This window comes from Daphnia magna, linkage group LG1, assembly GCF_020631705.1.
Source record: "Daphnia magna isolate NIES linkage group LG1, ASM2063170v1.1, whole genome shotgun sequence".
Classification (NCBI taxonomy): Eukaryota; Metazoa; Arthropoda; class Branchiopoda; order Diplostraca; family Daphniidae; genus Daphnia; species Daphnia magna.
Window position 1 is genome coordinate 17,357,706 of NC_059182.1, and position 135,836 is coordinate 17,493,541.

Sequence of the window (135,836 nt, forward strand, 5' to 3'; positions counted from 1 at the left end):
CCTTTGATGGCATAGTTTTTTTTCTAAGTCGGTGGGATTGTTTGGCCGCCAACGCGTAAATATTCTCTTCTGTTTTATTTCTTTTCGTTCCGCATTTCCTGTGGTTCATCGTGCCCCAACATTTCGAGCGACAACCGGTGCATGCTAATAATGCGCGATATGCAACAAGAATCAACTTTTGCGTATGTTTTTCGTCCTATTCGTTAAAATAAAAAAAAGAGGCAGCGAAAAAGGGAATGAAAAACAATGAACACATAGACGCAAAAAAAACGTCACTAGTCCACGGATGAACTGACCCCGTGGGCCGTGGGTCCCAATGAGCTTGCGGTCAGTTCAGGCCATTGATCGTGTGGGAACGGACCAAGTCAAGAAAAAAGAAATTAAAACAAAAGATAAAAAAAGAAATGAATAGAAGTCCAACAAAGTTCTTAGCATTTGTACTGTACAGACTTGTATATACGTTGCGTCAATGAGATAGATACGGGCCGGTCCCCCATTTTTATTTTTTGGGTCCCCCAACCGTGCCTACAGCAGCGTGCATTATATGCTGATTGCATCAGACTAAAGGAAAGACAAAAAAAAAGAAAAGAAAAACGAAATAGCGTGAGAAAACCGCCGACGTCCGCTAATGGCACAACTTCGTTTATTAGACGAATGTGGGATTGCTCTACGTTAAAGAAGAGACGAACAGAAAACAAAAAAAGGGAAGGTTTAGACTTGGCGAAGAAAAAAAAAAATAAGAAAAACGGCCGATTTTGTAAATAAGAAAAAAAAAAAAAAGTCGTTCAGATTTTCTGACCGCCCTGCCGATCGAGCCATTTATTAAAAAAAAAAAAAAATCGGGAAATTTCTCACGAAAAAAATTCTGTTTTTGTCTATGCGGTTGTACTTCTTTCTTTTTCTTTTTTTTTTGAAAGAAAGAAATTAAATTCTTCTTTCAGGTTCCCCGGTATTCAACTAATTTTTTATTTTTTCCATTTTTTTATTGTTCACTTTTTGAAAATTGGCGCGCCGGGTTGTCCGCCACTGACGTGCGGGCAATATCAGTTGAACGTCTGCTGGACAGCCGACCACTTTGAGGTTTTTCAACTTTATTGAAAGAAAAAAAAGGAAAAAAAAACGAGTCCAGCAATGAACCTCAAGTCACATAGGACGAATAGCCAGTTGTCATTATATACAACGACGGCCATGGTAACATCTTTTTTCTTTCTTAAATTCAAAGTTCTTTTCAAAAAGAATACCGGTAAATTGTTGGTTACAGAGGTGAAAAAGAGAGGGAGAAAAACGGAGGTTATACGACACTCGTATGGGCCATTTCGCTCTCAACGACCGCGGTAGCATTTTGACATGATGGCACGGCCTTGATGACACAGGGCGGAACTATTAAACAACCCAAGAAAAAAAAAAAGGAAAAAAGAAAGAAGCAAAGGGATACGATACCTGTATTTGTTTAATGCAGATAAAATAGCCGATTGCGACAACGTATATACGTCTATATACGTATACACGTTTGTGTCACTCCATCAATTTGATACGCGTATTAGATCTCTCGTAATACTTTGGTAACATTTCCTAATAATAAATCGGACAGCCATTAAAAATGATTCCCATTTTTTTTTTTTTAAAGAGAGAAAAATATTTTAAGAGTGTCTGCAAGTTTGTAATAGCCCATCGTTGTACGTATAGCGTCTTGGTAATAGGTTCACGGTGAAGATGTTAGCCGGGCCCCCACTTCATTTCTTCTCCTCTCATTTTGGACACTTCACAGAAACCCCTCACAGGGCCACTCGGAATTGAAGGTGGGCATTTTATTATGTACATTTTGGTGTGTGTATATCGTTGCAGAGAGTTCCCCCCAAAAAAGAAGACCTTCATTCGGATATCTGTTTTAGTGTATCTTAATAGCGTGTGATCATCTCTCGACCCCTCGGGTCCGTGCTGCATATTACTTAACACACAGAAGATTTTTTTTTTTAGTTTAACAATCTTGGAATTAAAAATATGCGTCTGTCTCACTACACCCGCGCTGGAAATTCCATGCACCGGAGGCTTTTTCAAAAAGAAGATGTCGATATTTCAAGAGAGCGGCGGTGAAAAATGGAAGATCGTTGAGTATACGTCAGGTTGTGAAAGTATATTTATCCCACCTTTATTGGGAGCCCTTGTGCGGATTAGGAAACGTGACGCACTATAGATCACTGGGTGTAGGAAACTGAGCGGTTATTTCACCTCGTAAAAACAAAAAACGATTGGAAGGTGGCAAAAATGATGGAGGTCATCCTTCCAATTGTATAAAGAGGCTCTCAATCCCCAAAGATGAGCGTTTACCCGCTCCGATTTCGGACTTGAATCGACATTACTTTTTCTGATCGCATGTTCAGACCGTTAAATGCTGTTTAACTCAGGATGTTCCATTTTTTTTTTAACATTGTAAATAAAGCGGAGTGAGCGCTTTTTATCGCCGACAGATCATCGTTCTCTGCACATATAAAACGGTCTGTGTCGGTGGGTGACGTGCGGGGAAAACTGAACGATCGCGCGGCACGCTTTCTTTGAAATAATCGAAGGCGAAAAAAACATTTTTTATGTTTGGTGTGGAGTAAATTGCTTTTGGAAGTTTTCGGGGCTGACCGCTGTCCTAAACTATATACCAATACGTACGGCTGACAGCGAACGCAGTTCACCTTCTCCCGATGTATCGTTTGATATCCGAACAGACTATCGACAAGCCATACATGTCCATCGTGCAAGACTATATCCAAAGGCGATCGTATATATGTATATACTATATATCGCTTGTTTAAAGAGCCTATTGCCTTTTTCCTTATCCACTCTTCATCTGTTCACTGCCACCGGCCGCCCGGGACGTATACAATAGAGGAGCTCAGCTCGTTCTCTTTTTGTGTGTGGATCCGTATCGACGCGTCCGTGAAATAGTGAATCAGCGTGTATAGATATCGGTAGATTCCCGCAGCGTCGAGTGTCGTTCATCTTGAAAGAAATGAATATTATATCAGACTATTCTCTTTTTTTTTTTTTTTGAAATGTAGCAATAGCTAATATACTACAGTGGAGGAATCTTATATATAGGAGCCCGGATATCTCATCAGGAAAAAAAGAAAAGGGAAGGCGATCAGTTCCATATTTTTGGCCGTGAATCGCGTTGAAATTTTCTTTGAAAGTCACGATCGTAAAAATATATCAACAGCATTGGACAGTGTCAAGCCTTTCCATTTATATAGCATCAGTTCGATTATAGCGTGAGACACAGACAAAAATAAACGAACCCTTTTTTTTTTTTTCCAACTCCCCAACTGAGCGTGACGGGATCCGGTTATAATCGGGTAGACGCGCATTTCACGAACGCTATATAGCCTTTCTTCGGTTCTTCGGAATGGAATTCAAAGAGGAACATATATATATACTGTATATATTCTTTTAAAATCGCATTAATAACAAAGAAAATAGCTATCTAGTCAGGGTTTCTGCGGTGATCTTGGGAGATTACGTAATACTGGTGGGTAGAACGAAGAATTTCGCTGATGGGGATCGTGATAGGTTGGGAGAAAAGCGTATAGAGAAATCGTTAGTTTTAGTCGTAATAGTTATACGTATGGCAAGGGGAGAAATGCCGCGTCAAAATAATCTACATGGCTAATATTTCTAATGGCGATTCGAATGTCCGCGTCGCAGAGATAAGCAAAATATAAAAAAAAAAAAAAAATGAGGAAGAAAGAAAAACGATGAGGGCATTCAAAAGTACGCCCAGTGGCGATCAATAGATTGTTATGCTGGCCAAAAAAAAAAAAAAAAGAGCCATAAAAACGAATGGAAAGAAAGACTAATTAAGACGTGCATCCAAAAATCGAAGCCCCCCCCTCTCTCTTTCCCTTTAAATCTCTTCCCTCGCTGACTAGATTTACCATTCTAATTTCTTATATATACTCTCACCTTTTCATAATAAACGTTCTGACTTATCTCTGTCGTCGCCCTTTTTCTTTTCTCCGACTATTTCGATTACGTACATTTCTTTATGCTTTTATTCATAGATCGAAGAAAATGGAGGATTAAATGGAACGGGCGCTTGAATCTGATCTAATCTAGCACGTTCTGATCGGCTTTAAGTTTGATAAGATATGTAATTCAGATTACAATTTCTTGTCGGTCGAATTAATCACGTATATACCGAAACAGTTTTATTCATTGTTGAACAAAAGAACTTAATAGAGAACGAACGAATGTTATGTTTATTTATAAATGCTATGCATATATTTATACATATACGTGTACATACAAACGTTGATACTCGCCTATAAACAGAAAAACAAAACAGAGAACGACTATATACATAATAATATAAAGACATTTTGTATTATTTTTTGTTTCTATTCTTTTGTTTTGCTTAGTAATAAAAATATGTAAATGCGTATTGTTTTTTGTTTTTTTTGAGGGGGCATCAACAGCGATCCATTTTCGGATGTGTTGAGGTTATGTAGTCTAGAGAGATATAGTATTGCTGCAGTGGCTATACGTGCGAAGGGAGTGAGAGGAAGAGATACTAAAAGAAGAGCGTGGATAGCGTATAGCGTGTCCTATAATAAATCAAAGGCAAAGGTGCCCAAAGGTGCGCTCACGCTGGATTCGGTCCAATTAACTTCTTTTTAAAAGTGTGCTAACTATTTTCGTGTTGAGGACCTCCCTCTTCAGTTATAGTAGACAATGCATTTACAACTGGCGTGTGCTACAGCCCAGCACAAAAAACAACAAGAGCTTTGACTGTATGTATATATGCATATCATCCTTTTTTCATATCGTATAATATGCAAAACATATATACCATTTGGTCGCTTAAATAAATCCACCTTCGTGGCTTGAGATTCAGTCTTTTATAGGGACTGCTTTGTGAGCATGGTAACATTGGTTTTGGGTGTGCGAGATTGCCCTTGGAGTGTGTATACTATAGTTACAGTAATACAGAAAATGATACGATGTTGATACATAATAACAACTTTGAATTAGAATAGCTCAAAAAATATAAGTTCTACGTCAAAACGAACTTGATTTTCGTGATTTTTGTTCAATTTTGAATCGAAATCATGTATTTGAAACTATAAGTAGAATTTAGCCAAAAATGAAAAAGTGAGAAGTATACCCTTCTCACTTTTGTCAAAATCCGTGAAAAATGACATCTCTTAGAATTCAATGAAAATCACAGATTACAATCAAAATTTTACGCTGATTTCAGAAAACCCATTTGTTTTCTTATTAAACCAGCTAAAATTGGAATAATGGAACCAAAATGCTGCTGGTATACGCCAGCACTGTTCTCCCGTTTTCTAAACGTTTATTTGAATAAAAAACTAAAAACTAAAAACCCATCGTCAAAACAAACATGATTTTCGTGATTCTCGTTTAATTTTGAATCGGAATCATGTATTTTAAACTAAAAGTAGAATTTAGCCAAAAATGAAAAAGTGGGAAGGCTATACCCTTCTCACTTTTGTCAAAATCCGTGAAAAATGACATCTCTTAGAATTCAATGAAAATCACACGTTACGATCAAAATGTAATGCTGATTTCGAAAAAAGCATTCGTTTTCTCGTCAAACCAGCTAATTTTTTAATATACGGTTCCAAAATACTTCTGGCGCGCCAGCATTGTCCACATTCGTTTTCTACGTTTATTTGAAGAAAAAAAACCATAAGCCCAACGTCAAAACAAACTTGATTTTTTGTTAATTCTCGTTTAATTTTAAATCTTAATCATGCATCTTTTTTCTTCAATATCTATGGTTTTGAAAAATAAATTTAAAAACCAAGAAAAGTCGGGCTTATTTTTTTAAGGCCGATTTTTCGCGAAAAACAGTCGGATTTCAAATGTTTTTGCTGGAATTCCATCAAAACTTAATCTGTTATAACCCAGTTTGAACGCTTGGACGACACGGATTTTAAATATACAGTTGTCGCATTAAAAATTCCTTTTGTTGTTGCGACCATTTCTTTTCGTTTGCCTCGAAGCGCAGGTGTTTCTTATTGTGAAGTTGCGGTACAGGGGATGGAAGTGACGTCACCATGCCAACGGTTCCTCAAGATTAGGCAATTAACGCGTCAACGGGACAATATCCAATCGAGGGTGTGAGCAAGACCACCGTGAATTGCATCATTCCCTCTCTTTTTGCCCGTCTATATCGGACGTTGAGGTTTCAATGATGATTGAAAGTTGGTTAAGCCACACCCAATTGTTGCTCGCAATGCTTGGCCAAAAAATGAAATTTGATATACGCACGATTAAAAGCTGCGTTACTTGCCTGAAACATTCGTACCCGGTGACAGTCTATTCGCCATCCACCTGATCATTAAAGTCTTTTTGATGGTCTAGCTTCACGTATAGGGTAAACCCGTCTGACGGGTTATTGAGATAAGATAAATATGCAAATCAAGCCGTAAAGATAAAAAGAAAATCGACCATTTTTGGCGAGTACAACGACCCATCTCTACGTGACTGCTGAGCTTTCCACTGGGGCCGTAAGAGCCAAAAACAATTTGGGCCATTCGTTTTGTGACCTTTCAACATTGGCCGATAATTCGGAACAAATATAAGTTGGACGTTTAAGCGGGCAAAGGTATAATTATTAACTTGCCAAGCTGAAAAAAAAAGGAGCGTGATGAAGACTTTTCCCATTTACTTTCGTTTAGTTTTTGTTTTGTTTGTTTGTTTTTTTAATATTTTGGGGGATGTATAGCGAACTATTTAAAAATGGCGGCTTCTTTAGTCTCGATGCTAATAGTTCAAACACTTTGTTTTTGGTCTTTTCTTTTAATTAAATCACTTTTTAATGTCTTAAGCGCCATATAACCTATGTGTAGGTGCCTCGTTACGCGTCCATTTTTTTTTTCTCCCCCAAAAATAATTTAACAGCCATCGTTTGACCTCGTCGCTGCCATTTGGACGTTATAACTTTTACCTTCTATACAGCACATTTCCCTTTTGCGTATCTCGAGATTTAAAAAAAAAAAAAGTTTGGTAATATATGAAATATAAAAAAAAATGCGTGTATATGCTAATGAAAGACATTTGAGACATTGATGACGGCTCGTATCTATATACCTCGGCGTAATTTCTTCTTTCACGCCGGTGTTATCTTTCCCCCCACCTCGGCCCCTATTAACGGGCCGTTAAAAAGAAAAGGCTGCCCCTTTTTTAGTGCTCAACTTGCAGCAGCAACAACAACAATCAAACCTTCGCGTCTATTAAAAACGGTTCACCGTTCTGCTGGTATAAATTGTAATTACGAACGCGCGGGGCCCGTGATCAAAGAGTTTCTGGCCACAGATATATAGGAGGCGCCCTGCAACACCCAAACAGAAGAAAAGAACACCCTTTTGGCCTTCAAAAACAAAACAGAAAAGGAATCGAAAAATTCTTGTGTTAAGAAATTGGGAAAAATAAAAAAAAATAAAATAAATAATATACTGTCCGGTTGAAGCGGACGGACGCTGCTGGGACGGGCAGCGGGAAGCTTTTTTTATATACACCCACCATAAATGGAGAGGATATACGCACTTAAGGGGGAAATTTAATCATTAGAATTCGGTGTTAACCTCTTGATACAAGCGACGTTGTGACCTCAGAAGAAGAAAAACCGAAAGTCTATATGAACCGATTTAAAAGTCAATATCCTGCGGGGCAGTATAGGCCTATATACCTCTATAAGGTCATCGGTTGAGACCATTTTTGTTCTTGTTTCTTTCGTGTCGGCGCTTATTTTTCTGATTGATCGCTTCTATTTCTCGCATTTTCTTTGTTTATTATCATTGCCTCATTTCGTATGCATGGATGTCGCGTGAGACTCCGTTAGTTTAACGAACAAGGGACCCATTACGTTTGTTTTATTATCGAAACGATTGTTTTGATTGCTCATATCTGGTTGAAATATCATTGATTGAGTGTAATGCTATATGTTATTTAAGCACGATCAGGAATCTTTCGAGTTAAATAGGGAAATACGCGCCAACAAAACCTTATCGTTCGAAACGAAGATAACAGGAGTTTAATTGGTTCTGTTGATTTCATTTCGCCAGATGATTTTAACTTAAGGGCATAAGCGAATACGTCGTGATATGCGGTACGAAGAACAGGCGTGGTACTGTAAACTCATGCTGTCTCGATCAAAAACAAGTTCGCGATTCGCTCTTTTTTTCATCATGAATTTTGTGATTTTCAAGATCCAGAAGTCCATAAATTAAGACCAGTTTGATTAAAGGTCGAAATCCGGTCTTTTTATAATTAAAAAAGCTTTCGAGAATTTCCCTTTTTTTTTTTTTTGAGGTCATCACTTTGACACTGGTCAAAGCTATGCCAAACATAATAATAATTATTTTTGAAATGTCTGGTTTATTTACGAGTATCAACATCGACAAGAGACGTGCATAAAGCATAGACGCATTTGGGCAACGATTGGGGCAACATCCTATTGCATAACGCATGTCTTAAACTTGGCTTGCGGAACAATATGCATCTTAATGAGAGATTGAAATCAGTATTGAATGGATGGAGTCAGCCGAGTGAAAATCTTTCACCATACCGGATCACCAAAGTCGTTTGCAGTTATAAAAAAAAAACATTTTTTTTTTTTCTTATAAGGCAGAGAGGATACATCATTTCAAGACGATATAGCAATTTGGCCCTTTTTTGGGGCCAGTTTCGGAGAGCCTTGATGAGAAGAAACTGTTTGTCTTTTGATTTGCTATCCGCGTGGATGGAGCACGTGATGGCCATAAGATACGGATCTAAGAATGTTTTAATGGCGATGACAAAAGGCCAACCAGTTGCGTTCGTACTGCATTAGCAGAAGAATTATGGATGTAAAAAAGGAGAAGAAGAAAAGAAATATTCGTGCATTGTGCTTGATGGTTGGCTGCGGGCAGAAGCACCTCATTTGAATCAGTAAATCAGTTCTCTTGTGGATTTGACGCTCAATAAAACACTGACCGCATCACACAGAGATTGCATCGCCAGAGACACCTGCTGCTCATCTAATGTCCAAAATTCTAGATTAAAAGCGATGCAAACAAAAAAGAAAAATCAGGTGTCTATATTCCCGACCGGCCCAGTTCCGGTGCGAAACTTTTCGCCTGGACTTGTGTGAAAAAAGGGAGAAAAAAAAAAAAAGAAACGTTAAAATAAGAATAATAAAAAAATCGTGTATTCCCGTCCGTCAGTTGTAGAGAGGGGAAACAGACTAATTAATGTTAATGAAACAACCGGGTTTTATTTTTATTTTTTATTTTTTATTTTTATTTTCGTTGAATTTAGGAGAAGGACTAGGCCGCTAAATGCCCCGAAGAGAAATTATCCGGATCGAAATGTGTGGAACTGGTTAAACCATCAAAAAAAATTTAATAAAAAAAACCGAGAAGGTGTGTGTATATGTGTGTGTGTACGATTACGTGGACAGGGGTGGTGGGGGGGGGGATAACACACTTCCTTCTTGCGTCATTTCCCTTATAATTATAGGGACAGTGTGAAAAAAAGAAATGAAAACAAAAGGTGAAGTTGATGATGACATAGTCGATGTATTATAGTCGCACGATTGTAGGAATTAGTTTCGCATTTTTTTTTCCCCTCCCGAGTTACTTGAACTTTCAAACTGCTAATTTATTCTAGTCAATTTTCTTTTCTGTTTGGACGCATTGGCTTCGTCCCTCTTTTTTTTTGCGCACCTATAGACGAGCAGCAGACCATTTCCGTTGGTCTGTTTCTTTTTTGTTGTAAGATCGACGTGGAAAAAAAGAATAGATGCAGAAAATATTTGAAGAGATTTACAGTGCGGATAGGATCAACAGTGCGGATCGCCGTTGGTGTGTAATCTTTTCTTTGGACAAATAAAAAAAGAAGAAATTCCGAGGAAATATGGAGATTGTAATTTAATGATAGAAACGGACGTGCTGCCAACTGCTTGGCTATTTCATCCCCCCTTGATTGTTCTTTTCTCTCCACTCTTTTGATATTCTAGCCATAAAAATCCCAATCGTGATTGTTTATTCTTCTTTTTTACACGACTTAATCATCGCGATGCGCTTTCACGTTTTCTTATTGCAGTTTTTTTTTAAATTCTAATTCATTTATTTGTTTTCTTGCATTTTGAAAGTTTGGGTTGAAACACACAGTTCTGCTGGCCTTCGATTCAAGAGGATCTCCTCCGGCCTTTTGTTTTTTTATCCGCACTCGTTCATCACGATTACTTATAGCAGTCGAACTCTGATCATTCAACACAACGAAAAATAAATAAATGAATCAATAAATAAAACATATTGAAATTTAATGATGAACGCGTGCATCTCTTAAATCTGCACAAACTTATAGATTGCAGTCCTGAATTGAAGTTTTCTTTGTTTTTACGGCGGTCAAAGTGACACATTCAAATTTCAAGAGGGGATATAGTCTATACAACATTTGGCCTTATTCGCATTTAAGTTTTCCATTTTCCATTTCTTATTCATCACATTCCTATTCGTCCAACAGATACGTGTTGAATGCCAAGAGTCTATTACAACGTGTCAAATCTAGCGAGGAGACGAACCGGTTGGAAATATTTAAAAAGCTACTCGTCAACAAGTCCCTTACTCAGCTGCTGTTTGGAACAGTCCGCTTATAGTCTATAGCCCATCTAACTATATTTATAGACGTCTAATTTTATTTTTACCAGGTATACGTAGTATAGCATGTATAAATAGGGGAGAAGAAGCTTCTCCTTTTCTTCCTGTCCTACATGTTTGGGCTGCTTCGTGTTGAGAGGATCGAGCCGTGACAAACGATGGAAATGCCGTGGCGTTTTGTCCGTGTACAAACAGTTCTTTTCACTTGTAACACGGAACACACAAGAAGATAATGACCCCTCCGTCCTCCGACGTTCCTTTTCTACCTGGCAAAGTATTACGTTCAGTTGGCTAACTCTCTTTTTCATCCCTCCTTGTTTATGGCCGTGTTCTTTTTGGTTGTTGTTGTTGTTGTTCTCGACGAGAGTGAGGACGCGGTTTAATGAAACGAAAATGTTAATATGCGTATACATGTGAAAGTTATGCGTTCTTTTGCCTTGGCAAAAATAAAAAAAGTCAACATCCATTTCCTTGTTGATGCTGACTGAAAGATTTTGATTTTGGCCAACTGCCCTCGGGCGCTTTTTTCGTGAAACGTTTTCAGGTGTATCCCCAATTGCGGATGACCGATTGCCTGTCATATGAAACTATCTATTTTTTTTTTTCTATTCCACGTTTGGTATAAATATGATGACAAGTTTTTGGCGTTCATTCTCCCACTGTCTGTGCGCCAGAGTTTCCACACGGTTAAATATACAACAGCACAAGACGTGACTATATAGTTTTAGCGGAAATGTTCCAAAACTTATATTTGATGGTCTGCGTTTATTGCGAGCATCCTCAGTAAGCGGAACCTCTTGTCGATCGATGATGAATTTCGATTTAAAAAAAAATAGAGCGCAATCTCCTATTCACAGGGAAGATTAGAATCTCCTTTGGTGCAGTACCGTTCCAGCACGACACAGTCTCGATCTAATAAAAAAAAAATGGCCAAGAAAAGACTTGAGGTCGTTATTCTTCAATTTCCTATTTGCAGGCGTATGGTGTATATACAGTACATAAGAACTGGAATACAAGGTGCTCCGTTAGCGCGATCGTGCTATACTGGAACGTCTCCAACAATATGGCAAGTACAAAACGAAGGAGAGAATAGAAGCGGAAGAGGAATTTCACGATTGAAAAACGTGTATAGAGATACGATAGCTCTTTTGGGGGCCAGTGTGTATAAAGAGTTGCTGATTCACACTCTTGTGTCCGTCGAGGAAGCTGGAACATAGAAAAGAAAAAAAGTTTTTTTTTTTTTTTAAGTTGGGCCTGTCTTTGAATTTTCAAGATTTCCGGCTGCTCCGTTGAGTGTAGCAAAACTCCTGACACGCGTCCATTTCATTTTCTTGTTGAATGAATCAAGAAGAGTGATGATGAAATGACCTGCAAATTGATTAATAAAAAATGGACGACACGCCGTTGGTTTTCTTATTACACAGCCCGTCAAGCAAGGCAATTTTGTCGAAAACCGTTTTTTTTTTTTTCGAAAAGGGCAGTGGGAAATTCGAATCACGAAATGCAAATGCTTGTCTGATCATCATGCATGTATGTATCTCTAGGGATACAAGACGGTCCACGTTCTACATACGCTAATTGTTTAGAAAAAGAAGAAGAAGAAGAAAAAAAAACGGTATCAAATTTACGAGCTACAGGAATGATTCACGACGTAATTGTTCAACACTTCTCGGGGCGTGAATATTAGAAAGGGTACTTGACCTTCGCTTGATCACAAACCGACGTGTTTCGTCTAAACAATTTCGCCCTCCAATCCCAAATGGATGCAGGGCTGGCCTCAGCTGCGGCTAGACAGAGCCAAAATTCGGGCCCGAACGGCACATGAATATTCTAATTGATATACATTGGCATTGCAGTAGCCCCGCAAGTCGTTGGATGCGCTTTTTCACCTGGCGACGACACGCGTTTATTAACCTCATGTCAACAATCATCTGCATGAGTGCCAAACGGGTTTTTCAAAACCAGAAATTCGAAATGTTTTTGAGTTTGAGTGCCATGAGTTGATTCGAGGGCCCCCCACACGTTACAACATTCTCTGGTTTTGGGGGGGGAAGGTAACAGACAGATACGAGTGCCACACATATATCCTCTAAATCCTTCACGTAATATGACGTTGATCCCCTGAAGCCTTTTCTTTTCGAGAACTTACACAAAAAAAAGGGACTTTTTCTGGCCGTGTCGTGCGCCCTGTTTCATTGTCTGTCAACGTATTATGATAATAAAATAGACTGTAACAATCTGCTACCCGTTTCATTCAATAGAAAGAAGGAGTCGGTAGAAGAAAAAGAAAATTTTCTGGCATTAAGCAGTGACTTTTCCTTTTTTATTTTTTAACATCCTTTTCTTTAAACATGAATGCTTTTCTTACATTTCCTTTTATACACGGCAGCACTAGATATTTATGATTACACAGTAACGGGCTAGGCTATATATACATTCCAGACTGCTGGAGGTTCATCATCAAAGTGTATATAAGTAGTTCATTCCTTTATAGAACGCGGAGCGTGATGATAATGTGAACGTTGCAGATCTCTTTTTATAGAAGATGACCCTCCTGTTATCATTTTACACGCTGGTGCGCATTGCTAACAAGTAAAGATATAAAACTAGTAGACTTTATTGTATCCCTTTTTTTTTTTTAATTTTTTTACTATAGCATGAAATAGACTTTCTTTTAATTCAACCCCCGAAAAAAAGAAAAAGAAAAGGGAGAGAAAGAAACTCTCGGGTCAGCTGACGCAGCAAGTTCCGAAACGTGATTATGTTGGTCCATCAGAGCGGATCTGTAGTGGGGTCTATATACTCGTCCAGCGGATTGCCGGAACAACTTTGCCTGTTCACCATTCTCAAGTTGACGAGTGCCTCAGGTCGTCTTCTTTTCATATGCATAATTCGTTCAAGTATGGCTCGATCACGGACGACTGATGGTCTCTTATATATACTGTACATAATATCCCCATCATCGTATAACCAGGATGTATATTTAACTAAAAACTGGAAATATGTTTGATTGTTGTTGTTTTTTTTTAAAGAAAAAAGAAAACTGTATATGAAAGTAACAGACATTTCAAAGTTGTTGTTGTTTCAGGGCGATGCCAATAAAATCAAAGGATGTATTAAGGCTGTAGTGGAGATTGACAGCCAGAGGTCGACGTGTATCGGACCACCCGCAAAACAAAACACACATCAGCTGTTATATCCAAATACCTCTACACGATACTTTCTCTATTATTGAAACATCTATTTGAATAAAGCCCCGAAACGCTGGGATATAGACATAACTTTGCCGATCTCAGCAGGCCACATAATCCGCCATCATCAGCCGAAAACAAAACGTCCAAGGTCTATACATATAATGACGATGATTTTGATATCAAAAACAAAATAGCTGATTGACGAGCTAGTCATGATACATAAATCTATAGCCGATAGTTTCACGTGTATACATAATATACAAACAAGGCGGCAGCCACTCCCGTTGTGTTTATCGCCAGGGCGATGTGGCGGGACCTTTCAACCTGGGCGGTAAATGCGCAGCCTGCAACCAGCACGCGCACGCTAACCTCGAATTACGGTGTACACCAAACTCATTTGACCAGCCGACTATATAGGCACATCAGAGCCTACGTCATATTTTTGTTGTTGTTGTTTCTGCTGTGGAATGCTGGAGAGAAAAAGTCCGCTGCGAGTAATTAGAGAAATTTCTTTCGGCTGTCGAAAGGTGCGTTAAAGCATAGCGATAAGTTAATAAGGCTTAAGGTATGCACCTGTCGACGAAGAAGAATGGTGTTCATTTTTTTTTTTTTTTTTTCAACAACAAATTCTTTTGTACGTGAGAAATGTAAAGCCCGTTACAGTTGCGTGCTTAACCGTAATGACTGTTCATTAGAAGCGACCTGCAGAAGCTTAAAGGCCAACAATTTTGCCCTTTTTCTTTTTTTTTTTGGTACGCTGCTCGCGGACCACGTCGAACAAATGAGTGCGGGCACAAAAGGGACGTGCTATTGCGGACGTGTTATAAATAACACTTCTCTCTCTCTTTTATCTGCACCTCTGGTTCGCCGACATTTCGGAAAATAGTTCAGATGATAAAAATCGCAATTGAGAATGGCCACGTTCTTCTTGGGAGCCTTTCGTGCATGTCGCTATCAAGTCGATGATCTCGACGATTATGAGCCGAATTGGTTGCCATGAAGTTGACCCTCTGGCAATGGGATAAAAGCAAGTTAAAAGTAAATATCGTCATCTTCGTGTTCTGTAACGAGCGGTGCGGAGTATAGAGAGAGATGGACGTTTTGAGTGTAAACGTTTATTTGGTTTACGACCTGATGGCTAAATATCCATAAGACGTAGTATACAGAAGAGAAAAAAAAAAGCTTTTTAGTTGGATCACCTCCCATTTGCATCATGTGCCCTCGTATTCTAATTTTTGTTGTTCAACGTATTGCGCTCTAAGCGTGTGTTCCAAATTTCAGCTCTCGGATTCACGCGTGAAAGGCAACGAGGGTAGATATATACGAAAATTGCAATAGGACTAATGCACGCTGAAATGTTTTGCAGGCAATTTGATGTCCGTCTTTAATGATTTGCCCGCAACGTGTAATAATTAGGGATATTGTATAATTGAGTGTCAGGCGTGTATTTATACCCGCCGGTGTCGGCAAAAAACGCGCAATCACCCCTCCCCCTTTTCGAAACTATTGTTAATAAGCGACGTCTCACTTTGTAAAAGTAATAATTGTATCATGTAAAATCTACAGGGATTGAGCTTGGCACAATCATCAAGCTGCTCTTTATCTCTGTCTGTGCAAACAGTCGTTCACTATATCTCACGCTGGCCTGTTTTCCATTGGTCGGTGATTTCAATTTGTCAGAACTTTCGTGCCCATTTTTTTTTTTTTTTTTGGTTTTCGTTGTGATGAAACAAACAAAACAAAAATGTCTGAAACATTTTATGACATATACAAATTCTTTCATTGTTTTATTTTTGAAAAATCCCAGTTGGCGGGAACTTGTCTGCCATTCAAAACATTCGAGTCTCGACAATGGCCCTTTCAAGTTTAAAAAATGTGTCTGTTTAGATGTTAAGTGTGCGGACATGTTTACCTAAAACTTTGACGGGAATGAGAGCCCAGCGATACTAAAAAATAAAAAAAAAAAATGAGGAAAAGCTAAAAAAATGTTGCACGCGGGCGTGAGATAAAAGATTATTGCCAAGCTGGAAATTCGACAACAAAATTTGGCCAGACCGCGATTGCACCGGACAAGGAGGGTGGCCTGCGCGTATATACACGAAAATAGAATAGCTGGGCAATTAACTACAAGTATACACGCACAATGCAAACACAAGAGTTCGCTGAGTATCAGTTCTATAAAGCAATAATGACGATACAGAAAAAAACAAAACGAAATTCTTTGAATGCTGTGTACACGCGTTACCTTGTAGCGTGCAAGCTGCGTGGAGTGAAGCTTTTATTGTTCACAAAATAAAAGAATAAAGCAGCGTTTTCAAAAAAGAGTAAACAGGAAGCCTGTTACGGTCAAGGCGTGTGGCCAGTAGAAGGAGACCAACTCAATAAAAAAAGTCTAGTCAGAAGAAGAAGATAAAATGCTGGCAAACAAAACGTATATCCAAGAATAGAATGCAAAAGAAATGGCAGAAGGTAAAACAAAACGATTTCACACACATATAAGAAAAATTTGAGCGACACGACAAGTTTACGCAGCTAGACAGCAGCAGGCAGGAGGGCCTTTCAGTGATGAGTTAAAGCTCTCAGTTGATTGAGCCAAGGGAAAGTGAATGCCGTTATTACGTCATATCGGATTAAGACTAGATACTTTCGATTGTGGCCGCATTTGATTGAAGTCACACATTCGCTGGAGTCTCTTAAGTGAATAGCTTGGAGAAAATATAGTTTTATTTGTGATTAGGCCATACGCAGTGTGCTATTTGCGTTTTGTTTTACAACCGGAGACTATAATACCATTTGAGAACTCAATGGGAAAACATTTCTTTCCTTTTTTTTTTTTATTTACTCCTTTTTTTTGTAGATTTTTAATTAATAACCCTATCAAAAAATTTTTTCTAGCCGCGGATTTCATTATTTTTTTTTTTCCAATGAAATTGATTAACAAAATAGCTTTGTTCCGGTATATTTGAAATTGATTTTATAGAGGTTTCATTTGCTATAGTTTACTACCTTATTACCACAAGGTTTACACTTTTTAATTGATTGCAATGAAGCGGAAACGAAAGGTGGGATTCTATCCAGCGACTGAAATGTGTTTTTTGAACGGGTTTAGGCAATCGGTTCGTTGCCGAAATTCGATGCCAGTCTGGCGGGGTGGGCCATTGCGGGCGGCTCAAATTCCATTCCATCAAACAAACCGACGTCTCATCAGCAGGGACGGGTCTAATTTATGATCCTGTCGGACTGCGCTCATTTCTCCATCCAACTTTGTTTTTTAATGCTACCTACACTCTACTACACTACTACCCCCCAAAGATCCCTGAAGAAAACATTCAAATTTCTTTTCTTTTCCATTTTTTTTTTTTACGTCTCAATTCTGTAAGGGGAGGACAAAAAAATCTGGAAATCTCTTTGAAAGGGGAAAAAAAAAAGAGAGATTCTTTTTCGGCATCTCCGGGGGTCTTGTAAAAGACCATCTGAAGAGATGCCAAGTTTTTTTTTTTTTCTATCTTGGCTGCTGTACTTCTGTTGCTGTGCGCAGCTTACTGAAGATGGTTAATAGGATCCGCTTTAATTAAGAAGCTCTAGGGTTTTTCTTTTCTTTCAAATATTCCCTACACCTATAAAGATCCGTTTATCACGCTGTATATAGCTCCCGAAAAAAAAAAGAAACTAAATACGAAGATCAAAAGACAAAAGGGAAAACCGACAAATTCTTCCTTTTTTAAAAATCTTTTTAGTTATATAATCACTTTTAAGACGGTTGAATCAGAAGATGATGAATTCAAAAAACAAAAATAGAAAGGTTCACACATGAATCAAAGAATTAGGTGACCAACAGAGCGAGGATGTATACCGTTCTGCGCGCGGAGTGCGGGATGCTACGTGAGCTATGACCAAGGGGGGAAAACAAAACATAATTGCCATCACCCCGCTGAAAACAATTTCTCAGCGAAGAAAGGCACAAAAGAAATGGCCGCGCGAGAATAAAAGAAAACAAATGTGAAACCACTTTGTCCTCATTTTCTCCGATTTTTCAATAAAATGTCGGCCCATTTTCTTATTGCATTTATTATTAATCAACGGAATAATAATTTGTCGCGTAAGATTAAATAATCAAATTGAAAAATGCCACCGGAATTTTTGGTGTATCTTCCGTTTGTTGCTGTGGAGACGGGGCGTTTTTCCCCAAAACGAACTGCTCCAGGCCGATGGAGTACTTGAACGGCTTGGGAAAAATTTCTGGTTTATTTTATTATTTTTTTTGTTTCTCTTGCTGGGAATTTGTAATAAAATTTTAAAAAATGGGAAAAGAAAAATATGGAAACCTGAGGGGTAATTATTTCGCCATCTTTTCTAAGAAAATCCTCAGAAAACAAGTGGAGAGAAATTGGGAAAAAAAGAAAGAAGACTATAAGCATATGCTGTTTATGCTGTCTAACTTTTGTGAATAGACATGAAACATTTATTACATTCTGTGCGGGGCAGTTGCCAATCATTTCTTGGTTTTTGGTTTTTTTTTTTTTTTATACGTTGAAACAGCAGCCGTCACCGTGAAATGCGGTGGTGTGTTATACCGTTGGCCGGGTTGGCTGTCGTTCACCACTGGTTTTCTTCTCCCCGTGAATAAAAGGCGGCACTTTGGGATAATAATTTTAACTTGTTTTTTTTTTCTTTAAAAAAAGAAAACAGACGATACGCCAAATAAAACAAGTTTTCGCCATTCTGCCGGAGAAAAGGGGGAATCTCTCTCTACTTTCGTGGTGCTATAATTAAAGGGTCTGAAACAAAAAAAATTAAAATTCGAGAGAAAAGAATGGCATATTAAATGAGCTGTTCGGACAGTATATCGTACTGTACACAACAAGCATATTATAATGATTAGGATAAAAAAAAAATATGTATAAATAAAACAGTGTGTTATGAAAAAGAAATGAAAAACTATATATGTTAGATATTAAAAATAATGAAATAAAAGATGACGTACGCACCTGCTCACCGGCCTGAGCATATATAATCATTTGCCTACAGAAGAGCGTTACGTCCATTCACAGCAACAATGAAAAGCTTATACAGCAAAAAAACGGGGGGTGGAGGGCAAAACGAATAAAAACAAGTATACATAAAAAAAAACCAAAAAAAAATCACGAAACATTTTGTGCTGGCTGTTTGTTGTTTTGTTCATGTCCCCTTTATCTACCTGAAGCGAAAAAAAGAAAGAAAATCTGAACATAATAATTTCGACAAGATTTTCATCCGAGTTCGTTGCACTTAGAACCCGCAAAAAATGCGCAAGATGTGTTAGTTAATAAATTGAGACTTTCCCGCTCCTCAATAACGGCTTTGTTATTCGGTTAGTTCTCCTTTTTCGGCTCGTGGAAATTCCCCTTTTTTTTTTTCTTTATTGAGTTATGTGACTAATTTCAAACGTAAAACGAAACCTACAAGCTCTATACATGTAAACGCATTGCACTCCAAGCCAACGACGGACGGTCTCATCCATCATGTTCCGTCCATACAAGAAAACAGAGAAAAAGAAAACATCAGAAAAGACTTGGGACGAAGATTTTTCACGCTTCTGCAGCTGATGTGGGGTCTTCCTGAGCCTCTTTGATTTTGTTTGGTTCACAATTCCCGCGTGAAAAGCTTGCGTGCGTTCGAGCCTTTTTCTTCTTTCACCTCTCGTCGTGATGATTCATGTCCGATATTTCCTGACAGCCTCCAGAGTCCAGTTAGATGTTTTCCTTGTTCTCTTTCTATTGGCTTACATTTACATTTATATATACTTTTGCAGATACACAGACATTATTTTCAGCTGTATAAGAAACGTCACTGGGAAGCCTTGACTTTCCATTTTCATTGCCCGATGAAATGTGTTTGTGTTACACACTTCGTTTATTCCGCTACAGGTTGAGAGGGAAAGGACCAATGGCTAAATAATAGTGAAATAATAAAAAATAAAATACAAAATAGTAATAAAAATTGAATAAAAAAAGAGCTTCATTAGTGACGCAATTGAACCTGTAACGCGGTCAGACGGTAGCAAAATGTCCTCCGCTTCTAAAATCGAAATAATACAAGCACTTCTTTCTTTTTCTTTTTTTTTACTGTAAACTGTAGACGCATTTCACACGCTGCGAACTGCGACTATATCGCAGGACATTAGTTTAACATCCTTTCCTATTATTATTATTTTTTTTCTATCGAAGGGAAAAACTATTAAAAATACAATGTACACACATTCCATCGTTTTTCGAGCCCTTTGTCGCCGTCGATGATGCGCGTTCAAGTGTGAAATAATGAAAAAAAAAAACATTTTTCCGTCGCACGCACGGCGGTCGCCGATAGGTCCGTGTTGATCTATTGTGTGTGTAGGGATGGCAGCCTATGATTCCGATGCAGCACCCCTTAATGGCCTAATAACACGAAGCCAACCAATTGGAATGAACGGAAATGCAAGAAGACAAATAAATTCTGGATTTGTTTTCATTTTCCATCGCCCACAGTTCTGAGGGTCGGTGACACAAAGTGTTGCACCATATACACGGACAATGTCGGTCCTTTTTTTTTCGGTATAACCGATTTGCTTCCTATATTTAATTTCTTACAGATCCCACGTTTTTAAAAAAATTAATCAATTAATTAAAGTCAATTACTCGAGTCTATTGAAATGATTTGTTTCGTTTCATATTCCTCACTTGTCTTTTGCAGGGATGAAAACAATTCAAAAACAAGTTTGATGTTTTTTGCATGTGCGTGCGTGAGTATCTCTCCTTCTTTTTTTTTTCCTTTTTGTCCGAAAGAAATTAGATGGGCGTGCTTCACACGAAACGCGAAGAAAGAAAAACTTTGCGCGCTTGCATAAATGACGGCAGGGAGAAGAAAGAGTCTGCGATCGGAAATGATAAATGGAATCTAAATCTTGAAGCAATTTGCCTAGTAATTGAGACCGTTTCCGAGAAAAAGAAAGAAAAGCATGTCGATTGAAATAAACAGAACGAATAAGCGATTTTTACAGGCACGTTGCCACGACCCGTCGGCGTCAATCTGTGGGAAACAGTAGAAACCAACTGGTTTTATTTGTTGTTAAATACTCTCGAGATCGCGGGCTGAGTGTATTCGATTTTCTCGCAATATGCAAACTACGTAACCTGAAAAGAAAAAAAATGGCGAGAAGGATCCCGTTTGTTTCACTTACAATTAACAGATTCTGGATATTAATATATACGGCAGGCAAGGTGAAACGATGAAAACGAGGAGAACACACTTGAAAATGACTCTGGGCTTCTTTCTTCGTTAACGTTTCCAGAAATTTTCGAAACGAATAACGTTCGTTACTAAGTTGTGTGTGGTCTTTTCGTCCAGTGGCTAAATGTCTAGTCGCCTTTTACATATACATACCTGATGCATACAGACGCTCATCAGTGTCAAACAAAAAAACAAAAAACAAAAACACGGAGAAAAAGATCAGAGGTGGAGGGCAAGAAGAAGGGTCTGTGTGAGGTAGCCAGTTCACCCCGCCCTTTCGTGTTATGACTTTGTAGACGAGCAGTTTGTCTAAGAAGATAAAAATGAAATATTCAACATGGCAATGGTCGAGTCTAAATAGATATCATTTTTGCTTTGTTCAGGGAAAAACGAAAAGCCAGTCGTTAATGTACGAAGCAATCACGAAAATCGTTCCTCAACTTCTTCGTCCAGCATTTCTCCGCTATTCAAATAGCTGTCTGTGTTTGTGTGTGGTTCGACTAAATACGAGCTGAATAGTTTAGGCATTTTATTTTATTGAGGTGAAGAAAAAAAGAAGAAAGAAACAAGCGCAAAATTGTAATAATTGCTCAGTTAAGCAAATTACATCCAGACTTTGGGTATTTCATCTTTTTAAAAAAAACATATATAGAAGCCACATGTGTTATAAATTACAATCATTCGTTGACTAGACAATAAATTGGAGACGGGGGGGAATCAAGCCAAAATAGGCGGGGTTGGTTGCGTGAATAATAATAAACAGATTTAATGAATTTTTTTTTTTTCAAAAGAATATCCCCCCCTCTCACCATTCGCGAAAAGACCATCGTTCATGTTGACTTTTACTCATCTGCATTCCGAGTAATTCAACTCTAACGGATCAGTGATGTTTGACCAGTTCGTGAAGTGCATTGATATAGGTCTGTGCCATCTGGAGTGTTTCGAATTTCGAGAGTTTGCGGTCACTACCTAACGAAGGCACGACCTCTCTTAGTTTCTCGAAGGCATCGTTCAAACTGTTCATACGTCGGCGTTCACGGGCGTTGGCAGCCGTCCGTCTCTTCTTCATGACCTCTACAGGTGGCGGAGTAGTTGAAGTTGCTCCTCCGTTATTGTCCTCACCTCCGCCGACTGCCCTTTTGCTTCGTGAACTGCTCGATTGTTGTTGGGCGTTGACTGCTGTTTTCTTAGAATTCTTCCTGCGGCCAGTTTGGGCCACGCCGGGCTCCACTTTGACGGACGGGGATTCCACGGTGGCTACAACCTCAGGCCGGGGTGGCTTCCAGGACTCGTGGTCGGATAGCGGTCGAACAGTTTCGGATAGTTGCTGGATTGAGCATTTGCTTGCGTCCACACGTTCGTCAAAGGCAGACACCCCGTTGATTGAATGGCTTCGAACGATGGTCAATTGAGCGAAATTTGATGAACCGCTTGAATAGCCGTGAGGTGAATCACCTCCAGCGTCAGTATTGGCGCAATCAGAAATGGCGATGGATGCGTGAGACGGTGGTAACGATTGATGGATAACTGACGGTGGCGTACGGTAGATGGTCTCTTCGCCCAGATATCCACAACTGGGTAAATTAGGTGTACTGTAATAAGGCAGTTCGTCTGACAGCAGAAAATGCGCACTTTCGCCAGGTAGGACGGCTTCATCTCCCGGATAAAATAAACGCTCAGACATTTCCGTTGGATTTGTCAAGAACTCAAAACCAAAACAAACGGGCACTTTGAGTAAACACGCAAAAGAAATGTTGAGCACGGAAGAAACAAACTGCTGGAATCACGGGAGCTGTTTTTTGCGACAATCCGTCCCGTAGTAGAGTCCACCATAAAGTCCGGCTAGTTGGAGCATTGACACCTGGGCTAACGTTGTGCGCCCAGCTTAGATCATAACGAACCAAAATTGAGAAAAGAAGAAAGAACTTTTCTTACTTGTTGTTATTTGTATTTATTTTTTGTTTTCTCTCTTCCTCGTTTCCTCAGTTGAAGAGCCGCCCTGTTTTTTTTTTTTGCTTTGTTTTTGCTTACCTTTTCTCTGTAAGACGTTTTAGAAAATATCGAAAATAAAATAACAAAAATAGCAAGAAGCGCTACCAGCAGCATATTACGACATGGACGCCCCCTTTTGTCCCCCCGTCTACCGATTGCTCGGCTGGGACAAGCTGTTAGTCACGTGATTCGGTCACTGGCCAACCGAGCACCTTGAAGAAGGAGAAAAAAGAAATGAAACAACAGGTCCCACATTCTCTCTCTCCGCCTATACAATTCGGAAACGATCCGCGGCCGCCAACGAGACGGTTAACGATCCGCAATAATGTTGGCATTCCGTTTTCGACGCTACTTGTTTTGTTCCCCTCTCCTCCGCTTCTCTCCGTTCGACTTTTCAAAATTTCTCTTGTTTTGATCCCGCACAAAAATGCTGTTGGCTTCCCCCCTTTTTTTGCGCGCGCGTCCAACTCCGTCCTCCGTCGATGCTGCAAGACGCTTACGGAAGCCACTGACCTGATTGAGCTTCAACCATGGATACAGGGAACCTCTTCTTTGTTTTTCTTTTTCACATTTTTTATTCTTGGCTTTTGTTTTGGTCATTTCGGTTCCTCTTTTGTTTTTTTTCCCAGTGTTTTAAAAACCATCCACCGAGGTAGTGGAGGTAGTGTAGGCTACATATATAATACGATATAGGAAAAGAAAACCCATTCGACTGTGGAGATATACACATACACACACAAGTGTGTGTGTGTTAGGAAAAAGGGGGAGGTCTGGATTCTTTTTCACTGATGATGTCCTTCTAACTATACAGGGTGGCTTGAGGTGGTATCGGATCCCACGCGTTTTGTTGCGGGCTCCTCCTCTTCGACGGGAAAATGCTATATGATTTTGAATCTGGATTTGAGTTTGTTTCATGGTTGTTTTTGTTGTTGGATTTTCTCTTGTTTCCTCCTCTCTTTCGGTGGTGATGGGAGGGAAAGGTTTTTTTTTTTTATCCTTCATAGTGTATATTATTGTTTTGTTTTTTCCTCCTTCAAGGTGGGGCCGTTCCACTTTGGAATTACTTGTGGTTTTGTGTTTTTTTTTTATTATCGGGATTTAATCTTTGATAGCGAGTTGGCTGAACTTAACTGAAACAGGGTATAGATGTTTAATAGATAAGAATCAAACACCATTACCGTCATGATATGTTGGTTTAATAGCGGGAACATTTTTCTGTTTTTTTTTTTAAAATATGGTCAGCAATTACCAAACGTGTCCAGTTTGTTATTATATTACTATGCTGTGCATAACTCATAGCGCATCTTGTCTAAAAATGTCAAATTGAAGAAGATTAAACACGACTGTTATGCATGCATATATTTTTTTGGGGGGGGGGACAGCAATGGTGTATGCGTCCGGAGCCAAACAGGAACGAATGGATGTTACATGGTCAGGCAAAAAGGAAGAAACACCAGGGCTAAAGACCTTCTTCTTTGACGAGGCTGTTTTGGTATTATGAATTGGCTTTTTAGATCGTTTCGTTTCGGCTTTTCTTTTTTATTTTGTGCTTGATGATGCTGACTCAAAGAATCTCATTCTGTCAGTTTCTTGTATGCATATTTCGCCTCTATTATTAAGTATATAATGAGAGAGAGAGAGACAGAGAGAGAGAGAGAGAGAGAGAAAGGGAGAGACCATCTGTCGTTTTTAAGTGCTGGAGGAAGCACCGGTTGTGTTTGCATTTGTATAGTAGATTCATTTCTTTCGTCACTGGGGCTGGTTGTTAGGCAAAACACACGACCTGTGCCTGTTGCCAAAGTCCAGGAGCAAGTTTGCAGGCAAAATATTTGTTTAGAAAATAATCAGTTTTTGCTACAAATAATTTAGCGTCACTTTGTCGGTAGATGGTCATCGCTCTCTTTGCTACTTTGTGTGTCATCCATCAAACAACCACCGAAACTGGTCCACCTCTTTTTTATTTTGGAAAACTTCCATCATCCAATTACCCGCCTATATAGAGCTAAGGAAAAGAGAACCTAAATTGATAAGAGGACGTGAATAGAAATCCCTCCACCTAAAATCTTTTCTTTTCCTCTCTCTCACGAATAGAAAACAAATTTGACAAACAACGACGTTTGAGCTATTAAATCACGCTTTTAATATGTGAGGGCTCTAGGTTCCCTTTTTTAGGTTATTTGCAGTCAGGTAGCCACGTCGGACAGAAGCCCACAAGTGCCGTAAGTGGAAACTTTTGGGTGCTCGTTATTAAAGCTATTTACGATGTTAAGTAGTGCAGCGTGAGTAAGTTGTACGTACCCGACGTCCATCTGCGATACGCATTATGGTGATTACATATTGTGTGTTGTAGGGTGACATTTCTGAATGATACGAAATTAATTTTTTTTTAATTTTATCTACCTGTTTGCCTTTACAAGTTGCACAAGTGTGTGCATTCTACTTGATTTGACGCATCTAAAAAGTCAGTGGAAAGACAATGTTCAAGTCGAACGTCACATTCGACCGAATTTTAAGTTGAAACAAAGAAATGCTTCGGTAAACGACTGTATGAAAATAGACTCGAAAGCACGATGGCACGGTGTATGAAACTAAAGAGGAAAACAGTTGCAATTTGGGGACAGAATTTTATTGAGATTTGCGAACCGTGAGTGTGATTGAGGAAACGTTTCGCTCAATCGATGAAGCCGCAGAGCTTATCTACTTGCACTGTTGTAATCATGTCCGTGTGTGTTCCACACAAATCCAATAACAAAAAAAAAAGGAAAAAAAAGGGAATTGGTGACCAAACAGGATGATACGCTTCGAGAATATCGAGTACAATCGACTCGTGCGGTTGGGGCTTCTTCAACGGCACATCGAAATTGTGATTACGTTTGGCCACCCAAGGACGATTGAATCATAGTCCCGGCCAACCGTTTTGCGGTCTACTGCCATCTTCTTTTGTCTGTCGTCTACGACTTGACTCTTTATCACTACTGTATACCTGCAAACTCATCAACATACTTTTCATCCTTCTAGCCGCACACATAGGACTGTGGTAGCGGACATTGTCCGGATGGAATCGAATCAAAATTGCCACGGTAGTACCGTTCGCATTACCGAATCTGATGAACATCTTTGATTCGAATTCAGCCACAATCCAAAGACGATTGAATGATGCAATGGCCACACTTGGCTGTGTGCAGGAATACCAAAATGTATAACCTTGTGACGAAACAGGCCTTTGTTTTTACAGTAAAAAGATGGACGGACAGACAAGCGGGTATAGACCTCCGCAATGTATTGATTCTACTAGCTCTATTCTACGTCTGTTTTTAATAGGATTTTATTTCTACTTTTGAATCATTGATTTGAAACATCATTTTCGCTAAAATGCGAATGTTTTCTCATTTTGTTTTCTTTTCTTCGGACGACATTTGAGCCATGGAATGTCGTCGTAATCACGCGGATCCCACCATTTAACGCCTCAAAAGCCTACCGTGAATGTGTGTATGTTATATACAGTACCGGAGCAATGTCCTTTGCGTTTCGATGCGTCTCATTAACTATTGCATTTCAAACTGCCGATACAAACTTTGTGCCCGTGCAAAAAAAAAAAAAAAAAAACTATGTGCCATTCCATTAAAGGAAAAAACGGCCACACAAATCGGTTAAGTCCATGGCCGTTGTCCTCTTTTGTTTTTCCCTGCATTAAATAGCACCGTTTATTTTTTGTTGGTAATTTCTTATAAGAAAAGATCTCAAACTTTTACCTTAGGTCTACTTGTACATGATTTTTTTTTTCTTATCCAAACCACTGAATGATAGAATTTACGACATATGTTGAATAACATGAATACTTTGCTTCATCTAACTGCGTACATTTTCTTTGTTTTTCAATCTTTTTTACAAAACCTTGTGATGTTTATCGTAAATACAATGTCTTGCTTGCGATGAAGCGCATCCCTTCAGCTCGACAATGTATTCATTCAGGAAAACTTTGAGCAGCTACACAAGCTTTCATAAAACCGGCTTTTGATGATATTCAACAACCCTGATACGAACATATATTTAAAACGTAACGAGTTGTCTTTCGAATCTCCGTATAATTCATGGTATACCTACTTTTCCTCCTGTTCTGCTTTGATTGGGTGCCAATACTATACATATATAGGACCGTGGTATTGGAATAGAAATCAAGTCAACTCAAATACCAAATGACAGATTCCTTTTGCTAATCAGACTATTGACATCGATATTGATTTCCGTTTCGAAAGCTGTCTTCATTCATACAAACAAGTTGAAACATTTTTAGACTTGTTTTTTCGAGTTGTACCGTCCTGCATGCCGGTTAGCTATCATGTGGAACTTGTAGTAAAAAAAAGGAAAACAATCCACGACTCATTCAACACAAAAAGATATAGATTTAATTCTTTTTAAATCAAACGAGTTACCTAAGGCAAAGTCGATTTAAAAGTCATCTTGCCTCTGAAGATGATTGTAAAGTGCGATGTGTCGTTTCGTGATAAAACCGTCGTGAAAATTCTTTATCGCACTTTCACGGAGTCTTGTAGGTGTCTAGACAAGACATAACTAACGGCCGTACGTTTCAGTTGTTACAAATTGTTATAGAATTACCCGAAAAAAAAGACGATCGGTCGGTGGGTACATCCTTCGTCGCGTAAAAATTGCAACTCAAAATGTCTTTTGTCAAAGGACAATAGAGCGAAAGCGTACAAGATGGTTACACGCGTGACGAAATTTACCTGTTGCTGTTGACGATCCACTTGTTAAAAACTTACACGTTATTGTTCATGCTGGCAACATTGCGCACAACGAAGGTTTTTTACCTAACACTACCAGCTTAGCTTATGTTTAAGTGTCGCTTGGCGAATTTGTGCCAAATGTTTCAATCCTACCAATTTGCATAACTTTTAATAAGTGTCCCAAAAATCGATGAAATGCACCAAATGTAGCCCTTGGGGGTTAGTGACCCGTCAGAACGAGGCAAGGTAAGAAACAGAAAAACTGCCCAGACATTGGAAAAATATGAGGTGGGGTAACTAAATTTTTGAAAGGGAACCGGTGAGATAATTTGTCAAACCTAATAGAAAAACGTTCAAGGGCAACGGTTTTCAGACAAGTTCAAATGATCCTAAAAAAAAGAAGAAACTCACCAAAAAGCAATATCATAAAATGACAAACAACATTGCACAATAACTACAACTCATAAACGAGATGAGCAATGACTTGAATGTTTCCGAGTGCTTTCAACTTTTATCTACATCGCAAAATGAAAAGCGGCTGTGATGCAGAAGGCTAGGGTTCAAATCTCGTCACGCAAATTGTTTTATACGTCTAAATTTTAAGGCTTAAGGAGTTAGTTACACTTAACAGTAAATGTCTATTCACAGGTGTGGCGGTGGACTAATTTGTGGACATCAAGAAGTGGGACAGTCCTATTTTTACTACGAGGATAACATGTCACTTAAAGTTAAATAAATTCGTTCCGGTCTCCACAGTTGAGATGCTGAATCTACGTAAAAATTGGTGGCTATAATTTACCGAGGCAATAGAAATCAAAATCGTCCTCAGGTTGGTGTCGTTTCAAAGAGAAAAGCAAACGCATATAGCGTAGCGAATAGATAAAATTATTTTATTAAGTAAAAAAAAAGTGTGAGAAAGGTGTAATGGTAAAGAGGAGAGCCTTACAACTGGACCGAAAGAGTATAGCACAGGAGACTGTTCCTCTTTGATTAATAACCATAAAATTCTTTTGCTTATGGAACAGCCTTACAAGAGTCAGATTGAATCTATTAAGCCGTTATGACATTAGAAATAGTGAGATGGCTGTATGATAAAGCAGAGGAACACCACCTTCTTGACGTCATCCGCTAGTGGCATTACGTAAAGTGTATTTTGAATATCGAAATCAACGAGGCATGTCAGCTTCCCGTGATGCGTTGGCGTGCAGTGTCTACGAAGACCGAATTTTTCTTTTGATGATCCCCGAAGTTCACTCAACATTGCGGTAACTAACGGATTTGGCAAATTATGACGCAAAATAACGATGTTCGCATTTTTCGTGCGACTGTGTGACGTACACTCGAGGTTTTCGTGACCGTATTGTTGAGATGGAAACTTGAGGGAATGACACCGTTCCAGTAAACACCGAGAGACATTAACTCAAAATAAACAGGCAAATATAACAAACGCAGAACGTGGTAAGTTGTGATTTGAATTTTTATTCAAAAATGTTTGTATTTCTAGTGTTGAAAATGATGACGCGGCATTTTCGACATTTTCTCAGCGTTTTCGGTCGGAAATTATACACTTTCCGGAATCTGTCTAAGGATCTCTTTCTCGGTTCAAACGGAAGACTCCTCTTCGTTCACGTTGACTCAACTACTACCACCGTATTTAACTACTAAATTATATAGAGGGGAAAAGATGACATTGTAAAGACATTTTATTTCTAATGGATTTTCGTCATGTTGCGTCAGTCATGTCGCAGATCAGTAAAGGCGATAAACTGTCTCGTTATCCACCATTTTGATTGAACTCGTTGATACATTCATCACAAGACCACAGACAGTAGAAAATTACAACAAAAAAAAGACGAGTGTAGCTATCATGTAAAGCTTTGAGAAGAATCTGCCTACCTCATTCGTACAACGTAATCAATACGCAACAAGTTACTTAATTTTTTTTTTCTATTTATTCTTTCTTCACTCCTAAAAAAATAAAATAAAATGTGATTCCACACAGAAAGATGCGCTGCCGGAGTGAAAAACAGCCAATTAAAATCATTGCAACGCAGATTTACATTCATCAGTCATTCCAATAACAACCCGGACAACTGAGTTCCTTTTCGAATGAAAGGCGAACGGGGATTGACGTCACTGAGTTGCTTTGGTACAGACTACAAATGTTGGACAACTACTACAAAATACCTGATTCGTCCTGTAGTCTACCGTAAACCTCTTAGACACGACTGCGCTGGGTAGGTAAATAAGATAACATCGCACTTCATGTAATCGAGGTAGGCATAATCCACGCAATCGTTACCTTGCCTTGTCTCTGGTTCCACTAGCTTTACTTTTTAAATAATTCTAAATTAAATATGTAGTAATGTTGATTATAGCATTAATGAAAAATCACGAAATGTTGCGGCGTACCAAAATAATCTGCTATCACAATACTCCGGGGCAGCCGCCTCATTGAGCAGCAGAAGAAAATTTTCCTGAACTAAAAATTCATTTTTGTTTTATTATATATATATTTTTTTCATATGTATTCGATGCATGCACCAGCGTGGTTGTTATAAATGCGGCTCACAGGAAAAAACAAAAAATCCAGAAATGTTTGCGATAAAACTAAAATTCGGAGTAATCGATTCTTCGGCTGATAAACTTTTCGTATCGATACCTTATGTCGTGAAAAGAAAATAATAAAAAGTAGCAGCCCGAGGACATGTACTTTTTGCTTTTTCATTGAACCTTGATGCAACCGTTTGATAGCAAAATGTCGGAAAATTAGGGCATCGAATTGTTTGTGAGCATCTCAACTAAAATGCCCACCAACAGAAAGTATCGGCGTGATCAAAGTGAAGTCAGTTGTTGCCTGAAGTATCTCATATTTGGATTCAATGTAATATTCTGGGTAAGTAATCTGCAAACAAAGACCTGTATTTACTTGAAATTACATATATTCTACTTGCCTCAAATCAGCTAACTGGGCTTGGAATCATGGCTGTTGGAATCTGGGCATGGACAGAGAAAGATACATTCAGCAACTTGCAAAGACTTACAAACGTGGCTTTAGATCCAGCATTCATTCTGATTGTTGCTGGAGCCGTTACCTTCATCATTGGATTCACAGGCTGTGTTGGAGCACTCAGAGAAAACACTGTTCTTCTTTCAGCAGTATGATTGTTGATTATCATAAGTGTGTTGCATTTTGTAATCTCTTTTTCATTGTTTTCAGTATGCAATCTTTCTTGCAATCCTTTTGTTGCTCGAAATGACTGCTGGCATTCTAGGTTTTATATTTAAAGATTGGGTAAGATATTAGCTTGACTCTAAGCCTTATTGTATTTTCTAAACAATGTTTCTTCTTGTTTAGATAAAACAACAAGCCACAGGAGGCTTTCAGGCATTCATTGTACATTATCGTGATGACCCTGATCAACAAAATTTGATTGATTGGATACAGGAAGGATGGGTATTACCATCCATATTCTAATGTTTATATTTCCTATTATTAACTTTGCTTTTATAGCTTCAATGCTGTGGTATAGAAGGCCCTAAGGATTGGGATAGAAACATTTATTTCAACTGCTCATCTGCAGAAGTGGGAAGTCGAGAAGCCTGTGGTGTTCCTTTTAGTTGTTGCAAACCTCAACCAAATGTAAGCATTTTTCAAAGATATGAAGAGTGTTACAATATTGTCTGTATTCATTAACAAGTATCTATCTTTTACCAGGAAATTATAAAAAACAAACAGTGTGGATACGACGTTAGGAAACCGGATTATGTAAATATTTTGTCCTTTCCACACTTCCTTCAAATTGATTAGATATTCCTTGACGCTTTTCTCTCGCAAATTCATGGGTTTGGTGGTTAGTGGTTAGCAGGGTAACTATGGCACCGACAATTTACTTTAGCAAATGAAGCAGTGACGGGATCCTTTTTTTTTCTTTCGTGGTATTCCTCAAGTCATACTATCACGTTATGTATTCTGCTAAGCTCACGCCTACCATTCACTTCAGGAGCACTAGAATTTAACATAAGTGGTATTTGGTGCATAATATGGAATCTGTAATTCTATCTTCTTTCAAACCCAATTTTGTTTTGCTTGGTAATGTACAGCCAGGCGATCGGAGCATGGTTGTATACGACCGGGGCTGTTTGAGGGCAGGGGAAGATTGGGTTGAGGTTAACCTTATTCCAGTTGCCGGAGCAGCAGTGGGTATCGCCATCCTCCAGGTATTAGTGATATCATATAATGCTAAAAATGTAACTATCTTTAGGATCAGACTTGACAACTAGGGCCTTTCATTTTAAAAGAGGTAAGTTGCAGAGTTTATTTTGTTTTTTGCATGGCATGATAGTAGGTCATATGGTGGCAGTATTGAACGAACTGATGTATTTATAGTATACATTGGTGGTCGTGGTATGTATCCCTGTTTCGGTGGCTTGAACTGGTGCTGGGGACCCTTAATGGTTACGGATCTATTTTCTCCATTTCCATCTTCCATTGATACGCGCCAATACGTTATTCAAACAACCTCCACTCCTCCCTTTGATATCATTAGAATTATGACGTGGCGAAAATCATCAACGATAAAGGCTGCCTTCCAGCAGGAGAAGAGTGGCTAGAAAGAAATCTCCTAGTAGTGGCCGGTGTGGCTGTTGGCATAGCCTTTTTACAGGTAATTTTTAAAGTTTATTAGGAAAGCATGGGGAAGTTGTATTCCGGGACTGGCAAGACAATGCTTAAAAATGGTATGTAAATTTGGAGATTCGTCGTTGAATTGATCTATGGAAATATCGTCAGTAATTCACCGCTGCCAAATTGCCGCCTTTTTACGTTATAGCCATGAGCTAATTGACGTTGCGATTTATTGTTCTCCCAGATACTCGGCATTTGCTTTGCCCAAAATCTGCGGGCTGACATTTTCGCCCAGAAGTCCAAGTGGGGTCGTTAAAGGAGAAGAACAGAATCATCGGAGTACTTCAAAATGTGGGCTCGACTACGTCCATTTTTATCCTCATCTGATTGCTGTCTTAATTTCCATGACCCTCCTATTTCTTCGTATCGGCTGGTCTGCACGCCCAGGAATTGTTGACTCTCATAATGGATTTCTCTTTGGGTATAACTTAAAAGATACTTAACTTTTTAACTCTTCCGCGCACAATTGTAGCAACAAGGTACCGAATTATTCGAACAAAAGTATTTGTACAGAGTAACGAGTTGAACAAAGCCTCTTGCAGTATTTTCGGCCCAGCCTCTCTCAATGAAGCATCCCACTTTGAATTGCGCCACGCTTAATAAGTTGACGTCAAATTTATGGTGGCACTTAAAAACAAAAACTAATATTAACTAGATTGCAGCTAGGCTAACCCTCGTTATCTTCTCAAAGCCTGTAAATCTCATCCTCTATGTAGTAACTCGTTGGTCTTGATCTTGGCCCGGGATGATTCCTTGTTTTTACCCGGTAACATGCAAATATCTTCGCAATGAAGCTCTTTCCAATATTCACTTTTGAAGTTTTGTCGTGGATGTTTTAGCCTGACTGAAGTTTCAAGTGATCTGACTGTTTTTATAGCCTCAACCATTCAATACATTGTTTTTCTTTACATTTTACATTGTCATTTTCATAGTCATCGTTGTACAGATATTTAGGGCATCCTATCAAATGCTCATTTACAACTATGACCTATTGCATGAGTATAGAAAAAGAATTGCGGGTGTCATTGCTCGACATTCTACTTTTTTATTGAGCAGTTGTATAATGTATATTATCACTTTCTGCTGCCTACCTGCTTGACCAACATGGAATTGTTAGTTGGTGGGAAATTGGCGAAATGTATATCATTCGCGGTACGATAGGCGTAGCCAATATTTTTGTATTTAACTTTTTAAAGAAAAGGACCTTGCACGGTTTTTCTAAACCTCCATAATGTGGGAAGGGAAAGCTAACCAAACTAAATTTTCGAAATAACTGGCATGTATGGCGCTTTTGTCCACACGTATTCCGCACGGTTAATTGTTTTGACGCCTGGAGTGATTGTTTTTCTCTTTTTATTCCATAGGCCCTTCTTTTTTTTTCTTTGTGCAGTCGCCTCCATTAATATGCCCCCCGAATGGCGGGAAAACTTGTCTCTTTCTCCGTCAATACATTGGCAGCGATACTTAAGTTTTCCCGCCATTCGGAGGAGGCACATATTTATCGAGGCGAGTATACCTTTTTGTTTCGACAATTGCGAGAAAATGCAAATTTTTAGGGAACAGAGCGCATCAGAAGTTAGAGGAAGGGGGATCAAAAAGCCGCCCAATCCTTTTGTTTTCTTCTGTCCTATTTATTTTCTCACCACTCCTTTAACAGTTACCGGTGAGACACGGTAACGACCTTGATCCCATAGCATTTTGTCAAAGATAGATGTAAATTCTCATTGCTATCTGATTAAAAAAAAAGTGAGTTGCAGACAGACTTGTTTTCCTAGTATTGATTTACATTATTGTTGGCTGTGCTCGAAACCTCTCGGATTTAGACATGGGCGATTTACCGTGTGACAATTTGTTTCTTTTTAAATTCTATTCTCATCGTGTTACCTAAAGTCGACACAGGCACGTAACTGATTTGAATTACTAATCATCGTTGTCTGGTATTTTCTAGCCGACAAATAGTTACACTAGACTGCTACTTGTCCGTATCCTCCGTATAAGCCATTCCAAGAAGGAGGTAAATCCTATCTATAGAATACGTCATGGCTTTGGCTATGACTCAACATTCTCGTCACCAACAGCAGATTTTGAAAAAAAAAAATGTTGTGTTATCAAGATGACATGGTGATGCTGTCATTTTGTTACTAATTAATATGCCCATTGCTGATAAGAGTTGAATCACGACGTAAGAAAGTCAGGACTTGCCAAGTTAGACGAAGTTCTTCCCCTACTATGGACGTACGAAGCGGAAAGTAGTGAAAAAAGAGAATAGCGGTGCCCGTCAAAGTCTATTTATTTTTTCTGGTTGCGTCCCAGTGTTCCAGTACATAAAAGATCTCATTGAGCATTAAGAGATGTATACCAAAAAACAGTTACTACGTTCGAAAGTGTTGAAATGTTCCAGAAGCCTACGGCGTACGTGCACGAACTAAATCCGGGAAATTTACCAAATTTACGATAGGATGTGAAATACTAGATTGCTAACTCTAAACCATCTGTCTTTCGAGTGCAAAATGATAGTGTCTAAATTTGAGTCTATGTATTCATGCATATCATTCATAGTTCAACAAATTAGGTTAATGAGAGGTCGGTTTGAGAACGTCAAGTGTTCTACGGGAGATCTACGGGCAAGGAGGTTTCTACATGGAAGAGGTGTATGGAATCGGTGTTAACGAATAACTATGATAGTGAATGCTGGTTCCCATCGCAAACACCTACAATCTGAAAAGCCCAGCGGAAGAAGGTCTACACGTATCAAACAGAAGACACAAGAGATATGTTATCAATTTGTGATGACAGTTGTGCCGTCAGCTTACATTCAATGAAGGCAGTAAAACCCCGAAGAAATGAATTGAGTACAAATTATAAACAAATGGATTAAACGGAAGGAGGGTAAAAGGTAATAAACTTCTTTTATTTCTTGCGCTCCGCGTGCCATTGTTGCGGGTCCTTTCCTTGGCTTTCTGATCCTGAAATAGATAGAGGTCTAACCAAAGACACCACTAGTGTTTTGTTGCAAATCCACCAGAGAACATGGCTTTAAATTCAACATGATTGACGTATCTAGTATGCTGAAGATTAAATAGATTAGCATCGGAATCTCTCCAACGCAAAATTGTTGCGTTAAATTCTAACGACAGGAATAGAGTAAGAACTAAAATTACAATTGTACTTGTGACCTCAGTTGAACTGTACCAACATTGATGAATAGGTTAAGCAGTCCTCTGCGTTTTCCATTTTGATAATGGAAGTCAATCCTGTTTAATATGCATTTTAACGAGTCTAACGCCGTGATTATTTTCCGTATCCATTTCCAGAACGGAGAGCCAATCGCCATTGCGACTTAACACCTAGCAGCGATAAGGACGCGGAACAGCGATGCGCAGCGGGAATCACGTGACAATCTCGAAGCCAATAAGATGATAGAGGGGGTAGTTAGCGAGAACCGCAGGACTGGCTTTTAGGCCAGTGGATCCATCGCAACTACTCGCAGTCTATGACCGCAATAGCGCTAATCATGGCCGCACCGAATCAGCCAGAGTGGACCACCCTCGGAAAATTAAGTCTACCCAAATCCGCACAAACGAACGCCAAAAGTGTAGAAGTTCTCGTCTTCCAGGGACTTTATGATGGTAAAATTCCAGTCACTATTAAGCGGGCCAAAAAATCGCTTAGCGTAGTCGACAAGAAAATCCTTAAGGACATCAATCATCCGAGCATCACACGTTATTACACCACCGAAGCGGACGAGGAATTCTAGTACGATGGTGTCATTTTTTGTTACGTCTCTTTATTTTGAAAAATGAAAAACCTTTTCGATGTTTCATCTGTGTATCTGTGTCTCTTAAATCTTAACAGCTACATTGCGACGGAAATATCTACGGATACGCTGGAAGTTCTGGCTCTAAAGGGAGTCGAAGGTCGAAAGAACACGGAACCAGAATCTGCTAAACCAGCGGTGGGCACTCACAAGGATGTTCTTCATCAAATCACTCGAGCTGTTGCTTACCTTCACGATAAGAAAATCATCCACGGAAACATCAATCCACAGAGCATCGTTATTTGCTCACAGGAACCCACACTTAATGATCTTAAACCTTCACCCAGAGCCAAACTAGCCAATTTTGAAGTTGAAGGGTATGCATTTCTTAAAATTATTTTTTTTTCTCATTAGTTTTTCATTTTCCATCATGAATATTCGCAGGGCTCGTGAAGGTTGGAAAGCACCGGAGTACGAACTAAAACCAGAGGATTTATCGCCGGCTTCTGATGTAAAACTGCATCTATACTCAATTCGAATAAGATCCATTAACAATAACACAAGATTTGATGTAACAGGTATTTTCATTGGGCGTCGTCTTTGCATATTTGCTTTCCAATGGTCTACATCCCTTTGGTCCTGTTCATCTCCAACAGAGCAAGTACAAAACATTTCTTTAAAACACTACTTTATTGACATAGCCTATTGAACGTGAAAGTACGAAAAGCCGATGAAGTATTCTTTTTGGATTTCTCCACCTGTCTGAGGAGAAGCTGAACGATCCGAGTGCCGTTGATCTTATGAAACGGATGCTCGATAGTGATCCAACAACTCGAATTACCATAAAAGGCGTCCTGGGTCATCCTTACTTCATGGGAGCCGAGGAAGCTATAGCGTTCATCTGCAAAGCGGTCGACGAAGTTCTGAAACCCGAAATGAATTTGGTTAACGAGGGAGGCGAAAGTTCCATCATCAATGAACTGAGGAACGGCGAACAGCCCATCATTCGCGGTTACTGGAAACAATATCTAACGCCTTACGTACGCAAGTTGATTGAACGTCGTAGTTACGATGCCAAATCGTTGCCTGGGCTGCTGTTAGCCATCAGGGATAAGGTATGCATCGTAAAAGACAAGGCTAAAGTCAATTGTGAAATTTTATTACCTTGGGCGTGTTTTGCTCGCGTCTGTCGTCTGTTTCTTTCCAGGCGGTCCAGTATGCAGATCAGTCACCCGAAGTCAAGGCTGAATTCGGAAGTAAACCAGAAGGTTATTGGATCTACTGGTCGACATTATTTCCTTCTTTACTCATCCACACATGGAGAGTGATAGTGGGTCGATTTGGATCGAATGTTTAAAAATATTTTTTTTTTCTTAATTTTCTCCTTAAATTTTGTCTGGCTATTTCTACGTTTTTTAATTAGTAGCACGTAGAGACAGAAAAATAGGGCAAACCAATCAGCACTGTGTAACTGCTTTAATTTTATTGTGGGAGGAAACGAAAATAAATCGACATCATGTGCTGCCCTTCTAATGTTTAACAGGCCAGTTCTTTTTCGACAAGCCAAATGCCCACCACTGAAGACGGGGGGGGGAGGAAAAGCAGTGACAATCTAATCTGAAAAGCGGCTGCTTGTTGAGGCCAAGAATAGAGCGTTTATTGATCCTCGGTTGAGGTGACAATAACAAACTAGGATCAGCTGTTTCTAAACAAGTTTACGACCCAACCAAGTCGACAACATCTCCAGTGGCAACTGTCGACCGATAGTTAAACAACACAATGAAACACACAGCAGAATGCCAGAAATGTATGGTATTTTTTACTGTGTTCCTTTTCTTCTTTTTTTTTACACCAAGAGAAAGGATCCTTGTGTGTTGAAATTGAAAGCTAAAAGTCTTTTTTCTTTTTTTTTTTGCTTCGTTGTGCCAGACCAATACTTCAGGATTGCGTGGTGTCGTTTGCCAACAGAGATAAGAGGTAAACCTGATACTAACTCCCCGGACGGAATGTTCTCTCCATGTGCAAGTGTTAAGCCTGGGTCGTCATTGTTGTCGATGCTCTTGAGATGTCTTTCACAAGGAATGAATCAGGTCAGAAATCCCGACATATGGCGTTCAACCAAAGCATTGGTCGTTAAAACGTGTTAATGGAAATTATTGTGGGATGTGTATGTTTCTTATAAATAACTTATCAAAATTACATCCAAACAATGAGGTTTATCGAACATCGAATGGAAAAAAGATTTTGGATGATGTCTAACATTAACGGCATTGATGATAAAAGCGCTTTTGCTGCGAGCTGTCCATTCATTTCAATTGATAGTTCATCTTGTTGGAGATATTACGGTATTTGATACATCTATAAGACTCGTTTATGTTCGAAGTATGTTCAATAATTCTATATATTTCTTAGTCTTCATATAAAATAATTATGTTGGTGCGAATAAAATATGTTGTACAAGAATTGGTCGTCAGCAGAGGCACGGCATATGGCTTAGTACTGGATTAGTACTTTCTGGGTGGTTTGTAATCGTTTTGGTAAGGGGTCGTTGGATAAGCAGATGGAGTTGGGTATTTATCCATCATGTACGGAGTAGATGGATAGGTTGGTGGGTATTTATCCGTCATGTACGGAGTAGATGGATAGGTTGGTGGGTATTTATCCTTCATGTACGGAGTAGATGGATAGGTTGGTGGGTATTTATCTGTCATGTACGGAGTATTTGGGTAGCTTGGTGGGTATTCAGCCTTGTATGAAGGGGTGGGTGGAGGGTAAGAAGGAGCACCCTTGTATGGAGCAGGGGCATAGTTGTCGCCGTACTTGGGTTCTCCGGTATATTGCACGTCAGCGACGTATCCGTAAGAATCGGCCTTGTAGGTGACAGTTTGAGTGGTGCCATCGGGAAGATAGACGAAATAGGAACCTTTAACGTTTCCATAGCCGTCACCAGTCTCTTTTTGGCCAAAGTCGTTGTACGAAGGGCCATCCTTTACTTCATAGGCGAAGTGGTAGGGTGTCGGAACCTATGAGGGAAGAGACCATATCACGACAGTTCATCAAATATATGGATCATCTCTGTCATACCAATATCTAGTAATGGCACTTACATTATAATCGTCTGGAGCATAATCTTTCTTGTTTTGATTGTAATCCATGCTGTAGTCTTGCTTGTTGTCTTTTTTGTAGTCCTGACCGTAGTTCATCGACTGGTAGCCATCCTTGGCGTAGGGGTCCTTTTGGTATACTCCACCAGCGGCAGCAACGGCGAGAAGAGCGGCGAAAAGGAAAATCTTTATCAAATAATTAACAAACAAATGAGTAAAGACGAGAAATTTGTAAAGGACTTTTGAAAAAGAAGTTGCTTTACCTTCATGTTGAAGCTGTGATAGTTCAAATGAAACTGTGCTCTTTCGATGATTCGGTCAGGGGTTTATATACCCCGATTCTTGCGGGAATTTGCTTATCGCTGACCTTGGCTGGACTCGTTTTCGACATAAGCGCAGTCTGTTTCTGAAACTGGTGCATTAGCATGCTTTTCTCCTGCTTACACAATACCGATCTAATTTAAATCAACATGGTTGGACATATACTTTTTACCTCTCTGTGTAGGAGAAAGTAGTCACCTCGAACCAAAAATGGCTACATCAAAAGCATTTTTTCAATAAAACGGCTATATTTAGTTAAATTATTCAGAAAACCTTTGCTATAGCCTTACAATATAGCTATATATTTGCTTAATTATATAGCTGTAACCCTTGCTTGCAATTCATACAAATTCCTGCGACCTGTTCTGTTATAATTTACTGTCAAGGTTTGTTAATGCGTGATGGTTTCTGCCGCATAGTTTTCTAGTTAATTGCCATATGCTTTTAAGCTTTCGTTATGTTGAGAATTTATTTGTACATCTTCAGTACCGAAGAAGCGAATACCAATGTCATTTAATCACAGATCAAGTTCAGGTTACACCAAAGATTCTTTATATTACGTATACGGCTATTTCACTCTGATCTTCATAGTTTCGGTGAATTGCAATGCCATTTCACCTGTAAATGGGATTACACAAATGTCGATTTGCAAGAAACTTTGACCTTCCATGGATTTTTGTGTCGAAATGGACATCGGATAACGAAAAGTGTCTATAAAACTTGCATAGTTTAAACGGTGCTCGGAAAAAACAAGGAAACTGTTTCGCTGTAGTGGAGAACGGGTTTCATCAAAAGAAAACGAACAACTTCATTTCAAAACTAGGGTCTGTTTAAAAGAAAATACTTTGAATATTTATTCTGTTTAATCGCCAGGTAGCAATCAAAATTCGATTCATTATGTATTTTATGTATAGTCATTTTGTCAAGCTCATGTTTTGGAAAGAAAAGGAATAAATAATTTTTTTATCTCTTCTTTTTATTTCTTTAACCTCTAATCAAATAATTATGGATAACATACGTTGTACCGTACAAGAATTGGTCGTCAGCATGGCACGGCATAGTTTAGCACTGGATTAGTAGCGTTTTGTTTTTTCGTAAATATTTTTGTTAGGTGGCATTGGATAAGTAGATGGAGTTGGGTATTTATCCATCATGTACGGAGTAGTTGGGTAGGTTGGTGGGTATTGAGGCTTGTATGAGGGTGTGGGTGGGGGGTAAGAAGGAGCAGCCTTGTATGAAGGAGTGGGTGGAGGGTAAGAAGGAGCAGCCTTGTATGAAGGAGTGGGTGGAGGGTAAGAATAGGCAGCCTTGTATGGAGCAGGGGCATAGTTGTCGCCGTACTTGGGTTCTCCGGTATATTGCACGTCAGCGACGTATCCGTAAGAATCGGCCTTGTAGGTGACAGTTTGAGTGGTGCCATCGGGAAGATAGACGAAGTAGGATCCTTTAACGTTTCCATAGCCGTCACCAGACTCTTGTTGGCCGAAGTCGTTGTATGAAGCTTTATCCGTTACTTTATAGGCGAAGTCGTAAGGTGTTGGAACCTATGGGGAAAGGGAATCATATATGTATAGACTATGCTGGTTCTTGTAACATGAAGTAATGGAACTTACCTGATAATAATCGGGGGTAGAATAACCTTTCTTGTTTTGATTGTAATCCATGCTGTAGTCTTGCTTGTTGTCTTTTTTGTAGTCCTGACCGTAGTTCATCGACTGGTAACCATCCTTGGCGTAGGGGTCCTTTCGGTATGCTCCACCAGCGGCAGCAACGGCGAGAAGAGCAGCGAAAAGGAAAATCTTTATTAAATAATTAATAAAAAAATGAGTAAATACCAGAAATTTTAGAGCAAAGTTGGAAGTTTCGTGCACTATTACTTTTACCTTCATGTTGGTGCTGAGATAGTTCAAACGAAACTGTGCCTTTTCGGTGATTCGTTCTGAGGCTTATATACCTGAATTGGCATATAGTTATAAAAGCACGTCCTAGCAGATCAGCTATTTTTAGTTATTGCTTCATTTACTTTCCAATTTAAAAGCAATCGTGAATTTGCTTTACCTCCTAGCAAATTTGTTTGAGTGCCTCTTGAATTACTTCTAGTAAATTTTAGCCAAAGTCTGTCCTAATTTTCATAAATGAATCCATTTTCTGCTATTGGGAAATGTTCACATACTAGAAGCTGGAAACTTAAAAGCGCAAATTGCACCAGATATGTCTAAGAATATACATTCCGGTTTGGTTTATGTCTTTTCTTATGCTGGACCCCTGTGTTACGTGACTTTCTCGTTGCAACTGTATGTACCACTTTGCAAATTCTTTTCACCTAAATGCAAATGCATCCCACCGAACATGTATGGTACGATTGAACAACATACTATTAGAACTATTTTCTTACTACAACACATGAACGACCAAAAATCACGATTTTGAAAACTGTTTTACTAAGATCAGCCGCTTTGCAACGGCACGAAGGAGCGATTTTCTTTAGCATATGTAACCGGCTAAGTGACAATGCCATACCTATATTCATTCAAGTTTTCCTTTTTTTAAATATAAACCATAGTAAGAAAAGTAAAAGGTAAATTTTTATCGCTGGACAAGACGCCCAGCACGCAAAACATGTAGATACACAGAAGGAATACAAAATGCAGAAAGGCTATACTGAACCAAATGAGTGCCACTTACGTGGGTCGAAAAATACAAATTCTAATCAAGGCATAATCTAAATGCTTTCATGTCAAGACCATAGATATCATTACTTGTCGGTGCCGTAATTGTTGATGGTAGCCGGAATGAAGGGTAGTTGCACCATATTTAAAACTAAACCTTCTTGTTAGGAAAGTGGAGCGAGTTCGAGCGATATGCAAAAACCCGGGCCACACCGAGTGACAATTCTGGTATATAATCCAAAGACTGAATCACCGAAAAGGCACAGTTTCATTTGAACTATCACAGCCCCAACATGAAGGTAAAGGTAGTTCGTCTACCATAAAAATTCCTGCTAAATTTCTAGTCTCTACTCATCTCTTTATTATTATTATTATTTTTTTTTTAGATTTTCCTTTTCGCTGCTCTTCTTGCCGTTGCTGCCGCTGGTGGAGCATACCGAAAGGATCCCTACGCCAAGGATGGTTACCAGTCGATGAACTACGGTCAGGGCTACAAAAAAGACAACAAGCAAGACTACAGCATGGATTACAATCAAAACAAGAAAGGTTATTCTACCCCCGACTATTATCAGGTAAGTTTCATTACTTCATGTTACAAGAACCAGGATAGTCTATAAATATGATTCCCTTTCCCCATAGGTTCCAACACCCTACGACTTCGCCTACAAAGTAACGGATGAAGCTTCATACAATGACTTCGGCCACCAAGAGTCTGGTGACGGCTATGGAAACGTTAAAGGATCCTACTTCGTCTATCTTCCCGACGGCACTACTCAGACTGTCAATTATAAAGCCGATTCTTACGGATACGTCGCTGACGTGCAATATACCGGAGAACCCAAGTACGGCGACAACTACGCCCCTGCTCCATACAAGGGTGCTCCTTCTTACCCTCGACCAACCCCTTCATACAAGGCTGTTCCTTCTTACCCTCCACCCACTCCTTCATACAAGGCTGCTCCTTCTTATCCCCCACCCACACCCTCATACAAGCCTCAATACCCACCAACCTACCCAACTACTCCGTACATGATGGATAAATACCCAGCTCCATCTACCTATCCAATGCCACCTAACAAAAATATTTACGAAAAAACAAAACGCTACTAATCCAGTGCTTAACTATGCCGTGCCATGCCGACGACCAATTCTTGTAGAACAACATATTTTATCTTTAATTATTTGATTACAGAATAAATGAATAAAAAGGAGAGATATAAAAATGATGTGTTCCTTTTATTTGCGAAAGATGAGATAAAATACCGTACTATACAAGTATTTAAGCTTGACATTTTCTCAAATACAAAATAAATCAGATGTTGATTGCTGCATGCTGATGTAACAGAAATTTTCAAAATAAATTATTTTTAACACCCACGAATTTTGGAAATGAAACATTTCGTTTCGTTTTGCTGAAATCTGTTCTGCACGGTAGCGAAATTCTTCCTTTTTCGAGTGCCTTGTAAACTATAAGCTTCTGACGGTTTTCGTCATCGGTCGTCCCTTTCGTCACAAAAATACATGGAAGGTCAAAGTTTCTTGCAAATCAACGTCTGATGTGTAACTTCTTTACAGCTAGAATGGCAATGCAGTTCACCGAAACGACCGAGATCAGAGCGAAACAACTGCATACGCAAGTCTTGATCTATGGTGTAATTTGCACTTGATTTATGATTGAATTACATTGGCATTTGTCCTTTTGATACTGAATAATATTCACAAATAAATCGTCAATATAACGAAAGCTAAAAAGCATATGAAGATTAACCCTTAAACGTATGCGGCAGCATCCATCCTATGCCGTAACAATCCTTGACAGGCATGACCGAACAAGTCGCATGAATTTAAAGCCCTGAATTAGTTTGCCGAAAAACATATTCCTGAATAATCAAACTAAATATAGCAGTTTTATTGATACAAATGACTTTGGATGTATTTTTGGTTTGAAGTGGCTACTTTCTCGCACACAGAGAGGTAAGCAGCATATGTCCACCCATGTCGATTTAAATGAGATTGGTGTTGTGTAATGCAAGTGGAAAAGAATGCTAGTGCACCAGTTTCAGAAACAGACCCCGCTTATGTCGGAAACAAGTCCAGCCGAGATCTGCGATAAGCAAATTCCTACAGCAATCGGGGTATATAAACCCCTGACCGAATCATCGAAAGAGCACAGTTTCATTTGAACTATCACAGCTTCAACATGAAGGTAAAGCAACTTCTTTTTCAAAAGTCCTTTACAAATTGCTCGTCTTTACTCATTTGTTTGTTAATTATTTGATAAAGATTTTCCTTTTCGCCGCTCTTCTCGCCGTTGCTGCCGCTGGTGGAGTATACCAAAAGGACCCCTACGCCAAGGATGGTTACCAGTCGATGAACTACGGTCAGGACTACAAAAAAGACAACAAGCAAGACTACAGCATGGATTACAATCAAAACAAGAAAGATTATGCTCCCGACGATTATAATGTAAGTGCCATTACTAGATATTGGTATGACAGAGATGATCCATATATTTGATGAACTGTCGTGATATGGTCTCTTCCCTCATAGGTTCCGACACCCTACCACTTCGCCTATGAAGTAAAGGATGGCCCTTCGTACAACGACTTTGGCCAAAAAGAGACTGGTGACGGCTATGGAAACGTTAAAGGTTCCTATTTCGTCTATCTTCCCGATGGCACCACTCAAACTGTCACCTACAAGGCCGATTCTTACGGATACGTCGCTGACGTGCAATATACCGGAGAACCCAAGTACGGCGACAACTATGCCCCTGCTCCATACAAGGGTGCTCCTTCTTACCCTCCACCCACCCCTTCATACAAGGCTGAATACCCACCAAGCTACCCAACTACTCCGTACATGAAGGATAAATACCCACCAACCTATCCATCTACTCCGTACATGAAGGATAAATACCCAACAACCTATCCATCTACTCCGTACATGAAGGATAAATACCCACCAACCTATCCATCTACTCCGTACATGAGTGATAAATACCCAACTCCATCTACGTATCCAGTACCCCCTTACAACAACGTTTACACTGCACCCAGAAAGTACTAATCCAGTACTAAACCATATGCCATGCCTCTGCTGACGACCAATTCTTGTACAACATATTTGATTCGTAATTATTTGTATGAAGGTTGAGAAGTAAATATAGAATTATTTTAACGCAACATTTCAACACACATTTTTGATTCTTTTCTACTGAACACACCCTTTACTTTCTGATGAGCTTCCTTGAGTATTTACCGCTATATGTTTCTTGAAATCAATTCATGACAACTCGTCATAGACTACCAACTCTTTCCCCGAATCAACTTTTAGTTCCTTTACAACTAAATGCAAAAACACATTTCAGCGAACGTCATAAAAGAACAGATGAGATAGCAAATGCTTCATAATTACAATAGATGCACTATACACGTGAAAGCAACCTAGATTTGATTCTTGATTTCAATCTTGATTTCATCGTCTCACTGCTTTTTTTCGCATGAAATCATCCTCAACAACAACAGCTATTACTTTATATATTCCATCAATAGAAAGCTGAGAACCCAACGTCTCGGTGTACTACGCAAAGCTTTCGCCAGAATCAATGATCAACCGAAAAAGATGGCGTAATAGCTTTTGGCGATATACTAGTAGGCCACTATTGAATTCTATACGTCAATTCAACAAAAGAACTAAAAAAAGAATGGGATTATATTTGATCGTACAAACATTCGTTTTTTGTTGTTGCCATGCTCATCTATAACGTTGAATGGTTCGCATTAAGCCATTCAAACTGTCTGGAACGTAATGGCTAGTAATCAAGGAAACCTCGTTCTAGATCTCTTGGTGAATTTTTAATTGCGAATTCACCGGGCTAACAAGTGCGTATTAATGGCGATTTTGTTTTTTTTTTCTTTCTTCTCCTCGCCCTTTTTTCCTTGAGCCAGTTTGAGGGGGAAAAGGGCGACCGTCACGAGCCTGCAATGTGAAACTTTTATTTTCAAATTGCGGCTGCTCGAAAACGAACTTGTGAATTTTTTGTCGAGAAGAAAGTATGAAATCGCTGAGCGTTCCGCGTGAGTCTGTCGCTCTTGTCTGCGGTGTAGGGAACACTTTCATTGCTTGCGTTACACTTGCGTGTTTCGGAATATTTTTTTTTTCTTCTTCGGACGAAAGCAGATGACTTAGTCACGAGTCACGACCTGTTCCGATCTAAGTGATGCCAACATCAGCCTCTCCATTCAGCTCTTACGTGGCAATTGCTATGGATGTTGTATTAGAACATTTCGTAAGCTATATTTAACCTCAGTCGAACCATAGCCATGAAATCCTTACGCTAAATTTCTGTTTGGCTCTTTGGGGGAAAAGAATTGAGAAATTCAAATATATACTGCTGGGGTTTTTGTGCAATCGATTTAGAGAGGTATAATGGAGGACAGCTTATTTGGCCATGGGTTAATTTGACTTCAAGGATAACGTCGTTTTTAATAGAATAGACTTGGATGTTTAATTTAAATGCAAACCAGTTTATTTGATTTCATAAGTCGTTTATCTACCGACTTTTTAAATACCCGGCAAAGTATTTTTTTGGCCTCAAAAACCCCTATTTTATTTGTCCTAATTAATGCTGTTAATTAATGACGTCTTCTATTCTTGGAACTGATATTATATGTTACCGGTTTCTTTCGGTCTCATCGAAATGAAACAATAAAATACTGAAGCAGAAATAGAGCTAGACTATTGCCCAATATTTTGAAAAAATATATGTATACATGTAATCACGATATTCCGTCTGAAATTGTAGAAAGGGGGTAAACGTTGAATGACCCAACAATCGTATAGGCAATAAACAAAAATGCTGTCACGAAAAGGAAAAAAAAAATTATAAGCTAATGAAGCGAAACAAACGCTGAGAAAGGAAAGTACAAGTGCGCGTACACGCTTCTAGATTATGGTCGCAATGTGCCAAACAAAATGAATCGTGACATAACACGAACTGATGGGAGAATCGTGTAGTACAGCGTGCGTTGACGTCATTACCATATGCCGCTGTCTGTATAGCGGAGAGGTGAGTAACTTTCTTCGCCGGTGCCACCGGGAAGGCCCTTTTCGGTCCGTCACTACTGGATGCGCATTCTAAACTCAAACTGTGTCAGCGTACACAGAAGACCAAGTGACTGATCTAAGTGTATATAATAAAAGGGCAAAGCTACGCCCACCAAACGATTTGGAATCGTATAAAAGGAAAGCCAAAACGGTTTGAAGAGCATCAGTCTCATTCGAGCCATCACAAGCACAACATGAAGGTAAAAATTGACCGTGTCTTTACAGCAAACTTGAATCTAAAGATATTAACACACTTGAAACATTCATCGTTCATAGGTCTTTCTCTGCATCGTTCTCGTCGCTTTGGTTGCCGTTAACGGCCAGTCGTATCCTAACAGGCCTTCCTACAAGCCACCGGCCTATCCGTCACCAAGTTATCCGACGTACCCTAAACCTTCATACCCATCTTACCCCAAACCATCGTATCCTAGCGCAGATTACGCCAAACCTGCCTACCCACAGACTTATGAGGTAAATGCCGAATTTTGAACACATTCACAGTGTACAAGCCTTTTCATTTTTATGTGCCCACTTTCAACGCAGACCCCAATGCCGTACGATTTCGCTTGGGAAGTGAAGGATGCCTACACTTACAACAACTACAATCATCAGGAGGCTGGTGACGATAAGGGCTACGTTACTGGATCCTATAGCGTCGATCTTCCCGACGGCCGCAAACAGACTGTTGCTTACAAGGCCGATGATTACACCGGATACGTCGCTGACGTCAAGTACGAAGGCGAGGCCAAGTACCCTGAAAACAAGCCAGCTCCTTACAAGCCTGCTGCTTATCCGGAATATAAGCCGGCGTATTCCTCACCGACGTACCCGAAGCCAGCCTATCCTAAACCGGCTTACAAGAACGATTATCCAGCTCCTTCTTATCCGTCGTACCGACCTCCGTCTTATCCTTCCTATCCAGCACCTAAATACTCTGCCAGATATTAAATTATTTTATATGAGCCTTCTATAGACATTATAGCGCAAATCCCATTTGACAATTGCAAACTATTTTATCAAATACAATTATTGGAAAGAAGTTTTGTCTAAAAAATTTCATTTATTGGTCACTGCTTTTGATAGGAGAAATGAGTGCATCCAACAGCTTGAACTTTATTACTATAGGATTATAGATAGAAAGTACCATAAGAGTATCAGTATAGGGTTTTGGAATTAGTTTTAGTTTTTTTTTACTTGGTTTGGTACATGATGAACCTTTTTTTTGCTACCGAGAAGCGCAAAACATTGTTGATGGAATCGCCGGAATGGGGAAAATTAAATTTGGTTTAAGAAGTTCGTGTGCACTGTCCATCTTCGTTAGCATTTTAAATAACGATTAAGATATCGATGTGCTACATCATATCCTTTGCAAATGTGAAGGCTCTCTGGCGATCGATCATCTTGCAAAAAAAAAAAAACGGGATATTAAATTGTTGAATAATTCGTGAAGAAAGGCGAAATTTGGACTTCACGTTTTATTGCCATGGGGCCAATCTGCGTGCTTACATGTAACTGTGTACACTTGCACCATCAAAATTGAAATAGCAAAACAATTCTTCCAAACAAGATTTTGGTTACTTTTCTTTATTGTAAAATTTTATGATTGTAACTGATTGACGGCTGATTCTTCAGCAGCATAGTTAAATAGAACGACAGGATAAGGAGAAGAGAGAAAGTGTCTTATTCACGCGTCTTGTCTTCCACATAAAAGTGACTTTTTAAAAAACATATTTTGTTTTTTCTTACTAAGATAGAATGTATTTCGGTTCAAAATAATTTGGTTTACAAATTGACTTATACCAGAACTTGCACATCTAATATTTGGTTGGGTATTTAGGTGATGGGTATGCTGGGCTTGGATATGCAGGGCTTGGGTATTTCGGAGCGGAATAGGCTGGGCTTGGGTATTTTGGCGCTGAATAAGCAGGGCTTGGGTAAGCTGGGCTAGGGTAAGCCGGGCTTGGATAACCAGCGGGTTTGTAAGCTGGCTTGTATTCCTTGGCCTCTCCGTCGTATTTGACATCAGCTACATAGCCGGTGTAGTCATCGGCTTTGTAGTCCACGATCTGGGTACGACCATCAGGAAGAAGAGTGCGGTAAGAGCCGGTAACGTATCCCTTGTCATCAGCGGTCTCTTGGTGAGCGTAATCGTTGTAGGAAGGATCGTCCTTAACAGCCCAGTTGAAGTTGTATGGCATGGGGGCCTAGAATCCAATGCATCAACCGTTAGATCAGAGAAATAAGAGGCTCGTTTTCATGACTTACATATTCGGGAGTCTTGTAGGACGGAGATGGATAGGCAGGTGCAGGGTAGGCTGGAGCCTTGTAAGCCGGAGCTGGGTATGCTGGTGCAGGATATGCCGGAGTAGGGTATTGGGGCTTGGGGTATTGTGGCTTGGGGTACTGTGGCTTGGGGTAGCCCTGGGAAGCTACGATGGCGACGAGGGCAGCAAGAACAATGATCTGCAAATTAACAACAAGACCGAAGCAAGATGTTAATCTCATAAGAAAAACTTAATTCTTTGCTGCCATTTAGCTAGTTTGTACTATAAGTTTCTGTTGCTTCTTGAGTTCCTTACCTTCATGTTGATTTGTTGGAAGTTTGGAAGCAACTGTGCCTTCTTGGTTGTTGGAGAAAGGCTTTTATACGGGTGCAAAAAAGAAATCGGGTTAGGGTTGGACCAACCAAACACCATGAAACCATCAACTGGCCTTCAATGTCGCCCTATCACTTTAAGAAATTGTTTTGATTTTTGTGAAACTTATCTGAGCTTCTATACTTTCAAATGTTCTATCTAATTAATCCAATACAAATATTTATTTAGCCAAAAATTTGTGTCACAGAAATTCAGTTTGATAGATTCTTTCGCTTATCGTGTAAGATGAAAAAGCCTACGGCCCTGAAACAAATTCATGGTGGTTGCGAAATTTGAGCAAATCTTTCACATTTCGCTTAAGTTTGATTGGTCTGAAAGTCTATCACAGGAGCACAATTTGCAAGCCTAAATGTTCCAGCAAATATTCGTAATGTCGGAATTTTGGGAATTTCTAGTTCACCCATTTTTGAATCCCTGTCAGAATTATCAGAATCTTTTTGAAAAACCAAGTTTTATCATATTGATGGTACAGTTCATGTCAGCTTATGCACCGATTATGCAAATTTCATACGCACTATGGTATGTCTTAAAATTTGCCTTAAAGATTCACGTTTCTTTAATGCGTGCTTAGCTGTACAAAATTGATCGAAGTTGAAGTAGGGATTACACATTTTCCCGTGAAATTCCGGAAACATTCCTTTGTATTATCATTTGAATTACATTATGCTTAATTCTAAATGCCGTAGCTGCCAATATTGTGGAAAACCCCGTGAAAAACAGAGGACTTGATTATTATCCCGGTCACGCTGGTAATACCTTCACTTCGATCGAAAATGATTTTTGATTGATACATCTGAATGCGTCGAAAACAGAATGTATTTCAGTTCAATATAATTTAGTTTACGATTGTCTTAAAATCAGGCTGGTTCATCTAATATTTGGTTGGATACTTAGGCGATGGGTAGGCAGGGCTAGGATATGACGGGCTTGGGTATTTAGGAGCAGAATAAGATGGGCTCGGGTAAGATGGTTTTTGGTACGCTGGGCTTGGGTAACCAGCGGGTTTGTAAGCAGGCTTGTATTCCTTGGCCTCTCCGTCGTATTTGACATCAGCTACGTAACCGGTGTAGTCATCGGCTTTGTAGTCTACGATCTGGGTACGACCATCAGGAAGAAGAGTGCGGTAAGAGCCGGTAACGTATCCCTTGTCATCGGCGGTCTCTTGGTGAGCGTAATCGTTGTAAGAGGGATCGTCCTTAACGGCCCAGTTGAAGTTGTATGGCATAGGAGCCTATTATGTTGTAAAAAATGTGAAAATGAATACCAGATAACGGCTATTACGTGGTTAACACTTACGTATTCTGGAGTTTTGGCATAAGCCGGAGACGGGTAGGCCGGTGCAGGGTAGGCTGGAGCTTTGTACGCTGGTGTAGGGTATGCTGGAGCAGGATATGCTGGCGTAGGATTTTGCGGCTTAGGGTACTGTGGCTTGGGGTAGCCCTGGGAGGCTACAACGACGACCAATGCAGCGAGAATGAAAACCTGTTCATAGAAGGTAAGACGAACCACACATAAACACTTAAACTCACAGAAAACACCTAATTTTACTGCCATGTAGCTACTTTGCAATAGTTTCTGTTGCTGCTTGAGTTCCTTACCTTCATGTTATTGTGTTGGAAGTTTGGAAGTAACTATGTCTTCTTAGTTGCTGGAGAGAGGCTTATATACCGGTACAAAAAAGAAATCGAGTTAGGGCTTGGCCCAGCACAAAGCATGAATCACTAGATGGCCTGGCCATCAGTACCGACTTGTCACTTTCGAAAATTATTTGGATTTTTTGAACATCTTGTTGTGATTACTTAAAATCTGTAGGTCTATTGGTTGATTTTAGAAACATGTTTGCGTATAATATTTTGTCCCATCTAAGACCAAGTTAAAAACGTTATTTTGTTTAGCGGATAAAAAAAGAATTTGGTGGTTCTGATAAATACTCATGGCAGCTTACACAGTGTGTGCCATCGTCTTATATTTTTCAAGAGTTTTTCATGAACCAGTTGAGAATATCGCAGAAGCAAAAGTATGGGCGTGGGAATGTTTTTTTAATTCGGGAATTCCCCGATCTCTCCCACTTCAAACCAGTTCACCAGTTTCTGATCTCATATCACAATTTACAAATTTTTCGTAATTCTCGTTGAATTAGCAGTTAGAATCAAAAGTGTTCATCATGAATCCTTTTATTAGTAAGATATTCAACTTAAACTTCCTATATTTTCATTTAAACATTCGCTTGATTATAAAACATTACCTTAACTTAAGTAAAGCGTTTGCAACGCAAGATTTCTAGAAACTTTCTTTGTTTTACTTTGAACAGGGTAACTCTGATGGTGAAAGGTTGTAACTGTTTCAGTTATGAAAATTATGCATCTCAATATTTATGCCGTGCTCGCTCAACATAGGGATTTGTGCCGTTTTTGTTAGGTTTTGCAGCGAAGTAAAACACTTTGATTAAATAGTTTTGTATTCAACTAGGGAGTTGCTTCAAGTATTATGGAACTTGGTTAACTCTTCTGAATCAGAAGGTAGATAGTAACGACATTCTCATAGCATGAGAGTAAAAAGACTAAAAGTCTTCTTCTCAATCCTTTGGGAAGAGGAAAAACATAACTACACATATACGATTGTGTTAAGTGGAAACAGAACGTTGATACAGAAGCACAACGTTCGAACAACGATTCTGAGTTTACTTTCAACAGTTTTCTCACAAAACTGTTTTATTAAAAAGATAATTTCATTTCGATTTTTGCTACGATAGAATGTATTTTTCGTTTGCGATAATTTAGTTTACAATTGACTTATAACTCAGCTGGCTCATCTAATATTTGGTTGGATATTTAGGTGATGGGTAGGCTGGGCTAGGATATGACGGGCTTGGATATTTAGGTTCAGAATAAGCTGGGCTTGGGTAAGCTGGGCTTGGGTAAGCGGGGCTTGGGTAAGCTGGGCTTGGGTAAGCGGGGCTTGGGTAAGCTGGGCTTGGGTAAGCGGGGCTTGGATAACCAGCGGGTTTGTAAACTGGCTTGTATTCCTTTGCCTCTCCGTCGTATTTGACGTCAGCTACATAACCGGTGTAGTCATCGGCTTTGTAATTTACGATTTGAGTGCGGCCATCAGGAAGAAGAGTGCGGTAAGAACCGGAAACGTAGCCCTTGTCATCGGCAGTCTCTTGGTGAGTGTAAACGTTGTAAGAGGGATCGTCCTTAACGGCCCAGTTGAAGTTGTATGGCATAGGAGCCTATTATGTTTTAACAAATGTGAAAATGAATAGCTTACCAGATAACGGCTAATACGAGGTTAACACTTACGTATTCCGGAGTTTTGGCATAAGCCGGAGACGGGTATGCCGGTGCAGGGTAGGCTGGAGTTTGGTACGCTGGTGTAGGGTATGCTGGTGCGGGGTATGCTGGCGTAGGATATTCCGGCTTGGGGTACTGCGGCTTAGGGTACTGTGGCTTGGGGTAACCCTGAGAAGCTACGACGGCGACCAATGCAGCGAGAATGAAAACCTGTAGATAGAAGACCAGATGAACCAAATCAAGAAATTAAACTCGCAGAAAACACTTCAATTTTGATGTCATATAGCTAGCTTCTTTGTACTAGTTTCAGTTGCTACTCGAGTTCCTTACCTTCATGTTGTTGTGTTGGAACTTTGGAAGCAACTGTGTCTTCTTGGTAGTTGGAGAGAGGCTTATATACTGGTACAAAAAAGAAATCGAGTTAGGGCTGAACCAAGCAGCACGGATCATTAGTTGGCCTTCAGTGTCGACCTGTCACTTTCAGAAATTATTTTGATATTTGTAACACCTTTCTGTGCTTGTTTACTTTCAAACAATAAGTAATTTCTGTTGGTAAGAGTGAGGCAGCTATTTGTGTTGGAAACAAAGAATGATATGCTATTCCGTTTAACGCACGATAAAGATCTGGCACTTGTGAAAAATATTCATGTCAGGTTACAAACATAAAAATACTTGCTCCTGAGGGTTTTTATTATAATGTAAATCTGTCGCAACATATCAGAGATTTAGGAATGTGAATTTCCTTGTCGATACACTTCAGATGGGAACTAGGAATACAGGCAGTTTGCCCACCTCGGCTTTATGCCAAAATTGATCGATTTTTCTTGACTCTTTAACAATTGCCGGAGAGAATAAGACGTCTTCATGTTCGGTGAAACAACTTACTGTAAATGTTTGTGAAAGATCGCCTTGCGCAACACTTTGTAGTGCAGTTGTTAAAATATTAGTATTTTCTATTTTATTGTTAAGAACTTCGAAGAACATATTCAGTTTCATACGTACGTTGACATGACAATTTAGACTTATTCAAATGGAAGGTAGACATTCAGTTTCTCCAGACAACATTCAGAGAACTTTTACTTGTTTTAGTTTGAAATGGGTGCTATGTGATTACTAAATGCAGTAGCTGCCACGGTTATGAAAAACATGAAACTTGATTATTATCCCGATCGCTCCCGATGGCGATTCATGCCGTTTCTGCATAAACAGTGGTTGTTTTAGGGTATACTGTTCATTTCGATTCATTTGTTTACTTTCTCATCAAGACATAATGTATTTCCGTTCAAAACATTTTAGTTTACAGTTGACTTCTTATTAACCTGGCACGTCTAATATTTGGTTGGGTATTTCGGTGATGGGTAGGCTGGGCTAGGATATGAAGGGTTTTAATATTTAGGAGCAGAATAAGCAGTACTTGGGTAAGCTGGACTAGGGTAAGCTGGGCTAGGGTAAGATGGGCTAGGGTAAGCTGGGCTTGGATAACCAGCGGGTTTGTAAGCTGGCTTGTATTCCTTGGCCTCTCCTTCGTATTTGACATCAGCCACGTAACCGGTGTAGTCATCAGCTTTGTAGTTGACGATCTGAGTGCGGCCATCAGGAAGAAGAGTGCGGTAAGAGCCGGTAACGTATCCCTTGTCATCGGCGGTCTCTTGGTGAGCGTAATCGTTGTAGGAAGGATCGTCCTTAACGGCCCAGTTGAAGTTGTATGGCATGGGGGCCTAGAATCCAATGCATCAACCGTTAGATCAGAGAAATAAGAGGCTCGTTTTCATGACTTACATATTCGGGAGTCTTGTAGGACGGAGATGGATAGGCAGGTGAAGGGTAGGCTGGAGCCTTGTAAGCCGGAGCTGGGTATGCTGGTGCAGGATATGCCGGAGTAGGGTATTGGGGCTTGGGGTATTGTGGCTTGGGGTACTGTGGCTTGGGGTAGCCCTGGGAAGCTACGATGGCGACGAGGGCAGCAAGAACAATGATCTGCAAATTAACAACAAGACCGAAGCAAAATGTTAATCTCATAAGAAAGACTTAATTCTTTGCTGCCATTTAGCTAGTTTGTACTATAAGTTTCTGTTGCTTGATGAGTTTCTTACCTTCATGTTGATTTGTTGGAAGTTTGGAAGCAACTGTGCCTTCTTGGTTGTTGGAGAAAGGCTTTTATACGGGTGCAAAAAAGAAATCGGGTTAGGGTTGGACCAACCAAACACCATGAAACCATCAACTGGCCTTCAATGTCGCCCTATCACTTTAAGAAATTGTTTTGATTTTTGTGAAACTTATCTGAGCTTCTATACTTTCAAATGTTCTATCTAATTAATCCAATACAAATATATATTTAGCCAAAAGTTTGTGTGACAGAAATTCAGTTTGATAGATTCTTTCGCTTATCGTATGATGAAAAAGCCTTCGGTCCTGAAACAAATTCATGGTGGTAGCGAAAATTGAGCAAATCTTTCACATTTCGTAAAAGTTTTGATCGGACCTGAAAGTCTATCGCAGGAGCACAAGTTTGCAGGCCTAAATGTTCCAGCAAATATTCACGTAAAGTTGGAATTTGGGGTATCTCTAGTTCACCCATTTTTGATTCCCTGTAAGAATTTACATAATCTTTTAAAAAAACTAACTTTTATCATATTGATGGTACAGTTCATGTCAGCTCATGCACCGATTATGCAAATTTCATACGCACTATGGTAGGCCTTAAAATTTTCCTTAAAGATTCACGTTTCTTTAATACGTGCTTAGCTGTCCAAAATTATCGAAGTTGAAGTAGGGATTACACATTTTCACGTGAAATTCCAAAAACATTCCTTTGTATTATCATTTGAATTACATTAAGCTTAATTCTAAATGCCGTAGCTGCCAAAGTTGTAGAAAACCCCGTGAAAAACAGAGGACTTGATTATTATCCCGATCACGCTGTCAATACCTGCCCTTCGATCGAAAATGATTTTTGAGTGATACATTTGAATGCGTCGAAAACAGAATGTATTTCAGTCCAATATAATTTAGTTTACGATTTTTTAAATCAGGCTGGTTCGTCTAATATTTGGTTGGATACTTAGGCGATGGGTAGGCAGGGCTAGGATATGACGGGCTTGGGTATTTAGGAGCAGAATAAGATGGGCTTGGGTAAGATGGTTTTTGGTACGCTGGGCTTGGGTAACCAGCGGGTTTGTAAGCTGGCTTGTATTCCTTGGCCTCTCCGTCGTATTTGACATCAGCTACGTAACCGGTGTAGTCATCGGCTTTGTAGTCTACGATCTGGGTACGACCATCAGGAAGAAGAGTGCGGTAAGAGCCAGTAACGTAGCCCTTGTCATCGGCAGTCTCTTGGTGAGCGTAATCGTTGTAGGAAGGATCGTCCTTAACGGCCCAGTTGAAGTCGTATGGCATAGGAGCCTATTATGTTGTAAAAAATGTGAAAATGAATACCAGATAACGGCTATTTAATGGTTAACACTTACGTATTCTGGAGTTTTGGCATAAGCCGGAGACGGGTAGGCCGGTGCAGGGTAGGCTGGAGCTTTGTACGCTGGTGTAGGGTATGCTGGTGTAGGGTATGCTGGAGCAGGGTATGCTGGCGTAGGATATTGCGGCTTAGGGTACTGTGGCTTGGGGTAGCCCTGGGAGGCTACAACGACGACCAATGCAGCGAGAATGAAAACCTGTTCATAGAAGGTAAGACGAACCACACATAAACACTTAAACTCACAGAAAACACTTAATTTTACTGCCATGTAGCTACTTTGCACTAGTTTCTGTTGCTGCTTGAGTTCCTTACCTTCATGTTGTTGTGTTGGAAGTTTGGAAGCAACTGTGTCTTCTTAGTTGCTGGAGAGAGGCTTATATACCGGTACAAAAAAGAAATCGAGTTAGGGCTTGGCCCAGCACAAAGCATGAATCACTAGATGGCCTGGCCATCAGTACCAACCTGTCACTTTCGGAAATTATTTGGATTTTTGGAACATCTTCTTGTGATTACTAAAAATCTGTAGGTCTATTGGTTGATTTTAGAAACATGTTTGCGTATAATATTTTTTCCCATCTAAGACCAAGTTAAAACGTTATTTTTTTGTTTTTGATGAACCAGTTGAGAATATCGCAGAAGCAAAAGTTCGGGCGTGCGAATGTTTTTTTAATTCGGGAATTCCCAGATCTCTCCCACTTCAAACCATCTCACCAGTTTCTGATCTCATATCAAAATTTACAAATTCTTCGTAATTCTCGTTGAATTAGCAGTTAGAATCAAAAGTGTTCATCATGTATCCTTTTATTCAGAAGATATTCAACTTAAACTTCCTATATTTTCATTTAAACATTCGCTTTATTATAAAACATTACCTTAACTTAAGTAAAGCGTTTGCAACGCAAGATTTCTAGAACCTTTCTTAGTTTTACTTTGAACAGGGTAACTCTGATGGTGAAAGGTTGTAACTGTTTCAGTTATGAAAATTATGCATCTCAATATTTATGCCATGCTCGCTCAACATAGGGATTTGTGCCGTTTTTGTTAAGTTTTGCAGCGAAGTAAAACACTTTGATTAAATAGTTTTGTATTCAACTAGGGAGTTGCTTCAAGTATTATGGAACTTGGTTAACTCTTCTGAATCAGAAGGTAGATAGTAACGACATTCTCATAGCATGAGAGTAAAAAGACTAAAAGTCTTCTTCTCAACCCTTTGGGAAGAGGAAAAACATAACTACACATATACGATTGTGTTAAGTGGAAACAGAACGTTTATACAGAAGTACAACGTTCGAACAACGATTGTGAGTTTACTTTCAACAGTTTTCTCACAAAACTGTTTTATTAAAAAGATAATTTCATTTCGAATTTTGCTACGATAGAATGTATTTTCCGTTTGCAATAATTTAGTTTACAATTGACTTATAACTGAGCTGGCTCATCTAATATTTGGTTGGATATTTAGGTGATGGGTAGGCTGGGCTAGGATATGACGGGCTTGGATATTTAGGTGCAGAATAAGCTGGGCTTGGGTAAGCGGGGCTTGGGTAAGCGGGGCTTGGGTAAGCGGGGCTTGGATAAGCGGGGCTTGAGTAACCAGCAGGCTTGTAAGCTGGCTTGTATTCCTTGGCCTCTCCGTCGTATTTAACATCAGCTACGTAACCGGTGTAGTCATCGGCTTTGTAGTCCACGATCTGGGTACGACCATCAGGAAGAAGAGTGCGGTAAGAGCCAGTAACGTAGCCCTTGTCATCGGCAGTCTCTTGGTGAGTGTAATCGTTGTAAGAGGGATCGTCCTTAACGGCCCAGTTGAAGTTGTATGGCATAGGAGCCTATTATGTTTTAACAAATGTGAAAATGAAAAGCCTACCAGATAACGGCTATTACGAGGTTAACACTTACGTATTCCGGAGTTTTGGCATAAGCCGGAGACGGGTATGCCGGTGCAGGGTAGGCTGGAGTTTTGTACGCTGGTGTAGGGTATGCTGGTGCAGGGTATGCTGGCGTAGGATATTCCGGCTTGGGGTACTGCGGCTTGGGGTACTGTGGCTTGGGGTAACCCTGAGAAGCTACGACGGCGACCAATGCAGCGAGAATGAAAACCTGTAGGTAGAAGACCAGATGAACCAAATCAAGAAATTAAACTCGCAGAAAACACTTCAATTTTGATGTCATATAGCTAGCCTCTTTGTACTAGTTTCGGTTGCTACTCGAGTTCCTTACCTTCATGTTGTTGTGTTGGAAGTTTGGAAGCAACTGTGTCTTCTTGGTAGTTGGAGAGAGGCTTATATACTGGTACAAAAAAGAAATCGAGTTAGGGCTGAACCAACCAGCACGGATCATTAGTTGGCCTTCAGTCCCGACCTGTCACTTTCAGAAATTATTTTGATATTTGTAACACCTTTCTGTGCTTGTTTACTTTCAAACAATAAGTAATTTCTGTTGGTAAGAGTGAGGCAGCTATTTGCGTTGGAAACAAAGAATGATATGCTTTTCCGTTTAACGCACGATAAAGATTTGGCACTTGTGATGTTCATGTCAGGTTACAAACATAAAAATCCTTGCTCCTGAGGGTTTTCATTATAATGTAAATCTGTCGCAACATATCAGAGATTTGGAAATGTGAATTTCCTTGTCGATGCACTCTAGATGGGAACTAGGGATACAGGCAGTTTGCCCACCTCGGCTTTATGCCAAAATTGATCGATTTTTCTTGACTCTTTAACAATTGCCGGAGAGAATGAGACGTTTTCATGTTCGGTGAAACAACTTACTGTAAATGTTTGTGAAAGATCGCCTTGTGCAACACTTTGTAGTGCAGTTGTTAAAATATTAGTATTTTCTATTTTATTGTTAAGAACTTCGAAGAACATATTCAGTTTCATACGTACGTTGACATGACAATTTAGACTTTATATTCAAATGGAAAGTAGACATTCAGTTTCTACAGACAACATTCAGAGAACTTTTACTTGTTTTAGTTTGAAATGGGTGCTATGTGATTACTAAATGCAGTAGCTGCCACGGTTAGAAAAACATAAAACTTGATTATTATCCCGATCGCTCCCGATGGCAATTCATGCCGTTTCTGCATAAACAGTGGTTATTTTAGGGTATACTGTTCATTTCGATTCATTAGTTTACTTTCTCATCAAGACATAATGTATTTCAGTTCAAAACATTTTAGTTTACAGTTGACTTCTTATTAACCTGGCACGTCTAATATTTGGTTGGGTATTTTGGTGATGGGTAGGCTGGGCTAGGATATGAAGGGTTTTGATATTTAGGAGCAGAATAAGCAGTACTTGGGTAAGCTGGACTAGGGTAAGCTGGGCTAGGGTAAGAAGGGCTAGGGTAAGCTGGGCTTGGATAACCAGCGGGTTTGTAAGCTGGCTTGTATTCCTTTGCCTCTCCGTCGTATTTGACGTCAGCTACATAACCGGTGTAGTCATCGGCTTTGTAATTTACGATTTGAGTGCGGCCATCAGGAAGAAGAGTGCGGTAAGAACCGGTCACGTATCCCTTGTCATCAGCGGTCTCTTGGTGAGCGTAATCGTTGTAGGAAGGATCGTCCTTAACGGCCCAGTTGAAGCTGTATGGCATAGGGGCCTAACATGTTGTAACAAATGTGGAAATGAATAAGAGATGATTGCATTTTCATATGAAGCACGTACATATTCCTGAGTTTTTGCGTAGGCTGGTGAAGAATAGGCTGGTGCGGGGTAGGCTGGAGCTTTGTAGGCTGGCGTAGGGTATGCCGGAGCAGGATATGCCGGAGTAGGGTATTGTGGCTTCGGGTAACCCTGGGAAGCTACAACGACGATCAATGCAGAGAGAACGAAAACCTGTAGACAATAACACGAACCAAAGAAAGACATTAAAACTCACATAAATTATATAATTTCACTTAACTAGGCATTGCTTGTACTTCGTTCATGGTGTTGCTTGAGCTTTTTACCTTCATGTTGATGCGTTGATGGTTGAGAAGAAACTGTGCCTTCTTAGTGACTTGAAAGGAGCTTATATACCGGCACGGAAAAGAAATCGAGATATTTCTGGAAAGTTTTTCAATCGATGATTGCTATAGTGATACGACAAACGAAACTTTGAAAATAATGACTCTGAAAATACTTGTCGCTGAGCCGAGAGAATCATGCGATTTCTGGAAATCAAACGGATTGGATGTTACAACGACCGTACAAGTTTTCAGTTTCCTATCCGAGTTTCTTTTCAAGGGAAATGCTTGCTTATACTTTATTATTTTTAGTTTCTCATAACGATTAAACAAACGGCTTTTCCCTTTCCTCGCATTTTGTCTGTCTGCCGCTTGTTTTCGTCTCTCATCCGCTTCTCTTTGCGAGCGCCATGACAAGCTGGAAAAAGCCTCCCTACCAAAAAGATTTGAACTGGTATCATGTACTATGGTGAAGACTTTGTTTTAACGCGAGAGTGTATAGGTCGTACGGGGTAGTAAATGTTAAATTTACGTTTGCCTGTGACAAATTACGTAAACTTTGACTGTCTAGACACTCATTCACCTCTATTTGAGTATATTCTTGTATTTTGAACTCTGTCGACGTAATGAACAAAATAGTTTTTTAATACAGCCAACTTTATAGGTAGGCCTACACATGCTTACTTAAAGTATAGCTAAAACGTAAAAATGTATTGCTTGTATTCCAACATTATTTTCATTTGACTTACGTCAATTTGGGTTTCGTGATATCGGTTGGTAAAAAAAAATAAACCTAGGCATATTTGCCTATTACATACAGATAATTTTTGTGTGATTGAAATTTATTTGTATCCAAAATAATTTAGTATACAGCTGACTTGGAACTATGTGGTTTAATCTAGTACTTGGTTGGGTATTTGGGAGCTGGGTAAGCTGGACTGGGATATTTGGGTGCAGGGTAACTGGAGCTGGGGTAAGCTGGGCTAGGGTAAGCTGGGCTTGGATAACCAGTGGGTTTGTAAGCTGGCTTGTATTCCTTGGCCTCTCCTTCGTATTTGACATCAGCCACGTAACCGGTGTAGTCATCAGCTTTGTAGTTGACGATCTGAGTGCGGCCATCAGGAAGAAGAGTGCGGTAAGAGCCAGTCACGTATCCCTTGTCATCAGCGGTCTCTTGGTGAGCGTAATCATTGTAGGAAGGATCGTCCTTAACGGCCCAGTTGAAGCTGTATGGCATGGGGGCCTGAAATTCAATGCATAAACCGTTAGATCAGAGAAATAAGATGCTTGTTTTCATGACTTACATATTCGGGAGTCTTGTACGACGGAGACGGATAGGCAGGGGTAGGGTAGGCTGGAGCTTTGTAAGCCGGAGCTGGGTATGCTGGTGCGGGGTATGCCGGAGTAGGATATTGTGGCTTGGGGTAGCCCTGAGAAGCTACAGTGGCGACTAATGCAGCGAGGATGATGAACTGTGAAAAACGAAAACAAGAAACGAAAATCGAATGTAATGCTATACGATAGCCAGAAACTGAGTCACTTTCATTCTGGTGCACAGAAGCGTAGTGTATTAAGTTCTTTTACCTTCATGTTGATGCTTTGAAAGTTAGAATTCAACTGTCTTTTCCAAATGCAAACCAGCCCTTTTATACCAAAAAAAAAAAGAAATCGAGTTTGGGTTGGGTCGGCTAAGCAATGCTCGTTTTGAAAACTGGCTCTCGTTCAATTGCTTTCAAGATTGCGTAAGAAATCATAAAATTTGTTTTTAAAACACATGCGTACGTATGTGTAATTAATTCAGGATAGCATTCAAAATCTATTTTCAGAAGACATGGAATAACTCTGTAAAATTTAAATGAGAATGTTACTGAACGGTCCTATACCTCTAGACTGAACTTGTTTCACAAAGTTGATTTTCTCTAAATTTTAAGTCCCACGTGAAAAGAAAATCTATTTTTGTGATCCTCGTTTTAATTTCGAATTGAAATCATGCCTAGTTTGCAATATTAATGTTTTAGCAAACAAAACCAAAATATTCTCAAATTTAAGACCGACTTTTAAAACCAACTACAAATTGTCAAGTGCCTGAATTACTGGAAGGTGAATTGTCACTAGATAATAATGCAAGATCTCAATAAAATTACTAAAGTAAATCGGAAACATTGTTTGTCTATAAAAACGTATGGTTCAACTGGCGTTCTGCAAAAAAAAACTGAAATTATTATTGAACTCTTTGCTATCCATTTTGATGCAGTATATACCAACGCAATTTCAATAACCGGAATAGAGATATCTGGTTTTGATACAGCAAAATCTCTAAAGTAATAGTTGATGAATAACTGATGAATTTTTTATTTTAAACATATGTATATGCATTCACGTTCCCGATATGAAAAACCTGTGGCCAATAGAAACCACTGGCCGAGGGTGTGAAACCATAAAAAAATCCCCGCCAACGCCCCTGGAATTGCCTCTTGATAGATTGCTCAATCCATTGGGGAGAAACTTCATTTGTTGGTCATTGGAATAAGAAAATTGGCCATAGAAGAGTGACACGTTTTCTAGAAACTGCGCAGTCTGGTGTGCACACACAACAATTGGCAGGAGAATGTTGTTGGGAAACGTTTTTGTTATAGCTCTTAAAGTAATGTATATACATGATTCTATATCATCTCACTTTATGCTGCCCGTTAAATCGGTAAAGCCATTGCATCGAGACTTTAAAAAAATTACTAAAACTTCATTAACCATCGGCAATTATAATCATGACAATATAGCAAGTCGTTAATGAATAACAGCCGATGCGGGAATTCTGCAAATCGATCGTATTCTTCACTCGTGGAAAATTCGTCAAAGAGAACAGAACAGGGCAAATGCTAATTGAGTGTTCTAACGTAATGTCAAGATTCAAATTGCTCCATCAGTTCACCGTACACATGCCAGTGTATGATTTACGAACCGGTCGACCACATAGCAGTTCTGGCTGATTGTTCATTTCGAATAATAAGGGAAGTCAGCGGTAAAGGGAAAGATTCACATGAATTCGTCAATTTTATTATCAACAAGAGAAGAGGTGGGACTTGCAGGTGTTATAATTGCTGTGGTTCACGAATGCGATTCCTGTGGTTTTCAGTAAAAAGGGGAATTTTTGGAAGAGCTACATCGAATTACTTATAGCTTTCGTATATAGATAGAATATGTATTTTCAGTTCAAGATCATTTTAGTTTACAATTGACTTATAATCGATGTGGTTCATCTAATATTTAGTTGGATATTTGGGAGCTGGGTAGGCCGGGCTAGGATATGCTGGACTTGGGTATTTAGGTGCAGAATAAGATGGGCTTGGGTAAGATGGGCTTGGATAAGCCGGGCTCGGGTAACCAGCGGGTTTGTAGGCTGGCTTGTACTCTTTGGCCTCTCCTTCGTATTTGACATCAGCTACATAACCGGTGTAGTCATCGGCTTTGTAGTCTACGATCTGGGTACGACCATCAGGAAGAAGAGTGCGGTAAGAGCCGGTAACGTATCCCTTGTCATCGGCGGTCTCTTGGTGAGCGTAATCGTTGTAGGAGGGATCGTCCTTGACGGCCCAGTTGAAGTTGTATGGCATAGGAGCCTAATTTGTTGTAATAAATGGAAATGAATAAAATATAAAGGCTTTTACGTGGTAAGCACTTACGTATTCCGGAGTTTTGGCATAAGCCGGAGAAGGATAAGCGGGTGCTGGGTAGGCTGGAGCTTTGTACGCTGGTGTAGGGTATGCTGGTGCAGGGTATGCCGGGGTAGGGTATTGGGGCTTGGGATACTGAGGCTTGGGGTACTGTGGCTTGGGGTAACCCTGGGAGGCTACGACGACGACCAATGCAGCGAGAATGAAAACCTGTTCATAGAAGGCAAGACGAATCGCATAAACACATTAAACTCACAGAAAACACCTAATTTTACTGCCATGTAGCTACTTTGTACTAATTTCTGTTGCTGCTTCAGTTGTTTACCTTCATGTTGTTGTGTTGGAAGTTTGGAAGTAACTGTGCCTTCTTGGTTGTTGGAGAGAGGCTTATATACTGGTACAAAAAAGAAATCGAGTTAGGGCTTGGCCCACAAAGAGCATGTGACCATTAGATGGCCTTCAATGCCAACCTGTCACTGTTAGAAATTATTTCGGTTTTGCAACAGCTTCTTGCGATTACTTAAAATCTGTATGTCTCTTGGTTTATTTTAGACAGTTTAGTTATGTCCGAATTTTGTCACATCAACGACCAGGTTTGAAAAGATATTTTGTTTAGCGCACGAAAAGAAATGTTGAGGTCTTGATCTCCTGATACATATTCACGGATAATTGTGCCATTTTCTCATATTTTGCAAGAGTTTTCCATGAACCTGTGAGTAAATCGCAGAAGAGCAGTTTCGGAAGTGCGAATGTTCCGGCCGCTTTCGTAAATTTCGGAATTTTGCAGACCTCTCTCACTTCACTCCAGCTCTCTCGCTTCTGATCTCATATCAAAATTTACCGATATTTGGGGATTTTTGTTGAATTACCAGTGAGAATCAGAAGTGTGGGTTCTGTGATGATTCATTCGTAGAGTATTCAACTGAAACATTCATTTTTATTTACATTTCCCTGCTTATCCAGAATTATCCAAACTTAAATAAAAGGTTTGTCACACAAGAGTGTGAGAACCTTTCTTTGTTTTAATTTGAACTGGGTGAAGTCTGATTCTTAAATGCTGTAGCTATTTCAGTTATGGGAATCAGGAATCAAAATTTTTATAGCCTGATCGCTCAAGATGGCGATTCGTGCCGTTCATTCAGAAAATTGATTTGTTGAAAAGATTATTCATTTCGTTTTTTATTTTGCTACGATAGAATGTATTTCGTTTTGTGATAATTTAGTTTACAATTGACTTATAGCTGAGCTGGCTCATCTAATATTTGGTTGGATATTTGGGAGCTGGGTAAGCTGGGCTAGGATATGATGGGCTTGGGTATTTAGGAGCAGAATAAGCTGGGCTTGGGTAAGATGGGCTTGGATACGCTGGACTTGGGTAACCAGCGGGTTTGTAAGCTGGCTTGTATTCCTTGGCCTCTCCTTCGTATTTGACATCAGCTAAGTAACCGGTGTAGTCATCGGCTTTGTAGTCCACGATCTGAGTGCGACCATCAGGAAGAAGAGTGCGGTAAGATCCGGTAACGTACCCCTTGTCATCGGCTGTCTCTTGGTGAGCGTAATCGTTGTAGGAGGGATCGTCCTTAACGGCCCAGTTGAAGTTGTATGGCATAGGAGCCTAATGTGTTGTAATAAATGGAAATGAATAAGAGATAAGGGCTTTTACGTGGTAAGCACTTACGTATTCCGGAGTTTTGGCATAAGCCGGAGAAGGATAAGCGGGCGCTGGGTAGGCTGGAGCTTTGTACGCTGGTGTAGGGTATGCTGGTGCAGGGTATTCCGGGGTAGGGTATTGGGGCTTGGGATACTGAGGCTTGGGGTACTGTGGCTTGGGATAACCCTGGGAAGCTACGACGGCGACAAATGCAGCGAGAATAAAGATCTGTACGCACAAGATAAGACGAGCCAAAAAAGAATAGAATTAAACAGAGAAAAGACATAAACTTATTCCTTCCACTAAACTAGTTTGTGTTTAATTATGCTGTTGCTTGAGCTCTTTACCTTCATGTTGATGCTTTGAAAGTTGAGAAGAAACTGTGCCTTTTAGGTGACTGGAGAGGGGCTTATATACCGGTAGAAAAAAGAAATCGAGTTAGGGCTGGTACCTTTCGTTCGACGATCGCTAGCGCTATGACAAATGAACTTTACACATACTTATCTAAAACCGGTATGATTTGCACGCCTCAATGTTGACATGAAATTACTTGGTGTAACCACAATCATCCAACAGTTCAATATCATACCAAAAATTTGTTTTAGCGAACTGCTTGTTTGATACGCTATTTTCGCTGTTTTCTCACCAGGATTAAACAAAAAACTCTCTACTGTTTTATTTTCATTATGTTTGTCTCTTTTCGCACGGTGTATTTAGTGAGAATGAGCTTATTTGAAAAAGATTCGAATTAACATGAAATATGGGTTTCAAAGTTTGGCTTTGACTGCCTTGTTACTCACTGAACACCACCGTGTTCTATTCTTGTATTTCGAACTTAACCGACGAACTGATTACTACATCATTCCTAAATACGGCTAACCTTAAAGTTATATGGCAAAACGGTAGCAAGATCATTAAAGTAGCGAGAACGTATTATAGATCGATTGACATCCTGCCATTATTTATTATCGGCTTGGATCCCACACATCCGATGATTTACTTCATATTAGATTTCAGAAATCGGTTGATAAAATTGAGTAAAGTAGGCAAAAGCGGTCGATTGACTTTAGAGAGATTTTGTTTCATCGAATTGTATTTCATGTTCACAATAATTTAGCATACAGTTGACTTGTAACTATTTTGGTTTATCTAGTACTTGGTTGGGTATTTGGGTGCTGGGTAAGCTGGGCTAGGATATTTAGGTGCAGGGTAACTGGAGCTGGGGTAAGATGGGCTTGGGTAAGCTGGGCTAGGGTAACCAGCGGGTTTGTAAGCTGGCTTGTACTCTTTGGCCTCTCCTTCGTATTTGACATCAGCTACGTAACCGGTGTAGTCATCGGCTTTGTAGTCCACGATCTGAGTGCGACCATCAGGAAGAAGAGTGCGGTAAGAGCCGGTAACGTATCCCTTGTCATCAGCGGTCTCTTGGTGAGCGTAATCATTGTAAGAGGGATCGTCCTTAACGGCCCAGTTGAAGCTGTATGGCATAGGAGCCTAACATGTTATAACAAAAGTGGAAAAAATAAGAGATAGTGGCATTTTTATATTAAGAACTTACGTATTCCGGGGTTTTAGGCATAAGTCGGAGAAGGATAGGCGGGTGCGGGGTAGGCTGGAGCATTGTACGCCGGAGCGGGGTATGACGGAGCAGGATATTGCGGCTTGGGGTACTGCGGCTTGGGGTAACCTTGGGAGGCTACGACGGTGACCAATGCGGCGACAATAAAGATCTGTACACACAAAATAAGATGAGAAACAGAAAGAAATTAAACTCACAAAGAATATATTTTTCCTTTCACTAAACTAGGCGTAGTTTGTGCTTAGTTCATGTTGTTCCTTTAGTTTCTTACCTTCATGTTGATGCGTTGAAAGTTTGTAAGAAACTGTGCCTCCTTGGTTACTGGAAAGGTGCTTTTATACCGGCAGAAAAAAGAAATCGAGTTAAGGTTGGAACCTTTCAGTCGATGATCGCCAGCGGTCTGGTAAATGAACTTTGAAAATACTAAACCTGCTCCGATAATCATTTGCATATCTGGAAATCGAAATACTCGGTATCACCACATTCATACAGCATGTCAGTTCCTTGCTAAAAGCTTTTGTTAGATAACTGCTCGTTTACCTTATTATTCTCTAGTTTCTTTTCACTAGAAAACAAAAGGCCTTTTTCTTTCTCCGGATTATGAAGCTACATTTCTGCGTCTGTCTTTCTGTATGTCTATTGGCTCCTTTTTGCGCACGCTTTAATTACAGAAAAAGATGCTTTCCAAAAAGGATTCAAATTATCGCGAATTATGGCAAAAATTTTTGATTTTGGCTGACTAGATGCTCATTTAACTCCATCGCGCTCTGGTCTTGCATTCCGTGTATTTACCCAACGAACTGATCACTCAAACTTTGATAAATGGCTCAAATCATACGTATGGTGGCAGGCAAGTTCGCTTAAATGATGAGGACATGTAAATTTTACCAGTGATCCGTGTGGATTTGGATTTCGAGGTATTATGTCTTTATTTTTAGAACGCCTTGCTTCCCACACAACCCTACGTCAAATTAAATTTCAAAAATTAGTTTATAAAAAAAAAAAAACTATAGTAAGCAAAAGCGGACAATTAACTCTGGAGTGTTTATGTTTCATCCAATTGTATTTGAATTCAAAATAATTTAGCATGCAGTTGACTTGTAAGTGTTCGGTTCATCTAGTACTTGGTAGGGTATTTGGGAGCTGGGTAAGCTGGGCTGGGATATTTAGGTGCAGGGCTAGGGTAAGCTGGGCTAGGGTAAGCTGGGCTAGGGTAAGCTGGGCTAGGGTAAGATGGGCTAGGGTAAGATGGGCTAGGGTAAGATGGGCTAGGGTAAGCTGGGCTTGGATAACCAGCGGGTTTGTAAGCTGGCTTGTACTCTTTGGCCTCTCCTTCGTATTTGACATCAGCTACGTAACCGGTGTAGTCATCAGCTTTGTAGTTGACGATCTGAGTGCGGCCATCAGGAAGAAGAGTGCGGTAAGAGCCGGTCACGTATCCCTTGTCATCAGCGGTCTCTTGGTGAGCGTAATCGTTGTAGGAAGGATCGTCCTTAACGGCCCAGTTGAAGCTGTATGGCATGGGGGCCTGAAATTCAATGCATAAACCGTTAGATCAGAGAAATAAGACGCTCGTTTTCATGACTTACATATTCGGGAGTCTTGTACGACGGAGACGGATAGGCAGGGGCAGGGTAGGCTGGAGCTTTGTAAGCAGGAGCTGGGTATGCTGGTGCAGGGTATGCCGGAGTAGTGTATTGAGGCTTGGGATAGCTCTGAGAAGCCACGACGGCGACCAATGCAGCGAGGATGAAGACCTTTGCAATCAAAGTGATAACAGAAATCAAGTCAATAAAAGGAATACTGGTAAAATTGGATCTAAACTAAATTCCGGAATAGGTTTGTATTACTTACTTTCATGTTGTTGCTTTAGAAGTTTTAGTGAAACTGTGCCTTCCCAAACAGCAAAACAGGTCTTTTATACTACGCAGCGAATGAAAACCCAACTATAAGTTTTCGTATGTGAAAACATATTTTTGGCTTGTAGAACAAATAGTTTGTTATATCGAGCAACCTTCGCCGATATGACGTCATGGTGTTCCACTTTTAGTTTTTACCCGCAAGCGTTTGTGCGGTGGATAGAGATTGCGGCTACAACGAACAATAACGACGATGGAAGACCCATCCCTATATACGTAAGCGAAAACATTCCGCTAATGGGTGTAATTATCTTTCTTGCACAGGTATAAGTCAACGCAATAAATTATTCTCTTTTAAAAGATAATAAAAAGTGGAGATTTTCAGCCAAAAACCAATTATTTTAGTTTTTGCCTTCGTTTCAATTCAGAACAGATGAAAGGAAAAAAGAATTTCAATCATCGGTGTTTCCTTAACCTTTTACACCTGCCCCACAATAAAATAGCGTAATAACAGCTAGTTTTTTACGCCGTCGTCAAACAAACATCACGTTGTTGGCCAATTTTCTTGGACTGTGTGTTAGGAAATTCCCAGTAAACATTTTCAATTTTTTATATCGGGGATTTCCCGTTCGTGCATCAGTGCTCCGTTGAAAGTCGATCTACTGAATTCTACCGTCAACACATTACTACTTTCAGCTCACAATGTAATTCCATCTCCTAATCGTTAAGTGTACATAACAATCAGCTCTCTAAAAAAAAAAAAGGCGACCAACAATCTATAAAACTTCCATTTACGCAGCATCCCACCTGTATAGCAGTAAAACGCGCACCGGATGTCGTGAGGATCACGAAATGCGCAAATTACGACACCCACATTCGAACCGCAATTACTTGGCACGACCCACAGCGACATCCAAAATACTAAAGAAAGGGAAAGAACAACAAAAAAATTCACCTGGATGCTATGATGAGGCAATCTCATTTCGTTTTCGCCCTCTTTGGGCCTCCCGGCAACGCTGGCGAAAGAAAAAGTCGGCTACCTTTTTACTGCAAACTCTTATATATTCATTACTCTCGTTTTCTTTACGTTCTCTTACGGTTTCTAGCATTTACGGGTTTTCTTGTACATTGGCAAAACGTCGCGGTCGTTCCGCGAAAAGGGGATATTATATCAATGGCTATTTTCCTTTCTACGTAGTCGTCTTTCAGGTTAGAATTGGTCGTTGCCGACAGCAAGACACAAAGGGGTTGCTCTATACATACGTTTTATCGAGGTTGATAGGCGTGCAGTTGTTTCTAAAATTATTATCACACTTCTAAAAAAGAATTCAAACATTTTATGCGTGTAACGTAAATCATCGATAGGGTGTGGTTCGTCGATGAAATTAAACTGTGGCTGCAGGCTTATCCTCTCGCGGTTATGTTTACAGCTTAAATATTAAATAATTAAATCAGATATTTCTGTTTACTCTGTTTGGTTGTGAGAGTGATTTTACCCAATAGGCTTATGATCATGCTCCGCGTCGATTGAGTTTCAACGCATGTGAAAGTTGCCGTGCATAACAGAAGCAAGAACTAGATGGCTTAGATCCATCACGGGCGGCGGTGATTGCTTTTCCGTGCAAAATCAACCGCAATGACGTGATGGTTGGGGACGTTTAACCACTAGACGTTTTCCTGCCGCAAAAAGAAATTCTCTTGTTGTCGCTAAAAATCTCAAGTCGTGATTTTCTTTTCTTGGCTATTTTGCGATCAGTTTTGCGCCAGAATTGGGGAGCGTGTTAGTCTTTAATTGCGCGTTTCCGTAGTACATCACGTATGTGCCATTCTTTGTCTTTCTTTATTAGTCAGCACGCATTTTTCGATAAAAAAACTGCGCTTGTTTTGTTCGTGAAAATCGTTTCACTTTCTCCGCAAAACTTCGAATGTCTTACTTGATCATAATGTCGAAATACACTGCCCATTATTTAAGCCAAATACCAAGGCCGATTTTACAGGATAATAATAGTTGACCAATTAATGACTGTGTGCATTCCTTCTTAAAAATTTTAATGGCAATTTGTTTTCTTTTAGCAAGAATCACAGCGATGCGTGTCTGAATACTGGCACGCTCATGGCTGAAAGGGTTATTCCATTTCTTTTGCGTTTTAAACTTCTGTTTCATTTATAACGCTATTTTGTTTTCATTGACTTTTTCTTCACGTACTTCTAGTTTCCCTGCTTTCGTATACAATCCATCGTACCCGTTTCGTGTGTTCTCAGTACAATTTAAGTAGTTATACCCTACTTAATTGGATCCATATTCTGTGTAAGGACACGAATAAACGAAAACAAATCCAGGTTACCGCACGTTGTACTTTTCAAAAATCTCGTTTAAGCATTTAAATACATTTGTCGGTACTTTGTTTTTGAATTACTGCACATTTTCTTTTGTTTTTTAATGTCGACTTTGTCTCGTAACGCGCAACGTTCCCCCGCTCTTTCTACTCGCGTTTTCACTTTCCTTTTTTCTCGCCAGGTATGATGTCATTTACATGCTCTTTTGGATTTGTCTTGGTTTTCTTTTGAATTTACTTTGTTCTGCTGTATTAAGGTCTTTTTAAAAAAACACGTTTTACACCTTCAAAAAAATCCACTTTCGATGAGTTTTCAGCGGCAATACTATTGGGTTTGATTTCTGATTTGACCTCGTTCAACCGCCGCATTGAGTATGATCAAAACAAAAGTATTGCATGTGCAATAACCAACGGGGGATTACGATTTGTTGCTTTGTTTACCCCCGTTATGGACAGATTAGTCTAGAGAGTCAATATACGATGCAGCCCTTTCACAAAGTTCAACGTTGCGTCATAGAGCAAACTGAAAGGAAGTGATCAGAAAGTGCCTTCCAGTGATGCGAAACGCGAGACACGCGAAAAAGCGTTACAACAATATACGCGCACATAACATGAAATTTCGGCTTCACGCTGGTGGGATTCCGTTACGTTTTCTACACTTCCCAGCGGCGCACTCCCATGTCGATACCAGCAGGAGTCGCAGTTATTGTATCAAATAGCCGGCATACAAAACCTAAGTGTGTTTGTCGGCAGTAACAACAAAAAATATTGAAAGAGAAAAAAGGAAAAAAAAATTCCCGGTATCATCGAAAGTCGTTATTGACACTACCTATAAGATGACGACGAGACCGCACATTGTGTGGGAGTACAAAATTCAATGTTTTCTCTCCACACACTTCGTCACGCTACTCTTATTTTTATTCTGCGTGTAACAAAAACAATTGAATTTTCCTCTTGACACTAACGATGGACAATTGATGATCATGATTGGAAGCTGAGTTAATAAGAAGCTGCTAGAATCGTGTCTAACCACATAATCCGATAAGTTCAGTGTTAATTACACCGTAGGTGTACACAGACCCACCGAGAAAAAATTACACGTTAAGGCATCATTTGTTGATAGATTGCAGATTTTTTTTTTTTACTATTTTCTAGAGAAGAAACCGCCAAGGTTTAAAAAAAAAAAACGGATTAAAGAATTTTGTGTTTCAGTTTTTGTGTGGTACGCAATCTGATTTAGAATTCCATGGCCGGTTGAATCATCGCATAACGAGAGAGAGAGAGGGCACGAAACAGATTCATTCGGCCCACTCTCGTTTATAACGACATTTGTGGATTGGAGATCCCTTCAGTTACGGTAGACTACGCATCCGCCTCTTCCAAATATAGTCTATGTTACCACAGCGTGAATAACATAGCGTGAATGCGGGATATTATTAATAGGAAAAGGTCAAGCAATTCAACTCTCTCCCGTTTCTTGTATCTAACCGTTGCCTTTTTTTTTGTGTGCCAACAATCGGAGTACAACGAACGAAAAACCGCTGTGGGAGAAAATAGGTGTTGTCGTGAGCGCTTCGTGACTTTTTCCCAAATCACGGATGAGAGGCGAAACGAGGTTACGCTAGAATTGGGAGCGGTCCAACCACCACCACCTTTATCTGTCCGCTTTGTCTCTGCATGTAGTACATCGCAATTTTTGCCAAGAAAAAAAAGGGAAAGTCGAGCTTCATTGCCTCTTCTTTTTGCGCGCATTGATGTCGGTGACGGCAACGAACAACCCAACCCGAACGAAAACGAAAGCACGCGGGAGTTCCAGAAACGCCATGCATTGTGATTAGGAGGCCCGTGGCCGACCACTAGAACATGGTAAATAAATTTCCTGAGCACAATGGCGCACGAGACAGACGGTTAAAAATAATAGCTACAATTGTGTGCAGACGCCAAGAATGGCTGTGTGGGTAAAAATTCGTGAATGACATGACGTAACCTTCCCTCTGGGTTTATTGTGTCCTCATGCCGTTTTTCACCTTAACGGGACAGTTTTGTGTTTGTTGACAAAGTGTTCGATCTACATTCAGTTATGAAAGGGATATAAAACTGGTTACGACGGCAAGTCAAGGACTTTATTTGAGCGTTTCGATTTGCATAATACGGGTCTTTTTCGTTCACCAAACCAGAAATAAGCGACATTTTGACACCCTTTTTGCCTCTGTGGTGTTCCTATTTCTTTTTTGTTGTTGTTACATTCGCATTGATGAACTTAATTAAGAAAAATCAGGTTTTTGTTTGTTTTTATGCTATCATTCCATGTTTCACAAAAAGACAATGCGTCATTCTGTCATGTTGGTGGGCGTTTTTATTTTTCTTTCCTCACCCCCAGTTGAGACGATTGCGAACGATTAAAGGTCGTTGAAGGTTGTGTTTTCTAACTCTCTTCCCAGCAAACTGTAGTTCCAAGAAGACAAAACTAATCTGACTAATTGCCTGTAAAACCGTCTCACAATTCGAGACAGAGAGAGTCGGAATATTTCAACGTTCTCTATTGTGAAGAAGCGGTCAGTTGTTTTGTTTCGAGGACAGGGAAAACTAGAACCATGTCCAATCATTCGAAAAAAAAAAAAAATTCCCTCCCGAGCTGTCACCATTTTCTTTTTTCTCTGTTTTATTTTGAGTTTAACTCCGCACAATTGTCTGCTACAATAGGACAATGAAACTGAGCTTAACACCGTGCGTCGCTTGTTCCCAATATTCGATTCAGGCTTCTGGTGAATGATGTGGTGCTTAAAATAGGTAGTGCTCTTGACTCTTAACTGTTAACGAAAGAGTGGAATTGTGAATTGACGTAAACAAAGAGACTGGTGCATAAAAAAATGTGCATTCAGCAAATAGCTATTGGAAAAGTTGTACACCATGGATAAGGTATGTGTTGTTGGTTATTTGCCTAGCCGGCCACCGTGATGGACATACGTTTGGAAATGGCCTTCATTGAAAATAGGTAAGTCATGCCCTAGACTTAACTTCACATATAGAATTACATTATGTCGAAAAAAATATGATGCATGTACGGAAAAATGGGATAATTACTGCCTGTCTTCCGGCCGTTTTTTAGGATGTTTCGCTATGTTTGACATGAGACATCATAACCAGAGTTTTCTGCATGAATGAATTGAAACCTTTGCTTGGATCAAGACAAAAGAAAAACAAGGAGTCATTGATTGATAAAGCACTTCTTTTATTTTCCGGCTTCTTTAAATTCTCTAATAATTTACAGCCGTTGGCAATAATGACATTTTCTTTACCCAATGTCAAATCTCGTATTTATCTTCTAGTATTTGGGGTAGGCTGGAGCAGGGTAGGCTGGGGCAGGGTAGGCTGGAGCAGGGTAGGCTGGAGTAGGGTAGGCTGGAGTAGGGTAGGCTGGAGTAGGGTAGGCTGGTGTGGGGTAGGCTGGAGCAGGGTAGGCTGGTGTGGAGTAGGCTGGTTCGGGGTAGGCTGGAGCAGGGTAAGCAGCCTTGTATGCAGGCTTGTATTCAGGGTATTTGGCCTCTCCGGTGTACTTCACGTCAGCAACATAACCGGTGTAATCATCGGCCTTGTAGTTGACAGTTTGCATGCGGCCATCTGGGAGAAGGACGCGGTAGGAACCGGTAACGTAACCCTTACCATCACTGGTCTCTTGGTGGGCGTAGTCATTGTAGGAAGCGTCATCCTTCACGGCCCAGGCGAATTCGTATGGCATCGGAGCCTAGTCAGTTTCGTGAAAATTGGCGAAATGAATGAGTTGTTTAATCTTTTTGGTAAATACATTTGAGAACTTACATATTCAGGGCTCTTCTGGTAAGCAGCAGGGTAGGCCGGAGCAGGGTAGGCCGGAGCAGGGTAAGCCGGAGCAGGGTAAGCCGGAGCAGGGTAGGCCGGAGCAGGGTAGGCCGGAGCAGGGTAGGCCGGAGCAGGGTAGGCCGGAGCGGGGTAAGCAACGTTAGCGGCAGCAGCAGCGAACAGGGCGGCGAGGATGATGACCTGATTCAAATGAGACGATGAGTTACAATCAAAGAAATGTTTAGAGAAAAGAAGCAGATCCCACCTTCATGTTGCTTGTAGTGTTCTGGTTGTTGTACAACTGATGGCATTCGGAACTTCGGCTTCGCTTTTTATAGGATTTTTTTTACACATTTAGAAAAGTGTCCGATTCTCTGTCACTTCCTTTAAACATCGATACACATAAAACCAATAGGATGGGGACAAAAAGGGACAAGAGCTTTCGGTAATCAAATGGGTGCGGTCCCAGTCGAAAATATTTTTGCCCTTGTAACGTTAAACATACAGATAATTTGTCCCCATTCTCACTAAAAAGGTTCGCATCCCTCTCCCCGTGCCCACTTGTTTGTTATATATGTTATTTCGAAAACGATTCCTTTTGCTCTCTTTTAACGCACACCTTTCTCTCCTTACTTCGAGCCTCTGGCCTACAAGTGGTGAAGGCGATCGATTTCTATTTTCCGTTTCGATTGTCTATTTAGCGGGTGTAATAGTATAGGTGGCGAGTGGATGCATTGGGATGCGCCAAAAGTATTTGGTTGTTATTGCAATTGAATGTATAGTTCTATATTTGCTTGCGGACGTCCTTCGAGTCGCCAATTTGCTAATGGTAGTTACTTTATGAGTGGACGTCCTTCAAATCGCTAACTTGACAATGATAGTTGCGACATAGCTGTCTTACTCTCACGGCTGTGAGTATGACAATTGAATGACCAAGTAGGGCAAGGTCATCAATCTTCTTCGTCTTTAGTGTTTTTTGTTTCTTAACTGTTACAGCCTGATGGTGAAACCATGAACCAACTTGCACATACCTTGAAAATACTTCGACACATCTGGTTGGATTTCCGCATCGCAATTTAAGAAAAAAAGAAGCAAAACTAAAAGCTTTAACAAGGTCTGAACAATGCCAAGGGAAAACGAAATTCGGAACATGATTCTGACGTAAACTGCAAGATATCGAATCTGAATCGTGGCAAGCTACAGACGGGTGGGGCGTGTTGGACTGGCATGCGCGTCAAACATTCCGCACATGGTAGTTTATGGTTAAAAATAAATCTTCAGTCAGCCACGCTGGACTTGGGTCACGACTGCCACTTCTATACGCATGAAAACACCAGATTTCGCCATTTCGTAAAAAAGGCGTTACAATCGAAAAAGGAGGATAAGGCGATTCTTACGCCTATTGACTTGTACTAGTAGATAAGTACGAGTAGAGAAGATCGTGATGGTCTACAATCGTGATCCACTTTCAACATTTCTTTTGCTCGACCTTGCTAGCGCTTGTATTAGCTGAGATGGTCAGCCTGTTGTGTCTCTTGAATTATTTTTGCTGGACACAATACTAAATACGGGTTTTCGTTGTGCGGACAATGGCCTTGCTGATCAGGCAATCCTCCATCATGACACATTTGGTCTATTTCTCCAATCTTTTACATTTGTTTAAAGTAGGAGAGTAGCCGATGACTAACCGATTCATGAACAAATGCCAGTTATAGCAAATGTTTTCGCTTTCATTCGATAAAAATTTGAACAAACGACGCAAATGTAGCACAATTCAAGGCTGGTTTTATGTATCTCGCACCACGGGCGTACCGCTCTTTCTTTTAAAGGACAGTACATACTTATTCACCGCTATCATTTTCATTTCTGTTACAATAACCTAAAACGGGAGGAAAGCGATGCACGACTGAGTTCTCCGTCCGTCGCTAGATTCCTCGCGGCCCCACCCAGCGACCTAGCCTTGAGGCATGTTTAATGTCGCGGTCATGGGTAATTTCACCAAAGTACTCGCTTCTTCTTCTAAACGCAAGACTAGTTATAGGGAAAAGTGAAACTTTGCAGCAACAGGAGCCATGTCTTGTAGTTTAATATATGGATTATTTGGACCAATGCGCGGAGGATTATAGCCAAGTAAAGAGCTTGAATATAGTATAGCGCAACCAGAACTGTATAAAAGTAGCCGAGACCTTTCGAATGGACATCAGTTGTTCTCAGCACAATCCGATACTCTCAACATGCAGGTGAGCTCCCATTTTCCTATCTACTGGCCAACTTTCAAAACTTCCCAAGTTTTTGTAGGACGAGTTCACATTTCTAACAATCTGCCAAATATAATTTCAGATTTTCATCTTTGCCGTCTTGATCGCCGTTGTGGCCGCTAATGTGGCCTACCCCAAGCCTGCACCTGCCTATCCTGCCCCAGCTTACCCTTCGCCAGCCTATCCTGCACCGGCCTACCAGAAGAGCTATGATTACGTAAGCTTATGCGTACCATCGAGTTGCTCGGAACGCTCATTAACTTATAGTTTTAAATTTTTCTTAACTGATGAACGTCTAGGCTCCCATGCCATACAGCTTCGCCTGGGCTGTAAAGGATGATCCCTCCTACAATGATTATGCCCACCAGGAGACCGCTGATGACAAGGGATACGTTACCGGCTCGTACCGCGTCCTTCTCCCCGATGGCCGCACCCAGATCGTTAACTACAAAGCTGATGACTACACCGGTTACGTCGCTGATGTCAAGTACGAGGGTGAAGCCAAATACCCCGAATACAAACCCGCCTACAAGGCCGACTACAAGCCCGCTTACCCTGCACCAGCTTATCCCTACCCCAGCCTACCCTGCCCCAGCCTACCCTGCCCCAGCTTACCCCAAATATTAGGCCAATAAGAAGTGCTATCTAATATTTATGGGACATGTTAAATAAAACAAATTTTTTTAAAGAATCTGTTCTACTTTTTCATTTGACATTGTTCCTACTTTTCCAAACTTTCGTCAATCAAAATTTATTATAGTCTTGTAAAGTTTTTCTGTGGTTAGTAGATAAGCGTTCCCTTGTCGATAGTTAAGAAGGGGGTGATTATGTCAAACAAACTGGCGAAGCCTCGTTCATTTCGTCAGAAGTAAACTGTTGTCCAAATGACTAACTGAAGCCGTTTGTGGTTAGGCTGATTGCTTAAGGTACGACATTGAAAGTAACCACAAATGCAACATTGATAGATAAAGAAACACAGGAATTTCAGTCGATTCGCATACTCCGTTTCTAAACCGTATGGATTGGAAAGGAAAGTTTTCCATATTAGATGATATTCGTATGAATAAACACAAAGCATTTTCCAAATGGAAAATTGATTAACCGATTACCCGTTAAAATTCCTAAAATTACCCTTTATTAGAACTCATCGTTGCTATTGTTTATTGATTGTTCAGGTGAATCGCTGAAAAGAACAATAACCTCTTATAATGTCATGTGTGAAAATTATTAACGAATTCATGGTTATAAAATGTGGAGTTATTACTCAACGGGCAATTTTCTTTTTTCAGATTTATTTCAATAAATGCAAAAATGCCAAAATATGTATACAGATAATACCCGAATTTGGTTATCGTTATATTTATCAGCAGTTATTAGAAGATGGTTTTTTGATTATTAATAGCTTATAGCTACATAGTTTAATACTGACTTTTTGCTGTAAAACAAACGATGTGGGTGCATTATTTACCACAATCTGAGTGTCTCTGAGTTGCGCTACGCCCTTTGGAGAAGTAGACTATTACAATCGTGTAACCAGTCGACCAACAGAAAAATATGACAAGTATACGGACTAGACGTGAATTTTAGCGTAGGGTATTGCTGTTATTGCTAATCCGTTTTTCACTCTTTGATTTAATGGTTGTGTTTTTTAAAAATCTTTTTATGTTTTTTTGAATAATTAGTCTACAATAAAAAAGGCATTTGCTCTGTAACTACTACGCTTGCGTTTTATTCAAAAATGAAATCATTAACGGGAAAACTAATATTCCAGTTGAAATCAGCGTTTAATTTTGAGTTTAAGGTGTGTGTTTATATTGAATTCTAAGAGATGTCGATTTTTTCAGATTTCATGAAAATGAGAAGGCTATACCCTTCCCACTTTTTCATTTTTGTCTAAATTTTAGATTTAGTAAAAAATACATGATTTCGATTCGTAAATAAACCACAATCACGATACGTAAGGTCTTTTTAACGGTAGACTTATAGTTTTAAAAATAAACGTAGAAAACGAAGACGAAGTGCTGGCGCGCCAGCAATTCTTTGGTCCCATTTATTCCAAAAACAGCTGGCTTGATGAGAAAACTAATCTTTTTCTAGCATTCAACGTTAACTTTGGATCATAACGCGCAATTTTTTTGTGAATTCCAAGATGCAAATTTTTGAGCAAATTTGGAGATTTAAAAATTAAGCCCGACAAATTAAGCCCGACTTTTTTCATTTTCTTTTAAAATACTCTAAAATATAGACCTCTATACATGATTATATTGAAAATTTAACGAGCATCACAAAAATTCACTTTGTTTTTATGTGGGACTTCAACTTTTTGAGTAATTTCAATAAAAAAGGCTTTTGCGCTGTAACTAGGCTACTTGCGCCGCAAGCGGCGCAATTTTTCAAAATAGGGTGAATTTAAAACATAAATAAATAATTCCCAAATTGCATCGTCATTTTTATTTTAGTCCCAAAAAATCGGGAAAGAAAAGGAGCTCTAGGGGATCTACTTTTCTAGCACACGAACTGATAATAAAAAATTCTAAGAATAAAAAAAGGTGTTTTGCCCTATCACCCCTGTAGACGACCGGCCTGCTAGACTAGCGAACCTAGCGGGGAATCCTGGAACCACTTAGTAAACATCCGCCGTTTTCCCCTACAGAGAGTGATACGGCGATCGTGTACCTTGCTATTATATCGTGATCAAATCTTAAAGAGTAACGCAGAAAAAATCATGAAATCATGAATTGTAGGCTTTTCCTCGTGTCATAGCCTCTGCAACTGGCGTCACACAAATTCTACCATTTGTTCCTAACACACAATATGAACCTTACTCATTAAACTTTTGATAATTTAAATCATGTTGGAGCAGCCATGAGTGTATCTGAACTGGAATTGTCTTATAATGTTGTAAAATAATGCACCTTTCTTTTTCATAGGTGCTAACTGAATTACGTCATTTTGTTGACCAACACCACGCCATTTTGTGAGTCACAACTTGTGACTCATTCCCTTGTAACCTTAGAGAGGTAAAATAACAAATTTTGTGGCCAAACAAATGTTTTTGTTGAAACATTTTTTACAAATTCAACAGTTTCTTTTTAAACCTTATCTAAGGTATTGTATTGCATATGTTACAGAGTTCTCAGTGGAGGCGGTTGGTACCCTTATACATTCCCTTGCTGGACACAGTGTGCTAAAGAGAGATGAGGAACTGCTGGAAACATAGCAGGTCTCATTGAGAAAATATATAATTTCAGTTACAATAGTACAATGCAAAATGTGTGGTGGAAATATTTATCAGGCTTTAGAGCAACATTAGCCTTTGCTATATCTCCACTTCATGTAAATGGAAAATCTCTGGAACTTCTTGTTGAGTATGTCAGATCATATATAGTATTGTTAGCTGAACTCACCGTCTTTCTTAGACAACATGTTATTTCAATAGTCCTTTTTTTTTTACACCAGGAAATGAAGCCCTTGTGCATATTGCATCAACCAAGGGCAAAATGTTAACATATAGGCTAATGTTACAACTCACGTATGGTGATTGTCCATTCACACGAAGTCTGTATGTTGGTACAGTTTATCATCAACAGGCATAAGAGCATGTTCGGGCAATAATTGTGGGAAAGTTTAGGTAAGCTTTTATTGCCATTCCAAAAAATCTTTTCACGCACCCTTGGAAATAGGTAATGTTTGTCTTTCATTCTTGTTATAAGGGTTTATTATTTTTTGGTGGAATACGTCGTGCAAACCGTGCATTTTTTTTTTTTAAACTCGTCCATTTCTTTATTGCCACGATTTTTTTTTTTTTTTTTCGGGGATTAGGCGATAATCAGAAATTTGTCTACCTATATATTATTTTTCTTCTTTTAATAGGTAGATTCTTTGCTGCGTGATAGCTCGGGCACGGCCCGGGAGTCGGAACGGGCAATATCGTTGTGCATTAAGTTGGTGAACTCTTAAAGTGTTCCGTTGGGTAATACTATCAAATCTCAATGTGCTATTTGTGAAAGATTTTATTTTTCTGTAAGTTTTAAAGGAAAATATTTCAAATTGATTTATTTGCATGTTACAGAGTGTTTTTTTTTTCCCTGATCTATGGAGCCTGACATTTGCCACAATTTCTATCGGCGGACAATATGTCTTTTAGGTAACAGCCCGACATTTCCATCTCCGATTTTATGACGATCACGAAACCCCCATTGGTTGTCTGTGTAGGATTGGTAGCAGCTTCGGTAGCAGTAGGTTCCAACATCATATAACGTCTGCTTTAGTAATGGCAGGGATGTGAATGATAATTTGTGAAATCAAACAAGTTAAGCAGGTGCCTAGCTCAACAACTCCTATGGTAAATATTTGTCCTAGTTATGATACTTAATGTTAAAGGTTCTAACTGGCTATTTTTTTTTCTTTATTGTTTGTTTCTTTTCTTTTTTTTCATTTCTCAATTTTCTTTTTCTTTTCTCCAGAAATCTAGATTGTTGGTGAGCATTATTGGACATCTGTTCAGGTAACAGTTTCGTTTTTTAATCCGCCAAGGATTTATGCGTTATTGGATCTACTGTGGAGCCTGAGTAGCATACGCAAGTGGGCGTTCATCTGCATTCTTTATCACCAAGCAGTTACAAATATGTTCTACACTGATAAGCATCTGAGGCAAAGGGCGAGCTGAACTATATAGGTATTTTGATATTCCAAATTAAAATGTGTTGTTATGTCAGTATGATTGTTCCAGTACTCATTATTTCTTAATTGGCTGTTCAGTGCTAAAGCTATCTCTCCTGTAGAACTCCTATTTTTATACGGTCTGCTGCTAAGGAGTGAGAAATCTTTATGTGGCCAACTATTAAGACATTGCTACACGTTACAAAATACAAAGATAGCACAAAAACGAGGCGAAGGCTGGGCAACCATTAAGCGACGAACGAGGCTTGGACGCAGCAGGGGGTGAAGTGAAGGCGGAGCGAAGTTCTGATATGCCATTCGGCACCAGGATACTTTGCTGAGGCTTCATTTTACTATACTACTACGTATACCACGAGATCTTATTCTAAGGCACCAAAATACTGCACCACGGAACGCTGCCTAGTACCACTCTACTGCCTTGTACTACACTCTAGTTCCGGAATACTATCTCTACACAAGGTGGAATACCATAATGCAATCCGAGGTACTACACAGAGAGCATAAGTTTTTGTACACCGAATTCCGAATGGTTAAGGGTATTGTTATTTGCATAACTTGCATATAACAACTCGCTACATAATCGTTTATTCAATATCATCAGTATGTTTGATTATGTGTATTTCATCTTTATATTTTCCATGTTTGAATTCATACCATCATACGGTAGAATTTCAGCCATAAAGTATCCCAGGAGTTGTCACGGCTGCAAAACCAATTAAACTACCGCGTTTTAAAAAAATTTAAACATTCTTAATATGCAGCTAGGTGGGTTGTTGCTCTCCGAAGGCTATTCGATGCGTTATACCATTTCCTGAAATGGAACATTCAGAAAATATGGTATATGTTCGCAAATTGTTAAGATCTATTCAGGGTGGTACCATAAAGTATGACTGTAGGAAAGGGTACGTAGGCTTCTAAAAGTGAAGAACAGCTATGACGTCCTTGGTAAGCGGAAAAGGTACTCCTTATTGAAGCGTCAGATGACGGTTTTAAGAATGAACTCTTTCCTTTGCTTTGCCCAATGAATCTGTGCTTGGAACTGGCAGGTGGCGTTTAGCAGTGGCACCCAATCTTCATTCTTAAAATCCAGAGGTGTTCTTCACTTTTCAGGGGGATGGATTGATGAGACTTGTTGATTAATCCATGAAGAATACCAATACCTGGATAAGTGGAGGGTAATAAAAGTATATAACTGTAATTCCTCCTTGCATTTTCATTCACGCATTCGTGGCAGTTCGTGAGCAGACGAACCACTGTAAGGGCCTTGCGCAGTCTAGCTGCATCCAACTAGATACTAGTAGAACCCAAAACATTGTTTTGACAAGTACTGTCATATTTCGGTTGCAGGTTTTCACTAAATACCAAGTAAGTAAGTGGTTTAATCGTGTTAAATGTATGATTTTTCGATTCAAGTCTATTAAGGTGTCAGAACTGAAATTGTACTTTTAGAACTTTTAAAACACCGCATAGCTTTTATTAACAATAGTTTACTTTTACAACTATCAAAATCTTGAAAAAACAAGAAAATAAGGAAATCGAGAAATTATACATTTTTTTTATCGTGGCGAAACCGGTTGCCATAACAGCTGACATTTCCCGTATATTTTCAAGACATCTAGGGGAGAAATAACTAACTCCGTAGAATTTTATGGGTATGTCAGCTGTCCCGTCAGCTGTTCCCTTTCGCGTGGCTTCGTACAGAGGATGGCTGCTGAAACGAACGTCTCTCTTCTTGAAATTTTACCACCGATTCCGTGTATTTTGAGTTGCATCTTGTGAATTCAATCAATGCAGAGTTGTTCAAGGTATTATGGCACAAATTCATGTCAAAGAAACATCGTACCACTTATATTTTTAATATTTAAAGGAGGAACATGGTTTGGCTTTGCTAGCACGTTTTTCATCTCCGTTAGTCTGATATACCCATTTTGTTTCAAAGGTGATACGTAAAAAGAGTACTTCTTTATAATATTTTGTCTCTATCCAAATCTCTTAGATTCTTGGAGGTGTCATGAGGTGATGTTAGAATTTATTATTAATGGTTTAAGTTTTTTAAATCATGCTTTCAGGTCTTTGGGATGTACCTGATGTACTGTGGTGGCCCCAAAATTATTTGATGACTTGGTTCAATCCAGGACTTGGTTTTCTATGTAGTGGTTTACAGTTTTAATTTGAAGAGATCCTGGAGGCACCTGATGTGTTTCATAGGCTTTGGAGTCACTCGGTGACAGAAGAAAATGCCACTAATGTTATGTTGTCAGTGTAAATAAAACATATCCAGTATCATTCTTGTGTTTGTTGAATTATTACCTCATTCAACGGAAACAAAGGAGTTAAAGAAGGTAATGGTTAATTCCTTTTTTTATACCGCCATGTGAAGTTAGTTTGTTTTAGTAATTTTTTCCCTTTTGTTTTTGCCAAGTGATTGCACTTGAAGTCAAGTAGAACAAAGAGAACTATATATTCACTTATGTTTCACCGAACTGTGAAACCTATTGAGATAAGTACTTGTGAGATGGCTTGACTTAGAGTGAATTAGGTTGGGAAAAAAATCTAAGTTTATCTTTGATTTGCATAAATTCGAATAAGGTGAGATGAAATAAACACGAAGAATAAATTTAAATTTAAATTGTTTTTATTGTCCCACCTCCTCCCAACAATTCCACCACTATTTTTCATAACAATAAATATACACACAAATATTTACACAAACATACATACACTTATCTAAGTTAACCCGTTGGCTGCCAGGCCACGCAACCCGTAGGTTGCTTAAACTACATTCACTAAGCATCGCGTCTTAAGGATCGCGAACAAGTTGGGACTTGTCCGAAGACAAGTCCGGGCTGACACAGTGACGGAATCCATTACAGGGAATGCACACCCTCAGGAATCCGCCACCGCATCGACAAAGAGAAGTCCCTACTGGTGCATTGCCTAAGGCGCCTTGCGGCGAAGGCCATTGCGGCCGGTCCCTACAAGCTACCAAAAAAAATGGGACGCAAACGGGGTGGCAGCCAACGGGTTAACTTAAACATAACAATGCAAAATAAAACAATACCAGAGCGACGATCCACGGTGAATTCCCTACGTGAAGGGCGAAAGAGAAGCCGGCGACGAGGTGATGGCGTAGACAAAGACGGCAAAGACGACGAGACGGAAATGAAGGCGAAGACGACCAAGACGACGAGACGGAGATGAACGCGAAGATGACCAAGACGACGAGACGGAGATGAAGGCGAAGATGACCAAGACGAAGAGATGGAGATGAAGGCGAAGACGTCAACGAAGACAGCGATGAGGTGAAGTCGTAGACAACAACGACAGGAAGACGAAGAAAATGTAGTTCTAAATAGATTAAATGAGACAAAAAAAGAAGTATGATTTTGAGCGGAAAATGGCATTTGTCATGATAAAACGATGAAAAAGACAAAGAACTTACGTGTGTGGTCCACTAGGGGCGAAACTACCGAAATTGTCAAAACGGCAGTGTCGTACCGAAGGAAGATGAATATTTGCAGTCCTACCACAGAAATTTTTTTTATGACACAACAATGCTCCATAATATAGAAACTTAGAATACCAAAAAATGGAGATGTTGTTAAAGCCTATCCATGTGAGCTGGCTAAGTAACGGTGAGAAGAACAGCAGGATTAACAATGAAGATTTCCGTTTTGTTACAACAAAGATTTATTAAAAATGAGAAATCCAGATAATCCACTAAATTAAAATACCATGGAAAGGCAATGATGATGAACCTTTTTTAATGTTGGAATTCAGCAGATTAAGAAGAGAGGAAGATAAGCCTGTGTAGAGAAAATTGTTACACATGTGTGTAGTGGAAGATAGGTAATGTTCTGAAATACCACAATGAAGAGCTGAAGGGTTTGGATGATGGTTGGCTAATCAGAGAAACTTGAATAACTAGATACCTAGGATACTCAGGGCTGATGGTTAGCAACACAAAGTAGATGAAGACTCTGTCGTTGACTCACGAGAGAACACATCACTAAGCTTAAACAAAAGGCTTGAGGTCCATTAACAGTACTTGAACTGGAAAGTGATCTTGATGTAAGCAATAGTGGCATTCTCAAAGTGTCAGGATCTCTTGTGGTACATTGATAGCAGGAATGCAGGCTGCTGGTTAAGCAGCTGGCATAGCTGACAAGGCGAAACACCAACACAGAAAAATTGCAATCTATTTCAAAAGTTACCTTTTCAATACATACCCAACGATAGCAATACTGAATAGACAACAACATACCGTAGTTTTTTTGACGAAAAATCCTTTGAAACACATAAAACAGGGTAACGTAACAAACATCCATTTAACTTGTCACTCATGATCTTCATCATAGACGCACAATCAACGCCATCTAGAGTATCCACCTAGAACCAAAAATTATATTTTACTTAGAACGTTGAAATAAGTACAATATTTGCTTTAGAGTACTTGAATTTTGCTAATCTCTGATAGCTGAATTTCAATTTTAGGCATAACATCCTAGAATATCAACTACTAGTTGCAGCACGAAACGCTTAACATTTGTAGGTAAAACCATGGTATAATACTTAGGACCTTACTTCATCTCTATGGAAGTCTGTTGGGAAAAATTGCGAAAAGAGTAAATATCTTACTGGAATGCCACAATGCAATTACCTTTAAGAGGTTCCACTACACGGCCGTAAATGCGCAAACAAAACGAACTTCCGAATAACGAGCCATTTCGGAATCGTTATGATGAGCCTTTATGGCATCAGCGCGCGAAGAAGCCATATGCGAAGCGGACTCAATTAAATACGGTCTCAAAGCTACTTTAATATTTTCATATGTGATGACATTGAATATTAGGCAATATAATACATGCAACAACCAAAAAAGAGAAGTTTGATACCTTTTACGAAAAGTAGATTATCCCAAGTGACATTTAAATCGTTAGCCGTTCTATCTATCACTTTGACAAACATATCGTCAATAATTCGACGTTTTTCTTCCGGATTTACAGTCCGACACAACGACAAAGTTAGGCGACCATGCACGTTGGTGGAAGCATCGTAGAAAGTCAATCTTGCTTTTACAACCCAAAACAATTCGAAACATCAAATCTGATCGCTGGTATGACAATAGAAATGAGAAGCCACTGTCTGGAAAAGAACTCGGTTATAGAACAAGAATTATTAACCATAGAATTTGAGATGTGACAGGACGACATATCAATTAATCTCGTATCAAATTTTGGCCAATTATAAGATTCTGGACGGTAAAGAAAAGTATCTCAAATTACCGGAAGATTGAACCCGAGTTGCTGTAAACTAGTGACGACTTGCTCGGATTCGTCTTTACGCAAGAAACAGTTATCAATATGGATGTCATGCACTCGCGACGAGTCGTTACTCTGTAGAAGTGCTTTATGGAGAAGGGCAGCACAAACGGCGGAATCGAATCCGAAAGGATTACCTAGAAGAGTATAATTCTTTGATGATTCTATCCCACAATTTTTGAATCATTCTTCTTCTTTTAGCCTTTAGTTTTACACCCACTAAAGGGTTAAAGAAAATAATATAAGTCAAGAGGGAAACGGAGCCACAGAAAGCAAAGAGGTCCAAATAAGGACTTCAATGATTTTTGTAAAAAATACCATAACATGTGCGATAGTAAAAAGATCCGGAACTCTTCGGTTTTTCAATTCCAACAAACATGTACTTATACTTTTTTATACCAAAACTCCATCAATATCCTCTTCGAATCCATTACGATTGCGAATCTACATTAAAGAAATTAAGTATCTTTCTAATATAACATTTCTAATATAACGTTCTTGCTAATACACTTACTGAAAACAGCGAAACCCTATTGGCATATCTCTCGCGAATTACTACCACGGCATTGCGATTACTCTACCTACATTACAGAAACAGAACATGAATGAGTAAACAATTCTTTGTGATAAACTCATTTAGAATAGTAAAGCATCTAGTTAATTGTGATCCAATTCTCCCCCTCAAGATATTCTTTCCACAAATAAAACCAATAGAAATCAGTAAGATACCTTGAAGATATAAATAATAGAAGTAAATGATGCAGCAAATATTCATACTGCTCTCTCTTTTTACCATGTCACCATCACTCAGAATATAATCTATATTGATATATCTTTGACATATCTTTGCAATGACACTTGGTTGGTATTAGACATTAAGACATCCAGTGTCCCTTTTCATAAGAAGCAGGAAAAGCTTCCTGCCTCAAGAGTCACCTCAAACAAATACATAGACACAAACATCCAAAAGAAGATATTTCATTTCATACTACCTAGTCCTATGATTAATAATGATTTAGCTAACATCAACATGTCATAGAACTGTATGTGTAACCCAAACCAAAAATACTGTTGGTTTGTCATTTCAAGCTTGTTTATACAAACCCATCATTGTGCAGTTCTGCATGAAGTGCAGAAATTTCCATAATTTCAATTAGAATATTTTCTGAGGGATTGGTGTATTTAAGAAGTGCATCAAAACATTGCTGATATGGACCATACCTGAAGAAATGCAAACACTGTAAGAAATATGATTGCAAACAAAAACTAAAAGAAATAATGTGGAAATATACTGTACCATTCAAATGATGCCAAGTGACAATCCACTGACAAGCAATTAAGTATACCATGAAAATGGTAAAGTTCTGTGAAAAAGAGGAATCCTTCCAGTTGGCCTGAAAACATGGCAAATTTCAATCATGCTAAAGAAAAACCTCAGATATTAATTTTAAAATAATAACAATAAAAATTAAAATACAATATGCATAGATAAATCAAAACGATCCTCAGGAATGAATGTGTTGTCATGGTATAATATTATATTCTATACCATGGTGTTGTTTTCCACTGACTAATTCCATTGCTGACTAATTGTTGTTGCCACGTTTGGTTGACTTAGTCACATGCAACTCATTCCATGGTTGGACATAACAGATTGTTGAAGAACATACTACTGCTGAAACAACACAAAATCAAATAACAATTTTAAAATCTTCAATGACTTCTAGCTCTATGGCTATGTTCTGCGATTCCCTCTTGAGGCACCAAAGCACTACCACTATTCACACTTATCATCAAATGTCCAGTCTGCAAACTAAGTGAGATATTATGGCATAACTCATTGCCTTACATAACTTAATTTATTAATACGCTTACCATTACCAACGGGGCCTCCCACATGCAACGCCACATCAAGTCGCACATGCATCCACTTTCAAGTTCCATTGTGCATCTCCGCCATACCGCCATTGACTGTACAGTAGCGATTGAAAATGGGCCTAACAATCGATCGATAAATTCAATATGTAGCGGACTCCTCCTTCGTTGAAGGCGTGGTCTATTAAAATCCCTCCTATTCGTGTCGTTTTTTACCGTTAGATGGCAGTGCTAGTTATCTATTTATTTTGCTACATAAACGATCAGCTAGCGATAAGAGTTGTCTATAAAAAAATGGATCAAACGGCGTTCCGTGACATCATCTATCTCCCATGGCTCTGTGGATGGGTGTCTGCCTGGAAAGCTGAAAATTTTGGAATAAATCTCAACTTGTGGGAAAAACTGATCTAAAGTAATAGGTCATGTGTTGTTTCATTTTACCAATTTACCATCTGTTATACATAACTAGTAACGGGAAACAAATGTATTATGCTCCAACTTTAGGTTTCTCCTGCTAATTTTAGAATACCAAAAAAGTTACTTTATTAACATGATTACACATTTGTGAAATACCTTGACATCTTTATACAATCTTTCCAATGACACATCATTGCCATCAAGACAACCTATGTTTCTTGTTCCAAGAAGCAGGAAAATATTTCTGATGCAAGAGTCATTTAAAGAAAGTCCACAGCTCCCAATTTCCGTAGGGGAAGTCTTTTAATACTGCTGTAGTCCTATGTTCAATAACAGTTTAGCTAATATAAATATGTGTCATAGATTTGTATATGAAATAAACATATAAACACAAATTACTGTTGATAGGTCATTTCAAGATTGCTTACATGAAGCCACCATTGTGCGGATCAACACCACTAGCAGCTACCAATTTTTTCCATTGCCTTTTTTTGCACACTGCAGGGCTGCGGATAGGAACTGCACCTTAAGATATGAAAAAATTGTCTGACAGCAAATAAAAACTGAAAGAAATAACATGCATATCAGCAAATAGACTGCACTGTACCATTCAAATGACGTCTAGTGAAAATCAATCTTCAAGCAATCGTGTGTGTCGTGAAAAAGAGTGTCCCTCAGGTTGTTACGAAAAAATGGCAAATTTCAGTTTATTAACGAGTAGCCAAAAGATGTTTAAAACAGAACGCACTGAACATTTATTAGCTCCCCGCTAAATACATCTCCAACAAAGCCGTTCAGTTGAATATGCCACAGAATAACACACACCTACCAAAGTGATGACTAAGTTCCACATGTGGCGAAGCAACGGGATTAACGAAGCACGAACAAAAAACACAGACACAGTGACCTTACGCAAACGAAATAGAAATTGCTCATATACATGGCCTTTCATATGAAGTCCGTTGCTAGGCGAAGCCGGAAGCCGGCCTTCAAAAGTAAGTTTGCGGCCTGATTTCATCTAGTTTTCGTGATTTTCGTCTAAACGCCATCTATCGTAAAAAAGTCACAACCGAAACTCAGGTCGGCCGTCTAAACGCCATCTATCGTTAAAAAAAGTCACACCCGAAACTCAGGTCGGCCGTCTAAATCGGAACTTCCCGAACGGAGTGAGGGCCCCTAGTTCTAAGAGATGTCAATTTTTGCAGATTTGACGAAAATGAAAAGGCTATATAGCCTTCCCACTTTTTCATTTTTGTCTAAATTTTAGATTTAGTAAAAAATACATGATTTCGATTCGTAATTAAACCATAATCACGATACGCAAGTTCTTTTTAACGTGGGGCTTATTTTGAAAAAAAAAAAAATGTAGGAAACGGAGCAGATGCGCTGGTGTGCCAGCAACATAATTAAAGGGAAAAGTAACATTCCATCCGGAATCAGCATTTTATTTTGAGTATAACGTATAAAGCCTCGTAAAAGTATTGGATGAGGTATATTCGTCTTCTTATCTGCAATAATAGGCATTGCGAAGTAGATGGCACTCGGAAAAGCGCCACGGCGTACATCCCTACCTTGTATTGTATCTCTTTTTCTCTGTTAAATACCGTTCTTGAGTAAATCACCTTACAGGATACGAGAATACACAAAGTTAGGTTATGACATCTGACGTACGTTGATTCAGTTCATTGTATTTACACGTTTAAGGCCAATAAAACGATTTCGAGAAGCAATTGGAGAGTAATAAAATGAGCTGGAGAAGACGCTTGTTTGGTTAAGACATCAACAATTTTTGTTTGGATCCGTTTCAGGCTTGAGGCAACAAGTATTAATGGCACGGCAGTTGCAATGGAGCAATATCAGAACTAAACGGCAAACAGATTCACATTAGAAAACCCATTTACACACAAAACTTATTTACAAAAACACACAAAATGGATATTGAGAAACGTTTCCAGTAAGATAAAAACACCATCCCTTGGTCATATTAGATTCAAACTCATGTGCTGACCATCCGAGCATCAAACGGATGGTAACAATTCTTTGTCGTTGTATTTTTCGGTGTACATATACATGTCAGATTCGTCGTTAATGCGGGTCAGAGATTTTTTAACGCGTAGAGCCGTCAAACGGGCGGCCGGATTCTGGTGCCAACATTCTTGCATTACTTGAGCTAGTGTTTTGAGGGGCTAGATGGAAAAACAAAATGAATTTTTACACTATGAAGTAATGAAAGTGTTTTATTTGTCTCTGGATTACCTCTTCAGCGAGCCAGTGTGGTTGAATATCCGGTCTTACTTTCTTTACACACACCACATTGTACATGTCGTCGAATGACGGATCAGATGGAACGCAATCGTAATACGGTTGCTGGTAGTCATCAGGACCGTAGGTGACCAATTTCTCTTGGCTCTCGTCTGTAATGATTTCGCTGATTGTGCTGGAGGCCGTATTACATCGTCGAGCGATTTCCCACAAGACCAGACCAAAGGAATATATGTCTGCAGCCTTAAAGGCTTCGAAGGCAAACTTGTTAAGGCTTTCATCCAATACTTCAGGAGCCATATAGCGACGAGTTCCAACGCGTGTGTTGGGTGCAATATCAATTTCTTGGGACTCACTGGCAACAAGAATAGTAATGAGCTTCTTTTTGGGTTGTTGAACCAAAACCACCTTTATACCTGATGTATCTGACAGCCAAGCCAAAATCGGCTATGGCGCAAGTCCAATCTCTTTTTACCAAGATATTCTTACTCTTGATATCTCGATGGGCAATGGCTGGTTTCCCTCTAGTGCCGAAAATTTCCGTGTGCAGATGTGCCAGGCCACTAGCGGCAGTAAAAGCTAATCTTCCAGCCGCTACCCCGTCAGGCGCATATTGCTGCAAAAAGTCATGCAAAGATCCAAGCTCGTGATAGTCGGTAATAAGAAGCATTTGAGTCCACGAGCCCGTTCCTTTAATGTCGGCAGCAATAAAACCTAGAATTTGATTCATTCATTGGTTAAAGAATTTCTGGAAGAAAGAGTTTGTTGAAACCGTACCGAGAATGTGTGAATGCCTCATGAGTACAGTCTGATAAATGTCTGTTTCCCTAAACCAAGAAGCTTCTTCCGTCGTGAAGAACACTTTGACAGCAACTTTTTCTTCCCGCCATTTGGCCATCCACACTTCACCGTAGCGTCCTTTACCAATAGAATGGCCCATAACCAGTTGCTTTGCAATTGTTCTTTGAACCTTAAAAAAAAAAAAATAAAACATGAAAAAAAAAAAAAATCAATAACATACAATTGTTGTTATTCAGGAATCTCTCCTTACCAGTAAAGGTAACCCAGAACCTGATCCAGAACTTTGGCTGTGATCCACCATATCTTTGATTGTTGAATTTCCTCCAAGGTAGGGTGCACAAGGGGCTTTAATGATAGAAACTTGTCGCTTATCCTCTTTCCTTTTGTAACTGTACAAAAAATAACCCTTTCAATGATCAAGACAAACCAATTTTTTTTAAATAGTCAAATACTTACTGAACATAAACACATACAACCATAACAAAGAGAATGATCACGCTGGCTGTTCCAGAAACTAGCAAGGCCAAGTAGTGAACATTTTGATCAGATCCAAAGCCTGAATTAGGATCCGGAGTAGTACTCCGAATTTCGTACATTGGTGACAGCAATCGGTTACAATGATCTGACTCGTGGCAACATTGTATAGATTTGGGTACTAGATGTGGAACAAGGTGCCCCTTGCACTTATGGAAAATCAAGTGACTGTTAGCTGTTGAAACTATCTGTAAACAAATTGTAGATACCTGCATGAGACCCTTTTCTTCAGGTGGCAAACAGCCATATGTGTATTCAGGTTCTGGTAAACCTGTGTCTGGATTGTAAACCTCTTCTACTGCAGCAAAACACTGGCTAAAAGGTCTAGCTTCACATGTGCCATTGAAATTGTCATAAGGACAATGTCCTTGACAGTAACATGTGAGTCCATTTGCTGCAAAGAAGGGGAAGATACGTAAACTTTTTTCGCCATTTTAGGATGCAAACAAACAACAAAGTCTTGTTGCACACGTATGTAGAAAATTTCGAAAGTTGCCTACCGTATTTGACACTTAAGGTCAACAGTAGAATCCATAAACAACTTCGATATCTTGTGTATATTTTTAATATGTCAGCCATTTTGCAGCACTTCCACCGCAGACCAGCAAAAAGAAATCTATCGGACTATGGCGGCGGCAGCATCTTTCTTAAAGAAAAGGAAAAAAAAGCTTCATTTAAAGGCGGGATGAGACATCTAGTGAGCTGTCTACTAAACATTTAAATTTATTTTTAAAAACCTTGCTGTGTTTGTTTTTTGTTTTTTTAAGGAAATCAGCATGATTATTTTATAATATAGCATTGTTTCGTTAACAAACCAACCCGTGTCCTAGTGATTACTATTTATTGAGTATAAAACAAAAATTGGCCCAACAGCATAACGCACTTGATTTTACAAGCTACTCTTGATTTGCTAATTTGCAGAATTTAGAGCGTTGTTGATGTTCATACTATGCAAGATCATCGTTTGGTTAGAATTCTTGTGACGAATCAAGGCTCTAATCTAATAAACCCTCTATTTAATAGTTATGTTTACGTTTCATCCAGTCTAGTCGATAGAAAGACAATATCGATCCGTCTCGAGTGAAAACAAATATTTTTCTTCTGAAACAGAAACGGTGGAAGGGTTACTCCATGTTCATCAATTGCCAGACAAGACGCACAACCATTGCTTCTAAACAAATTTCTTGAGAGGTCTAGTAGTTTTGCATAAAGTGAACTGACCAAGGCCTGAATATCGCCTTTCAAAAGGTAATTGAGCAAAAGCTAAGTTACTAGCATGACACTCAAGAGATAAGCAACTTGTCTCACTTTTATTCAGCGAGCAGTATCTTAAGATCTTTACTCCCTGTACGTACGTGTAAGCCGAGTACATCGTTTACAAATGACTAAAGACGCATGTAACCGAAAAGCAAGTCCTTCACAATCAGCATAGTATAGTAGCTTAGGAAAGCTTACGGACGACACTTGAGCACGGATCCTGCTAGTCATACGCCATTTCTTTGCATTCGCACTCGGTTGCACTCCCAAAATCTGATGGGGTCGCAAGCTCGCTCTTTTAGATATAGTGACTGTACTGTTAAAGCGATGGTTGTCGTGTTCTTCATACGCCAATAGTCTAGTCGTTGAATCTCACGAAAAGAACTCATTATTTCCATCAATTTTTTATCTTCCATGTGATTAACTGTTCCTCGGAATTTTACTTAAATATTAGAGTTTGCCTTAGTTGTGCGTTTGGGATTTTTTTATAAGAAAAACTTCTATGGCTTATTGCGGTAGAATTTAATCTGAGCCTCTTTTTAGAGCAGGAAACTCAATGATTTAAGCCTGCATCAATTCTGATGAAAAAGACTCTTGATCCGGTTAGTTCCACTTTGGAGCTTTAAGTCATACGCAATTTTTCAGCGAATAAAGTCTTTCTCAAAAGGAAAAATAATAACTTGAAAAGATGCTTTATAGTTCTTAAAGTTGAACGAATACACGTTGTCGGATAGAAGTTGTTGGTTATGCTAGGTCTCAAAAGGGGCGAATAGATTCGTATTAAGCGAGAACTTCTTATAGAAATGGCCAAGATTAGAATAAACCAAGGAAATGGACCGGCAAATCAACTGGGACATTCATTGCTATTCAACTGAAGAGTCGACGAACCGTGACTCGTTATGCACGAGACGCTGTGTCAAACGGTGATGCCATTTTCAGTCACGCAGGACCGGACAGTTGAAGTTCATGGCCAGACCTTTTGATGTTCTCTTTAAATAGATTTCAAATGGCTTCAATGTGAATGAATCTTACAGCTCGTTGATCAAGAGCAAGCTCGTAACCTTGAAATTATTCCACTTAGCTATAATTTGACAGTCATCGCAGCTGGAGATTGGATGGCATTTCATAGAAATCTTATTTAGGGTTGCTGTTGTTGTTAGATCCGGAAAGCTAGATAACGACTGCAGTTGTTTGACCGACTGATTAGTCTGCAATCGTATGTTTCATTAGTTTCCATTGCGTGTAGAATCGGAATAACCTGCAGAGTATAAAAGACCGTTGCCCAAATGGGTTTTGGTCTTGCGCAGCACATCACGAAGGACAGAGAGCTTAAGTTATCTGCCTCCGACCATTCCTAGCAAAGAAAAAAAAGAACATCAAGCTATCAAGTTGCATTCTTCTAGTAATCAAAGGGCGTAGACAATAGCGGATCTCACAGAACGTTCATTTTTCATTTTCGATGGCCCGCTGATTCCTAATTTTATGACGACCTTGTCAGTATCAGCAAAGCCCATGACCATGCCCTTGAATGCAAGCAAACAGAAATGTAAAATGGCATTGCTAATTGATTCAAACCTTTCCCGTTGTAGTACAAAGTTGCAAACGTTCCTACCACCTTGGTATATTCAGCAATCAATAGCACGCCTGTGCAACCTTTTTATTGATTACTGGCGTTCCCTGCGTATAAATGAACTTGAATAATTCATTTGACCAAAGTTTCGACGAAGAAACGTTTATGCGCAAACTTTCTCTTTTGTCGACCATTTTTTAAACAAGCTCAAATACCAGCAAGTAAATTGTCAATTTTGAAACCAACTCCTTTTTCTCCAGTAAAGAAACGAATGAAACAGACGATTCCGTCCGTCGTGTATGAGACGAATGCGAGCCACCCTGCATTCCCCTCGCTGCGTCTAGTTTGCCTCCTTTGGGTTTACACATCCGACAGCTGGAAGGATGGATAGATAGAATTAAGACCGTCCTCTTTCCTTTTTGGTTCGCATCTGTGTTGCTTCGAGTTACTCGCTCGTCCAGTCTCACAGACGGATTATTTGGCCGGGCTTGGATATAGTCGCAGCCTGCAATGCAGCAGTTGAAAAGCGCTTGATCTTCAATCCAGATCGATGGATGCAAACGATAAACAACAATTTCCCTCCTACGCAAATTTCATTGCCTTGTCTATTACGTTAAGTCGATAGGCTAATACCGAGAAATTGACAACACAGTTTCCAGTTTGTTTTCTTTTTGGCTTGGAAGTCGAAGGTGTTGAAATATTTCGATTGCGCTATATACCTTTAGCGTTAGGAAAACTGGTATCAGTATCATTAAAATCGTCATCATTCTTGAAACAGAGTTACACTATTGTTTGTAGCATTTTATTGGCGTGTCCCGACGTCATTGATCTACACACTTTCGTATTTCTGTTCTATTTATCATAGTTACTCGTCAAAATAAGGAGTCTACCCCATTACGTTACCCAGGTTGCAACATCGATCGTTAGTAACGACGTCCTAAATTTCCTTTTGGATTGACAAACGTCTAGCAACATGAAGCAGCTACTTGCGGTGTTTAGTGTGGCGGCTTTTTTGGCCATCCACATCTATTGTAAACATCGCTGTTCCATTAAAAATATCATCCCATCTAGACATAAATCCTCTTTTTCATTCGCATGACGACACTTGGGACTCACCCACGAAGTGGACGACACATTTGGATTGTTCCTCAGGAAGATCATTAGTGTGCTGTTTGACGCCGACATGTAATGTTATTATAGCCGTCTGGCTCGTGTGTTCTAACTGTATTATGTCGCTACAATGACCGTGAGATGAAGCGGAAGACTGACGTGCGCCCACTGTCCGGTGGTGGCAATGTCTTCGTATGGTAGAATCACGCAAGAAATTTAAGACTATGGTTAAAAAGAGCACGTCATCATGGGATTAGAGTCATCTAGGACAGGTATTTTGAGAAATTATTAGGATTGAGACGATATCAGACATATGTATTCAACAACAAAAAAGAACAGAAAACTCGAAATAAAACAAAAAAATAAAACAAAAAAGAAGTGCCGAACACACCGATGTGTTTTTGCTTACTTTTGGCTCTCCTTCTCCCATCGGTCACAAAGACGGAGAAGAAAAACTGGTACTCATGTGGGAGACTTCATTATCATCTATCTAAAGAGCTACATCAGGAAATGTGATACCATCGTCCAAGATTAACGTATATATAATATAATATCATCTTCGGTCTTTTCGTTTTCTTGTTTTCTTTCTGTCGCTGTTGCGGTTGCCGAATCCTTTATAGACGCCATCACTTTAAATCAGTACAAACACGACCTTCCTTCGTCTCTGAATAATTTTTCGCTGGTTTTGATGCACACACATACTTCATGGAAATCCAAATCAAGGGAGACACACACGCTTGATCCATTCTTACAAATCTTTGACATATTTGATTGTGTTATTTGGGGAAGAGGACGAGCGTAATATAGGTCAGGTGAAATTGGGATTAAGGTTAATCATTATAAATGCATGAAATCCATCATCAACGCACATACCACAATATGCAACTGTACAACAATAGGGTCAAAGCGTACGCATTAATGTCTCATTCGTGTCGTTAGATTTTTTTATTTAGAAATATATATATCGAATCGATGAAGGAAAAGGTGTGTTACATGATAAGTCTTGATTGTAATTGGTATCGAAAGGAAAAGCTTTGGTGTCCGTTAAAATTTCTAAAGAGGGTCAGGTGGGAAAATCAAAGTGGTATTACTTTTTTGTCCCCCTTTAAATCAAAGAAAATTGCGATTCGCTTTTGCAGAATAGCTTCAGTTATACAAATCCATGGCTTGTTCTGAATGCCTTTGGCGAAAAAAAAAACAAACAAAAGAAATACGGGAGAGAATATATAGTAGGTGGTAAGGAAAAGTGCGCTAGGGCACATTTTGGGGGGTGTATTTTGTACAATAGAAAAAAGAAATGAAGTAAAACATACAATCCGCCAGCGATGAGGCAAATTCGAGACCCGAAATTACAAATACAAAAATTTCGAAAAAAAAAAGAAAGTAACAGAATAAATGCAGAATGAAACTACCGCAATTGTCGATTCCACGACAGGTATCGATGCAACGAGAGCAAAAGAGTTGCCAAAAGTACGTAGTGTTGAAACCGGGCGCCTGGTTGAGTGCGTGATATGCCTCCATGACCGTGTTGCATGGCAGCCGGATGTTCACCTAAGGAAAAGCATAAACAGAAAGAAATTAGAAAAAAAAAAGAACGAAAAGAAACTAAAATGAAAAGCCAATCGAAAAGTAGACGTCTAAGACGACACGTTGGATTCAATCAAAACTAGCACCCGCGTGACAATAGCACGATATCGTGTAAGCCTCAAACTCCTATATGAAAGAATCAATAACTTTTCCATCTGTAATCCCAGCCGGGGGTAAAAAGGGAAACAGGCGATATATGCGTTTCTTCTTGATATGCTTCTATGAAAACTGTCACGATTTTTTATTTTTGTTATTTCTCGTTTTGTTTAAAGCTTTACTTTCTGTTTTCTTCCTGCGTTATTGTCAAGCCTATATATATGCGCCTCCATCAACTGCTCCTTCCCTATACCGGAGACTCGTTCAATCTAAACTTTACAAAGGAAGATAGACAGAGGCGCTGGTTGACTTGTACGAGCCGTATAGCGTCAGCAGTGCGTTCGGCCGTGAATCACGACTAGCGGTCTTTCTGTTAAACTCTTGGAGGGTGTGTCGAGTCTATCAGAGTCGACCCACACACGCCGAATTGAAACACGGTAGTCATATTATTGGATACAAACCTTGAAAAGCAGGGCTCGCATCGAACACTTTGAATACAGAACGGAGAACGTGTTTGGACAAGCCGATCGACTGTTTATTCAACGAAACATATCCCCAATGATTGTCAACTTGCGTGACGTCCTCCCTTTGTCACATTTCCATAATGAATGAAATAATTTTTTTTGGACGTACCATTAAGGACGTGAACGACGATGCTGGCCGGCTCTGCTCCGGCTGGAATGCAGGTATAATTGCCCGAATCAGCCGCCACAGCGTTACGTATTAGAAGTAGATTTTCCAGTCCGTGCTGGCTCGTTTCGATAGTGACTTTTCTTCCCGATAGTGACGTCATAATGGATGATTTCCCGAAGAAACTCGTCTGTTTGTTGGCGTTCATCTGGTGTTGTTGCTGTTGCTGAAGATGGCTGTTTTGCTGGAACAGCTGATGGCCATCGTTGCCGCCAGTACTTAATATTTGTAGTCCTTTGTACCAGGTAAAATGACTCGGTGGTTCGGGCATGTCCTTGGCGACACACGACAAGCTGATGTCGCTCCCGCTCCGGATGTACATCTCCGGACTGCCATGGATGTAGGCTTGCGAGACTATCCAGGAAACGAAACAACAACAACAACAAAAATTGATTCAATTTGTTATACCTGACTAACATTTGATTGGTATGACAGTTAACCGAGTAATCAAATTGAATTCGAATAAATTCAGGTTACTAAAATGATCAACTGTGAATGCGATCGGGAGGTATTCAAAGGAATTCAGTTACATCCTATGCATAATCCGAGTGGTGTGCTCTTGCTCCATGGATTGTCAATTACACGTTAGTTTGAAGACAAAAAGAAGATGGTAGAAACGGGATCTACCGTGATAACTAGCACGCTCTTCACGGTCTCTAATACAGATAACCTAAGAAGCAGCACACATACACTATTTCTATTGCGCATTATATACAGGGTCGTTGAGGGCGTCGATGTAAGTTCATCATTTCTTTAGTTCATCCTGCACGTCGCAGACGGCCGTTAGACGCTCTTCTGCCCAATGCTCACATTATGTCATTACGATTGCTTCGTAACAATAGAGACCGATCAAGACCCTTCCTACTCCGCTTCTGCACGCAGTCCCATTTTTTTCTTACGTTTACATTATTCAGCTTTAACTATTAACGTGTGTGCGTGTGACCCGACAGCGTGGAAGACGTCACGGGCAAAGAGAGAGAGGGGGGAGCGGCCATAACTATCCGCTGGATTGTATCGATTGAGACAAGAGAAGTACGCCCTCTGGGGTAGAATGCCCAACTGTGAGGATAAGGTACGTATCTATATGTAAGAAACGATAGCTAATACAAATAAGTAAATACGTTATAATGATGAAGGCACTCTTTTGTAATACGCTAGAATTATTATTTTTCTTTTTTCTTTTCTAATAAACAAATAAGTTGGAGTTGCCTTCATTCTCTTTCGGAACCGCATACAAGAGACGAGTCTCACTAATGAGGTAAATCTGTCACCTTGGATGGACCAGACGACACGATTACTGTCATTAATTATCTCATTTATTCCACAAAGACATTGCTTTCTAGAAAACGTTTAATAGAGACAAATGTGGGTCATTCCTAGGCCTGCATAACAACAGACATTCAATTGTGTTTGCCTTGCCCTTTGCATTATTCGTTCTGTATTATGAGGCTGAAAGAGCGCAAATGGACAAAAATGTTTCGATTTTTTCGTTTCGTTTTCCTCTTGTTTTCTTTTTTATTTTGACTGAATAATAACGAGAGGAAGCGCTCAATGCAACTGTTATTCATCCAAGTTTCTAGCATAGCTACGAGATCCAATTAGAATGATGCCCGCCCCGTTTCATAGCCAGAAAAGACAGGCATCTAGGTCAGAGACTCTGGCGTGTTCATAATTCGCGTCAAAACTTCAAAGTTGCTTAAATAGGAGGTGAGCCGATAGCAATACTACCAGCACATCCAAAACTACGATGAGGAACTTATTGTGTATACAATAGAGAAAGAGCATTTTCCAAATCATTTTTTCTTTTTTCCTCCTGGATATGTTGTGACGGTATCCAGTAACAATAACAATAAAACACGAGATTTCAATGATATAGAGGCTCCCCCCAATGCTGATGATGGGGAAACCGAACGATCAACAACAATGCCCGCCCGGTCCCATTTTCGTTAGTATATTATTACATAAAAGAGTTTTACGTATCTTTGTGAATGTACTAGATAATATAACCAGTTTAACTTACCGACAACTTTTAAGCGAACTGCTTTGCTGATTTTAGGTTCGGAACTGACTTGGCATTCATAGAGGCCAGCGTCACGCAGCTGAACCGAACGGATCCTCAACGTCCACAAGTCACCGGTGGCTGATTTGATGACGGAGAAACGGGCATCGTTGGTGTAGGTGACTTGACCGAAAGTCAGAATGTGTAGATCTCTTTTCCTTATCCAAGATACCTAATGAAATATATGCAAAAGTTTAATTTGCGAAGTATGTTACGTCACAATCAACAAAAGGCCTACTGTTGTGTCTCTATATGTATCTAATATTTCATAGATGTAGGATGTATTCGTGGCTTTAATGCATATTGGCTAACTGCCCAATAATCGATAGCCCATTCTACGTCATTTAGACGTGCTGTCATCTAATGGACTGTAAAACTTGGATATGTCAGGATCTTACGCGTATTTTCTGAAGTTTTGATAAGTACCATTTGTTATTGGCTGTTGCAGTCCGTATATTTGTGGAAGCAATTAAAAATCTATCTCATGACGCACCGCTATTCTATATATATATATTCATAGCGCTAGGGGGAAAAAGAAAACCTATATGAAAATATGTCATTATCGATTTTGAGCCCACTGGAGTCAACAAGTTTGGCAGATGTTTCTATAAGTCCATTAATCTTCTTTTTGGAGTTTTTCTTCTTTTTGTGTGTGTGCTCTTCATCGCTCAATCCACTCACACTGACGCACTCTTTTGTTTAGATGTCGTCGTTTCGACATTGGCTATGCAAATAGATGGGTTGGAGCGTGAAACGAGTTATGCAAATAGGCTCTTATAGAATTCCGGCTGCTGGATGTTCTATTTAGATTTTTTTTTTCCCTACATACTTTGCCTATTTTTGTTCATAGAACGATCGACATCCTCCTCTAATTTTTAGTTTCTGAATTTGATTTAATTCCCTGCTTATAGAAGCTTCTTTTTTCGATTATTTTTTACTTCTTAACGTACCACAATCCGTCTGGGGCTCTTGATCGTGCCAGCTTTCTTTTTTAATACCTCCTTCACGGCTGATTGCTGTTGGATTCACTTTTTATGTCTGTGGAAAACCTCAAACAACTGCTGGCACCGTCTGTGGCCCATATGAATTATTGATCAGCCAATCGTATACTGTGCTGCGAAATTTGCAATGCCTCTGCAGTCGCACCGATTGTCGCCAGTTCAAATACCGAATTTTTTTTATTCATTTTTTTTAAAAGCCTATTATCCTTTACATTTGATCCCTTCTTTTAGATTTTCCCTTGCCCAGTTTGTGTAGAAAGAGATTATCGATCGCCAAGAAGACGTCGGATGAAATGGAATACATAATAGCGCGAGCAAGTGAGACGGACTCGGGGAAAATGGGAGGAGATCATGATGGCAATCCTGCGGCCTATGATTATCCTAGAGAGTGTCTATTTGACGTGCTCTCGTGTACCGTCTATTGCGTCACAATAGATCAGAAGAGCCACATTAAAAAAACAAATAAATTCTTTTAACAAAAATGTCGATTGCACTGCGGGATTTCGGGACGCCACTAGGTAAGACTCACGATCCGGATATATAGGTTTCACTTGTTGTCCAAAAGGGACTATGATTGTTTGAAAATCTTCTTATTCAAATGGCCCGGATGGTCAAGAGAATTTTCACCAATTTTTTGGCCTTTTCCCCCTCCATCATAAGTCGTTTCCGCCCGGGTGATTAGGTTACCGAATCGTCACGCAGGTACAATATTTCCGCTCACCTAAACCTACTCTTCGTGTCGGCCATTTCCGAGAAGGAAAAAAATAAAAACCGCAAAAAAAGCAACCTGACCTTTAGCCGCCTCTTGGCCGTTCTTTCAAAAGAAAAAAGAAAATTTGACCGCGACGTTGCACAGACATGGGCACTGCTTGTGGGTAAGTGGATACGATGGCTCATTATATTTTCCCTTCGAATACAATTCCTTGTTTGTTTTTGGAGGGCTGGTTTGCAACAGTGTTGTTTGCGCGCATTGTATGTTCTTGCGATGACGTTCTTACCTCCTTTTCTTTCACATTATATTTGAGACGACTGCGTAAATATGCTTTTATTCACGCTGAAATTGTTTTAGCAACGGCATAGTTAGAGTCTTTTCAAACTACTCTGCAGTAGAGAAAACTATCTTTCTATGACGTCCGCATGGCATTTGGAAATGCGTTTGATTGTATATGTACCATCTCCAATGTGGCTTTTGTTTGAGTTGGAAAAAAGAAAATTGGAGAGATGTTTTCGTTTCCGTCTGTAACGAAGAGAACGATCATTTTCCATCAGTCAACTTTGGAGATTTGCCTACTTCCAGACAGAACGCATCCCATTAGCGAAATAAGTTTGTTTCTAAGATCAAAAAAATATATATACTATTGCGAACAATGCTTCAAACGGTTTGTTCTTATTCCTATTCTTTCAACAATCTCTTAACCGTTACGAAGAAAAAACCCTTGGAAACAAACGATGTCATCATTTCGTTTGGTTCACGTTGTCAATTCTTTGGTTGTTGTATAGTTTTCCATTCAACGATAATGATTGTATACAATCACGACGGATCGATTTTCTACGAATGGTTCTAGATCGTTGATTAATGAAATTTAAACATTCAGAGTCAATCGACGGGTTGATTAACGTATAGTTACCCTAAACGCAGAGACCTTGGGCGTTTTACACAAAGTTTAGTCGTTTAACATGTGCTGCTACCCGAATGCTTCCTTTTTCTTATGAACTACACTTAACAGTCTCTATAGCCAATGGTTGATGGAAAACAAGCATTAAAAGGATGTATACAGTCAAATGGATTTGCCAAGATGATTTTGATTTTACTTTGCAGGGTCCATGCATTTCAGAACGTGATGGACGGCACAAAAAAAAAGAGAAAAAGTTGGTTCTTTTATTATTTGTTTAAGAAAGTTTGTATCAATGCCGTTTTCCTGAAGTGTACAAGTAAAAGTACTGTCGATTTCAGCCGGATTCGTCAATATTTGATGATTGGCTTTGGAGATAACAAAACAGACAGTCGTGGATTCCATCGAAAAGGATAGAACCGGTATGTACACAGAAACGAAATATCCTTGGGCTCGATTTACCTTGTTCCCTTCCTTTTGCATATCTACAATGGGATATTTAAAAATACATTGCCCTTTATCCTGAAACATCGTAAGCCTTATATAAGGATCTATATGGAAAGTTTTGGATATCCGGATTTTAATAGACGGCGTATCCTTGTGTGCTCGTATCCCAAAATCGGGTAAAGGACAAATAAAGTCTCTAATGAAGTATTCATTTCACGTTTTCTCCTGTTAACCAAGCGAATCCATTTCCTCTAGTCGTTTTTTGTTACATCAGCTTTGAAATCATTGCCTGTTGACAGGCAATGTCAGTTCCACATTAGTCATTTACTCTTGTCCTTTCCATCTTGCGATTCTGACGTATGATCAAACTTTGAAATAAACTAAAGTTTATTGAATTCGCCGAGGCTTTGACTTTACATTTTTTTTTTTTTAGTTTTATTTTTCACAATAATGAGAAGGAAAAAATATATATACCGTCCATATCGATTCAAAGTCTTACATGACCTGCTCGTTGTATAATAAACGATATAGGAGAAGATGCGAACGAGGTTTATTCGATATCGTCACCCAATCTCCTTCTCCATTTTCCCGTTAGCCTCTCACCAACTTTCCCCCTTTTTTTTTTGGCTCTTTCTTTTTTGCACTTGAAAGTGTGAGAAAAGCCACTCGTCGGCCGGCTTATCTGCGGCCATGCTTTGCGGCACATCATCTCTTTTGTCGCCGTCGATATAGTTGCCTCCGATCTATTTTTCTTTATTTCGCCCCCCCCCCTACTTGTTTTTTCTCATTGTTTTGACTTGGCTTCGCACGGCATATACTTATTGGCTGTTCACTCATCAATCAATAGAGCTTTTTGATTGTTTGACTGCCGATTCTGTTCCAAGAGACGCCCACCCATATCTCTCGGGATGGATCTTAACCAAAGGATGACGAAAAGAAGCTTATTCCGGCTATTTTCACTCGGATCATTTCTTCTCTATAGTATACAGCACGTCGGATATGGCGAACAATTAGTTTCATCCAACAACTTCTTCTTCTTCTTTTTTTTCATTCTGAAGCTATTCTCTGTATAAAGATTGGCGCTTCTAACTCCCCCCCAATTTTCTTCCTTTTTTTATTCTCTTCTCCCGAGATCCGAAAAGATTATAGTAGGGTTTAACTTTCTTTCCTGCATGATTGTTGAGTCCGATTCACGAACAAAAAAATCGTCTTTGGAATGACAAAGAAGACAAGCCATGACGACAAGTACTCCACGACTTTGGTGTACATAATGATTATAGACTCTCACGTATAGAAACTGATCTACGAACTAGACGTATACATGTCCGTTTTCATGAAAGAAACAAGGAAATATGTATTCGTTCTACCCGTTTACCGCTTTTCTGCACGTACACCATCTTATTGAAAAGCGATTCGGGCATAAGATGGCGATCCTGGAACGAGAAGAGAACAGTTTTGCTATTGAATCAGACCCTGTATATAGCCTTTTGAATGTGTTTCTATTGGTGCATATCGTAGTAGACACAGCAATTCTTTATTCAACGTCACTAAAAGTCTATTAAGCTGGTGAATGGCGAATTCGAATAAGCGCCAGACGTCAGACTGAGAATCGGCTGAATGCGTGGGAAGTGCGACGGCTGGGATTTGCATTTTGTGCGTGCGTGAAATGACTAACCTTGCGATCTCCAAGCTGGCGAACGCGGCAAGCCAAGTAGGCTGTAGATCCGACAGAGACGACAACAGATTCCGGTCCCGTGTCGAACGATGGTCCAACCAAAGCGCCGTCCCACGGTATATCCGCCACGACCGACTGCGCTTCGCTCTTCGGTGATATCGATCCTAAATTTGCAAAGAGAGCGCAAACAGCGAAACGTAAACAAACTCATTAGAGGAAGATTGAAAATGAATCACTGACACAAATTAGAAGGCCAGCATCTCGTGTTCTTCCATTTCCAACTGAAAATGTCGGCCGGGCGGTCTTTGTTGCACGACACGCGGTTCACTGTAATCTCGCGAAGACTATTAGAAAGTAGTGCGTGAAAATTTTCGCTTTGCTGACATGACGTGTCGTTGTGCTCATTTTGGCTCATATGACAGGGCTTTGATGTCGGTCAGACACGTATATACTGCGGTACATTATAGATAGTGTAAGACGGCAGCCTTTTGTGAGTCGAAAGATGATTCGCCTCTATTTTCTTGTCGTCTCAAAAGACCAACACGATCTTATTTCCGCTTGCGTGAATGTTACTCTCCTTGTATATACATTTTGCGTCGTCTTTAATTTTGGTGGGAAGTCGTAGCAGAGCAATGTTTGGCATGCAATCATACATGTAAGCCGCCAGAGTTTGGCAATCATCTCTTTATGTGGAAAAAGTCGGCAAAGGTAAAAACTTGTGTTACACGCCCACGTATATGACGGGGAGCCAGTTAAGAAATCGTTGACGTTCAGAGATGTAAAAAACCTTGGGGTGGGGTTGTTTGCTGTTGCAACATTGCGACAAATCCACGTCACTATCGCCCACATCATCGCAGCGCTTAACCTTGTCCACGATGCGTGACCCAATTTGATTTGGTTTATGCCCATCTTCAATAGAGATTGTCGATTGTCAGCCTAGTAACTCATACCCTTCCATACCATCAAACATGCATCCTAAACGTTCGAGATTACGGAGGAACTGGTTAGTGATTTAAGCCGATTGTTATGCGATGTTAACAAGACACCGCTTCTTCCCTTACCTGGCGTTGGTTACGAACTCTTAAAGGAAAAAACCATAATCTGTTGTAACTAGTCACTGCTTAATATATCTAGCCGATGCTTATTGTTGTGATTCAAATTCTGTTTCTATATTTGCATGTTTTCTTCACGATTTGAAATGTGCGTGCATCACTTCAGAGTGTGTGTGTGTGTGCACATTCATGTTTTCTTGATTTGAAACAAAGTTTGCATGCAACCATAATCCCGTTGGCTGAGGTACAAAAAAGATGAAGGCGCGATGTACGCAAGTGAGTATAGAACATTTCGATCAGGGAAATCGTGTTCTGTATATGCGATTGGTGGTGTATAGAAAATAAGTGCATCTTTGGAACCGCATCAGAAATGCTAGACGAACTGTATTTTTACCCAATATTGAAACACGTGATTGATCCTTTGACTATTGCCTCAGCTTTGTATCGCTAGAAACGGGATCAGTGCGAAAGCCTCTGAGAGCTCGAGCAGGAAAGAGGCGCGTGTGTGGCCGATAATGCATCCGGCTCCGTGGATTTTCCCTGACTTTGGATGGCAAATCCTAGCCAGTATAAGTAAACAAGCAACAACAGAGAGTAGCCCTGAATCGGGATGACGTTCGTTGCATTCCCTCCAGACAGTAAAAAAAAAAAGAATAAAACAATACTTTTGAAAAACTAAAAACGCTGTTGAAAATGGTGGCTAGCTTCTGGACCATCCATCAGGATTCACGAGCGAAGCGATTCACTTTATATCTCCAGTCTCAACGGGACATGGCAGATTATTCTCTCTGTTGGTCCCCCCCTCCTTTTCTTTTTTTTGTGTTTCTTAGTGACGGTGGGCGTAGTCTCGTCGGCAATTGTAGGCAAACGAGAGGCGGGCTCCTGGAAGAGACGGAGCATCTCTTTTTTCTCGCTCCATCTCTCTCGAGCATGTCACGATTCTACCGTTGCCTTTCTCCTTATTTTCAAAAACAAAACAAAGCAAACAAAATCCTCCCTCTCATCTATCTCCCTCTATTCGAGTTGACCGTGGATTTTCCCTTTTTTTTTTTGTTGTTGTTGTCGTGTCTCTCAGTGTCTGTGGGGCGTCACAGTCGACATCGTAGTGGTCAGGGACCGTCAGGTTCGCGGATGGGGCGTCTCGGTCGAGTTTCCTGTACATTTCTTTTCTATTTTGTTTTCTTTCTTCTATTCTTTTTTTTTCTTTTTCGTTTGTGTGTGTGTGTGTGTTCAACAGTCAATAGTTGGGCCTAGGTCCGCCTACTGTCCGTTAATGCAGCAACTATTGTTGGATAACTGGCGGGAGTAAAGATATAAGGCGCATAGTTCCATCACGCTCAACATCTGTTTGACAAGTAAATGGTAATGGGTCACTGCCGTTACAACTCGGAAAATCGTACGAGAAAGATCCCCCCTTTTTTCTTTACGTTGGTTGAAGGGTAAAAAAAAAGAAAAAGAAAATACAATTTCTTATTCTTCTTTTGTTCATCCACCCATCTTTTCAGTGTCTTATATGCCGGCGGATCTTTGCTGGATTGCTTCCATTCTTGATATAGGGGAGTGGTAAATATGGCGGACGGACAAGATAGGCCTATGTGAATAAAAAGAAGAAAAAAAAAAGAAAGAAAAAGAAAGGGAAGTTCCCCTTAAAGTCCGTTTGATCCACTTGGAAAAGTTTGGCCTCGTCGGCTGCTTTCCCGTCTGACCGTTTTGAGTTGTTTGATTGTCCCTTCCGGCTGGAATGCCTTACGTTGTTTGCGTTCTATTTTCCCGAAACTCATCCCTTAGATATGCTATACCAGCCGTGATTTGCATATTTGAACGAACCTGGTCCGTCTGGATGACAAAGGATGAGAGAGGAAACTCGTTCCTTTGATTTGCTATTCAGGTAGAAAAAAGGGACATCGTAGGCCTCGGCATTTCTGGCTTTTACGCGTAACATCGACAAATAATTAAATGAGCATAACATTTCATTTAACTGGTATCAACAAAGGGGCGATCAAGAAACGCCTAGCTTATGAATGTCGACCTGATTGCAGCACACCTTACGTGTGTATAGAGCCCCCTATTTTTCTTCGTTCCAGGCGCTTTGGTAAAATGAAAGACATTTCCCTATACGATTCGCCTACGTCTTTCATCATTATCAATTAGGAACGGGCTTTCGCTCTTGTAAAGTTGGCTAAGAAGCACATCGACTAGAAGTCCCCCTAGGTGGGTGGATATAGTTAACAAACAGATTTCGGCAAGTCCACAGATTGGCGCTAGTTAATCATCATTTCTTGGCCAGTTAGCCAGTGAAACCAAGAGTCTCGTGTATTGGCCTAACACGCACTATTTCTCTGCGTCTTTGCCTCGTTAATCAATACAGGCCATTAACAGGAAGATTTCTACAAAACAACGAATCAGATAGAAAGGTTTCCGTGTACACAGTTGTAGAAAGGCTTTCTCATCAGTCCCATTTTGTTTGCATACGTTGGCAGTCTAACAATAGCGAATGGTGACGAGCGTTAGGAAAAGAAAAAAACAAAAAATAAATCCCGAGAAAGTCCTTCATGACCGACTTAATGTCGTGCAACCGTTCCGGCGCATGCCTAAAGTCACCTGACACCGCAATGTCTTTTTGTGTATGTGTGTGTGTGTGTTTGCCTCTTTCGTGCAATTGAATTCCGGATGGAAATGCTATAGACTAGCACGTACTACAAGTTTTATGTACGTCTCCTTTTTCTTGACTCTCTGTCTTTGCACACTCAATGAGAGGCCTGATTGGAAATTGGATTCCCTCCGTCTGGCCTTGCGTCGAAACACAGCTGGACAAATGAAGAAGAAGCTAAAAGATACACGAAGTGATCCTACCCAATTTTCTCTTCAAACTTTGGCAGACTGGGCTCTATGTATATCTCCAGCGACATCAAAGTTAAGGCTCAAAAGAAAAGAAAAGAAAGGTGGAGGATTTGTTTTTTTTTTTTATATTTTCTCTATTCCAATCTTGCCGGGTACTACGCAGTTTGATCCACACAAAAAAGAAAGAAAATCTTCGTATCCATAATACATCCCATTGCCTTCTTCCCTTTTTTCTTCTTTTTTCTATTGAAATTTGCTGTGAAAACAAGGGGAAAAGCAAAAGAACCGGTCAGATCCGCTGGATCAATTCCCCGAACGGATGCATCGTCAAATGTCCGGCTACATGTTTTTATGCCTTCGGGCGTACTAAATTGAATTAGTTTCAATTTTCCGACTTTGAAGTCGATTCGATTTACATAAAGTTTTTTTTTTTTTTTTGGTCCAGGTTTTCGTCTATACACATATTTCCTAATAACCTATACACACAGGCTTTGACACAGGTCGTAAACAGCTAATAAAAAAAATACGGTCTTTTTTGCTGCTGATACGCCAAGTGAAACTTTTTCAATCTCGTGTTGGTTTAGTCCTCGTTTTTCCCAATCGAATTGAAATCTATAAAAAATAGAGGACACTATACGGTGATAAGGTGGGGTCAACCAAAGACACGATCATGAGTGTATAAATACTATAAGATTTTTTTTTTGTTTTGTTCTTGCGCTTTTTACAACATGTAGGCGAAGGAATAAGACTTTAGACATTTCCTTAGTGTACATCGTACTTTTGTATTTTATTCTTTAGTTTCCGTCCTTTCTTTCCATCTGGCAGTCGCCCCGAGTTCGCTAAAACCCATGGGTCTGCCCATCACGCCCAATGTACGGCGTATTACGTGATGCAAGGTTTTTTGTTTCCCTTTATTTCCACAGCCTCTTCGTCTTCTTTTTTAAGTTTTTTTTTCTTTTATCTTCTCTTCTTCAGCTGCGTCTTGCGTTTTACTTTCTTTGACTGCTGATGCGCTAGACTGCAAGACACAGAATATCGATGTTTGTCATGGCAAAGGCAGCCTTTCACGCACAGAAAAAGAAGAAGAAATAGATATAGACCTCCCCTTGTATGCAAATCAAGCAGAAAAAAGGAAGAGGGCCATTTCACATCCATTTTTGTCTCTTTTTCTTGCTTTTGAAAGACATTAGACTTTTGCATTTCAAAGGAGAGTTTCGACCGGCTATTTTGTGTACCGGTGTGACAGAGGTAAATTTTGCCACTTTAATGCAAGAAAAGTCGAAAATAAATCAAGGGCACTAGTGAGGGACTTTTGTAAGCCATTCGTCTTTCCGCTGCTGCGCACTTGTCCCTGATTGAATTAGCTAATTATTTAGCGCACGACTAGGGTTCTGTCCCACCAGTCTCATTTTTTTCTCTCTCTCTCTTGAAACAACAACAGAAAACTTTTTTTTTTCCCTCTGACGTTCACAAATTTAATTTCACTCCTTTTTTGTGTGTGTGTGTGTGCGAATGTGCGTGATCCATAAACTGGACCCAGTTCTTCCATCGTTGTGGAACTAATCCTTTGCAAAGTCTAGTGAGCAATTTTTCAACGCACTTCAAATAGACGTCCCTAACTAGAAAGGATTTTGTTGTTTGTTTTTTAAAATTTTTCCAACTCGCTCGACGCAAGTCAAAGGTGTAACTTAATAGCCTATAACTGATTTGACAATGGACTCGAAGTTTTTCCCCGAGCGTCTATAGGCAAAGTAGCGATATATTTTTGTTAGCCCGTTGAAAAAAGAATGAAATAGTTGCAGCATTAAAAGAGCTTCCTTTTTTTCGTGACTGCCAAATACAAGGGAAAAAAAAATAAAGAGAGAGTCGTTCAGAACTTTTACTCGAGGCTGGGCTAATTATCTATTGATCCTCTTTTCTTTGCCTTATTTTTCGTTTAGCGGTGATGAAGGACTGGGAATTCTTGTGCACCCGTAATGGCTGTGAACGGAGAAGGAGGCATAAAAAGAGCCCAGCCTAACCTTTTCTTATCAGCCGTTTAGATTTGTGCTCCATTTCTACATCGCTTTTTATTTAAGGTTTGCCTCTTTCCAAACAAGAAATAGACGTCATCGTTCTCGTATATACTTTGCCAACGGACCATGAATATTTAAAACACAAAATTAACTATGGCAATGCAGAAAGCTCGTCGATAACCCTATCCATCATACACACGTTGGGTATAGCATTGGCTGCCCTTTCGTCCAGCAAATCAGCCGATACATAAATGACAAGATGGCGTATCTGTCGTTCGGGAAATAGACAGTGTCCTTTCTGTGTACGCCAGTTCACCAAAAACAGTGCTACCGGCTGACATGATGTATATATCGATTGGTGGGCGCTCCTTATATATCCATGACAAGTTTTGCCAAAGTCACTCGATGATGTGAACACTGTCTACTTCACTCTTTTTCGTACATGTCGAGTACGCGAGAAGGACGCCAGTCAATTAAGAAGGAGCTGTCTCTGGCATATTTTTCTGCAGACATAGTCTACCTCATTTTCTTCTTTTCACGATGGCCACTGAAAAAATAGCACGCACGTGGCTATGTCTCTCGTGACTCGTTTTCAAAACTAGAAGAGGATCCGTTGGATCGTGCCCTGTTTCTTTATGCGAATACGCAACAAAACGGAATCATTTGTGGACTTTCAATTTCGATATCTATACATACGTTTATTCAGAACCGTTTTATAAAAAAAGCGGATCGTAGGATTCAAACGTTTGACGTCAATAAATTTCCTTTCATCTTTTTCCTTCAGAAACACAAAAGACAAAGTTAGTTTTGCTCGTCGTCGGAAGACGAGAGTTCACTGACACAGTGCTAATCAAAGATAAACACAAGGACTTTGCAAACTATATACTATCATGTTCTCAGCAATGGAAAGAGATTCTTAACGAGGTGAATATACGTCATCCACCAAACAAACGATTTATATTGTGATAAAGAATGATTATAAATAGCGACCTTTATATTACATTAGGCTATTCTACGCTGTCAACATTGTTTGGGTCGAGGATATGGCAACAAAAAAAAAGGACCCACAAAACAGTTTGTATTTTTTACTTTCATTAAAAATGCATAATATAATGGCCGACGTAGACGATATTTTCCCTCTTTTTCGATCCCTGCCTCTCCTTTGATGTTTATGTGTCTGCGGAATCCCGTGCCAGGGAGAAAGGGCCAAGAAAAAATAAAATGAAAACCATATTCTTCTTGGTTTACTCTGCCGAAGAAGAATGGAAACCTATTGTTGACACAACTGATATATACTACACACAAGACGGTACGTAATACTAAAGTAGACACTGTAGGCTATATCTTTTTTTTTTAAAGCGTGGGACGAACCACAGCGGCTTGGTTGTTAAAAGCCCGTCCTCGCAGCAGACGTAAATAGGAAGCGCTGCTTCTTTTTTAGGGGGGATGATGGGGAAAGGTCTTTTCAAAATTCTGATTATTATGAAAAGTTTTGCGTCATATGTAACGACGTTAGCTTTAATAATCGTCTTGTTTTTTTGTTGTTTTCGTTGAGGATTCTTTTCCTATTTATCCGCCTGACTTTTCCTTTTGGGTTATTGTTACGTGGTGCGCATCAGTGCTCTTTTTTACTGCTTGTCGAGTATGTTCTTGTGCTCACCTTCTTTGAAATTATGACCATTAGCTGCCCGTCACGTTGACAACATCGGATGTGGCTTTCATTAAAATGCAAAAATGTCCGACACCTGGCAGGAACGAATATCTCCCGGGAAACAACGAAAACAAGAGTGTTTTGTTGTTTTCACTTTCAGTTATAGAATAGGGAGGGAACAAAAGGAAAAATATAAGACGCCATTTCCTTTTTGATTTTGATAGTCGGACTATGTCACGTATAACGGACGAAATCAAGAGGTACATACAATGCCCCTTGTTTTTTGAGGTGGGGGGGGATTTGGAAGTGATATCATCATCAAAGTATAATGCATTTCCTATTGTGTTTCGCATTTTGAAAAGAGTGGGGATAGGCTGCATGATTTCATTGATCTTGGCATTGATTGCCAGTCAAGCGTTAATTATTCAATATGCAAAAGAACTTTTTTTTTTTGTTTTATTCTGAAACCTTGTACGAAGAAAAATTGAAAACTGGGTTTGATATCCAATCAAATATAGAAAACGATTTACTGTACAACAATCAAAGAGTACATACCGACTGATGTGGCTCCAAGAATGCAGCTTGTAACAATCACTAATCTAACAATGTCGCAGTACTTGAATCCCGACATTTTGTTCCTGTTGTTTAACATTTTCCAACCAACCCGTCAACTGTTTGATGAGTTTAAAAAATTCGTTTCACTTATCTCTCTTTTGATTTAAAAAGAGTATCACTTCTTTAACAAAACGAGAATTTCAAAAAAAAAAAAACTGTTTCAAATCTCCAAAAGAGAAACGCGTCCCGCTTTGTCAGCGCCGAAATGATTATCGTCTCGACGAATGTTGAACGGTCGAAGTTGGACGACCAGTCCGGACTCTGTGAGCCATTCACGCGCACGTGTTTACGTGGAGATCAGCGTTTAACAGTTTTGAATGACTGGTTACCACTTTCTATGTGAACCGCGCCAATTTCAAAATGATGTACTCTTCGATACACATACACACCATATACACGAACAGAGGGGGGAAATAACAAACAAACAATCAAAGATGTTTGATTGGGATAGTGAAAACAAAAAAAAAAAGTCCCGTTGAAGGACAAAAAGCAGACTGACAAGCGTGTATATCCTCACTGCGCCGCGGATGAAAGCAAACTGGGCTGGCCGGCCGGGACTCGTTCCGTTCAATATCAAAATGCCGCCAGAGACGTTAGGGGGGGGAGGAGTGTCTACACAACCTCACCACGGGCGATAGGGGAGTAAAATATATACCCGTATTTCTCCATGTCTCTCTTGTTGTTTTTGGTTTTTCCCACTGTACTTCGGTATATATAAGACTGTTTCTACACACCAAAGTTGTTCTAGTTGGCTCTGTATATCTATACCCTGTTGTGCATACTGCGTCTACGCAATCTGTTTAGATGTAGGCCTAAAATCTACTAGGACACTGCACCAATTTGATGCAGCACGAAAAGAAAAGTCATTATTATACAGGCAATCTCTCATTTCCGCATTGATGTTGTACGCCCCACCCTATATACCAGACAGAGGCCTTGAATTAGGCTATACCTCTCGAGATTCGAAATGAAAAGCACCTTGTTGAACGGCGGATGCTTCAATTATAGTTTGTCAATCAATGCAATCAACGACAAGGTCGACTCGTTTCTCTCTTGATAAAACGTGCACGCCATGCCATACAAATGGGTTGAGGTTGAATGGACAGAACGGCGGACATATATAACAATCCGTCATATTTGTGCGCGTACAAGTTCTATGATATAAGCCATCTTGCTCACATTGTTTATAGAAGCCGCAATACTATCAAGACCGATGCTGCTAAAAGAGAAAAAAAAAGTTGTCCAGCAGACAACAACAAAACAAAAATGTCTTTAGTTCTTGTGGTCGGGAACTCTGTGATACGCTCGGGACGGTGTCCATCATCGGCAGGGAACAGTCCATTCTTAATGAAGACACATCGAGCCTAAAGCTTCGTATGACGTTGAAAGCTAGCAAATGAACGGCCGGACCATCTTTTTTCATGCTGACAGAATTTTTTTCATTTTGTCTGTATGAAAACGTGTTTAAAAGAGTCACTATATGTAGGCCTACCTCATCTATCAATGATCGATGACGTAATACGCTGTCGGTTCTTTTTGTGTCATCTCTGGTTGAGAGCAAATTTCCGTGCGATCTTTCAATAAGACAGTGGTTTTCTATCAAAATGTGGGGAAAAAAAAGAGGATTCTTTTCTTTTTTCTTTTTTACTCTTACTGCAAATAGAATTTTGAGGGGCAGAAAGTGGGCTCTGTTCGTTGTTTGATGATGAAGAGCTCCGCCGACTGAGGTTTTGCGCTGACGTTGAAGGAGTTGCTCCAAGATGCACTTGATGCCCCCCCCCCCAACTCTCTCTATGTTAAACGAGAAGAAAAAAGGAGAGCAAAAGGAAGAGTAACATTTATTTCTCAGATATGATTTAACGATAAAAAAAATAAAATAAAATAAAATCGAACCCTTTTTGATCGCACTTTATTCGGCCCAACTTGAAAGACATTCTTATTTCTTCAGCACAACTCCCACGAACATACATATACTGTACATATTCGTTTAATTCGTTTTTCCCACGCTGGGAGATTGGCAATGCAGGTGTGTCCTTTTGTTTCGTCACCTATAGCTTTTTTAAAAAAGATGATGCAATCGAAAAGTCTACTTCTTCCCACTCTATTCTGAAATTCAATATACGTCACTTTTTTTTTTATTATTATTATTATCATCCCCATAACCCTCCCTTTTTTTTTTTGCTATTCCACTGGATAGATCAGGACAGCATCGAGGTGTACCCTGTCCTCTGCATGCAATTTATACGAGTCTGCGTAGTGTGGGAAACTGGGAATGACGTGCTGAAAAGTACACACGGAGTCACAACAAAAGGGAGTGAATCGAAGGAAACAAATTTGGGATTAATACAAGAAAGAAAAAAGATCGTAGACGGATACGTGTGTATCCCGTCTCGGATTTCAACCGTCGCATGATATGGTGGACGTCACGTAATCGGATCTTTGCGGTCTGACCCCCCCACCAAAACCTCCGTGCACTTTTGACCAACCCCATCAGCGATGAGACCACACGCATAGATGGTCCAATGATATATCCACCGTCATCCTAATTGAATCTCGCCCTTTTTTTTTCTCTCTTCTTTATCGCATTTAATTGAGAAAGTAAATTTTGAAAAAAAAAAAAAAAAGACATGGATATCTTTTGTCTTTTCCGGGGGGGGGGGTGGGATGATGTTTTGTTATTTGTCAAAGATGTCAGATTATTCGAGACTACCGGGTCCTGATATTTTTTTTCCTTCCAATATATGAGGGGATGGTATAGCGAATCAAATAACCGTCGACTTTGTCTTATATTAGCGCCTTCCTTTTTTTGTCTTCTTCCTATATATAACCTTTCGGTGTTTGTTCCCTTTATATAACAAATCTCCATATCATGCTGCTTTATATACAAAAAAGCGGTGTTTGGCTTAAAGAACTACTTACGACAGAGGCGAATATAAAAAGAAGGGACTTTTCGAGTGTTACGAAGGGCCATATAGGATTAAAGTTTCGTCGGCGTTTCAAAAAGGCCTGATAGACACGCCCAACTGCTTTTTGCTGGCCTCAAATGCACGATGGAAGAATTCCCTCCCTTTTTTTTCTAGCTATTTTTATATTCTGGTATTTTTGTTTTTGTGTCTATTTATTTGTTTGTTTTGTTTTTTTTTTCGCTAAGGAAAAGACGCTGTTGTATAACTCTTGAAGGGTCGTCCAGGAGCCGTTCTTATATGGAGCTCAGTTGCCTTGCAATAACAGTACAAGTAGTCCTCGTCAACGCAGCCGCCCCGTTTTCTCGGTGAGGTAATCAACTTTTTTGTGTGTTGTGTGTGAGCTTCTTTTTGTTGTCCCCCCCCCCCCTCCTTATTTTCTGCAACATTATGGCCTATATACGGGTATTTACTTTGTTTTGCTGTATATTCTTTTGTCTTTGCCTATATTCTTGGAGATCCTCACTGACTGGTTCACTTGGCGAAAATTATCGATCGGGAATGTGGACGTTCACTCAACCGAAACCCTAAAGCGGAATGGGGTAAAAAAAAGGGGGATGTACTGGAAATTGTTTCGTCTTGACGAGGTGACTTGTCACACAGAAGCATCGGGACGCCTCTGCAAAGTGTTGGATTCGTTCCGACCTTATTTTAGAACTTGTTCCACCTCAAAAGGCGTCCAGGAAAAACGTGAGCGAACGGAAACAGTTGCGCGTACGGCCTGTCAATGAAACACAACGTCAAAAGGACAACGGAAAATATTTTGTTCTCTTTTTTTTTTTCAATGGAGCAAATCGAATTGATGTTGTCTGTCGTCGACTACGTGTCTCACGGTCTCGACGCGTCTCTATTTTTTTTTTCTCTGACGCCATTTCCCTTGAGAATTTTTCTTGTCTCGTTATCACGTCATTTTGTACCTTACATTTTCCATTGGCCTTCAATAAAATTTTCATGTATTTATTTATTTTGTTATTATTATTTTTTTAAATAGAGAGGGGATGAGGCCTTATAGATCAATCGTTTCCGGCTTGTGCGGCCGTAACGTTTGAAGGCCAACGCGTAATTTCTGTAAAGTCGAACATATTCGGCTTTTCCTATACGCTCAATTCTTTTTAAGTCTTCCCTTTAAAAACATCGATTGCGCTTTCTCAAACGTATCGCTAATCGCAGATTACGCATTCCATCGACTTCGTTCAAATGAAGCGAAACAAGGACACGCGTGAATAATATAAACTATACCTAATTCAAAGGGAGGGCTGCTTATACGTGTTAAAAGGAAAACAGATCCGTTCATCGTTTGATAATTGATTCGTTTCATCCACACGGACCGTACATACAAGAGCACAGAGGACACGTCTATACAATGTGAGCGTCAAAACGTGTAAAGATAAACTGTTGTATCTTATATGTATACATACAACACCCCCATGTTTATGTGGTCGGACGACAATGCCCGGAATCGAATCGCTATATACCGACGGCTTGTCTACACGCTGTTTGGTGAGTTACGAAACACCTTCTGCGTTCTTCCCAACAAGCTTCTTCTCCTTTTCTTCTTTCCGCTTTAAACCCCCCAACATTTTGTTGGCCTGTCTCACCGTATAGCAAAGAATAGCTTTTTTTGTTGTTTTCTTCTTCTTCTTCTTCTTTCCCCCATTTTTTTTGCATGGTTTTTCACGTGTCTGTGTGCAGTGCCTCTATGGTTGAAAATGGGTATCCATGTCCTTTTAGGTACAGAGATCAACCCTTTGGCTGATGAACGCATCTTTTTTTTTATGGTCCTCCTTTTACGGAACACGCTATATCCAAGATATAGAAGTATAGTATAGCTCTTTCGCAGATAAATTCCCTCCTTTTCTTTTTTCTTCCCTGCTCTTCGTTGTCCCTCACTTTTTTCTTTTTCTTTCTCTCCGTGAGTTGCTACGTGTACCGACGGGCCGTCCATCTAACAGAGTGCACGCGTAAACGCTGACGTCAGCCACGCCAGGAAGAGGAAGTGAACGCATCCAAGCATCGTCCATGCCTCTGCGGACGTATATATATATACGTATATAAAGTCTGCACAGGAGCTGGGTGGAAATGGATGTTGGAAATAAAAGATCCCCGTGGCGGTTGGAGCCTTTGATGCCCTACGTTGAGGTGTGTGTCTACAATACATGCCAGTGGATTAATAATATATAAAAAAAATATGTGCTTTGTTTTTATCGGCTTCGATCAGAAAGGAAAGCCTTAGAAGATGCTTTGATTAATGTTGGCATTTTATAGAATTTGGGAGGGGGTTTGATATTTGTCCAATGAACGTCACGTGTCGTTGCAACCCGAGCAACTGCGGAATAATAGAACGGCCGTCACGACGGTCATTCTTTCTGTTATTAGCAAGTCGGGATTTGAAAAACAAAACAAAAAAACTATTGCGTTCGATGTTGCCATGGTTGTGTGCAATACGTATGAAGGCAATACATCCATTCGTTTGGCTTTTCTTTTCTCTTTTACTCTCCCAAAGTAACGGTTGGCGTTTGCTTTTCAATCATTCCCCTATTTTTCAGTTCTTTTTCTCTTTTAATTTATTCTTGTGCCGAGTACGATTTGGACGCAATTTCACGATATACGTCCAAGATCAATTGCAGTTCGATACTTACGTAACTGCAATGTTTTTTCAGCTTCATGCATTATTTCTCATGTTGGACGGAGGGAGGAAGAAAAAGCTCAATCGATCCTGTACGGCTTTCTGTTCTACCTATCGGCTGCGCCAAACCATCTGTAGCGTTCGAACTTTCGTATTGATTACGGCAAACATTGTATATATAAGCCTGTTTTAAAGAGAACTCGCCGTTAGAGGGGGGAAAAAAACGAGGATAAAGGATTTGTAAGAGCAAAGTCGTGAAAAACTATTAGAGTGAGAAGACTTTAAAGCACTTGTGATGTCAACGTAAGTGACGAGAAGTAGACTACTTAAAAAAAAAAGGCATTTAATTCATATGCCTTCTTTCAGAGGTTGACTTTGGCTAATGATGCCATCTATGGGCTTTCCCTTCTCTTGAATTACTGCTGTCGGCTATTTAAATGACATTTCCCATCTACATCGTAGATCTAGATGAAGTCGAACGATAAGTCGATATATAGAATTCCCTTTTTGTAAAGCGTTCTACGGCTACTTAGCGTCTAAGTTGAAGCCTCACAGTTTATGTATAGCATCTCGACCTGACTTTTCATCATCCAGTCTGCGCTTATGTTATGTCGGTCGCAGGGCAGATGTGACGAATTATTTATTGGAATTCAAAATGAGCCAACGTCTTCCTCCGTGCCATATTTTTTGAAGGTATATACATAGAAAATCCTTTGATTCCACATGTGTTTGTTTCGGAAATGTTCAGCGATGCGTATATATTTCGTCTGTATGTTTCGCGAGTGAATCGCATTCTTCCGAAGGCTCTAAATTGATCTGCACTTTGTGAGCTCCCATCATCTTGTACGTAGTCCACGTCCTCTCAAATTCCTTGATCCATTTAAATGTCCGTCATTTCTTATTCTCAGTCAAATATCCTGCAAGATTAAATGTCTCGTGACGAACGTTATTCGACAAGCTAATGAAAGTAAACAACCAAAAGAAGATGATTGGCGCTTTTTGTGTTGGTTCGTCAGGACTTCCCTTTTTCTTTCTTTATATCCTTTTTTTTTGTTTTCAGATTTCAATCGATCGTTAGACGAGCGCAGCCACTTTGATATAATTCTCTTCGTTTTCTTTTTTTTTTTAGTTAAAGGAAAAAAAGAAAATGAATAATAAATAATAATAACTTGTCTTTCATTTTCTACGGTGTTGTTTTTTCTGTTGCCATTGTTTTCCGCTTATCTTTTTGTTTCTTCTTCTGCTAGTTTTCCTTCCGCCCTAGTCCAACGAGTTCCATTGTTTTCGACTAGGCGCTCCCTAAAGGCGCCTTTCTCGCTTCACGTCAGCTTTTACAGCACATTCTCCTAGTTTTGGCCATTGCTGACACGACGCCAAAGCCTCTCGAGGATTTTCAGCCCAATCGATTGGAAACCAGACGAATCCGCGTCACACGTAAAAAAATGGACACACACAAAGTGTTGGGGGAAAAAAAAAATAGTAATTTGGCGAAATATCAAAGAAACCGATGCGTTTGAAATCAACGAAGAACGTTGGCATTTCTTTTTTGATTCATCCGCATTTTTTATTATTCTTTTTTCTTTAGGAACAGAAATCCGTCGGCTTCGTAGAAACAATTTAAGAAAAAAAAGCGCTACATTTAAACGCGTTCGGCCATGAAACAAATGAAAGTGCTGCGCTAAAAAAGAAATTCAAAGCGTCAGCTTGATGAGTTTGATAGCAGCTAACACGGTGTAGGGCTCATCGTGTGTCAATGCCGAAAATATAGACAAGCTCAAGAGATCGACATTATCTCGGAAAAAATAAAATGAAATAAGACTTATAGACATCGAACGAGACGACAGTCAACGACAACAGTTGCAGGTCCGGCTGAGATAATTTTTTTAGAAGCCCCCCGTCGCAGATGTGTATGCTGGGAAAGGAAAGGCTGATGACTGTGCCATCAATAAACTGATTGTGTTTATCTTGGGTGAAGGCGGAACCGATGCGAACGCAGTGACAAGGAGGCCGTCCTGAAATTGGGTCTTATAGATCAAAAACAACAGAAAACAAGGACAGCTTCCACGTATATATGGAATCTGCCAACGCCCTCTTCATCATTATTTTATATGGGCAGACCTACACCTGACGCGATTTCGGGGGGAAACAACAAGAGACAGCTGACGGGTTGCTGAACAGTTTCTTTTCTTATTTTTTAATTCTTATTCTCCCTTTTGATTTTATTTAGTCAATCATCAGATTATTAAGCTTGTTTTTTTATTATTATTGTGTATAGTTCTAGAAGAATTTAAAGATTGTTGCGTGAATGGTAGCAGTTCTTTTCGTCCGTTGCGGTTCTTAATTGGTTTCTATGACGTCAGCCTAGAAACAAACTGAGCTCTTTTTGCCCTATGCTTTTTCCATATTTCCAGGGTCGAATTAAAATGGTGAAACGAAATGAATAATACAAGAGGATGAAGCATTAAAGATTGAAAACTTAACGTGATGTTTTTTATTTTGCCCCTCGCATTTGGATGCGACGTCAATCGATTTAAAGTCACGGGCACCCGTGATGTTGATACTGGCAATTTTCATCAGATGACGAACAACACAGTCGGAATGTCGTTTCGCATTTCTATTCGTTTCTAGCAGAGCATCGAAAGTGACGAAAAATCACGCAGCTAATTAAAAGGCGTCCGATCTTTGAAGTCTCGTTTCAATTTCTGCATCTGCGTAGAGTCTAAACTTTGTGTCAGACATCCTTAAAGACAATTTAGAATGTTGTCTCGAAGTTGATGTGCTCATCTTTGATTAGACGCTCGCGCTACACAAACGGCTGGCGGTGCAGGTCATCGAGTCTCTCATCATCGCATTTCAATCGACGCTGTTAATCAAATTGAGAGCCAGCATTGTGTTGCTTCTCACACAGTGACCAATAACCTAAAAAGCCCTAAAGAGTTATTTGATCGATAACAGACGTTGAATAAGTTTCCATTTTCAAAAGAAAAATTCGCGAATGGCGACTGAAAAATGTCATCCGGACGTGTTTTGGAAACCCTATATACACACGTTTTGCTCGTCCAATAACCTCATCATTCAGGCATTAACGTTTAAAGTGCGTTGAGGGGAATGGCCAATGGCAGGGTGACGCGTTGTGCAAACACGGACGATGCGGTGTGGCAGCCATGATATACTACAGACCTCCATCGTGTGACCCTTTCTATGCCCACTCTGAAAGGCCAGGACAAAAAAAAAAAGAAAGGGGGGACCAAATCGAGGTAGATCCACTATCGCTTCTGCTTCACCGTTCCACTCCGCCAACCACACACACACACACACACCATGTAACTGCATTTTTCGCGTCTCGATAGAAGTTACTTTTCCTTCCGTTGCCGTCAACGACAAACTCCACCAAAGGCTCTGTATATATATATATATCCGGAATTCTTGTTCTCTCTTTTTTCTGGTCTTGGCTTTCGAGTGCTGTTGGCCATTTTGATCCGGTTCAAAGGCCTATACCGGTGTAGGCGATTGGAAATCGAGAAGCGAAACAATCGTGTTATATCGACTGCAAAAAAGGCGAAATGTATGTTATAATTCGATCAGCAAAGCGAAATTACAAAGGGCGTCTGTTGGCATCGAATGTCATTCAAGTGCATGTCTATCGATTTCTTGTTTCAATCAATCGGTCGTTGTCGCCATCAGTTCCTTTCCCCTCTGTTCGCGTGCTGCGTACGGCCCAAATCAAGTTAGGCATGGCGAGAATCAATCAACTGATGGTGCCTACCAACCGCTCCGCTTTGCCTCGTCGCAGCAACATTTTTAAATAAGCATATATACATATCAGTTTCTCTCTTTTCTTTTCTTCTTCGACGCAGGGAGAGAGGGAATTTTATTATAAACATATTCACTGGTATAGGCATACACACACCCTATCTGGATGAAGGAGACTTCAATCATCGTCAACCATTGCGTGTATCACCCATGACAACTGCCATTCTCTGGCTAGTCGCTCCAATATATTTATACTCTATCAAATCTATCCATTTTTTTTTCTTAGTTTCTCCCATTTATTTCCGCTATTTTGTCGTATGTTTTCCATCTGTGATTTGCCCTGGCAGCCATACCGACGTTGCTACTGCAACATCAAGGGCCGAGCCCGATGCGCTCCATTGCACTCTCCCTAGCGATAGAGATGCTTGTGAAACACATAAGCTATAAAGAGAAATACAATCAAAGATGAATGCCCCCTTTTCTGTTAAATGTTTCGCAATAAAAAAGAAACGTGTTGAGATATACAAAGTCCGATTTTTCCATTTTGTTTTGTTGTTGTTGGAAAGCACCTTGTCTATTTCGTTTGTTTTTTTCTGCCACCTACAGCTATAACGCGAGAATGAAACGAGATGGATAGTGTCGTCATCTGCTATATGCTATTGTTACGCGTGTTTGTTTGTTTGTAAATCGTGTCGTGCAGCATTCGTGAAAAGCTTCTGTTGCTGACCATCGATCGTCGTTCCGAGCTGCACTCCTTTTCGCCGCATTCACCGCCGGGCTTGTTTAACACACCCTTGCTGTACATGTGTGTGGATAAATATAAGGGGGCAATAAGAAGAGGAGTCCACCACGTTTTTTTTGGGGGGTGGTGGAAGAGAGACGAATGGACGCGGTATTTGCCAAAGGTATATATGTCGGCGTCAGGAGCGTGATTGCTCCGTGACAAATTGAGCGAACGCCGTCGAGCGGCAGAGAGAAAGAGAGTGTGTGTGTGTGTGTAGCGGTAACGGCTGCTGCACTCACGTATTATACATATTTTTTTTCTCTCCTATTTCACCCTCTTAATCTCAATAGCTTTCTCTTTTGCTTGGCCCTGATTGGTCTCTCTCTCTTTAATGTCCTCCTGCTCCCAACAGCTAAAGGATTTTTTTTTTTTCGAAACGACCTGATGGATTTTTAGCCGATCTCTTGTCCGGTCGTTCCATCCGGTCGTTGGATTTTTTCAAACAAAATTCTTTTGGCTATTTCAAAAAAAAACGGCCAATGACTTTGAAGGTGTTTGGGGCGTTGTTGGATCGATTTCAGAACTATAATATTTACTAAATCAGAAACTGCTCTGCTTTTAAACGTCGAGATCCCGTTTCTCTTTGGATGGTGGGTTTTCTTCTTCTGTGTACCTCGCAAAATAGGCTCGCTAAAAGCCATTTCAATCCATTTTAGTTGCCCTATTCAACTGCAGACCGTAAAAATGAGTTTAAAAAAAAAGAGAAATCGGTTTGATAAAGTGCTCACCAATTTCTCGGGGAGTTCGTTTATAGCGTTGCTATTGACGACATGGCAATCATATTTCGACCATCGCCATGCCTGCATCAATTTTTCACTTCTATTCGAGGAGTTAGCCGTATAGATTATTCAACTATAAAACAGAACTTGAGCGCGTTTTTTTTGTTGTCTTCGTTAAGTTGTTTACATGATAGTTATAGCATTGTCAGAACTCACGTTCACTGATTTAGAACACGACGCAACATCGCAAAAAAAACAAACAAATAATAGCGTTTGAAATGAAGGGTGCTAACGTCATTGATTTTTTTATACACGATTGGCCGCAACATTCGTGTTGTGACCTTACGCAGTGGGCGTGAATTTTCGTTCATTCATAAATGGACTTTTTATGCCAAAACTTACCTCTCTACCCCTTAAAACGCTGCTCACTGAAGTAGGTCTATAATTGGTTAAATAAAAGGATGTAAATGTCGAACCGTTCTGAAATAGGCCCATGCAAACTTTGCGTTTGTTTATGAAGAGGTAAACGTTGGGAAAAAGGCGTGGGCAACAGTTTTTTGCAACAAACTTGCATCGTAACCTGTGTATTTAAATTTGTTAGAAAAGAAAATGACCTTTCCACGTTGGGCATATATCATGTAATTCTAACAAGATTTAAAAAAAAAAACCGCTTTTAATTAATTGAACAGACCGAAGTGGTTTGTTAAAAAACCAAACATGTTCAACTTGATTTCTTCTAGTTGCATCCCAATGTTTATGTGAGTGTGTGTTGAACTCCATAAACAACGACAAGATCGGCAAATCAATATGTCATATAGAATTAACGACGCTTTTGTTTTTCAGTGCATCTCTTAGCACATTTTAAAAAATTCATCGCTGCAATTATTGTTCAATTGCTGAAATATGAATTGGCTTGTTATGATCTGCTTGGAGCTAATTAGTCGTAACGGAACACATATACAGAAACGCAGCACGACCCGATTGTTTCCATTATCTATATACTCTAGTCCATGTAGACAACGTCTAACTTATGCAACAGACGTGTGTAACGACGCAGACTACGTGCCGTTACCTCTAGAGGGAATTGTTTTTTTTTTACCAATGTTTTCGTTTCCATAGTTTTCCAACGGAAAAAAAAAAAAAAAGTTTTCGGTTAGGTTTCCCCTACCGACGCCAAAGGTTTGACTCCAGCCCCGCCCTTCGCGTTCACCTGGGTTTCTCTCGTAACTGTTACAGAGAAAGTTGCACCCAGAAAAAGAGATCCACTATAAGTTGCACGGAAACGACGGCGTACACGCGTCACATTCCCGCAACAGAGTTGACTCGCTTCGTGCATTTCATCACAGAACGAAAATGTCTAAATAAAAGTGCGACTGCGTTACGTTGCGTTGACTTGTATACTGCTGTATGTATATAACGAAATCAACTTGTGCGTTACGTATATATACATCAATGTCGTGATGCTAACACGAATTATATATTATTTCAGGAGTTATTCCTTGTTCTATATCGGTAGCGGGGGTGGGGAAGGGGGTTAGGACAGAATACAAAGGACGTCAATGCTTCGCTTGCTGGTTACTCAACAACTTCCTTACTGATGGGCTTTGAGCGTGATCCGATGCTCGATGTATATACTATACACATTCAGATTCGGTATAGAAAAATAGAATATGAGTCACAGTATCCAACCCTGGGGGATATAGTGAAGAAATAAAGGGGGAAGGGTGGAAGTGTTCCACCCCCACCCCCCGTTATGCAGGGGGGAGGGGGGGTGCCATTTTTCAAAGTGTTTTGTTTTTCGAGTGTTTGTTAGATTCTGTTGTGTCTATATTGATTCTCGTTCACTATGGAATTGCGCAACAATAATTGAACTAGAATCGCTCTTTTTAAAAGCCATTGCGACGAGCAGTTATTTCATTTCATTGCAAATAATGTTTCAATGTATTAGAAATGTTTATCTTGCGGTTTTAGTTTCTGATTTTAATTCATTTTTTTTTTTAATATTTGGAATACACTATTCGCTTATTCAATCTATATATTTTTTTTTGCGCCATCATTATCAAGTTGCCGTAACATACATCACATCCGGATACGGTTTCTTTGCTTAGGTTGGCACAGTCCGGAATCGAAAAAAAAAAAAAAACTTGAACGACTCGACGGGTTTCCCGACGGGACCAGATGTTCCTCTCCGTCAAACTAGGCAACCCATGTGCTCTATTTTCTTCGGGACAGGCTTCACTTCGATTTGAATATTCTTCCATTTGTATAACAAACATTTCTTTTTCTTGCCAAAAAAAAAAAAAAGGAGGAAGGGATATATTTCGGCTGTGCCATGGAATATAAGATTTCATAACGTTTGTATAGGATGGCCGGTGTTCTTTGCATATGTAGCTCTTGATATTATATTTCGTATAGCAAATCAAATAAAAAGGGGAACAAACAAAAAAAAAAGGCTTTTCATCTTGATTGGATGGGCTGCCATGTTTAGACGTATCCAATGTTGTGAATTTTTTAAACGTATATTGAGTGTACGTATAACGGCCTTCAAAGTTCTGCTGCTTTTTGTATTGCTAAAAGTGATTGGCATTCAGATTTTAGTTCCCTGAAATGCAAAAATTGCCATTTGAAATTCACCTCGTGATGGATGACCGAACAACAACAAAATGTCTCTGTTCGACACGTGATTGATGTGTTACCATTTGTCCCGCTAGAGTTTTTGTTTTTTTTTCACGTTCATTAATATCATCATCGCTCCTGTCTCTATTCGTTTCTCTCTTCATTATTTTGTGCAATGTGAGCTAAGTGAAAACGATTGTTAAAAAAAGAAAGAAAAAGGGGGGAAGGGGGGCTCCCACCAAAACGCTAACGTCGGGAGACCCGCGGGATTTTTATTTCCCGATGAATCCTTTTTTGCCCTTGCCTCTAGCCAACCGTTCGTAACACAACTTTGCACTCAACTCTCCCTTGGTGGTGTGGGCGATACGTTAGTCACACAAGGTTGACTGATTCTTGTTGCCCCCTCTCTCTTCTATATACGGATTACAACAAACCTGTGTGCGAAACCCCCCCAAAATGCCCCCTAATTCGTAGACAGCCATTTTGTTTTTCAGTGTCAAAAGTTGGCCTTTCGAAACGCTGTGCGATGTGCAGAAATGTAATGTAAGAAATGTAAATAATCAATTTTAAAACAAGACTTTTTTTTTCCAAACATTTCTTTAGATTTATGTTCTATAGCGGGGAAAAAAACTGGAACAAGGGGAGTACGCTGTTAGGTGTGTATCTTATACTTGTCTATTGCATTAGTGAGCGGGAGTTGATGTATTTCCCAGTTTTAAGGGTTGTGAACCTCAAGAAAAATGGCAACTACTACATCAAGGCCACTGTAATATTATAACGTTCCATGCGTGCCTTTATAATATATAGGAAGGTATACGTTATTAGCTGGCACAAGACAAAGGCCAACTCTTGGCTTTTCCCAACTTTCTAATTCAATCATTAGGTGCTGCTGGATGGGCGCGTCAACGGCCAAAGCTCTTCCGTTTTGGCAAAGACTTTAGCTGTATACGAAAATAATAAAGAATGAAAACTGTATATAGGACAGTGCAATGAAGATGTGAAAAGTTTAAATGTCAGTTGGCCATCTACGCCCGGTGTTACATACCGCGATGTGTGTGAAAGAGAGCACATCCGCATCGTATTCCATTTAGATTCATATAACGACGCTATTCTGTTGGGGATTGAAACCACATGGCACATCATCCCGACTCTTGTACGTGTACCGCGGCAAAACAAACGCACGACACGATGACTTTGTATCAGATTTTCGTATAAATACGCTATGCAATTAGCGAAATTTGATTTTAACCAACGGGGAAATTCTAACAAAAAACAACAAAACAAATTCAATTTCATGATGGCCTTTGGGCGGAATAGCAAAGTCAGCTGTGAAAATGAAAGATGAATTTGAGATATTGTTGTCTAGACAATGTGTATACCATCTACTGTATGAACACGTGGGCAATATGAGTATATACGCTATACTGCATTGTTGTATTATACTATAGCAAAATGACGGGTCCGCATTGACGCTCTAGCGGAGGAAGGACGACGGATGGGCATAAAGTTATTGCAAATCAAAAACGCATCGCCTGTTTCCAATATGACAACAAATAAATATATGCCAGCGCAATCAAACAAACAAAAATTCTATTGAAAATGTCGACCTCCTTTTCGGAAATTCTAAACTACGTTGTCATATCGTTCGTGTAGGCCTATATATGTTTTTTTGTTTTTTTTCGTATTTTGCACAAAGTATTGTTTCGTAGGCTATCAGACGGGCCGGAATGAGAATCGAAAAGATTGAACAGGTCGATGATGCGAAGAGCAGTTGCGACGACATATGACAGCCGCTCCTCCCTTCGTCTGACTTTGAGGCAGTTGAAAAGCGGGTTGCAAACACAAATATAGAAGAAGAGCAAAAGGAATGTGAATAGTTTTTCTTCTCTTTCGATAAACTCTTCATATCAAAAGAATAAAAAAAAAACCAAACATCGGAGAGACGTTTCTGTAATGTACCGAAGAAGAGTCCCCTGTTGACTCGCAGCCGTCAGTGTCTGTTAGACGTACAAATGCACGCAGCTTTATATGGAAAAGAAAGTTTTTTTTTTCTTTCTATGGAACAGGCAACATAAAAGAAGAGAAATGAACAGTCAGCGACCTTTTAGCCTGCATTTTTAGACATGTACGAAGAATATCTGCACGTTCCGACGCTATATAAAATGTCACACGAGCCAATATGTTTCCTTTTTTGTGTGTGTGTTATTACACTCTCAGTTTTCAGGGGATATTCTAATCTTATACGTTGGTTATCCGAGATTCGAATACCTCTTAGCTAGAATAGGTCTGGTAGATGGTCTTACCTATTCTAAATCTTCGACTATCTATAAGACAATCCTTATTCGAAATAGAATACCCTTCGTACTTCCGGGTATTCGAAGATCGAGTTTGAATAAAACGCCCCCTCCGTATTCGAATTCGAATACCAGGTATTCGAATTTTTGCATCAGCGTCAGTAAACGTTGCCATCCAAGAGATATTTATCAATAAAAATCATTTTAAAATACAGAATACTGGATAGAAATCCCACAAATAATTCTTAGACACCGGGATTTGATTTAATATAACAGATTTAGCAATATTGAAACAATAAATATTTTTTGTCAAATCTAATTTGAAATATGGCAAACATCCAGCATGCAAAAAAGTTAATGACGGTCGTCAGTGCAGACAATTTTGACAGTTATGTGATTGAGGGCTTTAATGGAATCTAAAACTTGTATCTCAACTTTATCTGCAGAAGACCTGCGGTTTCATCTCCTGTCGACTAACAAACTGCCGGCTGGAATTCCAGAAAAATTGCTAGGTAATATCTATGTAGTAGGAATCTATTTTAAGTTGAACATTTTCTGTGCTGTGTGTTTGTTGGTTGGTGAGACCCTTTTCCAAAATGTCCATTGATTCTTTTAAATGCTTTTTATGTTCAGTTATAGTTAAAGGCATTATTCTCAACTGAAAGTCACTTGAAACTTTTCATGGCTTCCTTAAAACAACAGGTCTTGTAACAGAACTTTGTATTGTGGGAACGCTGACTGCAAGGCTGGCTTCACGTTTTGCTAAATATAGAACCACGTTATCATTGTTTGTTGAAGATCCACAACCAGATGTTAGACAGTACTTCCTGATGTTTTTTTCAACATATCGAACCGGAGTAACTGATTTCGATGTTAGTGATCCTTTCGAGGACAGTTTTCCCAAGCGAATGCAAAGCAGATAAAACAACTCGAGATTAGCTAGATTCTTTTTGAATTGAGGGCCAAACACAATGTTAGTCATTCTGCCATTGATTTCATTGCTAAAAATATTGATACTATCTTTAAAGATGTTGCTCAGTTTTGTGATTTAGAAACAAATTTGACATTAACCAACATTGAAAAGCCACTAGCAAATTGAATTCTCACCAGAAAGGATTCGTTATTTTCCAGTAATATGGGATTTGTAGAACCAGTCGCGAAGTGCGTAGGCCATAACAATCTTAATTTTAAATGCGACCGACGAGGGGAAAGTAATTGTGCAAAACTACCTGGAACGACTTGAGGCTTTCTTACTGAAAAGAGCGCATCCAATTGTTCAGATCCTAGTGAATCGCTTAGTGACATTGACTGGAAAACTCGACTTATTTCCCCGACGGAGAAAGAAAATCTTGGTGAAGTAGTGGCTGCGTTTCCTTGCCTGGGAATCAACGTGGATGGCAAGTGTTTTCTTGTTTTCTATAATCAAACAACTGGATCTGGTTTTTTGAGACAAGGCTGAAAAGACTGAGGAAGTTCATCGTGAAGAACCACGCCGGAAGAGGCCAACACAGGACTCTTCTCCAATCCAAAAACCGCGTGTCCGAAACGGCCTCATGTAAAGAAAATGCCGACTACATCTTCAATGAAGCCGATGCCGTTTAAGGTTTATTTTTTAAATAACATTCAATCCACAATAAAGCTTTAACTTTGTTTATATTTACAGGTTGAATGGTTGAAGAGTCATCCGCCTGAGGAGATAATGACACAGTCTCTTGGTGAAGGCGACTTTTGGGTATCGCCAAAAGAAATCAAACAACTCTGACTGAACCTGGTCTCTCTGAAAGAATATCCCCGCTTCAGGACTTCAAATGGATCTCTGGTAATGTGCTGCAATACGTTCGAGATGTTTCAGCTAACTTTTTTTTTCCTAAAGTTTCGGTAGAATTTCAGTTACTCTTCCCGATGCCAAGAACTTCGAAAAGTCTTTAAAGAAAATTCTTATTTAAAATATTGGCTCTGGCTAATAAAAAACATTGACATTCCTGACTGCCCTGACGGTAGTTGATTTAGTCTCTTTTCGAGTTAATTTGTCATTTTCCGATTACCTTTTAACAGATGTCTTAAGGCCGTTTTCGTGTTACTAAAGCTGACTCAAGCATCGTTAAACTCCGAAAGTTATTTTCGTTTGATTACGGAACGACTGATAGTCTTTTTAAGGCATTTTTTTTCGTTTAAAGTTTACTTTTTCGTCTTTATTTATAACTTGAATTTTTATTGTGTTTGTTTCAGGATAATGCTGACTTGATTCAATTAAGCGAAACGCGAGACCCTCATTTGAAGCAGCCATTCTCTGCTGCATGGGAACGATGGAAACTCCTACAAACTTCTGGATTGTTATCGATCGTGATATAATACTGTGTGGTAACGACTTTGACTGCTTTCGTTAACTTGTTTTGTCGTTTTATGCATTTAATTTAAATTTCCTCAGTATTTGGAATCATTTTTGGATTTTTTGAGGTGCGTTTTCGATATTAAAATTCTTCTCCTCGTAACGCCTTTAGGCTCCCTAGAATGTTTAAGAGACCTACAAGGCTAAATTGCAATGCTAACACAATCGAGCTTAGTGAATGGCGCCCACTTTTATAAAGTGGGCGTTTGTTTAAGCTTGATTGTGTCATTTGATGATGTTTATTTTTAGTTGGGTGTTCCAAAATGCAAATACTGTTGTCTTTTTTGTTCTCCTGTTCTTTTAATAACAAACTGGGTTTTTATGATAAAAATTTGTTGTATTTGTATAAATGTTGTCTTGCACCGTTGTAGTTGCTCCTTCCTGGCCTAATCTCGATGAATAAGACTTCTGAAGACATTTTATTTTGTAATTTATTCTGTTGAGCTTTTTATAGATTGGTGGGTTGCATGAAGAATCGGGGGAAGGGTAATTCGGTGCTAGTGGAATCGAATATCCCTATATGGGTATTCGGGGATATTCGAACCCTATTCTGAACGGTATGCTACTAATAGAATACCCCCTATACTACTAGTGCAAAACCAAAACGCTACTAGTTCGAATACCCTCGAATACCCCCAAAAAACTGAGAGTGTATGTATACCTTTAACTGTGTATATAACATGTATATACGAAAGGCTTCTTTCGTTCTACTCTTAACATATGGAATAACATCAACTATATTATCAAGTGAATTCGTGATTTTTTCTTCAATGGTTTCTTTTGGCCTTTTCACTTTTTACCGTGTCTCCTTATCATCTTGAACAGGTTTTTTGCATATAGTTCAACGACGTCTTGTTCAAGTTGAGCTTTTTCACCTTGGACTAATTGACCTGAATAATGCTCATCTCAAACTTTAAACTAGGGTTTCATTTCGATTTCTTATTTCAGCGTGAAGTTGTGTATATACGCGCACACAGGTATACGCATCTAATTATAACCAAAAAGCCTAAACTCTCGCACGTATTTGCACACCACAAATGTATGCAAATAAACATTTATCAAATTATACACACGTATAAATTACTGAATATGTATATAATAGCGACGAGTGTATTTTGCTACTGGGTGATTAGCAAAAGTGGAGAGCTGATGTCTTCTGCTTTTGGCTTCCGTTTTCAGTTATATTTTATGGTCTGAATAACGGTTATGATTCTAGAAGTATACCTCTCTCGCAAGAGTTGTCCACCTTTCACCAGCTATATACCCAACTATGCAAATTCTAATTTCCTAGCTGAGGGGCAGTTGACAAGTCCTTGTTAAGCTTCGTGAATTTTCAGCTGAATTCATGCGTGTATCTCAGTCGTGCTGTGCAACGTTCTCTTTGAAGATGTCTTAAACCACTGCATCCGACTCGCCTGTTTTAACACGTCAGCGACAATGAGTTAACATTACTTATACGAGTCCAGGTAAATGTTCTCTTGGTCGTGATCCAAAAGAACATGATGGGGCAGGAAAAAGCCAAGTCTAACATTTATCGGACTTTTGCATAAATCCCTCGTAGACAAGGTGACATTTATATTCCTATATTATATAAGAAAGTCCACAACAACAAAAAATAAAAAATAAATGGTTGACCTTTTTTTTTTTTATTTATTTTCATTAGTTTATGTACCCGCAACTGCTTGTGGCAGAACTTTCCTTTGCCTATTAACTACCTAAGGGCACACACGTGTCACGTTCCATTAGACTGGAGGACGTTCAGTCCTTCTTTTTACGTATATTACGCACACAGGAGAAAAAAATATATATATCAAAAAGGGAGAGAGGACGTGTTATTACCGAAGCGGCTCTTCTGCAAAGGTGGCCATCATGTACTATAAAGCCTCTCGTCATTTTTCGCCAATACAAAGGTCGATATTGCGCGCCTTCGTGTATACGCAATATAGATAGCTATATACATGCAGCTCTCATAGCTTTAAAACAACATATAATATGATGTATCGTAAAAGCGCGAAAAAAAATACAGAGAGGCCCGATGGACATGTTTTTGTTTAGTTTAGTTTTTTCTATATATATATATATTTTTTTAAATTGGGATTTTCGCAAAAGCGTTGCGTGTGCTAGACCACCCAACAAAAAAAAACTCCATTAGGCAGAGTGTTTCCAACGAGTCACGCGTGCTCTTGTTTTGCTGTGTTGTTTAATCAAATACACGTATACGCTGTACGTCATATATCAATTCGAAAATAAGAAAAGGGTCGGACGTCAGAGAATATTTGTTTTCCAAAAAAAAAATAAATAAATTTGACGCGACTACAACACGCACACGCCCATCCATTTTCTGCCCACTTGTTCTTCTTCTTCGATTCTCACCTGCACGGCCCAATGACTTCGTGGGGACGCGATGGAGCCACATTGCCCATGGCAACGCTGTGCGACAACAATAACAAGTCGACGCAATTGTTAATTTCCGTCGACCACTCGAAAACATT

The 135,836-nt window shown here is 39.7% G+C and overlaps 22 protein-coding genes, 3 long non-coding RNA genes and 1 pseudogene across 75 annotated transcripts; 9 read left to right on the forward strand and 17 right to left on the reverse strand.

Annotated features, from left to right (window-relative positions):
• Positions 1–21,663: 21,663 nt before the first annotated feature.
• LOC116929195 (twist-related protein) lies at positions 21,664–23,090 on the reverse strand. The gene has a single exon (XM_032936349.2). The coding sequence runs from the start codon at positions 22,779–22,781 to the stop codon at positions 21,978–21,980; it is 804 nt and encodes a 267-aa protein (XP_032792240.2). The 5' UTR covers positions 22,782–23,090; the 3' UTR covers positions 21,664–21,977.
• A 7,410-nt stretch (positions 23,091–30,500) lies between these two features.
• LOC116929209 (tetraspanin-5) lies at positions 30,501–33,429 on the forward strand. 3 transcript variants are annotated; one of them, XM_032936380.2, is made up of 9 exons: positions 30,501–30,730; positions 30,799–30,993; positions 31,055–31,129; positions 31,193–31,291; positions 31,349–31,477; positions 31,553–31,603; positions 31,939–32,055; positions 32,385–32,501; positions 32,706–33,429. In XM_032936380.2, exons 1-9 carry the CDS (start codon positions 30,641–30,643, stop codon positions 32,775–32,777), a joined length of 945 nt encoding a protein of 314 aa, XP_032792271.1. In that variant the 5' UTR covers positions 30,501–30,640; the 3' UTR covers positions 32,778–33,429. The 3 variants fall into 3 exon arrangements, with proteins under 3 accessions (XP_032792271.1, XP_032792270.1, XP_032792266.1); XM_032936379.2 differs by lacking the exon at positions 32,385–32,501; XM_032936375.2 differs by lacking the exon at positions 31,939–32,055 and having other exon boundaries at positions 30,503–30,730.
• Positions 33,430–35,857: 2,428 nt separating this feature from the next.
• Positions 35,858–37,815, forward strand: LOC116929204 (serine/threonine-protein kinase/endoribonuclease IRE2). The gene is made up of 6 exons (XM_032936361.2): positions 35,858–36,277; positions 36,377–36,655; positions 36,723–36,789; positions 36,857–36,939; positions 37,015–37,393; positions 37,486–37,815. Exons 1-6 carry the CDS (start codon positions 36,015–36,017, stop codon positions 37,633–37,635), a joined length of 1,221 nt encoding a protein of 406 aa, XP_032792252.1. The 5' UTR covers positions 35,858–36,014; the 3' UTR covers positions 37,636–37,815.
• An 846-nt stretch (positions 37,816–38,661) lies between these two features.
• Positions 38,662–41,623, reverse strand: LOC116929224 (adhesive plaque matrix protein). 3 transcript variants are annotated; one of them, XM_032936407.2, is made up of 5 exons: positions 41,587–41,623; positions 41,317–41,502; positions 40,972–41,247; positions 40,847–40,893; positions 38,662–38,852 (listed from the first exon to the last, which is right to left on the reverse strand). In XM_032936407.2, exons 1-5 carry the CDS (start codon positions 41,590–41,592, stop codon positions 38,783–38,785), a joined length of 585 nt encoding a protein of 194 aa, XP_032792298.2. In that variant the 5' UTR covers positions 41,593–41,623; the 3' UTR covers positions 38,662–38,782. The 3 variants fall into 3 exon arrangements, with proteins under 3 accessions (XP_032792298.2, XP_032792276.2, XP_032792282.2); XM_032936385.2 differs by lacking the exons at positions 40,847–40,893; positions 40,972–41,247; positions 41,317–41,502; positions 41,587–41,623 and adding exons at positions 39,386–39,568; positions 39,646–39,678 and having other exon boundaries at positions 38,662–39,301; XM_032936391.2 differs by lacking the exon at positions 38,662–38,852 and having other exon boundaries at positions 40,655–41,247.
• A 936-nt stretch (positions 41,624–42,559) lies between these two features.
• Positions 42,560–43,585, forward strand: LOC116929244 (adhesive plaque matrix protein). The gene is made up of 3 exons (XM_032936413.2): positions 42,560–42,671; positions 42,759–42,944; positions 43,012–43,585. The coding sequence occupies exons 1-3, from the start codon at positions 42,666–42,668 to the stop codon at positions 43,480–43,482; spliced, it is 663 nt and encodes a 220-aa protein (XP_032792304.2). The 5' UTR covers positions 42,560–42,665; the 3' UTR covers positions 43,483–43,585.
• Positions 43,586–44,553: 968 nt separating this feature from the next.
• On the forward strand, positions 44,554–45,557 carry LOC116929252 (adhesive plaque matrix protein). Of its 2 annotated transcripts, XM_032936439.2 has the most exons (4): positions 44,554–44,578; positions 44,656–44,838; positions 44,923–45,329; positions 45,372–45,557. In XM_032936439.2, the coding sequence occupies exons 1-4, from the start codon at positions 44,573–44,575 to the stop codon at positions 45,439–45,441; spliced, it is 666 nt and encodes a 221-aa protein (XP_032792330.1). In that variant the 5' UTR covers positions 44,554–44,572; the 3' UTR covers positions 45,442–45,557. The 2 variants fall into 2 exon arrangements, with proteins under 2 accessions (XP_032792330.1, XP_032792321.1); XM_032936430.2 differs by having other exon boundaries at positions 44,923–45,557.
• Positions 45,558–47,527: 1,970 nt separating this feature from the next.
• LOC116929264 (adhesive plaque matrix protein) lies at positions 47,528–48,520 on the forward strand. Its single transcript, XM_032936452.2, has 3 exons — positions 47,528–47,681; positions 47,758–47,952; positions 48,025–48,520. The coding sequence occupies exons 1-3, from the start codon at positions 47,676–47,678 to the stop codon at positions 48,427–48,429; spliced, it is 606 nt and encodes a 201-aa protein (XP_032792343.2). The 5' UTR covers positions 47,528–47,675; the 3' UTR covers positions 48,430–48,520.
• Positions 48,521–49,211: 691 nt separating this feature from the next.
• On the reverse strand, positions 49,212–50,197 carry LOC116929307 (repetitive proline-rich cell wall protein 1). The gene is made up of 3 exons (XM_032936496.2): positions 50,061–50,197; positions 49,747–49,944; positions 49,212–49,685 (listed from the first exon to the last, which is right to left on the reverse strand). Exons 1-3 carry the CDS (start codon positions 50,175–50,177, stop codon positions 49,296–49,298), a joined length of 705 nt encoding a protein of 234 aa, XP_032792387.2. The 5' UTR covers positions 50,178–50,197; the 3' UTR covers positions 49,212–49,295.
• Positions 50,198–50,936: 739 nt separating this feature from the next.
• LOC116929346 (adhesive plaque matrix protein) lies at positions 50,937–51,801 on the reverse strand. Its single transcript, XM_045179225.1, has 3 exons — positions 51,737–51,801; positions 51,435–51,620; positions 50,937–51,369 (listed from the first exon to the last, which is right to left on the reverse strand). Exons 1-3 carry the CDS (start codon positions 51,740–51,742, stop codon positions 51,010–51,012), a joined length of 552 nt encoding a protein of 183 aa, XP_045035160.1. The 5' UTR covers positions 51,743–51,801; the 3' UTR covers positions 50,937–51,009.
• A 1,074-nt stretch (positions 51,802–52,875) lies between these two features.
• Positions 52,876–53,893, reverse strand: LOC123475952 (adhesive plaque matrix protein-like). Its single transcript, XM_045179196.1, has 3 exons — positions 53,762–53,893; positions 53,441–53,641; positions 52,876–53,370 (listed from the first exon to the last, which is right to left on the reverse strand). Exons 1-3 carry the CDS (start codon positions 53,879–53,881, stop codon positions 52,951–52,953), a joined length of 741 nt encoding a protein of 246 aa, XP_045035131.1. The 5' UTR covers positions 53,882–53,893; the 3' UTR covers positions 52,876–52,950.
• Positions 53,894–54,679: 786 nt separating this feature from the next.
• LOC123466558 (adhesive plaque matrix protein-like) lies at positions 54,680–55,661 on the reverse strand. The gene is made up of 3 exons (XM_045179203.1): positions 55,525–55,661; positions 55,211–55,408; positions 54,680–55,149 (listed from the first exon to the last, which is right to left on the reverse strand). The coding sequence occupies exons 1-3, from the start codon at positions 55,639–55,641 to the stop codon at positions 54,817–54,819; spliced, it is 648 nt and encodes a 215-aa protein (XP_045035138.1). The 5' UTR covers positions 55,642–55,661; the 3' UTR covers positions 54,680–54,816.
• Positions 55,662–56,402: 741 nt separating this feature from the next.
• Positions 56,403–57,256, reverse strand: LOC116929317 (adhesive plaque matrix protein). The gene is made up of 3 exons (XM_045179222.1): positions 57,216–57,256; positions 56,899–57,099; positions 56,403–56,833 (listed from the first exon to the last, which is right to left on the reverse strand). Exons 1-3 carry the CDS (start codon positions 57,219–57,221, stop codon positions 56,474–56,476), a joined length of 567 nt encoding a protein of 188 aa, XP_045035157.1. The 5' UTR covers positions 57,222–57,256; the 3' UTR covers positions 56,403–56,473.
• Positions 57,257–58,268: 1,012 nt separating this feature from the next.
• Positions 58,269–59,184, reverse strand: LOC116929328 (adhesive plaque matrix protein). The gene is made up of 3 exons (XM_032936516.2): positions 59,124–59,184; positions 58,803–59,003; positions 58,269–58,732 (listed from the first exon to the last, which is right to left on the reverse strand). Exons 1-3 carry the CDS (start codon positions 59,127–59,129, stop codon positions 58,343–58,345), a joined length of 597 nt encoding a protein of 198 aa, XP_032792407.2. The 5' UTR covers positions 59,130–59,184; the 3' UTR covers positions 58,269–58,342.
• Positions 59,185–60,039: 855 nt separating this feature from the next.
• LOC116934176 (adhesive plaque matrix protein) lies at positions 60,040–60,945 on the reverse strand. Its single transcript, XM_032941765.2, has 3 exons — positions 60,859–60,945; positions 60,575–60,745; positions 60,040–60,509 (listed from the first exon to the last, which is right to left on the reverse strand). The coding sequence occupies exons 1-3, from the start codon at positions 60,862–60,864 to the stop codon at positions 60,120–60,122; spliced, it is 567 nt and encodes a 188-aa protein (XP_032797656.2). The 5' UTR covers positions 60,865–60,945; the 3' UTR covers positions 60,040–60,119.
• A 734-nt stretch (positions 60,946–61,679) lies between these two features.
• On the reverse strand, positions 61,680–66,548 carry LOC116934178 (adhesive plaque matrix protein). 2 transcript variants are annotated; one of them, XM_045179234.1, is made up of 3 exons: positions 66,525–66,548; positions 62,160–62,327; positions 61,680–62,098 (listed from the first exon to the last, which is right to left on the reverse strand). In XM_045179234.1, exons 1-3 carry the CDS (start codon positions 66,528–66,530, stop codon positions 61,754–61,756), a joined length of 519 nt encoding a protein of 172 aa, XP_045035169.1. In that variant the 5' UTR covers positions 66,531–66,548; the 3' UTR covers positions 61,680–61,753. The 2 variants fall into 2 exon arrangements, with proteins under 2 accessions (XP_045035169.1, XP_032797658.2); XM_032941767.2 differs by lacking the exon at positions 66,525–66,548 and adding an exon at positions 62,440–62,578.
• On the reverse strand, positions 64,039–64,905 carry LOC116929291 (adhesive plaque matrix protein). Its single transcript, XM_032936483.2, has 3 exons — positions 64,852–64,905; positions 64,536–64,736; positions 64,039–64,472 (listed from the first exon to the last, which is right to left on the reverse strand). Exons 1-3 carry the CDS (start codon positions 64,855–64,857, stop codon positions 64,113–64,115), a joined length of 567 nt encoding a protein of 188 aa, XP_032792374.2. The 5' UTR covers positions 64,858–64,905; the 3' UTR covers positions 64,039–64,112.
• On the reverse strand, positions 65,692–68,049 carry LOC116934180 (adhesive plaque matrix protein). Of its 4 annotated transcripts, none has more exons than XM_045179191.1 (4): positions 68,028–68,049; positions 66,205–66,405; positions 65,884–66,141; positions 65,692–65,823 (listed from the first exon to the last, which is right to left on the reverse strand). In XM_045179191.1, the coding sequence occupies exons 1-4, from the start codon at positions 68,031–68,033 to the stop codon at positions 65,782–65,784; spliced, it is 507 nt and encodes a 168-aa protein (XP_045035126.1). In that variant the 5' UTR covers positions 68,034–68,049; the 3' UTR covers positions 65,692–65,781. The 4 variants fall into 4 exon arrangements, with proteins under 4 accessions (XP_045035126.1, XP_045035116.1, XP_045035121.1 ...); XM_045179186.1 differs by having other exon boundaries at positions 65,696–65,844; positions 65,875–66,141; XM_045179185.1 differs by having other exon boundaries at positions 65,711–65,834; positions 65,865–66,141.
• Positions 68,050–68,800: 751 nt separating this feature from the next.
• On the reverse strand, positions 68,801–69,765 carry LOC116934182 (cuticle protein 19). Its single transcript, XM_045179210.1, has 3 exons — positions 69,611–69,765; positions 69,346–69,513; positions 68,801–69,284 (listed from the first exon to the last, which is right to left on the reverse strand). The coding sequence occupies exons 1-3, from the start codon at positions 69,614–69,616 to the stop codon at positions 68,874–68,876; spliced, it is 585 nt and encodes a 194-aa protein (XP_045035145.1). The 5' UTR covers positions 69,617–69,765; the 3' UTR covers positions 68,801–68,873.
• Positions 69,766–75,162: 5,397 nt separating this feature from the next.
• On the reverse strand, positions 75,163–76,147 carry LOC116929271 (cuticle protein 21). Its single transcript, XM_032936465.2, has 3 exons — positions 76,036–76,147; positions 75,771–75,971; positions 75,163–75,696 (listed from the first exon to the last, which is right to left on the reverse strand). The coding sequence occupies exons 1-3, from the start codon at positions 76,039–76,041 to the stop codon at positions 75,277–75,279; spliced, it is 627 nt and encodes a 208-aa protein (XP_032792356.2). The 5' UTR covers positions 76,042–76,147; the 3' UTR covers positions 75,163–75,276.
• Positions 76,148–77,849: 1,702 nt separating this feature from the next.
• Positions 77,850–78,719, forward strand: LOC116929340 (cuticle protein 19). The gene is given in 4 exon segments (XM_032936528.2): positions 77,850–78,010; positions 78,111–78,245; positions 78,328–78,597; positions 78,599–78,719. Coding segments are annotated over 4 exon segments (468 nt in total). The 5' UTR covers positions 77,850–78,004; the 3' UTR covers positions 78,656–78,719.
• Positions 78,720–80,719: 2,000 nt separating this feature from the next.
• LOC116921973 lies at positions 80,720–84,997 on the forward strand. 9 transcript variants are annotated; one of them, XR_004393779.2, is made up of 13 exons: positions 80,720–80,899; positions 80,959–81,048; positions 81,160–81,396; positions 81,488–81,659; positions 81,902–82,001; positions 82,101–82,175; positions 82,244–82,373; positions 82,495–82,706; positions 82,790–83,886; positions 83,946–84,076; positions 84,323–84,516; positions 84,579–84,650; positions 84,781–84,997. It is a non-coding gene; the product is annotated as an uncharacterized LOC116921973 (long non-coding RNA). The 9 variants fall into 9 exon arrangements; XR_006651490.1 differs by having other exon boundaries at positions 80,721–80,899; positions 80,959–81,005; XR_006651482.1 differs by having other exon boundaries at positions 80,722–81,048; positions 81,160–81,251; positions 81,324–81,396.
• Positions 84,998–85,645: 648 nt separating this feature from the next.
• Positions 85,646–91,301, reverse strand: LOC116936608. Of its 33 annotated transcripts, none has more exons than XR_006651542.1 (18): positions 90,932–91,288; positions 90,724–90,849; positions 90,481–90,644; positions 90,357–90,418; positions 89,908–90,271; positions 89,582–89,845; positions 89,330–89,426; positions 88,547–89,253; positions 88,351–88,476; positions 87,607–88,251; positions 87,372–87,523; positions 87,165–87,312; positions 86,976–87,100; positions 86,578–86,909; positions 86,446–86,517; positions 86,295–86,336; positions 86,154–86,234; positions 85,646–86,059 (listed from the first exon to the last, which is right to left on the reverse strand). It is a non-coding gene; the product is annotated as an uncharacterized LOC116936608 (long non-coding RNA). The 33 variants fall into 33 exon arrangements; XR_006651537.1 differs by having other exon boundaries at positions 89,510–89,845; XR_006651519.1 differs by having other exon boundaries at positions 89,330–89,453; positions 89,510–89,845.
• On the forward strand, positions 90,184–90,939 carry LOC123475998. The gene is made up of 2 exons (XR_006651568.1): positions 90,184–90,319; positions 90,733–90,939. It is a non-coding gene; the product is annotated as an uncharacterized LOC123475998 (long non-coding RNA).
• Positions 91,302–91,992: 691 nt separating the features above from the next.
• Positions 91,993–94,583, reverse strand: LOC116936600 (bone morphogenetic protein receptor type-1B). Of its 2 annotated transcripts, XR_004401781.2 has the most exons (9): positions 94,422–94,583; positions 94,131–94,315; positions 93,844–94,070; positions 93,638–93,776; positions 93,364–93,556; positions 93,003–93,300; positions 92,581–92,941; positions 92,253–92,510; positions 91,993–92,186 (listed from the first exon to the last, which is right to left on the reverse strand). XR_004401781.2 is itself a non-coding variant. In XM_032943794.2 (8 exons), the coding sequence occupies exons 1-8, from the start codon at positions 94,498–94,500 to the stop codon at positions 92,343–92,345; spliced, it is 1,650 nt and encodes a 549-aa protein (XP_032799685.1). In that variant the 5' UTR covers positions 94,501–94,583; the 3' UTR covers positions 91,993–92,342. The 2 variants fall into 2 exon arrangements, 1 of the variants encoding a protein (XP_032799685.1); XM_032943794.2 differs by having other exon boundaries at positions 91,993–92,510.
• A 3,569-nt stretch (positions 94,584–98,152) lies between these two features.
• Positions 98,153–115,738, reverse strand: LOC116928968. The gene is made up of 5 exons (XM_032936140.2): positions 115,141–115,738; positions 107,027–107,190; positions 102,252–102,462; positions 100,175–100,585; positions 98,153–99,409 (listed from the first exon to the last, which is right to left on the reverse strand). The coding sequence occupies exons 1-5, from the start codon at positions 115,235–115,237 to the stop codon at positions 99,267–99,269; spliced, it is 1,026 nt and encodes a 341-aa protein (XP_032792031.1). The 5' UTR covers positions 115,238–115,738; the 3' UTR covers positions 98,153–99,266.
• A 16,781-nt stretch (positions 115,739–132,519) lies between these two features.
• LOC123475849 lies at positions 132,520–133,491 on the forward strand (annotated as a pseudogene).
• Positions 133,492–135,836: the final 2,345 nt, after the last annotated feature.

Coding starts and splice junctions, on each gene's coding strand:
- LOC116929195 (XM_032936349.2), bottom strand. CDS start 22,781: ATGTCTGAGCGTTTATTTTATCCGGGAGATGAAGCCGTCCTACCTGGC.
- LOC116929209 (XM_032936380.2), top strand. CDS start 30,641: ATGCCCACCAACAGAAAGTATCGGCGTGATCAAAGTGAAGTCAGTTGT. Junction 31,292..31,348: donor ATTGGATACAGGAAGGATGG/GTATTACCATCC, acceptor TTGCTTTTATAG/CTTCAATGCTGTGGTATAGA. Junction 32,056..32,384: donor TGGGTATCGCCATCCTCCAG/GTATTAGTGATA, acceptor TGATATCATTAG/AATTATGACGTGGCGAAAAT.
- LOC116929204 (XM_032936361.2), top strand. CDS start 36,015: ATGACCGCAATAGCGCTAATCATGGCCGCACCGAATCAGCCAGAGTGG. Junction 36,656..36,722: donor GCCAATTTTGAAGTTGAAGG/GTATGCATTTCT, acceptor GAATATTCGCAG/GGCTCGTGAAGGTTGGAAAG. Junction 36,940..37,014: donor GTTCATCTCCAACAGAGCAA/GTACAAAACATT, acceptor AAGCCGATGAAG/TATTCTTTTTGGATTTCTCC.
- LOC116929224 (XM_032936385.2), bottom strand. Junction 39,302..39,385: donor ATGCTCCAGACGATTATAAT/GTAAGTGCCATT, acceptor CTTCCCTCATAG/GTTCCGACACCCTACCACTT.
- LOC116929244 (XM_032936413.2), top strand. Junction 42,945..43,011: donor CTACCCCCGACTATTATCAG/GTAAGTTTCATT, acceptor CTTTCCCCATAG/GTTCCAACACCCTACGACTT.
- LOC116929252 (XM_032936430.2), top strand. Junction 44,839..44,922: donor ATGCTCCCGACGATTATAAT/GTAAGTGCCATT, acceptor CTTCCCTCATAG/GTTCCGACACCCTACCACTT.
- LOC116929264 (XM_032936452.2), top strand. Junction 47,953..48,024: donor CCTACCCACAGACTTATGAG/GTAAATGCCGAA, acceptor CTTTCAACGCAG/ACCCCAATGCCGTACGATTT.
- LOC116929307 (XM_032936496.2), bottom strand. CDS start 50,177: ATGGTGTTTGGTTGGTCCAACCCTAACCCGATTTCTTTTTTGCACCCG. Junction 49,945..50,060: donor TCCAACAAATCAACATGAAG/GTAAGGAACTCA, acceptor GTTAATTTGCAG/ATCATTGTTCTTGCTGCCCT. Junction 49,686..49,746: donor CCTACAAGACTCCCGAATAT/GTAAGTCATGAA, acceptor ATTGGATTCTAG/GCCCCCATGCCATACAACTT.
- LOC116929346 (XM_045179225.1), bottom strand. Junction 51,370..51,434: donor ATGCCAAAACTCCAGAATAC/GTAAGTGTTAAC, acceptor ACAACATAATAG/GCTCCTATGCCATACAACTT.
- LOC123475952 (XM_045179196.1), bottom strand. CDS start 53,881: ATGATCCGTGCTGCTTGGTTCAGCCCTAACTCGATTTCTTTTTTGTAC. Junction 53,642..53,761: donor TCCAACACAACAACATGAAG/GTAAGGAACTCG, acceptor TTCTATCTACAG/GTTTTCATTCTCGCTGCATT. Junction 53,371..53,440: donor ATGCCAAAACTCCGGAATAC/GTAAGTGTTAAC, acceptor AAAACATAATAG/GCTCCTATGCCATACAACTT.
- LOC123466558 (XM_045179203.1), bottom strand. CDS start 55,641: ATGGTGTTTGGTTGGTCCAACCCTAACCCGATTTCTTTTTTGCACCCG. Junction 55,409..55,524: donor TCCAACAAATCAACATGAAG/GTAAGAAACTCA, acceptor GTTAATTTGCAG/ATCATTGTTCTTGCTGCCCT. Junction 55,150..55,210: donor CCTACAAGACTCCCGAATAT/GTAAGTCATGAA, acceptor ATTGGATTCTAG/GCCCCCATGCCATACAACTT.
- LOC116929317 (XM_045179222.1), bottom strand. Junction 56,834..56,898: donor ATGCCAAAACTCCAGAATAC/GTAAGTGTTAAC, acceptor ACAACATAATAG/GCTCCTATGCCATACGACTT.
- LOC116929328 (XM_032936516.2), bottom strand. Junction 58,733..58,802: donor ATGCCAAAACTCCGGAATAC/GTAAGTGTTAAC, acceptor AAAACATAATAG/GCTCCTATGCCATACAACTT.
- LOC116934176 (XM_032941765.2), bottom strand. Junction 60,510..60,574: donor ACGCAAAAACTCAGGAATAT/GTACGTGCTTCA, acceptor ACAACATGTTAG/GCCCCTATGCCATACAGCTT.
- LOC116929291 (XM_032936483.2), bottom strand. Junction 64,473..64,535: donor ATGCCAAAACTCCGGAATAC/GTAAGTGCTTAC, acceptor ACAACAAATTAG/GCTCCTATGCCATACAACTT.
- LOC116934178 (XM_045179234.1), bottom strand. Junction 62,099..62,159: donor CGTACAAGACTCCCGAATAT/GTAAGTCATGAA, acceptor ATTGAATTTCAG/GCCCCCATGCCATACAGCTT.
- LOC116934180 (XM_045179181.1), bottom strand. Junction 66,142..66,204: donor ATGCCAAAACTCCGGAATAC/GTAAGTGCTTAC, acceptor ACAACACATTAG/GCTCCTATGCCATACAACTT.
- LOC116934182 (XM_045179210.1), bottom strand. Junction 69,285..69,345: donor CGTACAAGACTCCCGAATAT/GTAAGTCATGAA, acceptor ATTGAATTTCAG/GCCCCCATGCCATACAGCTT.
- LOC116929271 (XM_032936465.2), bottom strand. Junction 75,697..75,770: donor ACCAGAAGAGCCCTGAATAT/GTAAGTTCTCAA, acceptor GAAACTGACTAG/GCTCCGATGCCATACGAATT.
- LOC116936600 (XM_032943794.2), bottom strand. CDS start 94,500: ATGGCTGACATATTAAAAATATACACAAGATATCGAAGTTGTTTATGG. Junction 93,777..93,843: donor GTTGTATGTGTTTATGTTCA/GTAAGTATTTGA, acceptor TTTTTTGTACAG/TTACAAAAGGAAAGAGGATA. Junction 93,301..93,363: donor GAGGCATTCACACATTCTCG/GTACGGTTTCAA, acceptor ATCAAATTCTAG/GTTTTATTGCTGCCGACATT.
- LOC116928968 (XM_032936140.2), bottom strand. CDS start 115,237: ATGTTAAACAACAGGAACAAAATGTCGGGATTCAAGTACTGCGACATT. Junction 100,586..102,251: donor AGTTCGCTTAAAAGTTGTCG/GTAAGTTAAACT, acceptor TTTCCTGGATAG/TCTCGCAAGCCTACATCCAT. Junction 99,410..100,174: donor CGTCGTTCACGTCCTTAATG/GTACGTCCAAAA, acceptor GCTTTTCCTTAG/GTGAACATCCGGCTGCCATG.